Raw genomic sequence first — 144179 nt, forward strand, 5'->3', positions numbered from 1 at the left:
AAACCGCCACATATCTGATATCATTAAACAGCAGGGCCAAGTTATGGGTAATGTGATGTGCCAAATCTAACGCAGCGCAATTTTGGACAAGAAATGAAAGAAACATTATAGATCATTTTACTCTGCAACAAGTTTATCACTAAAATCAATAAAACGGAAATACAGCCAGAATGTCTTTGAAACAGTGACACATCTCTATGAAATACAGATGTTTGACTGTTTAACTCTATCCTTGTAGCAAGGGGGTTTCTATGTGAACTTTTTCTTTAAGCCAGGACCCTGCAAACAAATATACAAGCATATAAATGGTAGTAAATAATAAACTATCTATAGGACAAGGAAAACGGAACATTAGCTAAGGCATAAACAAAGTAAAATGGTACTTATTTAGAAACTTAAAGTAATAAGAAACAGGTTAACAGACAATGATCAACAATAACTTACCCATAGTGTACTGACACTTTTATAAACAGGACTATATAATGATATAAGTACAGACTCACTCTTGAAAAATGGTATTTCCAACAACAATGAAAAAATCCTTTGACTAGTAACAATCACAAAGTATCTCTGAAAAAAAAGGCATTTCAGTGGTTTTGGATTGTTCTCTCTTTGTACAAAGACATATGTAAAATCACTTAATATGACAATTAGAAAAAAATAACCAGTAAAAATTCAGACAAAGGAATAACAATTCAAATTGTTGTGCTCCAGTTTATTTTTATTTTTTGTCTTTGCAATGTTTTCAGTTAGGCAAAGGCTTTAAATGATTTACAAATCATAATATTGTATTATCAAATCGAGTTTTCATACTGTGCACCAACTTGTTGATAACTAGGGTTGTATTTTTTATGTATCTCTATTTATTTAACCACATAACTCACATCTGGTCCTTTACTCTACTTTGATATTATCTCATATACATTTATACTTTATTTATACATGAGTGTGTTGCTGTTGATTTATCACCCTCCCTCTCTCTCTCTATATAAAAATATATATATGTATGTATATATATATATATATATATATATATATATATATATATATATATATATATATATATATATATATATATATATATCACTAATGCTAACATGCACATAAATTATCTGTCATACAATGACAATAAAGACTTTTCATTTTAATAATGCACCTCCTTCATATCCTTTTTGATATGCTTTTGTTTCTAATGTCAGTAAATACTTTCTTATTGATAAAAATATTTCCTCTCACAGATGGAGAAGCAAAGGTGCTCATCACTACATTACAATGTCACCTTTTTAACACAGCCATCATTTGGTATTAGAAGCTGCTTTACTATAAGTACAGTTAAACAGTATGTATAGCTTCTACCACCACTTTAAGTGAATAAAAAAGCCTATGGGGTTAAAAACAATCACTTGATCCAAAGCAGAGGCTGTCTTATCGTATGTCACATCATTTTTGGCCTGTTTCGTTGGATATAATGATCATGGTATGAAAAAGGGGAAGTAAACAGAGCAGATAATGTGGCTTTAACTCTCAGCCCTCCTCCTTGAGAGAAATATGACATCACTCACCATCGTAGCCAATCAGGGCGCTGCTACGCTGAAGCTGGAGGAGCACTCCGTGAGTCCGTGCAGTCAGTCAGTGTGGATTTGGATGTGTGTATGTGTGTGAGTGTGCGTGTGTGCGTGTCTGAATGCGAACAAGTTGATATATCATTTTTAATTCCGCTTAAATCTTTGAACCAAACTCTGGAAGTACCGGTGAGTGAGCAATCCGCCAGAGAAAACAAGACTTACAACAACTACGGAGGCTCACATGAACTCGAAAATCACAAGTTTGCTACGTAGAGCTTTTGAATACAAGCCACATCTACGCAGTTTAACGATTTTTGGTTTGTCTTCTCTGACTCTTCGCTGACTCGGAGCTGGTGTGTGCATCTGCTCCTCCTCTTCTCTTATTTTTGTGTATATCTTTTTGTGGTCGGCGGTTTTCAGTCAGTCCCGGGTGCCTTCCTTTTAAACATGTACAGTCGCTCCTGAAGTAACAGTGAACGTCATATTGGACGCAGTTATCAAAAATTGCAGGGGATAAGCCATAAAAACCACGCAGAAAATGCTAAAGACGCTAACGAAGAAGCTCAGAAGACATTCACTCAATGAGATACATCCTTTCCAACTGAAGGTAAGTGTAAGTCAATCATTAAAGCACCCAGTTACTGTAAATACTCTAGGTTATCATGTGTTAGTCTGTGAACACTGAACAAAAACACGCAGCACTCTCTGCTGTCTAAGAAACGGGCTTGTTTGTGAACAGCGTGCCTTTACTTTTGTCTTGTGACTTGCCTCTTTGAAGGCCAGTTGACTACGCAGCTTAAACACAACTCTAACCTCACTTCAACAAGGTTAGAGGGAGTTCATCTACACACTCCCTTTCTCTTTCTCTTTCCCACACACTCACACACTCTCTCACACACTTTGACACAGCCAGCACGCCACTGTAAAGGCTCCTAAGGGCACGTTTCTGTGAGTAATTTAAAGATCTGTCCAGTCTGGATGGATGGGATATCCCCAAAACCAGAACCACAGGCTCTTCCTTTGTTGTCTTTTTTGATACAGCTGTATTGAATAGCCAACACTGGCTCAACAGGTAGAAATATGAACCCTGTTTTGATAATATGATACCTTAGGCATGCAATAGCATTGGTATCAACAAGTTATAAAGTCTGTCAAAACTCAAAGAGGACAGTGATGTATCTCTTTGTCCTGTGTCTACCAAAGCACATCAGAGATACAGCAGTTTTTAACATGAAATGCATTGTCACTAGCTTTAATGACTGTAGGCTGCATCGACTCCAGCTTCACAGAAACCCTGAAATGTTTTAAAAAACAGCTCTGCTTGTTTACCACAGCAGAAGACCTTTGTGGGTAATTTGTCGCTTATAAAAAAACCTCTTTAAAGTCCACCGCAGAAGAAGAAATCCAAACCCTAAACAAGTGTGCTGTGTTTGCAGAGATGTCAAAGACTGTTTTTCAAACTGGGCCAGCTCATTTCTCTGACTAATGTATTAATTATATCACCAAGAAATTCTTGGTGTAACGTTGCATTATCCACAAGCACAACAACAACAACACCAGTTGTTTACTATCAGTTACTGGTAGCTTTTAGACACTTTGGAGCATTTCACCCTATTAATAAACTATGTCAGAGGGCTCACACTCCTCCTGCTTACAGGACCAAACCAGATGTTTACAGTGAAGAATGTGGAAATCTGCGCTGGTGCACAAACGCATCACTAAATGTGGCCTCTCAGTACTTCCCCTCTGACAGACACAGGCTCATCAGCTCTTACACTGTGGATCAACTTTGTGTTGTTACAGTAAAATATGAGCTGTGTCAAAAATAATCAGCAAAACCAATCAGGGATGTCCCAATATTACATTTTTACTTCCAATACGATACCGATACTGCAGCATTGAGTATTGGCCGATACAGATATTAATCCAATACGATATCAGCATTAAACATACATACTTTTATTACTTATTTTGTAGTATGTCTGTCATGTTAGAAAAGGCTTGATTAAGTGATATTATTCAAACAAAGAACAGTAGTCAGCAACAGTAGGTATGAGGAAAAACGGACCCATTTATTATTAACCAATGGGTAACAGAAACTGCTTATATCGGAGATTTTAGATGCATTCCAATACGATACCGATACTTGTTTTTTTGCTGATATCGGACCGATATCGGATATCAATATCAGACTGGGACACCTCTAAAACCAATTATAAAACCATTCAAAACTCCACTCAAGGCTGGCTGCACACCACAAACACCACAAAACATGTGTTTACAACCTGGTTCAGACTACAGCTTGGGTTGAGATCATTCATTTTTCTATCGATGAAGGGTCAGTTTCTCTTTTTTGTTATATGTAACTTAAAGATAAGGTCTGCAGGAGTTTACATTACTTGTTAGTAAACACAACATCCAAACTGGGGTCCTCCTTAGATCAGTGCCAGCTGTAGCACACACCCATAGCCTCCAACCATGTACATGAACACACTCCCTAGCCCAGCAGCCACCTGTAGCATCACGTTCTATGTGGGAGAGACTTGAAAGCCGTGCACCTGACTTAGCCCAGGACACTTTATTGGTTGTTTAAGTCAAAACATAAAGATTTTATTGTTTCAAAGGTTTTGTTCAATGATTTTCAATAAAATAAGATGGGAACATTGAAGGTAGATGCTGTCAGTTATAAAAAATAAAAAGAAAAAATTAGTATCAGCAGGTCAGGCTTTTTAAAGATCGGGGATCAGTGATTGGCCAGAAAATTGTGATCAGTGCACCCCTAGATATTAGTGCCACTGCAGTGAACAACCTTGTTATTGGTACCTTGGGTGCAATACTGAGCTTTTATAACCATAAGCAGAGTCATGTTGTTTTAAACATACACTGCTTAACAAATGTATAAGGCTAACCCCTGGTGTAAGATGTTTGCCACCACTACAACCAAAACTCTTTTGATGTTTCTGTAATCTTTGATTTACCAGGTTTTACCTGTGGAGTTTTTTTGTTGGAGTTACACAGCAATCCCTTTTTTGCGTATAACAATGTTATGTAATCACAATAATATACCCGCATCAGTTGTTCACTTTTTTTTTTTCCTTTTTTTCAAAGTTATCTTCTTTTTAAATAACATTGCAATTTGTGGCCCTACATAATGATAACATGTGTTCAAAGGCATTCACATGAGTATAGTTAGACTTGTTTGGGAACAGAATCTGAAACTATAAAATCAACCAGTTATGTTATGGACTTCCTGCACTACTTACACAGACCCCTTGGGAGCCATGGACCCCCTGTTTAAGACCTCTGGTCTGTGGTCAAACTCATTGTCTTGAGTTTTCTAATGTTAGAGAGAGGGCTACAGCCAGGTCCTTGATATGAAGGGTGAAAAGCAACACATCCAGAAGAGGCAGTCCAACTATATTAAATTACAATTTGTTTCCTGTATTATTGAATATTTTAGATCAGCATTTCAATAGAAAATGGACTTGTACATAAACAGACCTTTTCTAATCTTTCTGTACAATCAAAGGACTTTTACACTGCAGGCCACATTTATCCATCCACACCACGTTCACACACTGATGGCAGATGAACAAGAGTGCTGAGAAATATCCTGGTAATGGTAGAAATATGATGACACAAGATTGCTCAGATCAAAATTTAGCAACATGCACTTCCACTTTTTTGTAATAACAAAACTAATTCAATTTTTTTTAGACTAAATACACACACACACACACACACACACACACACACACACACACACACACACACACACACACACACACACACACACACACACACACACACACACACACACACACACATGAAGCTTCCCTAAATATTCCAGTCCATAAGGAGGGGCTGCATGCTGAGCTGCTCCTCCATCATCAAGTCCCCACATAGAGGGGCCTGATGATGTTGCCTTGTAAAGCTGAGTTTTGTGACCAATTGACAGCGGTTGCCTTTTTGAAAATCATGACTCAACCTAACTTTCAGTCGACCTTGCAAATGGGGTGGGTCTTTTCCAGCTAGTAGCTACAGTGTGCCCATCCATTAGTCAAGTCAGCCATCCCTTTAATCATGCCAAACTCATAACCTTAATATCTTCAGCAGTGTTTGCTACTTCTTAAGCTGCTGCATGCCTCAGGTGGACATTAAAGGAACTGCATTTTCTAGAACTAACATGTTTTTTTTTCATCTCTAATGGGCTGAAGGTCAGTGTGTGTACATAAACTCGACTCTTTTGGCTTGAGTATAACATTAGGGTACATTTAATATTTGGGTTCTCAAGGTTTTTCATTGGTTTCCCCACTTTCCAAAACCAATAGTAATCCAAATCTGACTTGTTAAGTAATCATCAGTAAGGTTCCAGTAATTCCTATGCAAGGCAAGTCATTGTATACATATGTCTGTAGGGATTGCTAGCTAAGCTAATCATTCTTTCCTTGGAAAAAAAACTCATGAAGCATTTTCTTGCAGAGGGAAGTGGGCATATTGTTCAGTATACTTCAAGTCAAAGTAAACAGTAAAATGTGACCAGCTTCTGCTTCTTTTTTGCTGCTGTGTGCTCTTTAGGTTTTCCACATTAAGTGAAATTGTCCATAGTTCATTATCTTCCTCAAAGTTAATTTCATTTCTGCTCTTGTGAGATCATTTCACTACCCAGCCCCAGTTTCTGGTTAGCTTGTGGTGGACGTGTTATTTTGCAATGGAAAATTATTCAAACACGCAAATAAGAAACAGTCAAACATAACATTTCAGTGAGAAACTTTTCACAACAACCTATTATTGTCCCACCGTTTGCATTTTTCTCTCCAGTTTTCCAGTAAAGTCTCTGCAAAGTGCTCCTCCATTGTTCCTGCCTGCTCACTTTGCCTCTATTCAGTGAGTAGAGGGGTGAATTGTATCCTGTATGGGTCACTAACCCACTCCGTCCACAACAATATTGAGTGTCAACCATCTGTATAGTCGCATGGCAGCCATTTTGTGCCAAAAGTGTCCCTGTTCAAAGGCCTGGCTGAGGAAGTGGGGCAAAGTGTGCCGTCCCTGTTGTCTACTTTTGTTGTGTTGTTTGTTGCTCTGCTCACTGGTTTGGTTACTTCTGCTCCAAGCGGTTTATGTCATGGCAAAAATGAACCGTGACTAGTTACTGTGCGGTCGCTAAAGCTGCTGTTTACAAAATATTAAATCAACATAAGCTATAACCAGAACTGATTTTTAAACTTAGTTCTGCTTAAAACTGCCATGAGTGTCAAATCAGTTGGGTAAGCGTGGATACATAACTCAAAAAAGAGACACCTATCACCGGTTGACCTCCGTCCAGAGTTATTTTTTTAAAACCATTAAAAATGTCGATGCATTTCAACCCCAACCAGCAAAACTCTTTTTAAGTAAAAGCTTAAAGCTTATTCTGATGTAAGACAGCCTGGTGATTGAATTTGTGCCTTTGTTGAATCATTTCTTCTTCTTCACAATAGTTGCAGTATGATCAAGTACTGCTAATGTGCATACCATAGGGTTGGTGCTATGGCTAGCATGAAAATCCCACTGATAACTAGAGTAACTTTGAGACCCTGATTTTAATGTATGTTGGGCTCACAGTATTGTCAGTCCCCACTAGGAATGAGTTTTCATAAGATTTTATTGATACTAATGGCATTACTGGTTCCTCTCATTGATCCAATTTTTAACAGTTCTCTTATCAATTCTTTCTGTGAGTTTTCCGTGTACAAAACATCTACTTTTTTTCTATGTCAACATTTAAAGAGTTTATCAGTAAATAACTATGACACTGTTGGTATTTAAAGGGGACATGTTGTGCTTGTTTCTCCTTTTCACTATACCAGACTAGGATGCCTGTAAAGCATTTCTGCCCTCAGTACAAGTCATTTAGTTCCTTCATTGCCCCACAATAGCGTTCTCAATATCCTCATTTTAGGCCATTCTGAAGATCTCGTTGAAACGCTCTGTTTCCAGAATGACCTCCAGTAACCTCGCAACGTCACAGCAGCTTTGTGCTCTGATTGGTCAGTTCTATCAGAGGGGCGGAGGGGGTAGAGCCAGGGGGCGGTTTTTGCAGCATGGCAGTATTTACAAAATCGCCATTCTGAATGGGGCAGACTGAGCGAGTTTGCTGTTTGCCAACACTTCACTGTAAGGCATTGATAGCACTAATAAAATGGCAGAGTGTAGGATACGTCCTTTTGTATTGGACCCCGAGTCAGACCCAGACGGTTCTGCAGCTCAGGAGGAAGAAAATCCACCTGGACACAGATCATCTCAGGACTCTTCAGTGTGGTGAGTCAAACCGGTACTGTAACATGTAGAGTTTATACGTTTATACTGGGCTCTTGGTGGGTGTATCCCTCGGTGGCGGTTGTGTGACCACCTGACATCACAGAGGAGGAGCTGCTTTATCAGATTACTGCAATAAAAAGAAAGGATCCTCGTGTCGTCACGAAGGTCGAAATCTTGCGGCCAAATGGCAATGACCTATTTTCAGAAGCATCAAATCTCGTTCTAGGATATCAGAAAAAATACAATATCTCATTTTTTGAAAATTCAGGGGGTGTAAGGTCTTGTTTTCAAATTTATTATATTATATGTAAGTATTAAATCAGGGTTCAGCATGATATGTCCCCTTTAACGCCATGGGTTGACAAATATTTTAACATGTTGGTGTTGCCACACTTGCGTAATATTACAACATTACACAAATTGCACTTTGTGCTGTTAACTGGTGAAGTGAATCAAGGCTTTTGATTGCTTTGATCTCTTTTCCAATGTCCTGGAAATTCTGCTGCTGACTAACAAGTGTGATTGACATGTGTCACGTCACATGACGTCAATGTAAGGTACAACCACGCGGGGGTAATGTAGAGAATTGAACAGGGAAGGATTAAGCATAAAGGCTAATGGGGTGCAACGGTACACAAAAATCACTGTTTGGTACGTACCTTGGTTTTAGGGTCACGGTTCGGTACATTTTCGGTGCAGTATGGAACAATGCAAAACCATTTGCTTGTTTAGCATGTTTATTAAACCAAAAACTTGCCATTATACAGCGAGGGGGGAGGCTCTTCAAGCTCCGGTTGGTCCTGTGGCTACGGTAGCTCTTTGATATTCATCTTCTGATTGACTCACCGTGAGACGTCACATCCACATGATTTGCACATGATTGCAAAGCACGAATCATAGATCACTTTATCTATGATCAAGTGATCCTCATGAATATTAAAACGCATTCCCTGCTCAGCCAATCATGGATGAGTACTCGCGTGAATATTAAGGAGCCATGTGCAGCAGCTAACGTAAACTTACTGTACTCGTTCGAATACAGCACTGTACCGAACCGAATGGCCTTATGGAGTGGTTCGGCACAGATACATGTACCGTTACACCCTTAAAGGCTAATGATGTTGATGGATCAAACCATTTCTAAATGGTTCCTAACCGCACTTGCATGTTGCACCGGTTATCTAGAATAAATCCAGCTTAACCGATGACCAGAGGAAAAACAGACTTGGTTGGTAGAAAGTTTGCAATACTTCCCATTAATAAAGTTCAAAATAAGTGAAGTAACAGGTCTATCCTTATGTTCTACACTGTCACCTAAATTTCCCCTTTTACTGATCAATAAGGCTTACCTAACCTCCTTTTCCACAAGTCACTCAGATAATATTTGAGTTTGAAGTCTGTTCTGTGCTCACTGGATCGAGGACTGACTGAGTGGCTGTTTCAGGATAGTTTAAAAGAGGCTTTCAGGTCCTGCCCTGGAGCTCACACTGATCATGACAGGTTACTCCTGCCACACTCAGGGGAAGATCCTGCTGTGTGAGGAGAAAACCAACCATCTCTGACCCTGTGATGAGTGTTTTCAATGAGAGGGGAAATGGAGTGTGGCAGTGTCCATGTCAGTGAGTGAGGACAGAGAAAAGCTGATATGTGTGTGAACTGGGCGGTGTGTGTGTGTTTGTGTATGTGTGTGTATGCTGTGACATTGCCATTGATCCAGCTTAGCAAGCTGCTCAGCGATGCAGGGGACTGACAAGGATTTCATTCAACTGTTCTTGACACACAAACACACACGTCTTTGTCTGTCTTTGTGTGTGTCTACAAAAGCAGTATTTTATGCTTTATTTATGCAGTCTCACTTTCACTTTGTGTCTTTGGTTCTCTAAATGATCTGAGGCAGTCTGAAATTACTGGTGTGAGACAATAGCAGACATAGTTTTACTGTCTGTACATTACGAAGCTGCATATCTCTCTAGAGGAGTTTTCTTCATTGCAGGCTTCACGTCACATTTACTGTTACTTTTTACACATATTTCAGAGAATAATTGCAAAAAAGCTTTGCATCACAAGTTGCGACAGATAATGTCCCTCATATTCTCTGTGTTAGATGCTCTGTGTCATCAGTTGGTTAGTTGACCACAGTTTCAAAGGCCTGAATATGATTTTTGTGGGTGTCATCTTTGTCTACTTTGTACCAGAAGTGACAATTTTTGGAAGATTTGCAGAGAAGGGAGGGGTTTTGCTAACACCTAGCTGAGATTTAATGAAAGTGCTAGCCTGAATACAAGTATGCTACAGTTAACCTGCTCAAAGAGACTTAAAGGTAGGGTCTGCAGGAATTCTTGTTTCTTGCTAGTAAACACAACATTCAAACTGGGCCCCTCCTCTTTGGCTCAGTGCCAGCGGCAGCACACACCCACAGCCTCCGACTGTGACGACGTGAACACACTCACTGCAACCACCTGTAGCATCGCGTTTCTACGTGGGAGAGACTCGTTAGCACGCACCTAGCTTGGCATGTTAGCACAAGCTAATCACAGGTATTGATTACCAGGTATGGTAAACAATATCAATCAATTTGGCAGAAAGCTAACTCGCGTTGCTCTCCGTCCCGTACTGCTCTCTAAGTTCCCCAAAGCAAGTTAAAGTGGAACCAAGCTTCACCCTGGTTTGGGGAAAAAGCTTTGTCGGTTTGGTTTTGTGTTTCACTTTGATTGTGTTTTTCTTCCTCCTTGCTACATCCACTATGGTAGCTGCTCTGATTAGCTTCTTTCACTCGCTTGTTAACATGCAAAGTCACTAGCGCACTGGATGCTCTGTGATTGCCTGAGGTAGCCACGTCTACTCTCCCAACTCAACCAAAACATCTTCATACAGGAAGAGGAGGGGGTTGAGGCAGACACAGATACTGACACACATGCATAGAGGCCTAGAGGAGACGATTGAGCAGGATTATGCTTTTTTCTATTTTCTGTTGTTGGGGTGTGTTAGTCACATGCTGTGCTAAACATACATGTTTTCTTAAACCATTTAATGTAAACAGGTTAATAATCAGTTGTAGTTAGACCTCAAATAAGCAACTGAGATCACAAACTTTTAAGGAAAATGTTCAGTAAACTTATGTAGAGGCTTATTCCTTTTCTCGTCTAAGCCAGTGAAGTCATCCCCTTTCTGTATGATCAAAATAAAGGGCCTTCAGCTGCAACAGGCTTCACTTTTAAAGACCCGGATGCTCCATTTGTTTCATGCACCTACACACTAATTTAATGAATTGGATGCTGTACAGTTCTTCTGTTGAGTTTTAGTCCAGCCAGACGTTTGAAACGTTTGACAAAACTTTGGAAGCTCTTCATATTCGAACCAGGGCCCATGATGCTCTGCAAACTCTAACCTCATGCTTTATGTAGCATTGGAACTATAGCAGTTAATAAAAAACTTTGCCACTCCATGATTTTAATGCTAACACTTTTATAATACACTCCAGTACAAAGCCTTGAAGTGATGAAACAAGTTGGGTCCTATCACAAGGTTTAGGGCAGAAATTACCCCTACAGCAGTGTTTTTGTGCAGCAGAAGCCCAGAGCGCTCACACCAAACACCCCCTCCCTGCTCCTCTGCCGGTTTCCTCTGCACTACACTTATCGTGTTGCAAAACGGCGCTACCTCCGCTGCAGAGCCACAGCTAGCTACAAGGCGCTCGGCGCTTAGTGTATCAGTCCGCGCGCGCGGCGTGCCAGATATAAACAAACGCAGGTAGTCTGCCAGGACGAAGAGACTCGATGAGAACTAGTGCCTTATTTAGCGGTGTTTTTGTGTGAAAATAACGCACTGAAAATTCTCTAAATAAAGTGTGAATGCAGACCGATATCAGAGTTTTTGGGTGGGAGTCTGTTTATTTGTGTTTTTGGTCAAGTAAAATATGGCCCCGTCTGAGTGCAGAGGAAACTGGTAGAGGAGCAGGGAGGGGGTGTTTGGTGTGAGCGCTCTGGACTTCTGCTGCACTAAAACACTGCTGTAGGGCTAATTTCTGCCCTAAACCTTGTGATAGGACCCAACTTGTTCCATCCTGGAATATCACTTTAAGTATTGCACCTCTATGGCAGCAGCAGCAGCAATAGAGGACATTTATCTCTTTAAATATCATTTAAACACTTGTTTCCAGCTTAACACATCTCCTTCACCACGTTTGTTTTCACTGAATATGATGCTAATGACTAATAAGTGTGTGGGGAGGGTGTGACTGTGGGCGGCCATGACTGAACATCTGATCATGATGTGTTTGCCCACTCCATGTATACATTGTGCTTTCTGCTTTGAGTGCTTCCTCTGAGCATGAATATACTGCCTGTCTGTGTAGCATTGTCCCGTTTGTTAAGCCTTCTTGCAAAATGACTGTTTATGGTTAGAAGACAGTTTAAATCAGTAAACACGCTGTAAAACTGTGTTGGATAAGCTTAAGAAAAGAAGAATAGAAAGTCACACAAAACAAGAAGGAGTGTTTTTCTAGTCGAGTTTTTTCACCACATGTTCACCACATACTTCCAACTTTGTTGCGTAAAGCTTATAAACTGCTGTCTGTGTAACTGCTGAGTAAATGTTCTGACTGTTCAATAATAGATAGTGTTTTGCACTTTTTTTTAAGTGAAACTGTTTAAAAGCAATAATGCAGCTGCATGTTTTGGTGCAGGGACAGTAGCAGGGTTGAACCCTGTTTTTACTTTACTGACAGGAAAGCTGTGCCATCCTGTCAGACCAGAAACTGAACATCAGTTAGGCAGTTATTTGTTGTTGCTGACTTTGCCAAAGCAATAACCATATCAGATGCTGCTCCCTGAAAAAGACATGCACTGTTTTCTTTCTCTCTCACACACTCTCGAAACTGCACGAACCACAGATAGCACGCACAGCAACAACAAATTCCTTAAATTCTGATATCAGATGACTCTGAGAAACTAAATGTTACAGGTGCAAAGTCACGCTTGACTGAAAGTCTAAAATAGTTTGATGAGTGAAACTTGTTCAGATGCTCACAGGATGAGCGTGCGTGGTTGAATGTGACATGTTTTGTGGGAAATGACCTGCTGTGCTTAAATTCTCTGTTATTGTGCAGAAGCCACTAAGGTGGTTCATCATGTTACCAGAGTGATGAAAAGCTTTGAAAGACACAAAAAGCAGAGTGTGTGAGTGTATCTGAGATAGGAGTTTTGGCAGCAGGTAACATTGTGTGCTGAACGCTGCAGTTCCACAAACGGCCACTTGAGGCTGGCTCAAAAACCAAGCTGGTTCCATTGACTGTACATGCAATAAGGGGAAGTAGGTACTGAACGCTAGGTCAAGTTAACTATGGAAGTCCACAAGAAGTCCCGTTATCACCGATTACTCTCTGTCTGTGATGGGATTTTTTTGAGCAATGACAGAAAATCTGAAGGTTACCCGTCATTTTGACGGATTAGAAAACCCAGAGCAATCCGATCGATCACTTTCATTGTTCCAATCATTCATCAATATCATACAGCAACTGCAGATGACCCCCAATCCAGTCTACTCTAAGGCTGTCTCTCTCATACATCGGGACTGCATGCTCCAGGATTTCCTCTCGGTGAAGTGGGTTCGAACAAGATCAGGAAATCCGCCTTTTCAAGAGTCATGCTGACTGTTCATGACTCCACTGGGTGAATGTTTCCAGACTTTAAAACACTTACTGTAGCAGTGGTGATTCCAGTCTGTAGTTTAGCAGCAGAATGGGGCTTCAGCCTCCATAAAATCAAAACAGACGCCAGAAGTTGGCTGTTTGTTTTGATTTTATGGAAAAGACACATAACCCGGTGCTGATCTCCTCTGAGAAAAGTTTAAGCTTAGGCAAATCGAAATACTAAAAGATAAAGAAAAAAAACTGTTCAGGTTTTCAATTCAACTCAAAAAACACATTCCCCCTGCTGTGAGAGAAATTACTTTTCATTAAAAAGCTCTGGACAGCAGGGTTGGTATTGTCATCATTATTTCCTTGTTTTTGTCTATCATTTTCTCTTTCATTATTAATTAATTGTATTTTTCTCTTTATGCCTAATAAACATTAAAATTGCCCTGCATGAATGTTGTTACAAGCTGTATTCGAGCCGCTTTTGTGACGATATGCTAAATTAAACAATTCATAACTAATAGGTTTTATAATTGATTTTTAACTAAGGGATCATAATTCTAAGGTTGCAACTAATGATTATTTTAATAATCGATTACTCAAATACTTTTATTTACAATTTATCGATGAATCGGGGGAAAAAAAGGATGAGAATACATTTTAGTAAAATTCACAAAACCAAACATGCGTTGTTAATTTTAGTTGATGACTATTGTTTGCTTAACGATATAAAGAAATAAAACATTTGAACATAGTTTAAACTGACCAGACGCTACATTTATAAAGTTTGACAAATGACATGAATGTATTGTCACTTAAAGAATCCACAGTTTGGGCAAAATAACATAAAATATATTGTTATGTCATCAGATTAAGAACTTAGTGGGCCAAAAAGGCAAATAAATAAAAATGTGTCCTCAATCCTTCACCTGCAGGTCAAACAGTTCATCCCCTCTGCCCTACCACTGTCTGTAGCAGCTAACGCTAATGCTAACATGGGTTTAATGAACTCCTGATGGTTTTCAAACGGGGTGATGATTTAATAAAAAGACTAAACAAGTCCTAAAAGACATACTATGCATTTCACAACATATAAAGAAGAAGACTTTGTAGCTCTTTGCCTCACTGTTGAGCGTTTTACATGTTTTTACATGTTTGCGTTTTAAGTTGCAGCTGTACTGCTGTGCCATGAAAGGTCATTTTTGCAAATGTTGCAGTTAAAACACTGCATGCTTTGAGTCAGCATGACATACTCCCAAACTTGGGAATTTTTTTGGACGAACCGCTTCTCCAGCTCTGCCATTATTCACGTGTTTACTTGTTTCCCTCACCTGTTGGCTCGGCTTCTCCTCCGCCAAGCTGATCTGTTTACATGTGACCCATACAGCCCCACAGCCCAGGTAATCTACACTCCAGTCAAGTAGGTGGTGGTAATGCACCTTCAGCTAGTTGCTAACCGCTAAATAATCTGACAAAAAAGAAGACAAACAAACTGAAAACAATGGCGCAGCACAGTGCATCAATTATGGAAAAACATCAACGCTTTACTAATCGATTTTTATCAATTTTATCGATTTGTCGTTGCAGCCCCACATCCCTTATCAGGGAATTTTTATGACCCTATCCATAAAAATGACAAATTCTGTTGCTATGTCACCTTGTTGTTTTGTAGCAGCCACTTAAAGAGTAAGGGTTGATATTATCGAGGCAGCTGTCTTTGTTTTAGGGTAATAGAGTTACTTTTTTTGGGAGAAAGGGACTGGGAATGGTCCAAGTCCTCAAAGCTACACACAGAGCATATGATCTTTTTTTTTGCTGTTTTTCTCATTAACATCAACCTCTGAACAGTCTTCTGCTGCTTGAGTTCCTAAAGGGAAATGAAAACCTTAGTATTGAGTCTGCCTATGATTTTATCCTTAATGGTTCTTGAACATTTTTTATCAGACTTTGAAATCTAAAGAGACAAAAATGATGTGTTAATTCTGAAGCTGAACGTGTAAAAGATGTCGGGAAAAGATATTAATCACCCTCATGATCTCATCACAAAGTGTGAGCACAAATTCAGACATCTCTGACTAAACTCCTGTCTCATCTGAGAACAGGCAGACGTGGTTTTTATGAGCTGCCAGCATCACTACATTCTCAGTGTCCCGCAGTCGTAACTTTAAATGAGATTTCAGATGTTTCATGGATGCTGCCCAACAATAACTCGCTGGAGCGCTCAGTGTAGCTGAAGCCCTGAGCCAGCTTCTTGCCAAAATATATTTTCTTCCCACAGTTATTCCTTAGTGTAACTTTCCTGTGGAGTTCACGGAGTGAAGCTGTTTAACTTGAGAGCCAACATTTCTTCTGTCTTGTCCGCTGGCTCTGAGCCTGTTCATTGAGAATCTGTCCCACAGCTCGTGTAAGTCTGAAGAGCGAAGGCTGCTCTCAGGCCTTTTCCAAACGTCTTTGGATTTGTCAGAACTTAAAGCTGAAAAAGCAGGCTGTTGTGTATCCGTAGTGGTGGTACTAATATATTACACAGTATTCAGTGCCCAGCTAACTTGATATGCTGATCAACAATTCAGAAAGCATACACAGTTTGCTGAATAAAGGTTGAACTACATTACAAGGAAGACTGTAAGGGCTGAATGAAACAACTACATTTCTTTTCGCATCAACAGAACTAGATGGTGTTGTCAAACTATGATCTAGCCACATGAGATCTTTTAGCCAGTACACAAGCTAAATTTGGAGTTAGTTTAGTTCCAGCTACATGAGCCCTTGAAGAAAATCAGGGAAATGTTGATGTTTTCCTTGAAGCAGTTTTTTGTTGTTTCAGTCACTGTTTCTGTTGGCTTTAGAGAGATGGAGACATCTGTTGGTGATTTGACCTGTGGTAAAAACCATGTGGATCATCCTGAAAAATAAATCTGCTAAACTAATAACAAGCCAAGCTAATGTTTATGTCAGCACAGCTCACAGCCCCCTGGGCTGTCATCAGGAATACTCTGGATAGGGATGTTTCAGAGCAACTGATTTCCTGTTTTTTTAAAGGGGCTGTGAGGAGTTTCTTGGTGATCTTGAAAAAGTCTCTCTGTTCTAGATATATGCCTGATTATAATCCACACTTTAAAATGAGATTATCAGCAGCAGTATAGGTTATTCTGAAATGTTCGTAGCATCCCAATCGAGTTGAGCAGGACCAAATTACGGCAGGTCTAGGTCTCTATGACAACAAACCCCCGGCTGACAAAGTTCAGCGGAGAAAAGAGAGATCTGTGTTTTTCTCTTCTGAAAATGATTTCTGTGATTAATTTTGTAGTGATGGTGGACACTGGAGCCTAACTGTCAGACAGAAAAAGGACAGAAGAGCAAAAGAAAGATAAACAGAGATATAGAGCACAAGCTAAAGGCTAAAACACAAGCTAAAGACTAAAACATGGGCTAAAGGCTAAAACACGAGCTAAAGACTAAAACATGGGCTAAAGGCTAAAAGACAAACTAAGGGCTTATTCAGATGCTAAAGGCTAAAACACAAGCTAAAGACTAAAACACAAGCTAAAGACTAAAACATGGGGTAAAGACTAAAACTTGAGCTAAAGGCTAAAACAGGGGCTAAAGGCTAAAACATAAGCTAAAGACTAAAACACAAGCTAAGACTAAAACATGGGATAAATACTTAAACATGAGCTAAAGGGTAAAACATGGGCTAAAGGCTAAAACATGGGCTAAAGGCTAAAACACAGACCTATCTGTTTGTGCTAATGTTGATTCCAACCCACAGTCAGCAGTTATTCTGCAGTGGTCTGTTCAAACTTGAGAGTCTATCAATAAAATGAAGAGTGGGGTTACGTTAGCTCTGCTTGGTAGTTGATTGGCAGGACATGACCAGGATTCATTGAGATAACATCATTGAGTACAGGGCTGTGAGTAGAGCTAAGTATAGCGGTGCCACTAAACTACAGCACAAACTCACAAAGTTTGCTTGTTGTCATGTTTCAAACTGTTGCTCTACATACCCTTACAACAAGTAGACCTCACCTTGTCACATTTTATCAGGGAAAAAAGTTGATTTTATCAAAGAAAATGTGTTTCAGTCTCATCTCTGTTCATCTTGAACGAACACACGCCTGGTTAAAAGTAATTTCTTCATAACAGTCTGCATGAGACTCGGGGACGAAAGTTGTCGCTGCAGTCCAACTAAAACAGATCCTCCTCACAGCATGTTAAAGACAACTAACTAATATAAATACAAGAACAGTCAGAGTTTTGGACAGTTTATTCAGTACAGCTTAAAACGTGATCATATACTCTGCTAGTAAAGAGGTTAATGTTCACTTGGTGATATTTTATTATTTCATCTTATTTCTAGTTCAAACAGACGCTGCCCACATAATACAAATTATCTCTATTTTCTAGAAAATACTGATAAACTGTACAACTATCAAGCTCTCATCACATCCAGGAAGTACCGCAGCCTTTAACTAGAAATACAGCCCTGGCACGCTAGGCTACTGCTTAGACACAACATGTGACAAACAATTCAGACCAACAATAAAAATATGAATAACTTTTTCAACTGATGAGTTGCTAATGCTGACTGGAGAAAATGACATTGTTTAACATTTTTCCCCCAACCAAGCATGGACATCCCTAGATTTAACCAAGGGGCTCAGAAGGTTTAGAAAAATGAAGTGCAAAATGTTGCTGTTCATGGAGAATTTGCATTAGGCTAGCTTCAGAAAGACCATAAGCCATGTACACACCCTGCCATAAAAACAAACTTTTATGGCATTAAAAACAAAAACGGCTTGGGTCTGAAATGCTGATTTTGCTGTCAACACACACTGTACAGGGGGTGAATTTTTTACTAACTTGGGGGTTTAGAGGATATTAGGATTGTCTGATTGTCCAATCAGAGACACAGCTCAGCTCACATGACTCACCGGCGCCCTATCACTATTTAAAAGGAAGCTCAAAGCTCATGTCATAACCAACATGGCTGCGTCCACAAATTGGCTTCATTTCACTGTTTCAGGAACATTCATGGATTTTATTTAATTCAGTCTGTTAGTTTTTGGACAGTTATAGACCTCTGCAGATGATTTGTCTCTTTGTGTAGCCTTTATGAATCATAAACTCTACAGTTGTCAACCCAAACAAGCAGCTAACCCTGTTAGGGAGCCAAAGCTAACTTAAAAAATTTGCATCTCTGGGTCGTTACAGGAAATTTCTTATCAGAGCTACAGTGGAATTTGTGCTGAGAGGAAATGTATTTCAGATGTTTTTTAACACAGATTTCAGAGTACAGCTGTGTGTATTTTTTCATATGACGGAAGAACGCAGTGACCAGTCTGTGAAATTAAACAGTGGAATTACACTTCACGTTAATTGAACACTATCTTCCCCTTTTGGACTGAGAGGCCCTGGCTCCTTTCTCCCCTTTCCCTCTTTTTGAAAAGCTTCAGAGAGAGGAGGAGATGTGTGTGCGTGTGTGTGTGTGTGTGTGTGTGTGTATGTGTGCAGTGTATGTGTGCGTGTGTACTAGAGAGTAGAAGGGAGGACACTGTGAATGTTTGTGTGGATGTGTGTAAGCATACATACACAGACGCACAAGCACAGATGGCAGCTGCTCAGCGAGGCCTCGGAGTGGTAATTACTGAGTGTGAGGCGCATTACTTAACTCTTAGCGTTGCAGTCTGCAGGGTTTCTGTATTGTTGCTACTGGAGCAGACGAGGAAAGATTTTAAAGAGACAGACTGGTTCAAGTTAGGTTGTGGGGAGAAGACAGATATCTTTTCCATAAACAAATCTTTGACAAAGCTACATCTCAACTTGTCCTACATCAGTGACGGGTATTAAATCATGTGGAAAGTTGGTCTTTTAAAACTGTCAAAGTTTCCATCATGCACATCTGAACAGAGCTGAAATGCTGCTGTTAAAAAGCACAGGATAACAGTTGTTCTGCCAAAGGAAATTCTCCTTCTAACCTGATTACAGTGCTAATGAAAAAGAATATCCACAAGCTCTCAAATTTACATACAGCTGTACATACTGTGGTTAACCCCAGCCCAGCCAACTGTTGGCCAGTTGGTTCTTCTGTAACACACACAGCAGACTGTTAGCAGACATGATTTAGTGGTGTTACAACCACATGAGAACAAAAGTAAACAACTGAGTCATTTTCCCAGTTCATGTCTGCTCTCCTGAGAGATTTCAGGACGGTAAGTATATGAAATTTTACAGATTGGTTTATTCACACAAGCATCACAGCATGAAGTTCTCTCTGCTGGGGGCGTCTCAGGAGGCAGGACATGACATAAAACAGACTGTAAAAATCCCTGCAAGTGTCCAAAGAAAATCCTACAGTTTAAAGCTAAGTCTGATGTCATGTTACTTCTGACATGTTTTGGTACAGTTAGCATCACATGAAATGTCACATTTAGTTTGGGTTGTGGGGGAAACATCCACTAGCTACAGTGCAGAAGAGCTACCATGTGTCATTCAGCGCCATAAATAAACTAAGTTACCTGATTGTAACTCTTCAAACCCTAAAGGTCTTTGCACACTAAGTCTGTTTTCTTACGAAATTTGATCCCATGTTTTGACAGTCACTAGGCCTGTCACGATAACAAATTTTGCTAGACGATAATTTTCCAAAATATTATTGCCGATAAACGATATTATTGTCAATATTATTTTGATTATTTTTCCACTTTTTCATTGATGTAATTATGATAAATGGGATAATAAAGTGAGTACACCATATCAAAAGCAAGAAACTTTAATTTCTTAAGAGTATTTAACTGTAATTAAAAGGTCAGGATCTTTTAAATAAAATAAATTAAACAAAAAATATAATAAATTTAACAAACAAGAAAGAGAAAAAAATACAATGAAAATGAAATGGACTCTCTTTTAGAAAAAAATACATGTCAATGAAAATAATTAATACTAATCAAAAACAATAAAACATAGACCCTGTCTCTAAAGAAAAAACGAACCCAACACCCCCCCCCCCCCCCCCCCCCCCCCCCCCCCGAAAAAAAAAACCAACACAAAAAAAAAACAAAAACTATAGCCTAAATAAAAGGGAGTTTACACAGTTCCTGAACATGTAACATGTACTTTTTCTCAGTCAATCCGTACTGTCTGTCAAACATTTTGAACATTTCTGGCTTTCAACCGTATTGAAGGGCTGCATTTCTTTGGCGATGTATCTGTCTTTGAGCACCACCATTTTGCGCTTTTATTTCTATTTACTTTGCAGACCAAAAGCCTCAGTAAGAGCGGATTGTCAAAGAACAAGGCTCCACTGCACCTCCCCTTCTTCTTCTTCTTCTTCGTCGCCACTATTTTCAAACAAATGGGACATATCAGCTCGTTGGTGTTCATGAGCTCACACTTTGTTCATTCTGATAAAAAACCAAAATATTCCCACACTGAGCAGCCCCATCTTCACCCCAAAGATGGCTTTTTTGACAGATGCTCACTCCGCCATAAATCTGCTAAATCTGCTATAGAACCTATGCACCCCGATGTTAGGAAAGATAGATGTAGTGAGCCATCTTCTCATTCAGCCTCTTTGGTCGAAAGAGAGGAGGAAAACAAACATGCATGCACGTGTCAGTTTATGGAGGATGGCAAACTCACCAAGGACCTTTTTATTTATCGTTCGGTTAATTGATTTATTGATTATCGTGACAGGCCTAACAGTCCTGTTTGCACACTCATGCCAAGTTCATCATCATTTTTTTCAGAACAGGTTCCATTTTTGCGTTTTTCTGCTGCTGCCCAGCTTGTTTCCAGGGTAGTTTGACTATTCAAAGACAACGCATGTAATTGGGACTGTAATTTCAGGTAGGGCTGCACGATATGGCCTAAAACCAATATCCATATTTTTAAGCTCTATTACGATACACGATCTGGATATTCAGATTTCTCCTCTAAATCACTCCATACATTTTTAAATTTAACCCTTTAATGCATGAAATAACACTGGCATAATGACTGAAGCAGACTCTTCAGTTGGATTTTAAAATTTGCATTTGCAAATCGCAACCAACAGGATATATAAAAGCAGCTTTTTTTCCCCCTCCACTCCTGATACAAAAACACGCATGGGCAGGAGAGTTTTCAGGGTGTGGGGGAGTGAGCAGCAGAAAGTGAAGGAAGTGAAACTGGAAAGAGGATTACACACCAACATCCTATAACATTTACGTGACAATTTGAACTCAGTGGTCATGATATAGTCATTTCATTCTCATCAACAACTCGAGATATATCGAGTATATTTGATATATATCCCACCTCTACTGTCAGGCAATGTTTAGATGATGAATGTGTGTCTGTGTCTGTGCGTGCTCGTGTGTGCTGCTCAAAATCAATTGCTTGATCACTACTTGAGTCTATTTTTCTCAAACTGCAAATTTTCACAATTAACAGTAAAATAAACACTTTGGATTCTGTGTACAAGGTGTCTTAACTCGACTTTTTCTGTCAGATTACGAATCCAAAAAAAAACATTCAAAAATAATAAGCGTAAAATGAAGTACTTATCAGGCAGAAATGGTCATTTGGAGATTAAACAAGAGAAACTCAGCTACAAACACCATCAAGTTATACTTCAACCAAACTCCCTGTTCGTTTCAGAAACAGAATCAGAAATACGTTATTAAACCCCAGGGCAGACATTTGATTATTACCTAAGTTTTAACTCAGATCCAGTGACATAAATACCAATACCTACACCTCTGAGCAAATTTCACAAGTATTCCCTTTATTGTGGCACCGGAAAGATTCAAAGAAGATAAGATAAGATAAGATGAGATGAGATAAGTTTTTATTGACCCTGAGGGGAAATTGTTTTGTTGCAGCACAGAGCAAGTGAGAAGTGAAAGAGCAGTGCAGTGAAATACACTAAGCTAACTTTAACAACAAGAGAAGTAAAAACAAAGTTAAGAGGAATAAGCTGGAGAAACAGACCTTGGAGATGCAGAGATATTCTCTTTTCAATTCTTCTAGCAGAGACCCAAAAAAGAGGCATTGGCTTCAAGGGTAAAAGTCTTATGGTATAAAGAAGCACAGTTTGTGACATGACAGCTCATTGGAGCTCTGCTGGCTCTATCAATCTGACAAACGTCAGAGTAGGAGGTGTAGTTTCTCAATATTCCTTTCTATTGTTTTATGGCCTTTAAAAGAATGAAACCCTGAACCTTTGTCCTTGATGATACACGTCACAAAACAATGATGATTTTATCAGGATATTCTGTAGTAATTGATTAACTGATGATATCTGACGAACTGAAGAGCATTGAACATCAGAGGAGGCTCAGGATTAATAATGCAGACACATGCTGACCAGGAAGTCGTGAAGCAGTGATGCAAAGGGTTAAAAAAAGAGTGGAAATCAGTGTATTTTTGATTATAGTCAGTATTTGGCAACAGTCATGTGATAAATCTGTTTCAGGAGTTGATAATGATCATGTTTTGAAGGTAACCAAGAAAATTCAACCAAATGTGGAATCCGTTTACTCAGTTATGGATTGAATCATCTCAGGTTTCACTTTCTCATTACTCAAAATTTGACTTCCAAGAAATAAAAAGCTGTTCTCACAACTGATCCAAGGACCAATGGTTTTTTTTCCTCATAAAGAACATAAACGTTTTCCTGAATAGTCTTTAACATTATGTTGGTTACTGACATGTAGAACCTTTGAACTACAGCTGAGCTTGGTTTTTCTTTCAGATTTCGTACCATGGCAGTGGAGAGGGCGGGGAGAGTGATGACTCAGAGGGAGAGAACCAGGAACTTGCACAGATTGACAGAGGTACGTGCTTCATGACAGATGATGGTCTACTTTGTTACTTTTTGATCGCACACTTTTTAATTAGATGTTTCAAGATGAACTGTTTGAAGATAAGAGCATTTGCCCTTTATTTGAAGAGTCAGTTAAAGGATAGGACAGTGGATCTTAGCTGACATGTGCTAAAGGGTGATGGGTTTGGTTTAGAGCGCTGGAAGCCCCTACTAGTTCCACCTTGAGCACAAAGCCAACCCTGCACCAATGCTGGAGCACTTTCTGCGGTACCTCCATCCCCACCTTCCTCTTTGACCTGTTCTCTGTTTATTGACTCCCGTAGAGAGACGGAGAAACTGCGCCCTCACCCCCTTGGCCACCAGCCAGCAGCACAACCAGGGTCCCCTCTCTCCAGCCCGGCTACGCCGCCTCCGCCTCCTTTTAGATGCCAATCTGGATCGTCACTCATCAGAGGAGGAGCTGGAGCGAATCAGCTGTGGTGACAACAGGAAGTGGGTGTCAGCTCTCCCCCAGCGACACGGCGATCACCACAGCAGCGCCTCCAGTGACGAAGAGGTACGGGACCTCTGTGGCTGCGGGTCACCGGCTGCGTCTGTCAGGCCGCTGGTTGAGCCTGGTGCTTGCCTGGCTGCCTCCCCAAGCCCGGTCCTCTTCAGCTCCAGTCCACCTCGCAGCCTCAAGCCTCCTCCCATGAGGTTTCAGCTTCAGGTGGTGCAGCCAGTTGCACGACCAATCATTTTAACCCACTTTGACCAGTCAGCACCTTACAGGAAGTATCGACACAGTTACAGCGGAGAGCCAGGGAGGCCCAGTCTGGACCTGGAGAAAATGCAACAGGTCAGTCGAATCTTTGGTAAAATATCTAAAAACTGCCCTACTTCAACAAACCTGTGCCACAAATTTCAGCTGATCCCTGTTCAGATAAACTCAGAATTATTCGTCCCGAACGTGGTCATGTGTTGTATCATAGTTGTATCCAGACCAGGGATCCATTTTATCACATGTGGGATCACTTTTCACACTGGAGGTATAATAAGTGTGTACACTGCAAAAACCTGAAATCTTATCAAGTGTTTTTGTCTTATTTTAAATAAAAATGGTCTTTTATACTCAATTTAAATCACATTCAACTTGTTAGTCCAGAAAAATGTATTTTTTCAAGTTATTTTAAGACAAAAATTAGGTCTGAATTGCTTGGAACAAGTAAAAAGTAAAACCGCCAATGGATCAAGAAAAAAAATTGCTCAAAAATTAGCTTGAAACTAAAATAATGTTTTAACACAAGGAACTTTTCTCTTGCTCCATTGGCAGATTTTTTTAACTTATTAAAAGCAATTTGAAACAAGACGTTTTTCTGGACTGGTCCAGTGAATGTAGCTCATATTAAGTCTAAAAAGACATTTTTACTGAAAATAAGACAAAAACATCTGATAAGATTTCAGGTTTCAGCAGCATATCTTCCTCGGTAGATTACATTAGTTGACAGTTGTCAATGTGACCAATCCACATCTGCTTACAGGGCTTTTTACCACCTGTAATTTTTTATTGTTTATGTCACTACATTATTGAAAAGATGCAGAGATGGAAGTTTGTGTCAAATCAGAAGATGCATTTTCAAAATTCAAATGTCTCTAACAACAAGTCCTAATGCCGCGGCCACACCAAACGCGAACACGCGAATTTACTCGCGCGAATGGCCTGTCACGCGCCGCGTGAACGCCCGAGTCTCGCCGCTGGACTTTTTTGACAAGCTGAGGCGCGAACACGCGAATGCGCGGTACTGCGCATGCGGAGTAGAGAGCTCGTTCATTTAAAGACCGAAAGTCCAAAAGAGCATCTGAAAAACAATGAGCTGTGGTTTCCAAAGCATGACAGGAGAGTGTGTGAAAGCTTTGGAGATCACAATCAATGCCTGCTGCCTCTCCCTGGTAATCCACCAGCCCTGCTTGGCTGTTCCCTGCGATCCCCCGAACCTCCGACCCCCCATACCCCCGACTACCCGAACCCCCGGACCCATGTTCCCGGAGGTCTCCCTGGGGATAATGAAGGGGTGGAGGAAAGAGAGGAGCACAGAGAACTTCCATCTTTTCCCTGGCTCTGCCCCTGCTCCACTCTTTCCTCCTCTTTATCAGGCTCAAAACTCCGCTGAGGAAAACACAGTCGGACTCAGTGATAGCCCGTGCAGGCAGATCCAGCTGGGAACGAATGTTTTCAGAACTTACATTCAAAACCTGTCTCCTCAGAGACTTTCAACCAAGCCTGCTCCTGTTTTTCCGGTCTCTGTAGAGCACACACGTCGTATCGTATAACTCTGGATGATGACACACCGCACAGATTGTTTTCTCCTCCATCCTCCGGCGGAGTTGGAGCCGGAGCAGGCGGCAGTTGCCCCCCAACGTTGTCATAACAATGACTTCGTGGGGGAATATTTTGAACTCGAGCGAATTCGCGTCTACCGCCTAAACGCGTGAACGCTCCAAACGCGCCGCGCCAAACGCGCGAATCGCGCCGCCCGAGGCGAATCGGCGGCTAAACGCGTCTTTGCATTGACTTTGTATGTAATCGCGCCGCAAATTCGCGTTTGGTGTGGCCACACCATTAGACCTGAACCTGACATTTAAATCATAAAAGTCACAGGGTTACTAAAACATCCTAAGGTGTAGACGGGGGCTGGGCGACTATGGCAAAAAACAAAATCAAAACTAATTGAACCTCCAACCTCTGTTTCTGTAAATATCCAAATAATTTTTAAACAAGTAAGGGAAATGAATATCTACACTTAAGGTTTATTTACTGAAACAATGAAATTGAAAACACACATCAGCTAGAATGGAAATGTTTTGTGGAAAAAAAAAGTCATAGAAAAGGAGAAAATAAAAGTCTTATATTTCTTGCAGCAAAATTAATAGATGTAACTCAGTGGTGTTAATGCAGAAAATAACTTTCACCTTAGGAAAAAAGGTACTCCCCTACTTTTTGGTTGACATCATCCTTACTGTAGCCAAAGTGTGTCCCAACAACTCACACTGCAGTCCGTTTGGGTCCAAGTTGCTTGTGTTGTGCTGTTGGCTCTGCGTTTCAATTGTCCTCCATGACTCTTCCTTTCAGAGACCTTTGAGTCTGACCTTAGTCCAATAGCAACGGAATTATCTGTGTGTCGATCAGGCTGGGCTTAGTCTGTTCTTGGTCTGACTAAGCTGTTTCCATGCATCTTAAAAGTCTGATCTCTTATTAACTAAGTTTATAGTCGGATTTCATAATCTGGATGCCAGGTTTGATTATTTTCAATTTATCGCCCAGCCTTAGGGTAGACCAGTAAAGTTAGTAAACCAGGTGACTGAACGACTCTAAGGAGCCTGGAGGCCTCAAAGTTATTGTTGTAAAGACGATTATGGTTGAGTCTATTAGATAATCTGAGCAAACCCTGGAAACCTGCTGCAAATATCAAATGTTTCGACAAGTATGAGTCATTTAAACCCCAAGTGTGTAAAGGGGAGGAAGTAACACGTCTGTGTTCTACCAAAGTAGAAGTTGCAGCACCACTGTGGTGAAGTACTTCCTCACAAACAAGCAGACTTTCCAAGTTGTTACTGCATAAACTGTTGTTGATGTAAAAATAGTGGAAGTGCATCATCATGATAAGAGCACACGTGAGTGCAGCTGTTAGGTAAATATTGTGAAGTCAGGAGAATGAAGCACCATTGATTAGAAAGTATTTCAGGAAACTTTCTTATCTCTTCTGCAGAAAACCCCCAAAACAACCTCATTTGATCTTACTGTGAAATCCAACACCACAAAATGCAGCATTGTATATTACTGCTAGACAAATTTCACCTACTATCATTTTGAAACTGCTGCAGCTTTGTCTTTATTTAACTAGAAGATCATCTAAGTACCAAATAGCAGATGAGCATTACACTCCCCCCATCTGAAAAATAAAAACTCACACAGGCGGAGCATTTGATCCAAAAATATGATCATGTCCCTACAGTCTAAATGACTTTCATACACACACACACACAAACGTGCACGCTCGCACAAGCAAACAAAGTCTTCCCTTTCCACTGCCGGACGCTCGCCACCTCGGTGGTCTGGCTGGAGAGGGATGAAGGAGAGGGAGGCACGGACGGCAGATGTCCGCCCTCGTTTCTCACAAAGGCTGGCAAGTGAGGGGAAACGATGGAGGGGTGGAGGCAGAAGGAGAGGATTAAATAAACAACAGAAAAACGACAGCCACTAATGAGTCATGGAGAAGCTGGTCCACTAATCATTAAAATCCAATAGACTTGTTGGCCCACACTATGGATGGGAAAGGGTGTGTGTGTGTGTGTGTGTTTGTTCCTGTGTGTGTGTGTGTGTGTGATTGCATAGAGGGGAACTGCAGGTTTCAGGGGTCCATATGTCCATGGGGTTTTTAGAGGGAAAGAACAGATGATGGGAGACAGCGGGTAGCACTGAGAGGGGTGAGGAGAAAGAGTGGAAGAGAGTGTGTGTGTGAGTGTGTGTGTGTGTGTGTGCAGGGCTGGGGTACGCGTCTGTCATCCTGCCTGTCTTTTTGTGTCTGCATGTGTGCATCCTCATGTCTGTGAGTTTGTTGCTGTATCAGTGTGTGTGTGTGTGTGTGTGTGTCCGTCCGTGTGTGAGAGTGTGTGTGCACACTCAGTCAAGTGGAATGGGAGGTGCTGTAGGGAATACAATAGGGGGCCTACAGAGGTAGTCTGCAGACACAGCTCCAGTCTCCTGTTAACCCTTTAGCTGGACAGCTTCCATTCATAAAGTCTCAGCCCTCAGCGTGTGATGTCTTCTGCATATGTTCCTCTGGAGTCCCAGTCTCATGAAGAAATATGTCTGTGCTGGTTCCTTTCAAAAAGCAGAGGATTGAAACCCTGTGAAAGCTCAAGATGAATTTCCCCGTTAGACCTGAATGCTGGATACAAGACAAACAGACCCAACATGGTTTCAATTAAGGATGTTTCCTCCTAGATTTCACTTTTTGCACTGTTGTTGTTCGTGTTAGGGTTAGGGACTTTGTTCCAAATGAAGTGTTCAAACTCTTATTGAACACTGACTCACGACCATCCTAGGCTAATGACTTTAAAACAAAACCTCCATGTCCCTGTTTGACCTGCTTTAGCTCGAGTTTTAAGTTTATTAGTCTCATAATTCTCTCAGAAGACAGGTTAAAAGGTCAGAGGTTTGTTATCTTTATGTGTGCTAATCCACATGGAGCTGCCACACCTCTGTGCGCCTTTACATCAATCAAAATGTTGCATTAAAGTTAAAATCTGTCCAAATTGCACAAAAAAGAGGAAATGTTAGACTTTCTTTTACACATGCACCGATCGATCAATTGGTACCGATTTCCTTAATTTTGGGGGATCTGTGATCAGAAACCAGTGGTCAGCCCATCCTTAGATATGAAACCGATCTTATAAACCTCTGGGATTGTCTGACAGCCAGCCATTGTTGCTTTTTGCTCTGAGACTTAAAACTCAGGACACTTTAGTGGTTGTTTAACCTCTTAAGACCCAGCATCCACATATGTGGACATTACATTTCTGCATCTCTGACTCATGATACTTCATTTTTTTATACTTTGACTTATCAGCCACATTAAGTGACACTGCCCACATCATCTTCTGAGGAAATCACAACATTACAACCATTTTGGTGAAGAGAACAACACATTTAAGTACAATAACACCACAAACAAACACATTATAGAGAACTTATAACACAAATAATCAAACCTGTTGTACAAAGACAAAGTTTAATAAGTGTACTTATAAGGTCTTACTTATCCAAAATAGCAAGGTAACTAAAAAAAATGCAGACCAGACAGAAGCTCGGGTCGTAAGAGGTTAAGTTAAACCTTAAAATGTTATTGTTTCACAGGCATTGTTCAATGATTTTTAATAATCTAAGATTGGAACATTGAAGATACTTGCTGTCAGTTATAAAAAATAAAAAATAAAGATCAGAATCAGCCCAAATCTGTATCAGCAGGTCAGGCTTTTTAAAGATCGGTGATTGGCCAGAAAACTGTAACCGGTGCACCCCTACTTTCTTTAACAGATGAAAGAAAGGAAGAATAAAATAATTGTTTCTGTTCAAGACTTTGTCAAAAAGTGGAGAAAACGATTCTAAATCCACCTTGATCTAATTATTTGGTATATTAAGCTTAAATACTAAAACTTTAGCCCTCAATTTATAAGAATTTGATGTTATATGCTTTTGTTCATGGATGAAAAGTTTTACTTCATTTTGAAATTCTGACTTTATTTTATATTGTTACAAAAAACAAGCAAAAAAGAAATCTTCATTTTTTTATTATTCGTTTTGTTTCCTGTTTGATTGACCCTTGTGCCTAGTTTTCCGTTAAGAGTAACGACACATCTAGAAGTTCAGCTTCAGAGAAAAACACATTCACAAGTCTTTAAGACTACTCCAAAGAAAATACAAGACAGCACCGTGTAATCCACAAAAACAGCACGTCCCAGAACATTATGGAGAAATCCTTTTTTCACTAAATCACTTTGTTAGATGGCAAGTCAGGACCTGTTGGGCAAGTGAGTGTTGTTTAAGAGACTGGGTGGTGTGAGGTCTGAGCTTTGGGGTGAAATGAGGATGAAATCGTTATCACACTTTGTTGTATAGAGCACTCACTGGACCAGTGATATGTTGGTTAACACACATCAATCAGTGTTTGAAGATGAGTCATCTGATCATAGGAATCAGTGTAAAAAAAATCATACACACAGTTTGTTTCATGCGAGGACAGATTAAAAAAACAACATATGTATAATTAGACTGCATAGACTGCTGTATCATAGATTCTGAAGGATAGATAAGGACCAGCAGGAGGTGAGCATGAGGGCAAGTGTGCGCCCCAGCTCTCCCACATCACAGCAGCAGGAGTCTTGTGTTTCCATTCTTTCCTGTGCTCCCTTCCCCCTTAGAAGCTACCTCCCCAACTCCAGACAATTCCATGATTGTGTGGTCCCTCCACCCCCACTCCTTTTTTTTTTTTTTTTTAAATAGTGGAGCTGCGTGGAGGGGAGTGGGAGACAGGATATTGCATAAGCTTCATTGACCGACTGTTTAGTTTAGTGAGACAGCTGGATTTGCCTCACTTCCTCGTGGTCCTTGTCACGTCAGACTCTGCTGCTGTAAGGCTAGAAATACTCCTCTGATATGGAAATATACAGAGAGGGTTGCACTTGGAAAAGAAATGTAGAATGACTGCATCCAGAGAAAACTCCCCAAAGAAATGATTTCCTTTGATAACCCTCAAATTGACTTGATTGTGTAAGACAGATTGCAAACATTTTCCAGGAATCATCACCAGGATTGATTTAAATCTAAGTGTACGAGGGGGAAACCAGAGTAAAGGACGACAGACCCAATCAAAAAACTGTGAAGTAGCTAAAAAAGGATGAATAATGTGAAATTCAGAATATGTAAAGGTTAAATTTCAGGATTTTACAGATAAATTAACAGACAAAACAATCAGAACAAACTGATTCTTTTAACCCAACTTCATTTTTCAGAAGCAGCCTCCGAGCATGTTGGGAATTCAGCTCATACCCAGTTTTCTGCTTGTCATTGTCATACATTTTCCACAGCTGTCAGTGTGTATTTCATTGTGCAACATCACACTTGTTCTCCACAGAAAATGCTGCTGAAAAAGAACTGTGGAGGGAAAACACGGACTATAAAGATTCGGGTGAGTTCATTTTCATTCCACTTCCCACAGTAAACAGTCAGTTCCTCGTGGAATATTGTGTTTGGATGAATGCAAACATTTCATTGTATGTTGCTCATTGCTGTCTAAAAGATAAGTTGCTGTTATAATGTGACTTGCACTCACAGCCGTTCCCTGCAGACCCGTGATAGGTGGTTTAGATCGGGGTGTGCATTACAGCAGCGATAAGGTTGCAAGGTTGCTCGGCTTCCCACGAACAGTCCAGCCTGTCCTGTCGCCAGCACCTTGATGTGGCTCCAAGTGCACACTGGGACAGCATCTGGCTGCAGCATTTGTTCCCATGCTCTGTTAGCAACAGTTTCTGAGACGCCTGAGAATCTGACGATGAGGCTGAGAGAGCTGGGTGATATGGAAAAGAAGGTTAGATAATTGACTTTATTTGTATGGTGGCAGAGGCTCTTTGAAAAGTATGAACTAATCCTGGGATCAAACAGTAAACCAATCCACAGCCACCTTGCCATTTTGATAACCACTCTTTATTAATATCTGTATCTGAGCATGTTCCAGATAATACTGCCGGTCTGAGGAGCTCTGTATGTACATGAAGCTGGAATATACCAGACTGTTCATCACTAAATCAAAACCTCTAAAACTGCTTAAATAAGTGTATTGATGAAGCTGATTCGATGAGAAAAATCAACTCTGAATAATGTGAACTTACTTTTAAAATCTATATTTGTAACTCACTCCAAAACAGGCAAGAGGAGGAGCTGCTAAGGATAGCATTTTGCTGTATCTGTGGTTTAAAGGATATTTTCTGGTATCTTTGAACACTCAACAGAGGCCACCTCTTGGTGGCCCCAAGTAAAACCAGTTTTAAGCCAGATTTAAGACCTTCCTGGATTATCTGTGGTTCAGAGGGGGTCAGAAACAGATCCACACTGAGATGCTGCTAACAACATTCCCTCAGGTTTTTGGTTTGGATTCCTTCATAGTTTCTTCCTTGGAACATGGTCCTAGTAATTACAACTTGGAAAAAGAAAAACATTTGACGGAGCAGTCTGGTATAAAATATTAATGTGGCCCAACCAGGTGCAATTCAGAGTCAGACTTTTAGGGGTGCATAGCCTTGAGAGAAACTGTGATACGGAGAGCTTAAAAGACTCTAAACCTATCGACAAACCCCTCACTGACTGAACATTAACAGTTTTTACCACAAACTTTTATGAAAAATGAAAGATTGTTGGTTATCTGTTTTATAGAGTTCTATTTTCATTTTTTAAACCTCTGAGTTTTACAAAGGGGAGGATTTTTCTCTCTGTCATGACAAGTTAATCAGGATTCAATGTTTAGCTTCATATCTTTGATCATTGAATTATCATATTGGCCCTCTCCTTCACTCTGAGCAGATACACACAAGTCTGAGCTCCAGGTGAAGATATTAGAAAGAGAAACACACACAGAGGAGAGGAGAAAAGGTTTTGCCAAGTGGTGAAGCACCGAAGAGCAGATGTTTCAAAGACAATTTTAGGCTGCAGAGCCCTGAAATTGTAATAAACACCCCAGTCCCTGAGCCTAAGAGCTGTTCAATAAACATATGCTTTAAGGCAAAGTTTCTCAAATTGTGGTCCGTGGACTGCTAGTGGTCTGCCAGCGCACCCTAGTGGTCCACAACAACTGTGAGGAAATTGTGTTTTCTTTATAATGGAACATTCGAGAAAAAATAAGGGTCGGGGGGTGTGGGTTGTTTCGGCTGCTACACAAACTGATAAAATCTACAAAAAATTGGTTTGGCCGTAGCAAGTTGTAATATGTATGATTCAAGTTTATTATATATCAGTTTGTTCTCTGGGGTGTTGTTCTGGGGCTGTTTAGCTCGTGGTGGTCTGCAAGAGTTTTCTGGGGGAAAAGTGGTCCTTAGTCTGAAAATATTTGAGAAACACTGCTTTCAGGCATTTAAATGAAGTCAAGTGTTGAAGCTTGTATTATTCAAAATTTTGATGTATTGTATGTATGATGTATTTTCACTTTTACCACAAAAGGATATCAGCTTTAAATACCAGTTATTGGCCTCCTTGACTACTGAAATTGGTGTAAGTATCAGCCCTGAAAAAAACACATTGATCTGTCTCCTGAAAGGATGCTACATTGACAACAAGCTTACACCAGATAGCGAGATAGAGGGCTAAACCACTTGAAGAAGGGGAGTTAATCTCTTAAGATGCTGTAGGAGTAGGTACAACTCTTGATCATTCATATTTTCACTTTTAATTTGGTTACCTGCTCTTAAAACCTGCTGCTGCCTACTGCTCTCAGGTGTGTGTCAGTGGACTAAGTAAAGTACTATATTTAACTGAAATTAATATTGATCTACTACAGTTTAGTTTAATCAAATCAGGAGTCTAAGGGGTGCTGGGGGACCCCTGAAAAAGGTCTGTAAACACCCATGTGGCACCCCCCACACTCTGCTGTTGGACTTAATAGGCTGCCAGCTGAGCTGTAACTGTCTTTAACTCTGCTTTAATGCTAACATTACCTTGTTAAGTCTGGTGATGGAGATCTCTTATCTTGGGGAAAAAATGTAAGACTCACATCTGATGTTTTTTTAAAGAGGTGACTTGGTACAGTTTGAAAGAGCTCAGCTGGATACCACAAGCTAAAAGATGCAGAATCAACTGCTTTTTTGTGAATTTGGTCAAAGAATAAACATGTCTGACATTACTCTTCATTATAGTTGTGGTCCTTTCACAGAGATTGTCTCATCACCCAGCAGCCGTACTGTCAGATTGCTCCTGTTAGCAGCACTGTGCTGATCATTGTTTACTGCTTCTGGAAACTTCTACTTCAACATACTGAAGGAATGTGCCCCCCACCTTTTTTTGTTTGCTTGATCTTTTGATCTCACCCAACAACTTCAAATAGTTGTGCTTTCCACTCGTCCCATTAGTGCACATTTACTCCCCTAAATAGCTCACACAAGGTATTTTCCCAAGACCAAGTCCTGTCTGATCTCCCTGTAAGGTGGTTTTAAAAACGTTGTCTCCAGTAATCATCCACCGACTCACCCGTGCTCTGAAACTGCGTATGAGATGATTCTGTTTGTAGTGGTTAAAGGAAGCATGTTGGAGAGGCGGCTGGAACAAGCCTGGGCATCTTGGCACGGAGTGTTATTCTCCAGAAGGATGCACAGTGTGGTGAGAAAAGTGACGTTATTATCACGTTGTGTGGGCTAAGTGTCAATGGAATCTTATCACACACTTGTTTACTTGCACACACACACACATACACACACACACACACACACTGTAACAGCCTCTAGGTCTGATCCATCCTCCATATAGGTATGTATCATCAGCATAGACAAAAAAAACCTGTGAACAATCTTGGAGAGTAGTTTAGGACGAACAAGCGAGCTGTGATGAGCGATGGAGCTGAGGAGGAGGAGGAGGAAGAGGAGGTGGAGTGCTGTGAGCGGTTCCCTTGTGGTGTATTTCCAGGGATGAAGTCATTTTCCGTTTATAGCCCCGGCCGGCTGCTATCTGTTTAACTCTGCTGATACATTGAGATATTGCTCATTATCCTCTGTTCTCTCTGGCGTTGTTGTTGGTGTTGTTGTCCTCGTCTGTGACGTCTGTGGGTTTTGAGCGTTTTCCAGTTCAGAGATTTTCCCTGAAGTGAGTACACAGTGAGTTTTAGGATTGATGAGCCATTTGGAGGCTTGTGTGGACTCTTTGAGCCACTCACACTGTGCCACCATCTCTCCAAATCTTTCTCTGTCTCATCTTTTCTCTCCTGCTACCTCTCCCTCTTTATTCTGTCAGCCCCTCGGTTTCCTGGCCGGGATCCAGAAGAGACACTGGATCTGGATGAGGCCCTAGCTTTGAGACTTGATTCAAGCATGAGAGCTGTAACAGGAGTTTAGGAGGTTGATGATTGTGTGCGTGCATATGTGTGTGTGAGTGTGTGTGTTAGAAGCAGTAGAAAAACAGAGCTTTGGCCTCTGCTGCTGCCTCTGCTGAGGCCTCCCCGCTTCATGGTCGTGGAGGTGAAAGGAGAGTGGGGGTGGTGGAGTGATGAGAGCTTCCCAGGCTGCAGCAGGCTCAGAGTGATGGCATCTGGTTTCAGCCACTGTAAAAGAATAGGTGGAGAAGGATGAAGATTGATTGAGCTGAGGGAAACACTGCAGTTATGGAGGACTGGGGGGAAATTAAAAGAAACATACAAGTTTTTCTTTGAGTTTTAGATAAGGTAAACCACATGGTTTGAACTCAACACAGCAGCATTTTTGGTTTGAAAGTTAATTTTTGTTTAAAGAGGGGGTATTATGCTTTCCTATAGTTTAACTATGGATATAAAGTAACAGCTCTGGATATTTATGCTGAGTTTGTGCAGATCTTTAAACCTCTACCTCATTACTTCATCTGTTGTAGAAGTCCCTGAATCTGACTGTAAACTTCTTGACATGGTCCGTTCTAAAAAAAAAACACAAGATCGTCACGAGAATTTGATGAGACTTGCTATAATAATGACATCATCACACATTGGTTTGACTGTTTCATGTTACATTTTAGGCATGGGCCTTGTAACACCATATTATATAATAGGGATGTCCAGATCAGCATTGTTTGCCCGATTCTTTAATATTGAGTATCGGCCGATACCGAGTCCTGATCTGAATTTTGGGTTTGCAGATAAACTTTGCTAAAGAAGTGAAAAAGTGAAGTGTTGTTTTGTTTTAACAATACTGAATGATAAAAAAATAGTTAAAGCTTATTAAGTCCATTTAACCCTCTAGATCCCAAACCCATCGGCAGGATCAAAATACCACTTATTTTCAAGTAACTGGCATATACAAGCTACTTGTCCAATCGTGGACAGTCCTCTTTAATGTACTGGACAGCCTTAGCCTTTGCGGCTATTTTCCAGCTGCAGTCTCTGGCCAGTTGTCAGTAGGCAACCTAAAAAAAAAAATTAAATTCAATAAAATGCATTATATTTTTAATAACATCAAGTCCAAACAAAAAAAGAGAAGACACAACATGTTACACAGAGATCGAGCAGACAAACACAACACATATCAAATCAGTTCATCCAACAAATAAGAAGTGCCAGTTGCATTGCACATTGCCCAGCAAAAAGTCAGAGATGGAGCCCCTGACACAATAAATATACAGTACAAGTACCTAAGTTCAGGCCTGGTAATGACAACAATGCTTGTATTCCAGCAGCCAAGCTTTAAGCTGTTTAGTAAAAGAGGTCAGGGTAGGGAGCAGAGTCCTGCCCTGGGTTGGGTACCCGCGGGTACCTGAGGGTACCCGCACAAACAGCTGATTTGCGGGTGGTTTTTAAAAACTTTTTATTTCCCGGGTTCTGATCTGGGTGGAAAAAATAACATGCGGGTCGGGTTGCGGGTTTTAGTTTGACACATCAAAATTAATGTAAAATAATAATAAATACAATAAAATAAAATAAATACAATAAAATAAAAATGAAAGTTGTAAGCTGGTTGTAAGGCTGTGACCATATAGCCACGCTATCCAGTTCTTATAATACATCCATGGTTGTGACATGATCACGGCTCGTACCTGCTGAGCGTCGCTTAAGTCTGGACAGAAAGTACGTCTACTATTACACGTGTAAAGGTCCTTTTAAGAGATTAAAAGTTTAAAAGCATTAAACGTAAAAAACCGAGTGATTTTACAGTTGTATGTGAGAAGATCACAGAGGGTTGATGATGGAGCTGAAGTCAGGCTTTTATTGGAAGAGTTGCTTCATTCAGGTGCGTTATTTACTCACTGGCATCTGAACTTTGGCGATATACCGTTCAATTTTCAGACAATATCACCCAAAATGATTACTCTAAATAAGGTTAAGGGTCGAGCTGCGGGTCGTGTTTCAACGGGTCGGATCCGGTTGCGGTACTAATCGGGCTGATGGGTGGGTTTTGCGGTTCGGGTGTGGGTTTGTACGTCCCCGGGTCGGGGTGGGGCGGATCTTGAAAATTGGACCCGTGCAGGAATCTGGTTGGGAGTTCACGTATTGTGTTTGGAACTAAATTTCAGGCTTTAAACTGTTGTAATGGTAATTTTTTTTTTTTTGTCCTAACTGAAACATTCAGTTTGGAGGTTTATTACATTATGCACCGAATTCTTACATTTTCTTGATAAAAAAGTGCAAAATCCCCATTTTGTTATGAGTTATGCAATATGTAAGAACTTTTTATAAAATTCGGCAAAGCTTATTACATATTGCGTTCAAGAATTTTTTTTACAAAATGCGGCATTATTGCATAATGAAGCAAAAGTTTATTATATTATGTATTGGGGCATTGTTGTTACATAATGTGGCCTTACAGGCCTCAAATAACAAGGTCTGCCCTTATATGTGCCCACATCAGCCCCCTGGCCAATTAGAGGAAAGGGGGTTTGTGATGCGGGGAGTCTTAAAGAGACCGCAGCTAGAAATAAGTGATTCAGACAGAGGCTCAAATAAAAGTTGTCTGAAACACCAGTGTGAGGAAAAATATGGGGTTCTTGTGCTGTAAATTCTGTTCAGCTTTTTCTGGAGACCAGAAGAACAGGATAAAGCCTAAAAAAGGCCGATACCGCCTCTTTAAAGAGATTTAAAATTTTGAAGAATCAACTTATTTACTTTTCAGAGTAAGTTAAGAAAACTGTTCAAGCCCTTGTGTCTGTCAGTTACACCAAAGAGTTTTGATTCCTACATGAATAAATGTTTTTTCAGTCTTGCTGTATACAGCTAGACAAAATGTAACCTTTGGCTTCCCAACAAGTGCTGACTTCCTGTCACCTCTGTCAGAGCAGAAATTCATTGGAAGAGTTCCCAGCACTAGTACCAGTTTCTGTACTGGAACAACTCAAATACAGAAGTTCAAGTTCACAGCCACCTTGACTTCCTGGGCTTTTTGTCATTCACCCTGCAGAGCCAGGAACAGTAATCCATCCGTGCACCAAGAGTTCATTTAACAGAGCTTGAGCAACAACTTTTCAAAACTGCTGATCTGAGTTAAAACGAACGACCAACAGGACAAATTTCTAACACTGCTTCAGCTGTACAGAGACCTCTTCTGTAACTCTGGCTTCAGGATAGTGAGGAATTACTGTTGCTTTTATGTCTGCACAAACAGAGCCCTGCACACCAGGGACCTGCACTTTGTTTGACCCTTCCTGGCTCTAAAGGTCCACATTACTGCAGACGTGACCACAGGAAAACTCTGTGGGGATTACGAGGATGGATAGGAAGCCATCCTGATGTACGACTCCCCCTCAGTTGGACGAGCTGCAGCTACCAGATGGAGAACATCTCAGCGTTGTTGTCATCCATCAAGTTTTTACTGTCCCTTGTTCCTGAGCTTCTTTTCGTTTTTCCACCTCTGACTTTGTACACGTTCAAACAGATATTGATGGATTACAGCAGGAATGTTTCCACATTTGCAGATAAAACAGCTGAGAGCAGTGTTGGGAGTTGTTGCCGTGTTACTGCGGCTCAGTCGTCAGCATGAATCCCTTAAGATGTTGGCTGAAGTCATGGGAACACCTGTAGCCTTGCATGCTCCGCTAATGGAGCTTCATAGGTGATGATGTCAGCGGGTGCTTTCCAGTGGCAGTCACAGGGATGCATCTTAATAGCTGTCAGAAAGGAGAGGTGTTTGGATATGGTTGACAATGAGAACATGCAGCTATTCATGTAAACACGCTCAGCTTTTTCCATGGGGTCAGCAGCTAATTAAAGTGAATCCGTCTCAGGGTTCTAATCTTTCTCAGTCCACCTTCCCTCAAACTTTGCTCCCCCTCAGCAGGGCTCCGGAGAAAGTGCTGCCTCACTGCCAAGTCCAACAAAGTCATTTCCTGTCGTTTCCTGTTGGGAGAAAAATGACCAGGGCTAATTTTAGACGGAGGGTTTGTAAAGCCTTGAAAAGCAAGGTTCTGCTCAGACAAGAGGGGGTGGGGGGGCTCTGCTTTTTGACTGGAAAAGCGTTTATTTCACTGAAACCTGCAGTGTGAAGAGAATAACCTGAGTGAACATGTTGCAATGAGGAGCAGCCATTTCCCCCACAGCTGTTGGTTTGGTGTCCTCTCAGTTCACGTCGCTGCTGACGTGAACTGAGGAACTGTAAATGACCAATAATACCATAACTCCAGGACAGCAGGTAATCCTTGCCATTTCCATCTGACAAAGCTGGATTAACTCTCCTTCTGACAGGTCTGCTGCTCAGCAGGGCTGCTCACAGCGTTTGGCAGGCGACTTGTAAAGTGAGATAAACTACCAAGGAAAACGGCTCAGTGTATACACACACTCACACACACACACACACACACACACACACACACACACACACACACACACACACACACAATTGTGGACATGCCAAAAGTTCCTCTGCTGCTACAACACTGCTTGGTGTCTGCTTTGTTCTTCCTGTCATTTCCGTTTGAACGTGTTTATGCAGCTGAGAAAAAATCCCTTCACTGAAGTTTCTCCTCCTGGAAACTGTGACAGATACAATCCACTGACCCTGTTTGGATCTGATATATGGTGTGTGCAGTCATTGGTAAATGGTCTGGATTACTCAAAGAATCCTAAAAACACTGTATGTACCAGCATATAAGACTAGGGATGGGTACCGAAGTAGATACTTTTGTAGATACCGACCGAAATCTGTCAAAGTACCAGGTACCGATTCACAAAGAATCAAAAGGTACCATGTTTAGGTACCTAAACGCACCCTTGTAACTATGAGGGAGTGGAAGAGTAGGTGATTTTCCATGCTGGACATGAACACAGCATTACAAGGTCATGTATTAAAGAATAAATATTTCAAATGGAAAAACAAAAAAATATATATTTAAACAAATTGATTTTTTTTTTTTACCATATAAGCACAAAAAAGTACCAAAAACTGGTATTGTTGAGTACCGGTACCCATTGCCAGGTACCAAGCATCTGTACCGTATCGTTTTCATATGTGAAAGGTACCCATCCCTACATAAGACAAGGTTTTTCTTGTGGAACATTGTGTGAAAAAATGGACTCGTCTTGAAATCAAGGTCTAACCATTGACACATGCTGATAGTCGCTACACGACCGCAACAGTAGAGAGCGCCTTTGTAAAGGTAGTGACTTCACTGTGACTGCAGTCATCTGTCAGTCACAGCAGAGACGCAGAGACAGGAGCTATGGAGGGGCAGTGATCATCCAGAGCAAAGTGGACCAAAAGTTGAGCGAGTAAACAGAAAACAGAAAACCAAGGCGGAGATAGTGATGCTTATTTTAGGATAATGATGGTCGATGCAGCAGGGACGCTAAACAACTGTCAGACAGGTAAAATATAGAGTTACAGTGTGTAGTGTCTGAAGATAGTGCGTCCAAAAAGAGTGTCTATTTCAATGACTTTTCAGAATTACAATTAAAAAAATAGATCCTTGTGAGGAGTTTCTAAGTGATCTTGCAAAAGTCTCCCTTCTAGATTTATGCCTGATTCTAATCCACACTTTAAAATAAGATTATCAGCGCCAATATTACAGATTACAGGCCATTTCAGAATACTACTTCTTAGCTTCCTGATTGGGTCTACCAGGACCAGATTGATGGACAGAGCGTCTAAGTCTTTATGGCAACACCACGCTGGCTGATGAAGTTTAGTAGAGAGAAGAGAGATCTGTGTTTTTCTCTGCTGAAAACGATTTCTGTGATTAATTTTGTAGTGATGGTGGACACTGGAGCCTAACTGTCGGACAGAAAAAGGACAGAAGAGCAGAAGAAAGATAAACAGTAGAGTGATAGAGCACGAGCTAAAGGCTAACACAGGAGCTAATCTGTTTGTGCTATTGTTGATTCCAACCCACAGTCAGCAGTTATTCTGCAGTGGTCTGTTCAAACCTGAGAGTCTATCAATAAAATGAAGAGTGAGGTTACTTTAAGCTCTGATTGGTAAATGACTGGCAGGACAAAACCAGGATTCACTAACGTTACACATTACTGACATGTCATTCTTGTTGTCACGTTAGCCTACAGATACATTGGAGAACCGGGCTGCCGATAGCTTTACATATGGCCGGAACTCGGGCCCGAAGGTGGCGAAACAGTCCAGTTAAAAAAGATTCCCTTCATAGCATCTTTAAACAAAGTACATTCTAGTTATCAGAGCCTTTTTTGAAAGATTGGTCTTGGAAGGAGAGGGGTCGTCTCATAACCAGGGTCGTCCTATATTTGAGTCAGTATGGTAAACTGAGCACTATCACGACAAGCTAAGCTTACTTCAGCAGAAGTTAACAAGTGGCTGTTCTGATTCTGGAGAAATCCTCACAGAATATAAAAGTTTTCTGTTCTTGTTGTTTAGACTGCAAGATCTGTAACTTTTCTGCTAATGCAGCTTCAAATTTTGAAGAAGAGCACTGTACCGGCACTGCACCGCCAAGTTACCTCACACCATCTCTTGGTTTCATGAAACATTCTGTTCATACAGAGGTCACAAGTCTTCTTCCTTTCAGGTGTAAGCAGGGGCTTAAGAATTTCATTTTTAATAACACTAACCCCTCGTCTTCTGTTCTTCTGTGTCTCCAGAATCTGACTGGCAGTCGTCCTCCAACCAGGTACACCTACGACCCATCCATCTTCGCCTTCCGCTCTCTGAGCACAGTCCCCCCCTGCAGCCCTCTGACCCCATCTGAGGATCCTTCCTGTCCATAAGAGCAATCCATCCACTGCCAGATAATCTCCCCCTCCCTTTTTCCCAGGTGGATGCTTTTTTGGCTTCTGCAGCAAGACCAAGAGGTGACAGTTAGACTTGTAGAAAAAAGACGTTCTTGTTTGAAGTTGGGACTTTGCACACTCAGGTAATCCTGCTCAGTCACTCTGATCATAACTGTCCACAAAAACAAGAACACTGGGGTATAAAACGGCCTAAACACAACATTTCTAAGGATTCTTCAGGTTTTGCTCATGTGGGGATCTGAAAGGGATCCTGTTACTGGAGGGAGAGTAGATGAGGAACACACCTGGACTGGATGAAGGTGAAACAAAAGGGACAAGCCGTTTTTAAAACCTGGATTTATTCTGGGTTGGATCAATATTCAAGGGAAATAATGCATGTAAGACAATCAACTGGCTCTGAGGTTTCTTCCTTTGATGTGATTACTGGACATCCCTTAAGGTTCCTGGTAACTTTATATGCTAAACATTGCGAGGTGAGTCATCAGATAACCTGTCATTGTTGAGATGAACGTAGACTGTGCGGTCAAACTACTTCAGATGTGTCGGTGAATATGCAGGTCATGACGAGCTCTAACAAACACGTATGACATGTATGTAGTTGAATAGTTGACCTTTGATGATGTGCGCTTCTTAATGAACTTGTCACTTTTAGTCCGGGTCAAAGTTAAGTACTTGTATCCTCTTTCCTTGCATGAACCCGCTGTTTTGCAGAAAGAGAGGTATGTGGAAATAAGGAAGTATGAGAATAGTTTGCTGCACATTTTGCAAGAGTAACTGGTGCTATGTCATTCATAGCCTACTTGTTTGTAGTGTGCCATTATTTTTCCAATATTGTACCTCATTACTTTCTAGGTAGAAGAGGACCACTGGTGTATAAAGAAGTCCCAGTGTTTTCTAAAGATCTCTTAATGCCTTGAAATCACATTCCTGTCGTATTGAATGAAACTTGGGGGAGCTCTCGGCTGCTGCTATGAGCCGATTGGTCGATTAAACATGATGTCACCACTGTAACCAAGATTTTGCTGAAGTGAATGTAACATTGTGACATGTTTTTGGTCCATTGTTGCACAAAATGAATCAATAAATGCCCCGTGGCCTCTTGTTGAGGAGGTGGTTTTCATTTAAATCAGTGAATCATACATGTTTGTTTTTTTTGTTTTGATTTTTTACTTTTGTGATTGAGTCTCACTGTTCTTATCATTCAATGCTTCAAAATCTCAGGGCACAGTGGGTAAATCTGGTTAAATCAGCAAGAGAAACAAGTAGGGTTGCCTTGTTGCACAGTCTAAATCTTTATAAACTCCCTAATTTTCCAAGGATAGAGGTTTTTGTTTAACTTGCTTACACCAGAAGACAACAACAACTGGCAGATAAAGCCTTTACCCATTCCCAAACAAGCGTTTAAAGGTAGGATCTGCAGGATTTTCCTAAAAAATAAAATGTCAACTTTCACAGGAATAACCCTGCTCAACCATCATTTCTGGGCCTCTATACATGTGTGTCAGTGTCAGTGTCTGCCTCAACCCCCTCCTCTGCCTGAAGAAGCTATCCTGAGTGGCTACAATAGTGGACGTAGCAAGGAGGAAGAAAAACACAACCAAAGTGAAACGAAACACCAATTGGATTAAGTTTTTTCCTCACTGAGGGTGAAGCTTGGCTCCACTTTTACTTGCTGTCATGAAGTTGTAGAGCAGAACGGGATGAAGAGTGATAGGAGTTAGCTTTCTGCTAACCAGGTATGTGTCAAATACCTGTGTTTAGCTTGTGCTAATATGTTAAGTCAGGCGCACTGCTCTTGAGTCTCTCCCACATAGAAACACGATTCTACAGGTGGTTGCTGGGCTGCTGAGTGTGTTCACATAGCCACGGCCAGAGGCAGTGGGTGTGTGCTGCTGCTGGCACTGAGCCAAGGAGGAGGAGTCCAGTTTGAATGTTGTGTTTACTAACAAGTAAACAAAATTCCTGCAGACCCTACCTTTAACCTTACGTTGCAAAAAACTGAAATCTCATCAAGTGTTTTTGTCTTATTTTAAGGGAAATTTGTCTTGTTATACTTGGTATGAGTCACATTCAACTTATCGGCTCAGAAAAATGTCTTGTTTCAAGTTGTTCAGACAAGCACAAGGTCTTAGTTGCTTATAACAAGTAAAAAAATGGGCCGATGGAACAAGAAAGTCTTGCTCAAATTTGCTTAAACTAGAAAAATGACTTAATACAAGTAACTTTTCACTTTTTCCATTGGAAGATTGTTTTTTGTACTTGTTAGAAGCAATTCATATCCCATTTTTGTCTTAAAATAACTTGAAACAAGACATTTTTCTGGATTGATCAGGTGAAAGTGGCTCATATTAGGTCTAAAAAGACATTTTTTACTGAAAATAAGAAAAACACTTGATAGGTTTTCTTTAGGAACACTTCAACTGCTAGCTCAGTAGCTAGCTTTTTGTTGCATATTACACACCACAGCTTTCACAGTTCCACTTCAACTCACTTGTGATCTGGATTAAAATCAAACTCACCTAGCCTAGATTGGAGTCAAACAGTTGAAGAATTTAATCATGTTAAAAACGAAATGGTATTCATATCCCTTGCATTTAAAAAGTAAAAGTTAAAGCGTTAAAGTAATAGTTAACTTTGGTGTAGGGTTGTACGAGGAACTTGTCCACTGGCTCTTACACAGCTGCAGTCTGTATCACTCATCACTCCCCTGCGGGACTAGACACCACTGTTAAACCTGCTTTCTTTAATTCTCTGAAACTGAAGCAGAATATTAGAAAGGCAGAGTGCCAAATTGTTTTCAAAGTAAGTTTCTGTTTTTATTGCATAATAACTCAACCCACAGCTCACACTATATTTAACTTATCAAGATCCACTGTGTCAGCTGTTGGAAAGAAAAGACTGACCTGAAATAAACTCTGATAAGCTCAGATTGAGTCAGCCTGATTATGTTCAGCATTTGTTGCTTAAAATCATGTCAAACTGATGCAAGAATGTAGAGAATCAAAACATACCTGAACTGGGCAAAAGTAAAGTGAAAAGAAGCCTCTGGTTCTTCATATACAGTGGCTTGAAAAAGTATTCATACCCCTTGAACTTTTCCACATTTTTTCCCGTTCTGACCACAAACATAAATATATTTTATTGGCATTTTATGTGAAAGATCAACACAAAATGGCACACAATTGTGAAGTAAAAGGAAAATTATACATGACTTTCACATTTTTTTACAAATAAAAAACTGAAAAATGTGGTGTGCAAAAGTATTCAGCCCCCCTGTGTCAATATTTGGTGGAACCACCTCTCGCTGCAATTACAGCTGCAAGTCTTTTGGGGTATGTCTCTTCCAGCTTTGCACATCTAGAGACTTGAATTTTTGCCCATTCTTCTTTGCAGAACAGCTCAAGCTCAGTGAGATTAGATGGAGAGCGTTTGTGAACAGCGGTTTTCAGATCTTGCCACAGATTCTCGATTGGATTGAGGTCTGGACTTTGACTGGACCATTCTAACACATGAATATGTTTTACTTTAAACCATTCCATTGTAGCTCTTGCTTTATGCCTGGGGTCGTTGTCCTGCTGGAAGGTGAACCTCCGCCCCATTTTCAAGTCTTTTGCTGATTCCAACAGGTTTTCTTCCAAGATTGCCCTGTATTTGGCTCCATCCATCTTCCCATCAACTCTGACCATCTTCCCTGTCCCTGCTGAAGAAAAGCAGCCCCACAACATGATGCTGCCACCACCATGTTTGACAGTGGGGATGGTGTGTTCAGAGTGATGTGCAGTGTTAGTTTTCCACCACACATAATGGTTTGCATTTAGGCCAAAAAGCTCCACTTTCGTCTCATCTGACCAGAGCACCTTTTACCACATGTTTGCTGTGTCCCCCACATGGCCTCTGGCAAACTGCAAACGAGACTTCTTGTGGCTTTTTTTCAACAATGGCTTTCTTCTTGCCACTCTTCCATAAAAGCCAGATTTGTGAAGCGCACGACTAATTGTTGTCCTATGGACAGATTCCCCCACCTGAGCTGTGGATCTCTGCAGCTCCTCCAGAGTTACCATGGGCGTCCTGGCTGCATCTCTGATCAGGGCTCTCCTTGTTCGGCATGTAAGTTTAGGTGGACGGCCATGCCTTGGTAGATTTGCAGTTGTACCATACTCTTTCCATTTCTTGATGATGGATTGAACAGTGCTCCGTGAGATGTTCAAAGCTTGGGAAATCTTTTTATAACCTAACCCTGCTTTAAACTTCTCCACAACTTTATCCCTGACCTGTTTGGTGTGTTCCTTAGACTTCATGATGCTGTTTGCTGACAAGTGTCTTCTGAATAAACCTCTGAGGGTGTCATACAACAGCTGTATTTATACTAAGGTTCGATTACACACAGGTGGACTCGATTTAATCATTAGGTCAACAGCTGATCGATCAGCAATCATCAGGCAACTTCTGAAGGCAACTGGTTGCACTGAGATAAAAGGGGCCTGAATACTTTTGCACGCCACATTTTTCAGTTTTTTATTTGTTAAAAAATTTAAAAGTCATGTATAATTTTCATTTTACTTCACATTTGTGAGCCACTTTGTGTTGATCTTTCACATAAAATGCCAATAAAATATATTTATGTTTGTGGTCAGAACGGGACAAAATGTGGAAAAGTTCTAGGGGTATGAATACTTTTTCAAGCCACTGTAATCCCAGCTGAGAACAACCCAACACTCATATGACTTTTTCAAAGAATATAATTTCTTTGAGTGAAAAAGTCAGTGGTTCCCAAAGTGGGTTTAAACGACCTTCAAAAATCAAAAACCAATTACAGTTGCAAATTTCATCCATTGTTTTAAAAATGTTAATAGAAATATAGGTTCAGTCTTGTATAAAACTATGTAAACAGAACATGTTTGATCTGTTTTCTACATTTCTTTGTTGCTTCATGACCCCAGAAGTTACTAAGGATAACAACACTGTACAAAAAACTGAAATCTTATCAAGTATTTTTGTCTTACTTTTACAAAAAAAAAAAAGTCATTAAGACTTAGGGCGTATTCAGACCTGGACTGTTTGGTCCACTTTAAACGGACCAGGGTTCATTTCCCACGCTGGTGCGGACTTTTCATGCAGGTGTGAATAGGCACAAACAAACCCTGGTGCGGACCAAACAACCGGACCGAGACCCACTTTTTGAGGTGGTCTTGGTCTGCTTCCAAATGAACTCTGGTGCAGTTCATGGTTCTCTGGTGCAGGTCTGAATACAAACCAAGGTCCATTTGAACCAACTACAGGATATATGTGCCTTTTGGGCCTATAAAGCCACTGTAACCTAACCGTCTTTGGTTCATACCTGATCCTTTGTTTTCTGTTTAGCCACGCTGTTGCTAGCATGTTGTTGGTCACGACACGCAGAGCATGGCACAAACACACGTTTACCTCCATTTCCTGGTCTGTATTCTGTGTGCCACCTTTGTCAGTGCTGTCCAATGAGAGCACTGATCGTCACACACGTGGATGTGTTTACAGAATATAGTCCACTTGCAAAAAGTACAATCTGAATACGAACCGCAACAAACGAAAAAAATAAAGTCTGCTTTTGGTCTGGACCAAACAAGTGGACCAAAGGACTTTTCTGGTCTGAATACAGCCTTATATTCAAGTAATTTATAGACAAAAATGAGTTCTGAATTGCTTGAAGTGCCAAAAAAAATAATCTGCAGGTGGTGTTAGAGAAAAGTTTCTTGTTTTAAGACATCAATGTAATGACACGCACAAGTAGCAACAGAGTAACTTAGGAAACAAAACAAGATGTGCACACAGTCTAATTTTTCTACCGATCAGCTTAATCAAGCATCCAAGGTCATTTCTTTTGGTAGTTTTGAATTTGCCTTTTTTTCCAGAGAGGGGGTAGCTGCACTCCAGCACTTTTTATGGATCAAGGCCCTAAAAAGTTTCAGAACTCATGTTTTGGGTTTCTGAGCAAGCTGATGCTGGGTCACTGATTCAAGATGCCCCATGACTGATGTGATCTTTGCATATTCCCAGAATCGATAAGACGGTTTGGTCCAGATCTTCTTTGGTAACTAGTCTTTTGCTGGAATAACTGGATATGTTGACACAAACAACCCAGTGAACAATCACAGCCATACAGAAGCTCAGCACCGACTCTAAATGAAAAAGTGCATGGTCCAGAGTCTTATCTTTGGACCATCGTCTTCTGAGAGCATGAGAAGGACTTACTTGGTGAAGGGGACAGAGGACTCCTCTCATGTATTTGGGGCAGAGAGGAATGCTTTCCATCAGTGATTAGTAGGTCACAGCACAGAACATCACAGCAAAGATCTGCAGCCAAGACCACAAGCCTCTTTGTGCCAGATCATGCCCTGAGAAACGCTCTTTGTGTGAGAGGGAGAGCTTGAAAAAGACGGAGAGAAGCTCTGACGTCAAGACCGGGTTTGGGTTTGAGGAAGCCCCTGGAGCTGATGCCAGAGAGGACAGACAGCTGGGAAACGAAGAGTAAGAGCGTGGAGCAGCTTGCAGGTTATTTACAGACACTTTTATTACACATCCATATCACAAAATACATTTCTTTACTTTGTGTTCTGGGTTAAGTCGACAGGAAGGAGGGTGGAAAGTATGGCAGTAAACCAGCAGAACAGCACTGAGTGGGATTTCACAGTGAGGAATCCTGCTCCAGGCAAACACACACGCTCACACACACACACACACACGCACATGCACACACAGCTGACTCGCTCATAAAGACAATCTTGTTAAAAAGAGAACTTTGAGAAGGTTGGGCTGTGTGTGTGTGTGTCAGTGCAGACACACGCACACTCCACTTAGCTTGAGTCATTATCAGCTTGCGTTTCATCCAGTAAGCCATCCAAGTGTCCAGATGGTCAGAAAAGCTGCTTCAATGCTCCCCCTCTCCCTCCCTCCTCACCATACACTCTCCTTTGGAGGAAAAAAATAAGGTTATGCCAGTGATCGACTGAAGCCAAACAGGGGAGGGATGCAGATTGGATGTCAGGTGGACTTCACTGCAAGTGGAGCAGCCAAAGAGTAAAAGCTGAATTCAGATCAGTCACCGCTCCCGCTCTGTCCTTTTCTGTTTCTGGATGATATAGAATTCAGACAAAACCATCAGAAGTGAAGTGCCTCTCATCTCTATTATTATCAGGGGTGAAAAGTGCCAGAAGGCTGACAGCCCAGTGTCTGCTCCAAGGGGGGTAATTCCCAAAGCCGGACAGTTTAATGTGAAGTGGAATGGTTGGCTTTCTCAGAACGCAAATATCCCCAAAAGATTTAGAAAGCATGAAGATAACTGTTCTCACAGGTCCCCCGGTGTGTTACAGGCTCCTCTCATCTGGCTGGAGGAGGTTAACGGTCAGAGAGAAGCAGGCTTTGAGTAGCAGGTATCATCTCCAGAGGAAAAGCTGACAGAGTGACACAGCAGCTCAGTAGCCGTACTTGTCGTTGAGGTGCGTACGTCCATCTCCGCTCTGGTCTGCATGGAAAGAGAACCAAGATTTAGTGAGAGAGATTCATGTATCTACCTACAACCTGAGGCTAAGTCACACATCCCTGGAAAGTAGAAATAACTAGAAAAGCACTCACTCTACCAAGCATATTGTGATTGTCACCAACACTTTAGTCCTACTTTAATGTTATACTCCCTTTCAGCAGACTGTCTGCTACAATTTGGTGTTAGTTGCAGGTTTGTATAATAATTTGTTACCTGACAGTGTTAAAAATGATGATGACCAAGAACACATTTCATATAACAGATCTTGGTATTTGGTATATTGCCTGGATCTGGATCGTACTTTTACATTTGTCAGAAATTATGGTGACCTTGTCTTGTATTGTTTTGCAAAGCAATCCAACCATTTATGGTGGAGTTATATTCACATATGGTGAAAACAGCCCTATCTCACAATGATAAAGAATCCTTTAAAAAAGTCCTGGATCCAGACGGTAATCCAGATCACCTCAAAAATTCAATCACTTCTTCCTTATCTCATTTTGAACATTTCCTGAAAATTTTATCAAGATCCGTTCGATAGTTTTTGAGTTATGTGTTCAAAGACAAACTCTCCCCAAAACATATCCTCCTTGGCGGAGGTAATAAAACCCTATGCATACATTCAAACTGACCACAGCCTCAAAACAACAGCACAACTACTTTTCAATCTTCGTAGGGCTTCATATCTAAAGGCGTACAACCACCTGTAGCCCTCTGCACCAGCTCCATACTAGCTGTGTCTTTATTTAAGGTGCAAAGGCCAGACACAATCAGTCCTGTGTTTATTTGGTTGCACCACAGAGACTTATCTTAACAAGTCAAGCACAACATCTAAACTAAACAAGCTAATGTTGCACAAATTTGGTTCTTGGTTCCCATGTCCAATCACTGAAAGCTCTGCACACAATACAGCCTTGATGTTGTATTGTACTTTCCACACAAAGGTAACGCACAGAAATGAGACACAGGGAATGAGCAAAAGAGAACGCATGTGGCTCCTATATTTTCTAACTCTGCTCAGTGTCTGTTCCCAAACTGTAGAGGGTGGTGTATCACGAATGCACGTCTACCATGGTACTGAACTAGAGGAGAAGAAGTTGTTTACAGTAGCCACGTATACATGGACCCAAATATTCTGCTTGCATTCGATTTATTTGCTCAAACGGAAAGAATTTAACCTTTGTATAAACCTCATTCCGAAAGAAAAGTGCCAATCCGAATGGACACTTAATCGGTTTCACAGGGGTGGAATATTCCTTTCCCCAAACCGATTGAGGTTTCATGTATCCACTCAAACAGAAAGTTGTCAGGGTGCGTTCTTTCAGCGCATGCTCAGATATGACGTAAGATGCAACTAGAGACGTTCCTCAACTTTAAAAATGACGGTGAGCCGTCAGCACTGGACTGCTGCAGAAAGTTTATTTTTGATCCAAACTTTGAAAGAAATGAACATAATTTCAAGATTGGACAGACGACACACTCGCAATACGGAGTATTGCAACACCGTGAAAAATAAACAGTTGTCCTCCAGCTTTGATAAATCTTGTGATGTTTACGTTTTTCTGCGCATGCCCCATTAACTATTCTGTTTGATTTTAGCGGCGCATGTAGACCAGAGATTGGAATATTCCTTTCCATGTATACTATTGTTTTCGGAAAAGTCAATCGGAAAGATTCCATTCAGAAAGATGAAAAACTCCTCATGTAACTGTGGCTACTGTTTAGGACATTTTCAACAATTCCCCTTCTGTGTTGAGTTTGGCCACAATTTCACACCAGGAATTGTTTACCACACAATTACCATGGTGATCTCTGTGTGATGAGTCATCTAAATGACAGGATTTTTTGTACTTCAGACACCAGGAGCTCTGGTTTGTCCACTTGTTCCCACACAGAAGAATTCCCAGAGGTGATGACTATGCTGAGGCTGCTAGAATCACATCATTCGTCTGCACGAAGCCACGCGGACCTCATGGATGTGTCTAGCATAAACCAAGCTTCACTTGCAACACTGCTGCCCCATGTGCCCACTTGTCTCCTACCATAGACAGTATAATACATGGATGTAGTCTCTATGACATCACCCATCTGTTTCTGATACAGAGTTTTGAGGCCCATCTCCAACAGATACATCTTGGAAATGCTTCGATGCAACCTTAAATGTGGAGATAGTCTCAACTACATCATGCATCCATTCCTTATGCAGAGTAATAAAGCCAATAGTTGATGGAGGCCATATTGGATATAACACTGGCTTAGAGCTTACTGTCTCATAGTTATAGGGCACCTATAACTAATGGTGTTATGGAGTTAAGCGTGACCATGCTAACTGCTGTCTATCAGCCAAACGTGTCAGTGATTGCCAGCTGGGGGTGTCCGATTAACAGGGTCACACTTTACACTGAAACACCAGTGACATCTAAGGCTATTAAATGTTCTCATCCAACCACAGTTACCATCTTTGACTGCACATAAGCAAAATTAACAGCAGATTTTCTAAATCCAGTACTTACTTTGTGTATTTAATGCAAAAGGTGGTGTCAGGCAGAGGTTATGGGAGTCGTTTACTATCCATTAAATTAGTGTTATAAGGTAAAAAGTGCATTTTTGATAGTTAACACCCTCACATCACTGGACCAATCTTTAAAGCTTTTCAGAAGTTTCTTTTCAAATTCCTGTTCTTATGATAGTATCTTGTAAAAAACATGAGGATTTTCTTTATTTTCAACGAGTGCAATACACCACCGTAGGTTTCTGCAGCCAGCCTCAAGCAGATTCACAATGAACAGAGTTTTCTAGCACTTCCACATAGGCTTCGTTTTTCGAAGCTGGATGTTGTCCTTTGCTTTGTAGATGATAAAATGTTGGGTCAGCCATGCCCTTAAATGGGCAAATTCAAAAGTAAAATTTAATCCGAGTCAGAAAAATGAGCTATTCAGACCCAAGCCTCTTTCTGAACCAGGGTGTATACATGTTTATTTCTGCTTTAAGAATCAGCTCCTCTGTTGGCTTGGTCTGTCTGTGGTTTCTGATGTTTCTGCAGCCCAGCCTCAAGCCCATGATCGAAACACTTCAGCATTGACTTCGTATTTTTAGACCAGAGGTTGCTGCTTGAGCCTGACAGGTTACCAGCTGAAAGTAACTGCTGTGAACACCCACACCCACTCAGCTGGTGAGTTTCCTGAGTTAGAAATTAACGGTACGTATAAAATCATCTCTGTTTGGTTTAATGCATAACTGGTGAAAGACTCATCAGTCTAATTTTTTTACCTGCAGGAGGAACCCAGACACAATAATCTGGGTCGTCTTCTGGATACTGTCCTGACAGCATCACTGGTGGCTGTGGAGAGAGATCAGAACATCATCACATGGAGTGGTTTAAAACTGTGTTTTCCTGTGGTTGAAAGGTGTGAGGGCTCACCCTGCTGGGGCCCATCACTTTCTTCTTTGAGTTCTTTTTGGGGCTCGGCTCTGAAACCGGCTCAGTGTGGGCTCCTGACTTGGATTCTGTGGACACAGAGAAGAGTGCGTCACTGGTCAGGCGTTGAAACAGCTGACAGAGACGAGAGCACAGACTGGTTTGAAAACACAGATCCTACCTGAGCTGGACGGGGTTACGGGCTTGTTTCTGTAGCTACTGCTCTGAGAAAGCTGCTCCTCTGTTCCTGCAGATTCTTCACCTCTCCTCTGTCTGTGGCTTTGCTCTAACAGGATGAACAACATCATGAGAAAGAGAAAAAGAATTGATAAAACTGTTTTAGAGATAGATTAGGGTATATGCTGAAATCCTGAGGTTAATTTCAATACCTTTTAAGACTTTTTTAAAAGCCTTTCAAAATGTAGGACCTCATCACGACTTTAAGCTTTTGTCAGAAACCCATCTTTAACAGTTGACCTTTGCATTTTAACAGACATGAAGTAAGCTGAGAAGGAATGAATTTTGAAATAACAATTGAAACTAAAGGCAGGTTTATTGACATCCCCATTCCCACAACAAGTAACAGCAGTTATTCAAGGCCAACCAGGAAAGGAACAGAACTTATTTCATCATTATCAAAATTAAGGACATGTGCCTCAGGTTGTGTGATTTGCTTTTCATCAGCACTGCAAAATCCAAAGTGTTAATTCAACTCCTAGAGTGTTAAACTTAACACTCTCCCTGAGCTTATGTCATTCTCAGGGACTCAGAGTTAAATTTACACTTTGGAAAGTGTTAATATCTTAACTCTGTAATTAAGTTAAAATTCTAACACCCACAGTGTTATTTTATCACAAAAAGGTATATTTTTCACATCAAGTTAAGTTGTTCTGTTACACTAGGGGGTGTTAATTTCCAGCATTTACAGTGTTAATACATCACCCATTCAGTGTTCTTATGACACTTAGTTGTGTTATTCCCTTACACTTGACGAGTCATTTTGTGGTATTCATAATGTCCACGCCATGCGGCACACAGACAAACAGTCTGTGCCATGCAGTACACAGATAGCCAACCCGTGTCATGAAGCACAGACAAGCAGTCTGATGCACTGGGTACAAATAGTCTGTGCCCTCATGTTCAGCAGAGTCTCATATCCACTGTGTTCCCTCCTCACTCACAGTTACAAAATGCTACCACAGCAAAATTGACTTAGCTAAAAGCATCGTCTTAGATGTAAAGGAGTAGTTTTTTGACCTTTGTTATTCAATTGAAAAGTATGGAAATTTAGGCTAGCTTGTTTTGAGTTCGATTAATACAAGATGATTTGAAATAAAACAGGTTACCCAAGAGCCCATGAAACTTAAACCAATGATGTTAGTCAAGTATAAAACAGTTTTTTGATAAAACTGTGTGTTACCATTTAAAACAGTTTTATTAAGTTGGACTAACAGTTTGTGTTTTTACAGTGCAGTGTAGTTTGAGTCCAATGCTTTTAGCCATAAAATTGAACCTACTTAAGCCTTTTATTTAGATCATCATGACTCAGATCATTTGCGTGAAATCACTTTCCTAAATTTTAAAACAAAGCAGTTCTTGGTAAAAACTTCAGTTTCCACTTGATTGGATTAAAAGTAATGAACGGCCCGCATATAATCTTTAATGTAACTTGACTAAGAAAGTTTGCTAACAAACAACTTCTGGGTTAACAGTGCAGATCAAAGGATGGTTTATTGTAAAACACATATTTACTGTTACCATGAGTGAGGAGTGTTTAAAGTAACATTGTGTGGTGTTGTAAAGTAACTCCCACAGTAGTTTGGTTTAACACCAGCATAGAGTTAAATGCCTTCAAACAGCACCAAGAATTTAACACTTCACTCTGACCTGGGGGTTTGCTTTGTGGCGTGACAAGTTAGTTTATAATAGTTGCGAGGAGGAAAATAAATATTCATGGATACTTTTAGAGTCAAAGCTTGAGTACCAATAAAAATTTAAAACCTCATAAAATCACGATTAAGACTTTTTAAATGAATTGATAAGGGGCTTAATTTTTCCACGATTTATTTATTGACTTTAAATACTTTTAAGACCCTGCAGACATCCTGTAGATATAAAAGTGAGACATAAAAAAGATGTTTTTATTAAAGCTGTTTCATTTCTTAGAAGCACTTTTATGACGAGGTACCGCACTGTTAACTTAAAATCTCTTCATTTTTTTGGTGACTGTAATTTTGTTACGTGACTTAACTCCATGACACAGTCAGCAATGTGTGTCCTGTGTGAAACATATACTGCCCCCCAGTGGTAAAAAGCATCCACATTAACACTTAAAAAGCAGTGAAGAACTACACACTGAGGATAAATCTCTGCATTTTTTCCACTTGTTTGTTTTAAAAACTTCCTCTAGCCCTCGTGGCTTTTACCTCTCGGCTCCTGGGACGTCGCTGCCTGCCGTCCTGTGGGAGAGCCATCTTGGGACATGGATGCGCCGGACTCCTCACAGTCAACATTCATGTCAGTTATATTTTCACCATCTTCCTCATCATTCCCCTCATCTTTCCTCTCTGCCTCCACCTCCTCCTCCTCCTCTTCTTCTACCTCCTCTCCACCGGGTGTGAGCTCTTTCATGTTGAACAGCTCTGCGGGCAAGTTAGGCCGCTTAGGAGGCAACTTCTATAAGACAGAAGAAAAACACATCAATAGAGAGAAAGAGGTGAAGGGAAAGACAGAAAAAGAAATGTTCCCACAGAAATAAAGTCAGACTGAGAAACAACACCTACCCCGATGGTGCCGGTCTTTAGTTTGAATTTACTTCCTCCCTTCATGGCTCCAAACAGCGGTAAGGTCTTTTTAGGCTTCTCTGGCACTGAGCTCCCACTATCCCAATGAAAATGTTAAAACTCTGTTTAAACTTGTCATTTATGAAGCAGAAATTTTCATGGTAGATGCGGTTATACTTCAGTAGTCAGGGAGCACAGCACTGTGTCTAACCTCGGCAGCAGTGAGGGCATCTGTGCAGGCCGCGTGAGCTCCACCAGTTTCTTCAGCCTCTGAGCCTCTTTCCGTAAATCTGCTACGTGCACGTGCTGTTTCCTTCGCTCCACGGCGTCCACCGCCGCTTCTCTTCTCACTGCGGTCATGAAGGCGTCCAGCGAGTCCTCGGTGGAGGAGCTGGAGGAGTCTGAAACACAGCAACACGAGTTCATCATGCATCTGTAGGTAGTATGGCATCTGCCCACAGAACAGAGAGCACCCAGGCCATCATGACTCACCCCCTCGATCAGCGCTGAGCTTTTTCTGTGTCTCTGCCAGCTCCTTCTCCACCTCTGACAGTTTGGCCACCTACATGAAAATCAAACACACGGACGTTAGCACAGAAACATACAGGATGTTTAACAAAACGATATAAGAGCACCTCATGTTAAAGAGCAGTCCCCAGAGACAAGTGAAATTCAATTTTCTGTTATTTTCAGGAGAAAGCTGAAACTCAAATGACTGCTAAAGACAGACTGTCAGAGACAAAGCTCATAAGGTTCAGGAGACTGTGTTTAAAGAAGAGAAAAACTGGAATAATGAAAACAATCAGAGAAGGGGATCTTCTTTTTAAGTGATTTGGTAGTATGCTAAAAAGATTAACATGTATTAAAAAGATTAAAGAATATTATTTATCAGTGTTAAAGCTGTGGTTCTTGGGCTGGAACTGATTCAGATCTTTAACTGTTTGATCAGTTTTCTCTGTTTAGCAATGACCACACTCCTGAATCAACCTTTTTTACCTTGATTCACTTTGTATATGCAGTTTGATCAGAATTTTCTGAAAATACCAGCAGACTATAAGACACCAAATCATGTCAGGTGAACTACTTTTTTATTATTTCTGTGACCTTTAATTCTTGCAGGTATGATTGTTGGTTCCCTCATTTTGTTAATTTTTTCCTGTTATGAGACCATAGATTGTAGGGGTGGGAGAAAGAATAGAAAATCGATACAACATGATTTTTGTGTTTGAAAATTCAAATCGTGATTCTTTGTCAAAAAGCCATTTCTTTTTTTCCCAAATTCAATTTCTTAATTTCAGTCATTGTGTATAAACTGGATTGGAAAAAAGTTACCACTTTTCTCCAGCAGAGGGCGAAATGTTTCTCTCTGACTCAGGTCATGTGCATTTTATTCGAAAATATGGCTCCTGGTATAGTCTGTAGACATTTCATAATTTTCACATGGTCTGGTGTTAAAAAAAAACAAACCAAAAAACGCAAAAATTGTAAATACTGAAGATTTTCCATTTAAATTGAATCTGCACCCAAAAAAACGTGGTAGAATCCAATCGTAAGAATAGCATTGAGTCGCAGCCCTAGTTGTATCTGTTGTATCTTTTTCTTTCTGTGGTCACAAACTTTTACCTTTATTAGGACCTTATGTTCTCAGTCATGACAGTTTTGAAAAAATGTTTTGTACTTTATCTCAAAGTTTTGTATTTAATCAGTGTATTGTCTTAATTGTATTTTAAGTTTTAGAATGTATGCCTGCAGAGAAGTGATTAGTTGGAGCCACTTCTCTTTAAGATGGCTTAATTTGTTGACACAAATGTCGCAAACGTCACAGCATTCATTTTGATGTAAAATATAAGACATGAAAAACATCTCAATCATAGGGCAGAGTCTTTTGCTGTGTCCCAAGTTGCTCACTTCAGTGAGTACACTTTCACCAAGTGCACTGTGTACACTCTGCTCTAACTGGAACAGAGCATGAAATCTAACAGAATAGAATAGAAAATACTTTATTTATTACGTTATCATTTTTATTATTATTATTAATATTATTATTATTATTTATTCATTTATTACAGGGTGGTGTTGTCTCAAACCAAACACTGCAGCTTCACACTGACTGGAAACTATGATGACATTTCACAACCATTTACAGGTGTTCATCTGCTTTTCACTGACCACATCCATCAACCATCATTTGATCCGTTCCCGTCCTATCCTCTATGCCAGTGTTTTTTATGTACCCGACTCCAACACACCTGATTCGAATGATCAGCTCATCATCAAGCTCTGCTCGAGCCTGATAACGAGCCATTCATTTGAATCAGGTGTGCTGTAGTGGGGTAACATCTAAAACATGCAGTGCAGACCCCAGGACCAGGGTTGGGCAACACTGCCTTAAGTAATGAGCACTGATGGGTCATTTTGCTGTCTTCATGCAATCATCCTGCCGTCCTGTTGCTCTGTGTATGACAACGTGTGTAAAAATGAAAAAGACTTCAGACTACAACATCAACATTCACTGGATACCCTGAAATCAAATTTGGTGGAGCTGTTCATCATCCCTGACTTCAGTGAGTGATCCAGATCATTTCCTGGCACATCCACGTGCTTCACATTTGTGGATTTGGGTGAAACGTCTCAAAACTACTGACTGGATTATCAAGCAATTTGATACAGACTTTTATTTCCCCTTCAGGAATGACAGCAATAACTTAGGTGATCCTTTAAGTTTTGATTTCCTGTCACTATTGACTCAAAGCTGGATTTATCCATTTGGTTTTGGTAACAGTTTATAACCAAATACATGCACATATATCAACAATACAAAACAATATCTTTTGCTGAAAAAGTGAGTTATTTGCCCCTAAAGTTAGTAACTTGATTTAAAAAGAAGATAACTTGCACCCACAACACTTGCTTCAACCTACCTTATGCTCAGAAAAGGGTTCAGACTGGCCAATGAAAACAAGCTGTGTCGTGCACCTGTTTGTTGTTGACTGTATAAAATGAGGTCATTTGGATCATTTACTTCCAGAGCAATGTGTAAAGAAGACACGACTAAAGGTTAGAGATGCACTGAACCATAGGCGTGAATTTCTGTTAGTGCTGGGAGGTGCTCAAAACTTAAATAACTGCCACTTTAATAAAGCTGCTAAAATGGGTGTTTATCACGTTGTGTTACTCAACAGCATCGTAAATGTACAGACAATACAGCGCACTGGTATGAATGCTTACATTCATGTAATCTTGCCAATTTTACACACAACACCAACATGTTTTTTTCTTCTTGTGCTATTTAATTGATGCATGTGTAATGTTAATATTTGTTAATAATATTGGAGAAAATAAATGTTTGTTGCTAGGTGCCGCCCTGTTGTGGCAGCTCTCTCTTCTTTGTCTGTTTCTTGTTATTATTTCTTCTCTTTTTCGCCATCCTTGTATTCAGAGTGGATCATTACTTTGTATGGCTCATTTGTTGGTCATGGACACCAAACTGGTGTCAACTCCTGTGTCTCGAGATCCTACATGTAACCATGACTGCATTGTTTACACCTGAAATCAGCCGTCAGCAGCCTGTAGCATGTCAATGCTAACTGGTGCAAGGCCTGATGTTTCCTCACAAGGTGGGGAGAAGGAGGTGAGGACGATGTGCTGGTTCTCAGGTGTGAGCTAAGAAGTGACGACATGGACCTGTCCTTCCATCCATCGTTATTGGGAACGTAAGATCTATCTCCAATAAGATGGACGAGCTAGCCGTGCTAACCCAGCAACAGAGGGGATACCAGAAGGCTGAGTAGCATCATGCTATTCACAGACATAGCTAATGAAGGTAACACCAGACACCAACACCACACTGGAAGAGCTTCAGCAGACAGGATCCAGGAGACAGAGACTGAACAGACTGCTGAAGAAGCTCAGTCCTGGACCCTGTGGAGGTGGAGGTGGAGGCTGGCTGACTGGACAATGATGGACAAGCTGTCATCATCTATTTTCTTATGGAACTTTTTGCACTTTCTATACACTTTCTTACTTTTGTTTTCTTGATTGCTGCTGTGACTCCTCCTGAATTTTCCCTCTGGGATAAATTAAGTATTTTCTATTCTATTCTATTCTATTCTAAAAACTGACTCCCCAGAGACTAGATAGCTGAACAAAGCGCTGTCCTCAAAGCCATCAAGAACAGAGCTGTCTGTGGTTCGGAAAGTTGATGCTGTAAATCCGGACATGCCAATCTGCCACATTTCAGCTTCTGCAACAGCTTACATGATCAATCAGTTCTGCTCTAACTGCTCACCGAGGAGTGTTGAGGAGGCGGATTACCCTTTTTGATTGATATTATATGATATTAATACTGTGTATGGAAACATAGGATCTTTTTTTTTTACCAGTGTTTCAAAGGTCTCAGGCCGCTCCTCAACCTTCCCGGCCTTCTTCATCCTCTCCTGCCTCTTCTTCTCAATGGTGCCAGTTCGATCCAGGAAGGTGTCGTCATCACTGTCATAGTAATCTTCATCCTCCCAGTTCTTCTTCTTACGCTTACGAGACACTGGAAACACAACAAGCACAAGAACATTTACAGCTGCAATCCTCATAAACCAGAAGCTGTAACCCCTCTCATAGACAAGCGCACACACACACACCTGCTTCCTGTCTCAGCAGTCCTCTGGCTTCCAGCATACGACAAGCCTCCAGACAGCACTGCACAGCTGCTTCTTTCTTCTTCCCTGTGTGGGTTACCTCGGCAACCAGCTGTCGGCCCATGGCATCGTCTACTGGGAGTCTGTTAAGAGACAGAGACGTCAGCTCAAACTTTGTAGCTCCACACACAAACCTTAAAAAGCTAGGGGAACAGATTGTTACTGTTCCAGGTGACGTACTTTATTCTGCAGAGCCAGCTGCCATGACTTTTGTCTTCATACTCGAACTCCAGCTCCTCTCCTGAGACCAAAAAAATGTCATATTTGAAGTGGGGGAGTTTAAATGGACACACAAAAACAGAAGCATCAGGTGACTGTGGTCACTCACCTTCCCGGTCGTAGAAGCCCTGCAGAGCCTTTTTGGGATCTTTCAGGTAAGCAGCTTCCTGGTCCTCACGAAACTCGGTTGAAAAAGGGTTTTCTTCGTTCTCGTCTTCCTCTGGCGCAGCCTCCTCAGCTGCAGGGTGGATACACAGAGCCACAGAGACAAGAACAGGGCACCACACAAAGGTTTACATGTGACAGCTGATCAGTTAACGCCTTCAAAGAATCTGTCAACACAAAAAGCTCACCCATTCCCCATGAACAGCCCGAGTCTTCATTCTTGCTTCGGCCTTGGTCGCTTTTCCCTTGCTCATCTTCCTCCTTGTCCCCGTCATCACCGTCATCATCAGAACCATCACCCATCATCCTCTTCTCCAGCTCTGCTCTCTGTTTTCTGGCTTTCTCTCTCAGCTCCGTGACCGTCAGCTCAGACTCCTCTTCCTCGTCAAACTCTGGACCCTGTGAGAAAGCAGACAGAGGTGAAGAAAACTATCATTTGTGACATCATATGGCTACATGCCATATCTATATATTAAAATAGCATTCCATTGGATGTATTTGGACTAACCTGCAGGATAAAAAGCCTCGTGCTTCCTCCAAACTTCAGCACATGTCCCACGCGCAGTCTGATGTAGGTCTTTGGTGGGATCTTGTTCTTGTTCACCACAGTCCCATGCGTGCTGCCTAGGTCGTGGATGTAAAATCCCTTCTCCTCTCCCGCAGACTCTCCCTCCCCAGCCTGTCCGCGGTACTGAATCACCGCATGGTACCTGGAGATGGAGGGATGCTCCAGAGAGACGTCACACACAGGTAAACGCCCGACCACGAAGTAACCTCTGTGTGTGAGGGGGATAGTGTCCACTATGGTGCCGTTTTTGAGGATTTCCAAAGCGTATTGGATATCAGGAGCCGAGCCACCCCAGGGCGGCTCTGCGTATGGTAGAGGAGGGAATTTACCAGGAGGGGGACCTTTGGTGGGGACGCGGGGTTTAGCTGCAGGCTTGGCTTTGACAGGTCCCTCGGTGTCTTTTCGATCTTTATTGTCTTCTTCTTGAACTTTACTTGAAGTCCTGTTTTCATTTGCAGGAGCTGGAGAGTCTGCACTTGCAATATCCACACTTGTAGCTTTTTTATTGTCTGTGAAACTCTTAGTTTCGGGTTCCGCTGTCTGTTTGGATGGAGCCACGGCGCTGCTACGTTTGCTGGTGAGGGACGGTGCGGCGAAAAGAGCCGGTTTCTTGAAAGTGTCCTCAGGTTCATGTTTGTTTGAGTCTGTATTTCTTCCATTTTCGTTGGCAGAAGACTCCTTTGTTTCCGTTTCACAGTTCATTTCTTCGTCTTCATCTTTCATTTTCTCACACACGTCTGACGGAGCGGAGGCGGCCATGTTTATTTGGTGTTACAGCGAAATGTGTCCGGGTCTTCTACGTTGTTAAAAATACCAAAAATACAAGCACATGAATATGGTCTGCCAGAAGCCTTTACCAAAATCCGTTTAAAGCCATATGAAAGCCCGTTTCCGCTTGGTAATGGTATATTTGCCCGAATAAAACTAGTAATCATGAAATAATAAAAAATAGTAGGGTAAAATGATATTTTTATTAGGAACTTTGGTCTCTAAAATTAGGGGGTTGAATACTTTTCAATGAAAATAATAAACTTTGGAAGCTACATATACTTTGTACAGATGGTAGCTAAGAGACACCCCCCCCCCCCCCCCCACACACACACACACACACACACACAAAACAAGTGTCTGCGTGGCAGAATTAATCAAAGAAAAAGAAGCAAAGCATATATATGAAAATTAATTAGATTTGGTACTGGTTTGGAAAACAGTGTCTAGGTGCAATGAGAGACTGCTGCTGAGAGACAAGAGCAATTAATAAAAGTTATAGACTGACAGTTTCACACCCTGAATAATATTTCAAATATATATATAAGTAAATATGTATTTACAATTACATTCGGAGTGTGAAACTTAGCCCATTTATTGTTATTATTATGATTATGATTATTATTATTATTATTATTATTATTATTATTATTATTATTATTATTATTATTATTATTATTATTTATTTATTTATTTATTTATTTTTTATTGCAGAACCAAACATCTCCATTTATTTGTGTCGACTCGAACGTTTTACCTAACGGACGAATAAACGGAGTTCCTGTGGAACTTCCTGTCAGTGCGTTTGTTCAAACTGTAAACAGACTTCATCCCTTCCTGCCTGACGTGAGTTTTAGTAATATTTTCGAGTTATATATTTCTGAGCTAACTTCAACGTAACGCATGTGTGCGGGGATAGGTCGCTGATTGAGAATAGTCCATTTTAGGTCTTGTGTGTTCATAAAATAACTAAAAGCGTTAGTGTAACACCTGAGAACTCTCACTTTCTTGCATTTAAGGAAAGTACAACCCAATTGAAGTTTCATTTTAGACTTAACCGTGGAACGCTTGCTACGTTAACTATATGGGGGCTTTTCTCGCCGTTCGTTTTCAGTAGGAGCACCGTGCAGTCTGGTTATAGTTCAGTTTTTTTCGGGTATGTTCTTGATGGGTGGAATGTATGCCTACATACTCATCAGACCGCTTGAACGTTGCATTAGTCCCGAAAACTCTGTACATAATTGTGAAAGGTCTGCATTCAGAAATCGGTGCTACGCTTTGGAACTGATCGCTGATATAGTACTTTATTTCCCTTGATATTCAAGGCCTGCATCAGTAAAACATCCGGTGAGGAGTTCTTATCTGGTTATAAAGCGAAATGAAATTGATTTCTCTTTATGACCTTTAACTGCAAAGGAGACCACTAAGAAAAGACTAACAGTTAATTGTTTGCCTTTAGGTTATAACGCTTTCAATAAATTCAGCCTCAGTTTGCATTTTCTATCATGTGAAACAGTTGGTCTAAAAGAAACAAGGATGAGAAAAGTTAAATAAATAAAGGATGACTTATTTATCTCTGGGATCAAATCAGCAAATATCAACGAATGAAGAAAGAGGCACTGCTTTATCCACAGGAGGCCAATTTCTCCTTTACAGCAGCAACCGGTCCAAAATCAGAGTCAATGCAATTCTGAAACATTTCAGTGGATATTTTTATACTAGAAACAAAGTTTGATTGAATTTGTTACTTTAACTTTTCTACATCTCTCAAATTTGCAGACTCCCTATCTTGTGATCTGGGTCCTGTCTGTAATCCATCACCATGATGCGTTACTGGGGTGAGATCCCCGGGCCTGCAGGTGCTCCTCCAAGTCGCAGCTCCTTTGACTTGCTCCAGCGTGAGTTTCGCTCCGTAGAGATGCAGGACCCTCCTCTGCATCAACCCTCAGCCCAGCGGCCTCGACCAACAACAATGCTGGACATCCCCTCAGAGCCCTGCAGCCTCACCATCCACACAGTGCAGCTGTGTCAGCACGCCCGCCGTCTTCGTGGCCTCCTGGCAGCAGCTCAGGCCCAGGCTCAAGGTCAGAGCTCGGGGTTGTCTGAGGGAGGCAGTAAATTAGAGGATGCTGATGCCAACCTGCCCCTGCGTCCTCCCACGCCCCCTGGAATGCCTGATGATCTGCTCCCTGTGGACAGCAAAGCTCCCCGGCAGCCCTTCCAGCTGCTCCATAGTGACCCAGAAAGTGACTTCTATAAGTAAGTGGAGCTGTGCTGCTAACCATAAATGATGAAGCTCGTTGTATTTGCCAGCATTACATCCCAACTCTCTACCATTCATCTCCTCTTTTTCTCTCCTCAGGGGTAAAGGGGAGCCTGTTACAGAGCTGAGCTGGCCGTCCTGCAGGCAGCTTCTCTATCAGTCAGTGGCGACTGTCCTGGCCCATGCTGGCTTTGAGTCGGCCCAGGAGAGTGTCCTCGAGACCTTGACTGACCTGGTCCATGAGCATTACCTGCGCCTCACACGCCTGCTGCGGGTGGCTGTGGATCGGGAGGCTCGGCTGGGAGCTAGTGCCTTCCCGGACGTGGTGGAGCAAGTGTTCCACGAGGTGGGGATAGGCAGCGTGCTGGCCCTGCAGCGCTTCTGGCAAGTGCGGATCAAAGACTATCACAGCTACATGCTGCAGGTGAGCACAGGATGAGAGACCACATTGATCTATCTTACAAATTGTTTTTGGACTAATCCATAATCTCTGTGTTTTCTTATGGTGTCCAGCATTAATTCTCACACTGACATTGATGTTTTGGAAACATGTTTTCGGTGATAAAGCCAATCATGTCCAGACATTTAGCCCATCTGTTGGAAAAAGTCTTTACATCGCATAATTTTAGAATAAGCTCAACATTAGACTGCATTTCCAAAACTCTTTATTAGAGAGAGGTTTCCTCTGCGCTGAAATAAAAAAGTTCTGCTCCCAGATCACAAGAATTAAGAAATTTTTAAAGCTCCCAAGTTTCATGGAAATCATAATAACAGTCAGCAAATAAATTAATAAGACTATTTTTTTAAAACATGTTTTGTCAGAGGGAGCCGTCACCTTGTGCTGCTGAATAATTTCAGTCAACATGAAGAACATTATATGATTAAGAACAACAGCGTTTATGGGAACTGCTTTACAGTTTGAGAGCAATGTCTTCTGTCCTCAACATGACTTCTAAAGGTAACACAAAAGTACCACTGGAGACCTCTGGTAATTTTAGAATGACCCTCTGACGTCAGTTTTTGGTGTGGCGTATTCACACGGGATAGGTGGAGCTAGTAAATAACTCGGCATTTCTAACGTCTCTGATTGAAAAACTGCACAGGCATCTCACTCTGCAGTGCACTGCCAGCCGCACGTTCTGTTAGAGAAAAAGACGTCCACATCCAGCTTCAGTCAAAAATTATGCATTCAAAACATCTGGATAGGCTGAAACAGAGTGTCTGTGGGGTCTTAAAAAGTATTAAAAGTTTATAAATCAGTTGTGGGAAAATTAAGGCCCTTTAAAAGTATTAAAAAGTCTAAATCGTAATATTATGAGGTATTAAATTTTATTGGTATTCAAGCTTTGACTCCAAAAGTATCCATAAATATTTATTTTTCCTCCTTGCGACTGTTACAAACTAACCTGACACCCCAGACAGACAGTTCCATATATCCACTTCAGAAATAGTCCATCTGGTTGGAAAATGTTTTCAGGGTCTGAACCTTCAAAGATAACCACACCTGGTGATTGGACGATCATTTTGCTCATCACACTCATCACAGACCAGCATGAGGATCTAGAAAAAGCTTCAGCATCTCAAAATATTTCACTCTAGATCATAAGAGTTTCTCAAGCCTCCTGAGAAAATGTCTCAGACTTTTCATGACCTGGGATCTTGGATTCTTACGATTTAGAGAAAGCTTCCCCTGATCTCAGTTGTTTTGGAACACATTTTCTTTGTTCAAATCACCTTTTTACTGGATACAGCGCGACAAGATAAGGTATTTATCAGTACAGTTACATAGCGCTGTTGTTTGAGATGTGACAACAAGCAAAGTTGTAATTTTGTGAGGTGCGGGCTATATGTAGTGCTAGCAGCCCAACATATCCGTAGGCTAATGTGACAACAAACTCAGTTTGTCCAGTAGTTTAGTAGCTGTCCGTATGTAGCGCTGATGGAAAGCAAATAACACAATCTCAAGCACATGTCCTAAATTTTGACAATGATGAAACAAATTCTTGTTTTTTTCCTGCAAGTTGGCCTTAATTAACTGTTACTTGTTGTGGGAATGGGAATGTCAATTAACCTGCATTTAGTTTCATTTATTCTTTCAAGCTTTATTCCTCCTCAGCTTACCTAATTTATGTTAAAATTCAAACTACAACTGTCAAAGATTGGTTGCTGACAACAGCTTAAAGTCACGATAAGGTCTTAAAACTTTTTGAAAGGTTTTTTAAAAAAGGCTTAAATAGGGTGTTGAATTTAACCTAAGGGTTTTAGCATATACCCTGTGAAAAAATAATTGTTTATCTTCCCCAAAAGATATGTTCTTATTAAGTCCTACCACGATGAATTTTTATCAACAGTACCATCATGCACTCTGAGACAGTGCATCAGTGCCAACCTGTCATGCACAGAGAATTAGAGGCTCTGATTTTTAGACCTCTTGGGTTATGGAGCTGTCTAAATATTTGACTATTGTATATTTAATTTGTTATTTCATGACTGTGTCAGCCTGATATCCTGTAAGTGACATTAAACCAGTGAGGTGTTTTTTTTTCTTAATTGTTATATTCAGTTCATAAATTAGAGTATCTATAGCTTGTTTGTTAATGACATGGAGGTACATAGTAAGATCTTCCATCTTATTTCTAAAGTGCTGTTAAACAGAAGAAACTTAAGTTTAGTTAAATAAGTAAGGGAGATGGCAGTAGGAATAATAATCACAATCTCATTACCTATAATAGTAAAGAGTTCAAGATTATCTAGGTTTAGTGATAATACAGCAGCTGTTGAATCCTTCGTGTAGAATGACTAACGCTGCCTTTTGAGCAGAAAATGGTCAAAGCTGCAGAGACCATCTAAAAAGAATATTACCACCTGAGATTACAGAGAAGGTTCAGACTGGATTCCTGTTATTAGAGGACCTATGTGTCTCCAAATACAGTCTGTGATTTGTAATGAAATTTTTACTTGACAAATTACAGACATGGCTGAATCACAGGGGATAAAAAAACACAGACATCCTCCACAATTATTACAGGTTACCAGAGGTCCCCAGGTTAAACTAATCCTGTGCAAACAGAGCTTTAGAATGATGAGCCCTGTAGAAATCTAGAAGTAGAGCTGATCCTTTGTGTCTTTGATTAACTTCACTGAATGATATTTTACATTAATGATCTGACGGTTCCTCTTATCAAAGGTCTCCCCACAGGTCTACTCTATTAAAGTGTGACATCAGTGTTGTTGGAAAATTAGATCTTTTAATCTCTACATCAAACAGAAAGTGTAATATGTGTCCCCTCCAGGTGAGTAAGGACCTGTCTGAGGAGTACGAGCGCCTGGTGAACCCAGAGAAAGCCCTGGAGGACTCCAAGCCCCCCAGGATTAAAGAGGAGCCCATGAGTGACATCTCCTTCCCTGTCAGTGAGGAGCCAGAGGCTGACCTGGCCTCCGGGGACCAGGCTCTGCCCATGGGGGTCCTCGGGGGCCATGGTGAGAGGCTGGCTTCAGGGCTGGATGGTGATCATTCCCCGCACACCTCAGGTGAGAGCTTGCTGCTGTTAAACCAACGATCTGTTTACAGGAAGAGCTCTCCTTCCTTGTGTTTGCCTTTTTCTCTCTCATAAAACAAAAACTTAAAAACATTTCATAAACAAATATCAGTACTAAATTCTGGTTAGTTATTCAAACCATATTCCACCTCCACCGTCCTGTTCCTGTCGTCACAGATCAAGCCAGCCAGGTTGCCTTGAGCCCTTCCTCTCTGATTCAGAAACTTTACTGACCCTCGTGCAGCTTTATTCCTTGAGGTCCCAACAGGACACTTATGCTCTTTCACCCTCTAAGAAAACCCAAAACAATCCAAAATTTTCTGAAATCGATCAGACTTGGTCTGCTCCTGCCTAAAGTTCCTGTTGCTTGATTCTCCCTCAAGAGGAGTCGGCTCTGTTAGAGTTTATCCACTCTCCAGGTTGAACCCTCTAGGTGTGCTGCACTGTGAACATGAAGAAATCAAACGGAGCTGCTCGTTGTGTTTTAGCCCCAGTAAAAAGTGAGTCGTACAAAAGAAGGTCAAGCTTGACTTTTAATACTTGTCCACACCTGAAGAGCTCCTGTTTCCCTGGAGATAAAAACATTTATCTTATCCTATAAGACTTTTTTTAAGGGCGTTCATGGTGAGCGAAAGTTGTGAGGATGCAGTGAGCAGAGGTTTGGGGACTTTGCTGAATGAGTTTTGGTGGTCAGAAAGTTTTACAGAGTCAGACCAGTTAAATATTTTTGAGATGATGGTTAAACCTGATGAGTTTGGCTTTGCAAAGATTCCCAGGATGAAGCTTTACTGAAGAAATATAAACCCAGCCTTGATGCTCTCCTGTTTGGACTTCAGAGTGTAAATAGTAAAAGCCCCATTTCCTCCAAGTGGTTCAGTTCAGTTTGTCTCAGTAGAGCACGCATTTAATGGCATTTCCACTGACTAATCCCGGGACAGGTCCCCAAATAACTGAGATGAGCCGTCCCATTTGTTGGGAGACTTCTGTTGGGGAGTCAGACCAGAGATGGGGACTCGAGTTCAGGACTCTAACTTGAGTCGGACTTAAGTCGAACACACAGAAACTTCAGACTCAACTCTGAGTCCTTTTGTGGGACTTGTGAACAATCATTATGTTTTCTTTTTTTGGTGCATTAAGATTGAGGAAACTCTGATGAGCTTAATGTAATTCCCTCCTTTTTTTAATGGTTACCATGGTAACCACTTTATACATCAGGTATGTGCCTCCCAGTGCCACATCGGATTACATCTATGGCAAGCGGCGGCAGACCTGCAGCTGCTGCTGTACCATTTGTCATTACATTTGGTTATTAAAAACTTACAGTGATACTCCGGGATGGAACAAGTTGGGTCCCATCACAAGGTTTAGGGCAGAAATTACCCCTACAGCAGTGTTTTTGTGCAGCAGAAGCCCAGAGTGCTAGCACCAAACACAACTCAAATAAACGGACTCCCACCGAAAAAATCTGATATTGGTCTGCATCCACGCTTTATTTAGAGAATTTTCAGCGCGTTACTTTCACACAAAAACACCGCTAAATAAGGCTGTTGTTCTCATCGTGTTGTAAAATGGCGCTACCTCCACTGCAGAGCCACAGCTGGCTACAAGGTGCTTGCCGCTAAGTGTATCAGTCTGTGCGTGGCGTGGCAGATATAAACAAACGCAGGTAGTCTGCCAGGATGAATTATGCAATAATAACGTAAAGATGAGTGATTATGAGAGTGAGGAAAACCTGCCGTTCACTTTGAATAAAGCGTGAATGCAGACCGGTATCAGATTTTTTCGGTGGGAGTCTGTTTATTTGTGTTTTTGGTCAAGTAAAATTTGGCCCCGTCTGAGTGCAGAGGAAACCAGCAGAGGAGCAGGGAGGGGGTGTTTGGTGTGTGCGCCCTGGGCTTCTGCTGCACAAAAACACTGCTGTAGGGGTAATTTCTGCCCTAAACCTTGTGATAGGACCCAACTTGTTCCATCCCGGAGTATCACTTTAAACAGGGTGGCACCAACAAAAGGAGTGCTGACTGAAAAGTCTGCAGGATCCAGATCCAAGATGATGGATCCACCACATCAGATTTTATTAGCCACTTGAAAACTCACCTGGATAGCTCAGTCACATCAGCGCATATGGATGGTTAGCTCAGCATTAGCTACATAGCATTCATTTAGCTTTCTGCTAGCTTTGTTACAAAATATTCGAATAGATGAGTGAAAGTTTGCTTTTCGCACTTGTTAACATTCAGGTACAATTATGACGGATGGGTAATGTTAATCATCCATCTTCAAGGAAAACAATCATGGTGTTTTCTTCATGTTGCATTGCAATGGCCTGTGTAAAGTGATCATATAACAGCCAATCAGTACTGATGCTGTATGCTAACAGATAGGAGTGATAATAACACAGTAAATGCTTTAAATGCTTTTGGTAGATATATCTGTGCAGTATTCTTAGTGGACCAGAAAGCAGCAGATGACAAAAGCTCATAAGACTAGACTCGTTACCTAAGACTTGGGACTTGACTTGGACTTGCAAAAAAAGAACTTGTGAACATCTCTGAGCCAAACATACTGGTCTGACCCCAAAAGATAGAGCTTACATCACTGTATTTCGTTGATTGGTTAAAAGAATGGTCACTACCTGTGTGACAGCAGCTGCTGCATTTCTCCTGGCGGCACACCGACTTCTCTGATTGTTCTTTGTAACAAAGAGCTACATGCCAATCACAAAAAAGACGAATTGCTGGATGTCTTCATCGTTGCTCTTTGTTTACAATGTCAAGTTTTTCTTCTTCATTGGATTTATTAGCAGGGTACACTGTGTCGCGCTTCTATGGCGTCATGCTATTACATGGCTAGCCCAGCTATTGGTCTTCAGCCTACAGGCCGCCCACCAAGAAGGTCACAGTTGGCTGTAGACACACAAATAGGATCAGGCTTTTCTGGCTTTACTGATCCAACCACTTGGCAGAAACAGGGCTTATGTCTACTTTCTGTAGACAAGCAGCGTAATGATGCCAATACTAAAACATCCAAAGCATTGTTGCATTGCACTGTAAATTAACACATTAGAAGTAAACTGTGACACCTACAGTATGTATCTGTTAAAGGCCGGTGTTAAATGAATTACATTTGCTAGTTGAAACATTTTCTGGGCTCCAATCCAACCTTTAAAAAAAGAAGAGAAACAGGGTGCAGACTCATTACAGCTCTGGCAGTCAGACTTTCCATAAGCAAACTTTGACTAAATCTATTTTTCTTTATCCTAAGGTGGGGGCGGAGCCAACAACTCCCCCCTGTGGCCACAGGTAAAAATGGAGCCACAGGATGCAGAGGAAGGCCAGAGCTCCAGCCATCATCATCATCACCACCATCATCACCATGGGGTTCTGGGTGGAGATGTGTTTGAGGAGGGGGGGCCTATGTCCACCATGAGTGAGTCAGGAGGGGCTATGGCGCCCTCTCCTGGAGGTGCAGCTTCAGACGGCAGCTACGCGTCACATTCCCCTGACTCTTTAATGGGAACCTCGCCTGTCTTCAACCAGAGACCCAAAAAACGACAGAAGAAGATGTGAGGCAGCACGAGTGGGGACAGGAAAACGTGTGGCGACACGGAGCAGCAGTGCAGGGAAGAACAGCACGGACTGAAACTCGGCTGTCATGAAAGAAGTGAACTCCAGAAAGTGAAGAGAATTTTGTAGTTCTTGTTTGTTTGTATAGTTTCTACTGAAAATAGAGGAAGTCTTTGTTGTTACTGTAACAGGTTTGTTGTCATACGAATAAACTGATTTTCAAAAAGTGTGTATTTGAGTTAACATGTGTGTAAACATTCAGAACACACAGAATGAGGTTTACACTCTCCCTAATTAACTGACCTGAAGGAAAAACTAAGATGTCCCAAAGCAAATAATTGAGTTAGACAGCTTAATAACTCAGCAGAGGTTTGTTTTCCCAAACTGATGCGTCTGTTTCTTCTCACACACTAATTATTGCCTGATCCTTTCATTACCATTAACAGACGCTCCACAGAAAAAGGAAAACGTTTTATTTTCCTTGTGCACACGATGCTGCATATTATGATGTATTTTTATCTCTTCACATCCTGTCTGCTGTGAACAGTACACACAGCTCGTCATACTGGAACGACTCTCACAGAGAAGAACACACACACCTGTCAACCCGAAGCCACTCGGCTAAATTAGCATCTGTTTTAGTAATGAGGCAAAGCTGTGAAGGCAACACCAGAGGCAATTATGGTGTGGTTGTCTGCATCATGACGGCGACATCAATCCGGTCCTAATGGCAAATTAATTATGGCGTGCATAATTTTGCATGCTGAATGAGCAGGTATGTTTCAGTACATGTGATTTTCTTTCATATGAGCTTCACAATTAGGCTGGTAATTGTCTGTGCCTTTGAGAAGTGCTGATGAGGTCAGATGTATCGATACTGAATTAGCTGCATTCATAGCTGATTAATGTTTAACGCCCTGCGCCATAAATAATTTCTCTGATCTGCTGGGCTGTGTGATTTGTTGCAGCAGCAGGAAAACAAAATCAGTATTCCAGACTATTGATTGAAAAGACCTCCCTCGCTGATACTAATATCTGAGAGCAATATCACCTGGATCCTACAGGAGTCTGAGAGCAGTCACTGCTCAAAATAAAACCTGCTCAGAGTTTGTACTTTGAAGACAAACTTCAGCTCAATTATTCAAAAAAATAAAAACAAATTCAAAGAAATGAAGAAGCTTTTAATGATCTAGCCTCATACTAAAGACTGTGTTCACTGAGTAATGCTGTTCTGTTAGAAATAGTACAGTTTAGTGACAATGGGCCCCAAATACAGCCATTTTAAACATGCTACGAGGAGTTTCTAAGTGATCTTGAAAAAAAAAATCTTTTAGAGCTATGCCTGATCATAATCCCCACTTAAAAATGAGATCAGCGCCAATATTACAGGTTACAGGTTATTTCAATATATTTTAAAATGCTATTTCTTAGCTTCCCAGTCGGGCAGGACCAGATTGATTTACGGCAGGTCTAAAGCTGCATTTCCACCAAGCATTCCGGGTCGGTTCAGTACGGTTTGGGACAGTTAAGTCTCATCCCATTTGCGTTTCCACAGCAAACTATGCCCTCTCGTGGTGGGCGGGGTGTAAGCCGGATGCTGGAAGCCGCAGCTAGTAAACAATAGCGCGACGCCGTAGCAGCTTACCCCGCTATTAAATCCAACAAAGAAGAAAACGCGACACAGTAAACAAAGAGCACGGATGGAAGACATGCAGCATTTCGTCCTCTCTGTGATTTTCATGAAACTCTCTGTTACAAAGTGCAATCAAGCTTCATTTTAGAGAAGTCTGTGAGCCGCCAGGAGAAATGCAGCCGCTGTCGGGGTAAGTGATGCTTCTTTTGACCAATCAACCGTCTGCAGTGTGTTGCTCCACCTCCCGAGAGCGGATCGGTTCAGTCTGGCACCCATACGAAAGGGTCCCAAAAAAGTGGGACGGCTCGTCTCGGTTTTTAGGGATCCGTCCCGGGATGAGTCAGTGGAAACGCCACTAAAAGCGCACCGTACCGAGACGAACTGACCCGGACTGCTTGGTGGAAACACGGCTTAAGTCTCTCTGACAACTCCACACCCGCTAATGAAGTTTAGTAGATAGAAGAGAGATCTGAGTTTTTCTCTGCTGAAAACGATTTCTGTGATCAATTTTGTAGTGATAGTGGACACTGGAGCCTAACTGTCAGACAGGAAAAGAACAGAAGAGCAGAAGAAAGATAAACAGGAGAAAGATAGAGCACAAGCTACAGGCTAACACAGGGGCTAATATTCTGCAGTGGTCTGTTCAAACTTGAGAGTCTATCAATGAAATGAAGAGTGAGGTTACGTTAGCTCTGATTGGTAGATGACTGGCAGGACATAACCAGGATTTACTAACGTTACATATTACAGACACATCTTAGAGCACCGGGCTGTCAGTAGAGCTAAATGTAAACAGCTACTAAACTATGGTACAAACTGACAAAGTTTGCTTGTCGTCATGTTTCAGACAACAGTGCAGCCTAACTGTTAAGAAATACCTTACCTCGTGGCCTGTGCTTTGTGCTGAGGTGTATTTTTTTTCTTGATCTCAAACATAAACTGTATAACATGGATGTAGTCTCGCCGACGTCACCCGTCTGTTTCTGAAACGGAAAATGAAGCACATTGGCTATAGCGGCCATGCTGGTAGTGGCAAGGGCTTCGCCTGCAGCCATAGGGCGCTGGCCGTCATGTGACCCTTAGCTGTGCCTCTTCTTGGGGGAGCTCGCGATCTTAATATCCTCTGAACATTAGAAAAAAAAATTCACCCCCTGTAAAGTGGGTGCCGGTAGTAAAATTAGCGACCCAGACAGGAGACGTTTTTTGAACCAGGCTGTAAATAGGTTAATTTCTGCTTTGAAAATGGCTTTTTTGGCTTGGTAACTTCCACTACTTCCAGAGCCAGCCTCAAGCTAACACTTGAGACACAGCAGATTTTAGCATTTCCACATTGTCTCATATTCTTAGACCGGAGGTTGCCGCTTGATCTCAAACTACGCCCCCTCTGGGACGTAGTCTAGAATGGACCTTTTTTTTCCCCTCTCTTCTCCCAATGTTGTCATTTCTTCTCTATTGCAAAGGGGTGCTGGGTACCTGGCACCTCCTAGGATCATCCCATTTCTGTATTTTCCCCATGTTTGTTTTCTCATATGTCTTGGAAGGTATTTTGATTCTGATTCTGGTTGTATCTGGTGAAGTTGTCTTGAACAAAGAAAATTTGTTCCAATCCACTCATTTCCAAAACAAACACACGCCCTGTTGAAAGACACATCTTTAAGACAGCGTGCGTGATACTCTGGGGCCATAAGGTGGCGCCACAGTCCAATTAAAATAAATTCTCCTCACAGCCCCTCTGAGCAAGGTAGGAAAAATATTTTGTACAGCACATTTCCCAGAACAAAGCCACAAAGTGCTTCTTTTAAAATAAATAGACAAAACACATTGAAATAAGGATGCATCTATTTGCAAATAACACAAAACCTTAGAGAGGTGCAGGTTTGAGATGAACACAATGACTTGATCATGGATGGATCTATAGGTTAAAACCAGAATTTCAAAATGAATTCAGGGTTCAATTGGCAGCCAGTGTAGATGGACTAAACCTGGAGTGATGTGAGCTCTCTTTCTGGACTTGCAGCAGCATTTTGGATCAATTGTAGACCGTTTGGGGAGGAAAGGGGAAATAAACACATTAACCACTGTTTAAATCTGCATATAAGACCAAAACCGAAAGTTTTCAGTGTTTTCTAAGTGAAGGAAACATAAACAGTTTTATGTTTGTCAGACATGAGGTTAGTTTTTACTGAGAGGGAACAGATACAAGGAGCAACCTTTTGCTGATGCTATCAGCAGCAATAATACAGACCCTGTTATCAGAGATTATCTGGAAGAAGTCATCATTAATCTAGTTTTGTTTTGCTGGCTGACTGTTAAGAAGGTTAGATGGTTTTTCACTGTTATCACACAGCTTTAAAAGGGAAAATGAGCTGAAACATGCCTTAGGGCTAGTTTTGACTTGTGATGTGTTCTTATTTAAGCTTGTCATAAAGTTTGGAAAATCTGAGAAACTTTTCTGTTGTGAGATTGTTGTTGTAATGAATTTCTCCAACTGTCTTCAGACATTTTTCCAATTAAAAAGTAAGTTTTCTTTCTTCCAACCAAATATCCAAATAAAAAAAAGGAAACTTGATTTTCAAACAACAGAACACTTCTGTTTCAATTTGGGAAGAAATAAGAAATCAATATTTGGTGGAGTGATGCTGATTTGTAATGACAGTTTGTGCCTTATTTTGCTCTCCAGCAGTCTCTCATGCAGCTTAACAAAACCATAACATGAGACCCTGTAAAGCCTGATCTTTTTAAAAGTGGTCAGAAAAATATTTTTTAGGAACTGAAATACTTTTTTAATACTTTTTTTTTTTTAGTTAAGTCTTTAGTAAATATGCACTCTTTCAATGCAGAAAATACTTATTTTATAAAACTAGTAAAAACTAGTTATTCTGACCTCAACTTCTTGAAAATAAGCAATGATTTTCCTGAATAAAAATGTGTGTGGATGATTTCACAAGAGCAGCCATTTTGAAAAAGGGCAGCAATACAACTTCAGCTGCCTGCAGTGGTATCACAGTCCTCAAGGGGGTAGAATACATTTTTTTAGTATCCATTTATTTATTTTTAACATGTTTGTAAGGAAACTATCATGTTAATGAGATAGAGGTCTTTGAAACTCATGTATCAAATATAATATGTTTGAAGTTATGGCATTAATGGTATGAAATCAGAATCAGAACCAGATTACCTATTTATCCTGGAGGGGGAATTTCATTTCAGTTACATCCCTTTCAAGACCTATAAGAAAACAAACATGGGGAAACAAAGAAGTGGGATTGACCTAGGAGCTGCCAGCTGCCCTGCGCCCCTTTGCAATAGATATGAAAAAACAACATTGGGAGAAGAGAGGGAAAAAAATGTAAATTACAAATTATTCCCAACGGGGGGTGTAGTTTGAGATAAAAAAAAAAAAAAAACACCTCAGCTTATAAGCACATGATAACAACAGACAAAAAGACTTGCACAAATGTCACTGCTCAGCCACAGAGGGTCGCACACGCAGCCTTACTCAGGCACATGCTCATCAACCCTCTGCAGCAGAACTGTAACAGAGCCAAAGGAGGGGGTTGAGTCCAAGGTTGTGTGTGCCATGGGACTTCATGTGTGTGCATGTGTAAGCCCATGGACTACATCCCTGCCCAGACTCAAAAGTGTTTGTGTCGTCTGATGGTGACAAGGCCACCGCTATTGCCGTGGAGAAGACCTTGAAGAGCTCTGATTCAGAGACGAGTTCACAGGAGGAAGGTGGGGGATGGGAGGGGTAGAGCATCTGTCTGCATACCATCCAGGAGAGTAGAGCGTTATCAGCCTACCAAGACTGATGCAAAGGAGCTGAAAAAGATAAAGTTTGTTTGGGTCAGGCAGACGCACCAAGATTTTTCCTGTCAGCCTTAAAGTCCCAACTGGTCAACTCTGTGATGTGCCAAATGACCTAATTCTGTGAGCTGACAACTTCTCCAAGTTTAGTTGATTTATGGTTAAAGGTCAAGGTGGCCTGAACAGTCAGGGACCTGGGAGGTCAAGACCCACGATTTAGGGGCATGTCTTAGCACACTTCTGGTTCAGCATCCCCTGTTTGGGTCTGCATTTAGAGGAAATGGGTGAAATGGGGTAGAGAGTAGGGACTGGAAGCTCAGGCAATGGCACATCTGACAGAGAGGTTGAGATTCATGCAAGTGATAAATGATTTTATAGGCTACAGCTCTACAGTTTCATTTAGCAGACACTTTTGTCCAAAGCGACGTACAGCACAAGCAAGAATTTAAAAACCTCAGTGGGACAAAATGTTATTTGGCTGTAGATGCTGCCATTAAGTGCAAGAATTTTATTTTACCATGTAAAATAATGTAGCCAAAACTAATAACAGTTGATCACTGAAACAAAGTCTTTCAACCTTCAACAACGTTCAACGATCAGTGCTGAATATTGACTAGGAGCTGGGTGTGAGACCTTCTGACTCATTCTACTCCTGAGGACAAAGAGGAGAAGACTCAGCTTGAGAGCCTAAGTGTTCCCTGAACAGATGAGTCTTCAGACATCTCTTAGGACGCGGTCACACTGGCCAACCGTACCGTGCCTAGGCACGCTTCAGCCGTAAAGCACGTTTGGAATGGCCAGTGTGACCTCAACTGTGCCGTGCTCAAGCACGATTTCCTTCCGTGCTTCGGCATGCTTCAAAGAGGTGGGCTTCTGCACGGTTTACTTCATGCACGAGCACAAGCACGTGGACAGCGCGTGCGATCCTTTACGTATAATCACCGCGAGCGCATCTCTAGACAATCATTTCAAACAAAGCGGGGGTGTTAGAGGGCTGTGTCGGGCGAGAACGACTTAATATAAATCCAAAAGTCTCTAAAGTTGTAGCAGTGCTCTCTGTGTCTCATTGTGCTGACCCTGATGAGATCGCGCTTCATGTAAACAAATGCTTCACGATAATGTCGGCGGGCCGTGCGCGTGTCTGATACCCGCTAAAGTCTGGTTTACGTAGGGATAGTGTGACCGCTGGCCGTACTCTCCAGCTGGGGAACAGCGCTGCAGGGGGGCAATCGTGCTTAGGCACGGTACGTTTTGGATGGCCAGTGTGACCGCGCTCTAGAAAGGCACTCTGTGGATTGTATAGAGTTAGGTAATTCATTCACCATTGGGGAACAACAGAGGAGAAGAGTCTGGCTAGAGATTTGGGCTGGGAGCACCAGGCGTCTTTCACAAGCAGAGCGTAGTGGGCCAGAAAAAGTGTAGACCTGGATGAGGGGCCCCAGGAAGGCAGGAGCTTTTCTTGTGTTTTTTGTAAGCCAGAAGAAGAGCTTTGAATTTGATTGGTGCTGCCACTGGAAGCCATTAACAGTGGGGTATTGTGTGCTGTTTTGGGCTGTTCAAAGACCAGACGTGCTGCTGCATCATCCTGTTCTCAGAATTACATTTTGTTAACCTACAGGTTTTAATTTGGGTGTCATTGAGCCCTTCCTGAAGCTGAAATACAAGAAACCTGGCCGTGACTTGTTGGGTTATCACAAAATCAGTATGATGGACACCAGAATGAAACTGCTGCCATAAAGTGATTCTTATTGCTGTAATCTGGCTGTCTGTACAATCAAGTTGAAACTGTAGTTTGAGTTCCACACCAGGGTCCTTTTATTTTATTTTCCTGTCAAGTATTCACAGTTTGGTCGCAAGAAGTTACCTGTGAGCACACTCATTGAAAAATGCAAAAATCAGTTTGGATCCAGCAGTTGAGATTAGGATCAGGTCATGCCTTAGACTCCTCTCATCCCAGCTTGGGTTTTGTTACTATCATCACCATCAGAGCAACACAGCTTGAAGTAATTCAACACGGTTTGTGACACAAATAAAATCTGTGAAACTCCATGAATGCCTGTTAAAAAAAGGAGCGCGGTGTTTGGATTGTGTTGACAGCGAGTGTTGGAATATTTAATCACATTTTCAGCCACAGACTTCCTGAAAATGTGCGATGTTGTTGCCATATTTAAAAGGCCTATTATATCCACGCTGAGCCAATGTGACCTCGCAGTTTGTCAACAGCTGCTGAGCTGCCTTGTGCTGGGGGAGAGAAAGGTGTAATTACAAAAATGTCAAGATGTTTTTTTGTGCAGGGGTCTCAGAGAGGGGCCAGGGAGCTCGGAGCCAGAGAAAAGACCCAACAAATGATTAATTACCTTCCTACGTGAAAAGTCATTAATTTAGCATGAAATTTAATCTCTGCAGCCCAGTTTTGAGTTTGTGAGCAGAATGAGGAGTGTGTTTCATTTTTACACAATGAGTCTGGATAGTCCTTGAGGAAACTGGTTTGTCTTTTTTTTTATAAAGTCCTGTGTTGAGTGGAAATGAGACACTCAGCCTGAAGTCATCATAAGAGTGCTCAGACTTCTGTTTATTATTATCACATAAGAGACACTGTTGGTCTGAAGTGAAGACAAATAATGAATTATGAGCCGATGATCGTATCAATGGAGAGATGAATTGCCCGACATATGGGAAGTGACAGGTACAAGAGGCCCTGTGCTTTACATGCCACTGTTACAGTGGTTTCACAGCGCTCCAGAGATGAGAGGGATTGATTGCATGGCGTCAGTCTGAATCCGTCGATGGAGGATTCCTCCTGGGCGATCTGACTAGAAATGCTCAATGCAGCAAGAAGTGATGTAGGCTAACTTTCTGGGAAGTCATCTATCCTCTGATTCATTCTCTTTTAGGAAATTCTCCAAAATCTGGATGAGGAGTCACAAATTAATCCTCTGAGTTCACAAAAATACACCCTGCTGAAAAATGCTACTGAGGGTCTGGGTTTTCTTATTACGAACAAATGATTTCTGTAAAACGAGGTAGAGAGTGGTCACAGCTGGAGACTTTACTTTCTGATCTATATTACTCTTAAAGTCACAGTAATGCTCCAGTTGGGGTGGAAACCTGGGTTACAACCATTGGTTCATAACATCACCTCAAACAAATCAACCCAAAGCTCTCTACATTTAAAAGTCTTTGAATGGTTGATGGCACTTTTCTAAGTTTGAGGTAGTTGCAACTGAATGATTTTTTTTTTGTTTGTTTTTTTTTGTTTGCCTAATTGTTTGTTTTTTTTTGTTTGCCTAATTGGGGTTAGACCAAGGGTCTGCAACCTGTGGCTCTAAAACTCCTTTGCAGTCACTCCTTGTAGCTTTAAAAAAATATTGTAAAATTAGGAATTTTTGTTTTTCCTACAGAGGGTATTGATGATCAACCACATCAATGGAGTCATTTAGCTGCCAATAGTCCTGCTGAAATACATGCTTGACATTTGGCTAAAAATACGCAAAAAAAATAAAATAAATAAAAATAAAAATCTAAAAATAAAAAGGCTAAAAACAACAAACAAATTTTGTTGAGCAACATTTTCAATATACTATGTTATCAAATTCAAGTTTTTTTTTTTAGACTTTTATACACAGTACTGTCATTATTGTGAAAACAAAGTAGATTTTGTGGCTTCAGAATGACTTTAATCCATCTGGGATGGGACTAAGCGGCTCCATTGATAGCTAAGGTTGCAGCCCCCGGGGTTAGACAGTTAAATCAATTACCAAGCTACCAAGTGTTAAACCAGGGGTGGGTAATTTATTTTTATGAGAGGCCACGTGAGAACCTAAACTGTGTCAAAGAACCATACCAACAATTACATAAACTTAATTCTGCTCAGCATTAACGTCTTCTTTTTAAAATGCATTCATTTATACATTTTGATCAGCTGCTATTGGTTACTACAAGAATCAATATATTATCTATACATTTATGTTAACATGTAAAATTGAGGTGTGGGTTCAAGAAAATAAATACTTGAATATAAGTTATAAACAGAAAAAAACCCCATTACATTCATGTTTCTTTTATTTCGTTCTTTTTTCTTTTTTTTAACATCTTTTTTTGGTTTGTAAGCCTTCACAAATACTGAAAAACTTAATGACAACTTCATACCAAAACAAAACAAAACCTAAACTATACAGACAAATGATAACTTCAATGTTTTTCACAGAAGTGTTGTACATGTGGCTTTTTTTTTTCTTATATGCTCTAATTTACATTTTTGACTTTTGGTTGACAGGGATGCTCAAAGGGCCTGATGTGGCCCTGTTTGCCCAGGTCTGTGTTAAACCCCACCCTGATGTTGAAGCACCCATTGCAAGGAGCTGGAGCCTGCCTATCTGCCATTTGAGACTTGACAGATCACCAGCCCCTCCCTGGGCTAACACGTAAAGACAGACAGCCTTTCACACACTCACGGTTCAGACTCAACAATCAACCTGATGTTCTTAGACTGTGGGAAGATTCCAGAAAGATCCCTTTCAGGCACACAGTTAGAACATGAAAACTGCACACAAAGAGGTACCTGCCCAGCTGAGGATTAGAGCCGAGCACCCTCTTGCTGTGAGACATTAGTGGTAACCATGGCACCACCATGCAGCCAAGTGGGAATAGCAAAACCACAAACTGACCCAACAATAAAACCTTACAGTTAACTGAACCACATGACCATGATCAAACATTAGAAAAAACACAACTTCAGGACTACTTTAAAATGAGCCCAGAGCACATAATCCCTGTTTACCTGCTGCAACTAATCCCAGCAGTGCCCACTCCAAAACCATCAACTGATGTCATGAATGAGTCAGTGAAGGTGTTCTTCATCTGCAGGAACTTTCCCCTGGATCTAAGTGATTTACCTGCAGGAACTAGAGTCTAAATTTAGTTCTGGGATGATACATTTACCACAATAACACCTCTTAAACCAGGAGGCCCAATACCCAACTCTACATCACATCATCACGTGTGTGAGCAATCTGATCCCAGTTTTAAACTGCATATAACACACTTTCCTCAAATGGAGTTCGCCAGAGTTCATTGGGGAGGTGTAGTATGTGATCATCCTACTGTGTATAATAAAGCTTATGATATTAGTATACTCTATGGGAGCTCACACTTGCACACTACAGTCCTGATGTCATCAGTGATGGTTTAGTGCTCAGGTTGTAGGCTGGGATTTTAGATCTGGACCAAGCTGAAGTGACGACAGAAAGAAGCAGAAATAGAACAGGACATGAACAGCTGCAACACTGAGATTAGAAAATGTCCAAAAGCTTAAAAAATAAAGATAAAATGTCAGAATAAACCACAGGACTGACGAACAATGTCTGTATTTGTGTGAAAAATGGGAGCAGGACCATCACCAAGCAGCAACCTACGACTGTGAAAGTTAAAACTGAATGCTGACTGCATTGGAGACATCACTGTCCAGTATCAGCCCCCATGTTCCTGCAGTTCACAGATCTCCCATTGGAGGGCAGTCTTGCGCCACAGACATTTCAGGCCTGGGCTCTGGCCTCTTCCTTAAATGCAGGATTTAGCATTCTCCCTGTCACCACAGAGACCTGGGAACTCCTGAGAATATGGAGCGGGCAGTAATTTCATGGCATCAGAATGCAGCAGAGGAGAGGAGTCCAAATGTGACCAAATGAATACATTTCCCCAACACATGGCAGTAATTAGCTCACTGTTGCTTGTGCATTTGTATTTTCCTGAATGTCAGGACTGAGTGCTGACAAAGAAACTGAAGCGGTCTGCATCATTTGGATTTTCTTGCATCGAAATAAAACATAATCTGCAGGCGCATCACTTGCTTGAATCCTCCCTCATATGATGTCATTTTTCATCTTACATGTTTCTATTCGACTGACGCGTGCTCTGAAAGTCAGCTTTCCATCTTTGATTGCCTGTCAGTCCCCGCAGCACGTTATTGAGTTCTGTGTTGTCTCACATCTGCGGGTGTAGCCCATCAGGGACTGGGACTGCATTTAGCTGCCAGCAAATGCATGAAAATAGCAGCACCATTTTCTCATTCCATTCCACTACAATTGATATGGCTGCTGCCGCTAATGTATTTACATCAGAGGCTGAAAGCACTTTAGATGATGGTATTGATATCACATAGAAGCCCTTAAAGCCTCCCGGCAAAATCTACCACATATTACGAGCTCTGAGTGTTTGTGTCCTTTAATTGAGCTTCTTCTTCTTCTTCCTCTGTGCTAAACTTGTCACAGATTGTCTTTGCATGTGCATGTGAGGTTACAGTTGCTCTGGTCTCCATAAGTCATCAAGGGGAGAGTTTGAGTCTTTGAACTAATGACTTTCGACTGCTTTTTTTCACATTTAAATCTTCTTTTTGGGATTTCATATTGGTTTTTTTTTGTTGTTGTTTTTTTTTAATTTAAACTGTTGGTCCTTTTATGGCGTGGCGGTGTGTGGTCTCAACTAAGAAGGGTGTGGAATTGTGAGTGACAGCATGGCACAGAAGGTTCAGAGCCTTCCCCGGTGATGTTGCCTTCAGGAAACGTAGGTTCTTTGAGAGATATGACTCTACCCTTCCTGTACACTGTATTAACCTGATTAGCTGAGAATAAAGTGATGCTGGGCTCAAAGTAAGCTTTTAAGGGCTGTTCAAGACCCCCCTCAGCAACTATCCATCTTTATATTCCATTAAGAAAGTTGGAATCTGAAAAACTCACAAAAAAAAGATCTGAAATTGAAAAGAAAAGGTCTGAAAATGAAAAGAAAAAAAAATATCTGCAAGTGAAAAAAAGGAGATTTGAATCTGAAAAAAAAGAACTTGAAACTGAAAAATCAACACCTCAAATGTTTTTAAAATATATGTAAGAGTAAAAACTGAAACAAAAAAATGTGTTCAAAAAATTCCGAGCTGAATCAAAACTATTTTTCAATTAAAAAACAAGTGCTTGTGCTTATTTTTTGTTTCTGGTTGAGTGCTTTTTTTTCTTTTTCTTTTTTAGATTCAGGTTTAAAACCCTAAGGATACCAAACCCGTGGGGGGTTTCAAAAACACACTTATTTTCAAATGCCTGGCATTCATTAACCATTTGTCCTGTTCAAAAGCTGTAAAAAGTACCGTCAGATTCCAAAATTACCTACCAACCCTGGATGTGTCACACTTGACGTCAGCAACATGCAGAAAACCTGCAGGAAAAACAATGATTTTTTTTTTTTTTTGTGAGACTGCCATCAACATCACATCTATTCACATGTCCCCTTTGGAAATCTGCATAAAATAAACCGTTTGCTCTAGCTCAATTCTGTAAAAAAAAATAATTCTACACTCTTTACTGCTTTTAGCAAGACCTTAATGATTGATATATATCCTGTATTTAAATCTAAAGAATTCTTTGAAAATTTCCTTCCATCTTTCTGGTGTCATGTTTCAGCTTGGGGCTGCTCTGCACCAATGAGCAACAGTTTTGTGTTCAGAGCTTGAAAAACTGAAAGTACTTTACTCATCTTTGATCAAAGACTTGAATTAAGTGTTTCATACATAGTTATTCACAGTTTTCATTGTTTTAGAGCAGTGTTACCCAACCCTGGTCCTGGGGTACCCCTGCCCTGCCTGTTTGAGATGTTACCCCATTCCAGCACACCTGATTCAAATGATCAGCTCGTCATCAAGCTCTGCTCGAGCCTGATAACGAGCCATTCATTTGAATCAGGTGTGCTGGAATGGGGTAACATCTAAAACATGCAGGGCAGGGGTACCCCAGGACCAGGGTTGGGTAACAGTAGCCAAGTTTACATGAGGAGTTTTTCGTCTTTCCGAATGGAATCTTTCCGAATGACTTTTCCAAAAACAATAGTATACATGGAAAGGAATTTTCCAATCTCTGGTCTACATGCGCCGCTATAATCAAACAGAATAGTCAATGGGGCATGTGCAGAAAAATGTGGACGACAGTTTGTTTATCACGGTGTTGTAATACTCTGTATTGCGAGTTTGTCGTCCGTCCAGTCTTGTAATTATGTTCATTTCTTTCAAAGTTTGGATCAAAAACAAACTTTCCACAGCAGTCCAGTGCTGATGGCTCACTGTCATTTTTAAAGTTGAGGAACGTCTCTAGTTGCATCTTATGTCATATCTGAGCATGCGCTGAAAGAACGCACCCTGACAACTTTCTATTTGAGTGGATTCATGATACTTGAATCGGTTTGGGGAAAGGAATATTCCACCCCTGTGAAACTGATTAAATGTCCATTCAGTTTGGCACTTTTCTTTCAGAATGAGGTGTAAACAAAGGTTAAATTCTTTCTGTTTGAGCAAATAAACCGAACGCAAGTGGAATATTTGGGTCCATGTATACGTGGCTAATGTTCTATAGTAAATAATTTGAAAATGTCAATGTCTGCCTGTCTTTATTGAATAGTGTCTTGCATCCTGCTTCTGTTACATTGCTGAGACATTGTTGAGTTACATCTGTCTTTAGCCCTGGTTCTTCTGACCTCATAGAAGTGTAGAACTTAATACTGCAGTGAAAAATGGGTCCACAGTGAGTAACAATGTGACAGAAGGAAAAACTGTCCAAAAATTCAAACTTGCCAATCTGAAAGGATCTGAATCAACTTATCTTTGGTGCAGGAATGTGTAGATTTTGTAAATATAGAACCAAAACATTTTTTTCCTGTGTTCCTTATGCCTCAGGGGACCTAAAAAATGTGTTGTATATACTCACAGTTTATTTTTAGAGTTCTTTAAAATCAGAAAATCAGAAAAAATCAATTTCTGTTTCTCTTTTTTTTCTAATGAATTACAGCTTTTACATCTTGTCAAGTACATAAAGACATAATTGAGTTACATCAGCCTATAGCCACGGTTGTCCTGAATCCATAGAGATGCTGCTCTTCACTTTACAGAGGAAAATGAGACCACAGTGAGTAAAAATATGACAGAAGCAAAAAAACGCGGCGGCTGCTGGTCAGTCAAAGAGGGACTGACTCGTTTTTTCTGGCCTACATCGTAAATTTGTTTATTTATTTAAACTTGAATTCTACCCACTGTTCCTTTTCATGTAAATGATCTGTGACCCTGTCATACCAGCCAGGTGTTTTTTCCAGGGATTTTACCAGTGTTCTCTCAATGGCCAGCAGAGTTACACTGCTTTAACGGTCTTGGCCCATTGTGTTGCAGGCGTAAGACTTGAGCAGCAACAGGAGAAGCTCCTCTCTACAGAAGATACTCCAGTGGAGAGTTATACTTCAAGATCGCTGACTGGCTCATTTCACTGTCAATCAAAAAGAGATTCGGCCTCAGACAGATCATCCAATCATCATGCAGAAGCCAAGCTGGTCCTCATGTACAGGGAGTGTGTACACACATGAACATGGCGTACGCTTTTTTTCACGACAAAGTTCAGATGTTTCAAAAGTGAAATGACGGTGGAAATGTGCGGTGCCTCACGCCAACTTCATGGCTGGCATATGCAAGTTTCTACAGCTGTTGATCCTTTGACGACACTCAGAGGTGATGAAACAGTTAACACAGCTAACACTAACAGCAGTTACATTAGTGGATATAAAAACATGTGCACAGTGGTGTAAAAACAACATTAAAACAACAACAACAACAGCTTTATCAGATTGAGAGGACTCTGTAAATGGAGGAATAAGAAGAGAGTGTGCGTTCAGAGACAGAGAGGATTTACTGGACCATGATGACAACTGGCTCATCACACACTTCAGACGCAATGGGTGGCCTCTTGGTGAGTCAATTTATTTACACAATTGTCTTAATATTAATCCTTGTGATACGCATTTAGCATCTTCTTCACAGCATCCATCTTCACAGCATCATTATTAGTTAGTGGTTTTAGTGACTAGCTTGTTTTTTGCTGGTTAAGGAGTGGTTAGAATTTTAACTGAAGTGTATTCACAGGGATTTCATGTGACATCAACACCCTCTACTGTCCCCCATGCAGACTTGAGCAGTGCAGCCTGTATATCCCTGTCAGCCACTACTTTGCTGTTCCTGTGATAAGTCACTTAGTAAATAAGCTCTGTAATAACTTCTTTTTTCCAGCTACGTTGGAGCTTATGACCAAACAAGATGCAGTGAGACACCTTTTCTTCCTCTGTGTTTGTCAGGTACACATTTCACTTTGTTCAGATGTATTTGTGGCCATTCTGTACTTTGCTGTCCCTGTGATTAAAAGGCATCCTGGTACCAAATAGTGAAAGTGTAGCGACAGCAGCAGGATTCTCTGCTGCACTCAGTAGACACAATTAAACCTTTAAATGTCATGTGATGATTGTCTCTGGGTTACATGCCTCTCTTGAGCTTCACTGTTTGTTTTGTTTCTATGTAAAAAATTAAAACATGAATAATATTAGTAATAATAATAATGAAACAGCAGTGATAGATCAAAACCTACTTGGGCTATACCAACAGGACACCAAACATCCCTCATCTAGTGCTGTCAGGGGATTAAAAAAAATCTAATTAATCAAAAGATTTATAATTAATTAAAAGATTTATAATTAATTAATCCAATTAATCCCATTTTAATCTCATATCTGCTTAAGGTCCCCAAATAAAGAATCTAAATTCTAGGACATTACAAAATTGTAGTGCATGACTAAACAGATGTCAACACAAAGAAGAGAAGATTTGTAAATCTTTTTTATTTTAAACTGGCCAATATTAGAATGTCTGTGTTTGCTGCCATTGATGTCTATGGATGTCAATTTGATTGCAACCGTTAACTGTGTGTGGCGCCATCGTGAGAAAAGACAAAATAGATCATAAAAAGGATCAGAAAAAGAGAAAAAGGATGGAGCGCCCAAGATGAACACGGTCGAAATAAGTACATTTTGTCTGTTTTTTTTTTTTTTTGATCAAAAGCAGGAAGAGTGACATTGAAGAAAAGAGTCCACTCTTCTTAGGTAGTTTTGGTGTTTACATAGTCAGAGAAAACAATGTTATTCATAGAAAATATTATTTTTTTGGTCTTGAAAGATCGTTCTCTCTGAAAAGCTCTGAAAAAGGCTGGCAGCCAATAAGTTAATTGCATTAGTTTTTACAACGTGTTAATTTGCGGTGTGATTAATTAATCTAATTGAATAGAATAGAAAAGAATAGAAAATACTTTATTTATCCCTGTGGGGAAATTCAGGAGTCACAGCAGCATTTAAGAAAACAAAAGTAAGAAAGTGTTTAGAAAGTGCGAAAAGGTCCACAAGAACATAGATGACGACATCCCATCCACCACTCGTCCACCACTCTCCAGTCAGCCAGTCTCCACCTCCACAGGGTCCAGGACTGAGCCTCGCCAGCAGTCTGTTCAGTCTCTGTCTCCTGGATCCTGTCTGCTCACAGCAGGTGAAGCTCTTCCAATGTGGCGCCGGCATCCAATGTCAGCTCCGTCAGCCACGTCCGTGAACAGCACGATGCCACTCTGCCCTCCAGCAGCCCCTCTGCCGCTGGGCTAACACGGCTAGCTCATCCATCCCACTGGAGATAGAGCCCATGTTCCCAACAGCGTGGATGGAAGGACAGGTCCACATCGTCACCTCCCAGCACGTCGTCCTCACCTTCTCCTCCTCACCTTGAGGGAAATCATCTGGCCTAGCACCAGTTAGCACTGATATGCTACAGGCTGCTGACAGCTGAGTTCACATGTAAACAATGCAGCCATGGTTACATGTAGGCTCTCCAGACAAACACAGGAGAAAAAATAGTAAAAATATCACTGAAGCCACAAAAAGTTTGGTGTCCATGACCAACAATGAACCACACAAAGTAATGATCCACTTCAAATACAAAGATGACGGAAAAGAGACTAAAAAAATTACAAAAAATGGACAAAGAAGAGAGAGCTGCTGCAACAGGCAGCTACTTGGGCAGCACCTAGCTGTAAGGTGTTAAAGTGACAGCCCTACCCTCATCTGGAAAAAGTATATCTGCAGTTTTTGAGCAGAGAGGTTTTCTATGCCCTAGAAGATGTGACACTTTTCGAACATGTTCTGGGTTTATAGGCTCTATCTTTTTCTCTCTGTTAGTGAAACTGTCTTTTTACACGGGGTTTCTTATAACTGTTATCAGTCAAGTATAACTCTTGTTGATTAAAAAAATACTGTATCATAATCTTCCGTCTATTTTTGACTGTGTTATGACTCTAAGAAGGAGTACAATCTGACACAAATTGCAGCAATTTGACGCTAATGGTTTTAGAGTTAATTGCCTCCATGAGCTGCTGCTGCTGCTGGCTGTGTTGCTGTGTGGGCTGTATCTGACGCTCCACGTGCACCTGTCTCCTCCACCTCACCCAGGCTCTACCCTCAGACTGTCCTGTGTTTCTCTGGAGAAGGAGCTGCCTGGTTTTAAAGAAACTTTAAAAAAGCCCAGTTATGACATTAGCCTTTGGCGCTGCAGCAAAGAGTGCAGTTAAATGACATTTATTACAGATAATAAAAACTTACAGAGTACTTGTGTCAATTTGACACACTGGACTGCTGCTGAGGGCTATTCCTTAAGGGCCAAGTCCTTCATCCTCAATCCACAACTGTCCAGGACTAAAAAAAGGGTCTGGGTTGCTTTAGCATCAGCCCCGTGGTCAGTTCCTGGACATCATCCGTGTAAAGTCAGCCTCTCTTGTCACACTGCTGTTATGAAGCGGTGACACGTTGATGAGTTCTCAGTGTCAGCTTGTTGATACAGAGTTGATGTCACCGTCCCATCCCCCGTCTGCTGTTTGTTGGCACTTTCTCTGAATCTGTCAAAACGCTTTGGAGATGGTGCAAAACTGTGAGAGTGTGCAGCAACGGCTGACAGGAAGATACTCCAGCTAAAAAAAGGAGAATCTCACTTATGTGATACACTTGACACCATTCAATCACAGTGGGGATTTTCATCTTTCAGTTGAGTTTCTATGTAGAGAGGTGTGCTCTACAGAGAGGGATTTGTTTAACCACTTGAGATTAATACTCATGTAATAATCACCTGACCTCTCTGTCAAACCTGCAGCACCAAACAAGGTTAACATTCAGCTTTATTTCACATCAAGTGGACTGAAAGCTGCGTTTCACTCCAGCACAGAAACTTTCCTTCAGTTTGGTTCCAAAAAGCAACATATTTACTGCTGTCTCAACTCTTCCTCCTCACACTCAGTCCACTTACTATTCGGATTTCTCTCCAACTCATCAAATTACTTTTCCTTTTCAAAGCCTGAGATTCTGGTCCAACTTCACAGACTCTTTGGAACATGTGTTATTTTCCTCTCCACTACTTCCTGAGACGTTTTCTTTCATAGCTAATTATTGTCACACTCAAAATGAGGGAATCAAGCGAGCTCACGCTGAGAGCTCAGTGCTGTTTCACTTCACTTTGTCAGGTGTAATGAAGGGTGTACTCCACAGGCCTTTGTTGTAGTTTTTGTTGTTTAGTTGGAGCGGAGTTCTTTTTTCACATCATTATTTCATGCAGGGCCGTCTTTGTTCTCCTATTCTGAACCTGAGCTTTCCCTCTGATCTCGCTGAGTTTGGTAGACTCTTTTCTGACAGTAATAAACTTCAACAAACGGTCCTCAGCGTGTCTAGTTAACTGTTCTGTCCTTTTTCTCCTCACACTGACTGAGTCATCTGTTTCATTGTTGAGCGTGTCAGTTTAACACAAACTTTGTTTGTCCAAACATCATTTCTTCATTTCTCGATGGTTCATATTTTGGGGATTTCTAGGTTTCTGTACTCGCCTGTAAAAAGTAAAAGATTGAAATCACTCTGAAGGGAATATTCATCTAAGAAAGCAAGAGCTAAGCTGTCATTGGCTGAGAAGCAGGATACACCCTGGACAGGTAGTCACCCTAACATGGAGTTAACATGTAGAGACAGACAACTATTCTCAACAGACAAACTTTCTCTTAAAGGTGCAGAAGTTGTCAGCATTTGGCCAAACAAACCATTGACTGTATATAGAGTGGATAGTGTGGCTCTGCCATTTACTATTGTACGGTCTTGAAGCCTAAATACCCCCGTAGGCTGTGAGAGAATCTGAGTGAAGCCGGGTGACAAATATTATTACTATTTTTTTTATTTTGAGAGTCTATTCTCTTTTTGACTCTACCTCCTGACATATTTCACAATCCCTGGAAAAAATACACCAGAACATCAGCTGTTAAGTATCGTTAAACGTCACGTAAAGCCTCATTTTTAACTTCTTATAAAAAATGAAAACAAATTTTTTAGATATAAGATAACTTGAATACAAGGCAGCCAAATGATATCTTCAAATAACCACACCAATCAGACGTGAGAAACATTTCTACGAGTTGTATTAATTTTCAAAGTTTGACCACAGTCCATCTGGAATGACTGGGCAGAAAGATTTTTTTTTTTTTTAACTCTTTACTACAGCCAGCCACCAGGGGGAGCAGTTTTTTTTTGGCGACCCCACTTCCAGCTGAGCAAGATGACATCATTTTTTTTTTTTTTTACAGTCTATGGAACAAACGGTGGAAGTTAGCCACAAAAGAAGGTACAGTTGTTGTTGTTTTTTTGTTTTTTTTTCACAGCAGAAGAAGAACAGAGTACATTTTTTTTTGTTGTTGTGCAGGAAAGAATTGGTATTGAGAGTTTTTTCATGATGGAGAATCACAAACCTGCATCACATGAGTGTAAATCATCAGATTTTGGTCCAAAAAGATCAGGAAGAAATGGAGAGAAACCAGGACAGACAGAGACTAAAAGTAGAGTTAACATGGGTGTAGAGTTTCAAAGCGTCATCAATTAAAAAGTTGGGTCTGAAGGACGACGCTGAAGTTGGCTGTTTTCTGCTCCACAGGTAAAGGTGCAACGTACCACTGGAGGACATTTATTGGTTGTAAAGGTCATTGTTTATTGTTAATGGTACAGTCTAACAAACGTCAGTGTTTCTCTGAGAGTTTTCTTTCCTCTCTGACAGTCAGAGGAGGATTGATGCTTCATTGTTGAAGGCTAGCTTTGTCAAACAGAACAGGAGCTATCAGAGGGTGATGTGGCTATCATGGAGCTTTCTGCCTGTTGTTCCTCCAGCTACGAGACATGTCCTTCAGCCTCCACCTCCACAGGGTCCAGGGCTGAGCTTCTTCAGCAGTCTGTTCAGTCTCTGTCTCCTGGATCCTGTCTGCTCACAGCAGGTGAAGTTCTTCCAATGTGGCGTTGGTGTCTGGTGTTAGCTCTGTTAGCCATGTCTGTGAATAGCATGATGCTACTCTGCCCTCTGGTATTCCCTCTGTTGCTGGGTTAGCACAGCTAGCTCGTCCATCTTATTGGAGATAGATCTTACGTTCCCAATAACGATGGATGGAAGGACAGGTCCATGTCGTCACTTCTTAGCTCACACCTGAGAACCGTTTCCATCTTGTGGGGAAACATCTGGCCTTACACCAGTTAGCATTGATATGCTACAGGCTGCTAACAGCTGATTTCACATGTAATCAATGAAACCATGGTTACATGTAGGATATCCAGACAAACACAGGAGAAAAAATAGTAAAAAATATCACTGAAGCCACAAAAACAGTTTGGTGTCCATGACCAACAATGAACCATACAAAGTAATGATCCACTCCAAATACAAAGATGACGAAAAAGAGATGAAAAAAATATGAGAAACAGTCAAGGAAGAGAGAGCTGATGTAACAGGCAGCCACAACAGGGCACAAGTCTCATTTCTACACACTGCACCTTTAAGGGTAATTCAGAGGGACAAGTTAATCTGATGAACATGTTATTGGAGTCTGGGAATGCGCCAACTCCACACAGCTAAGCTCCTGCCCAGCTGGGGATTCAAACCTGGGACCATTTTGCTATGATGCAGTAGCTGTAAATACTGCACCACCCTTCAACATATGATTTTATTATGTAGGTATAGTTTGCTCAAGGGGAACACTATTTATGCACTGACAAAGTATTAAAAGCCATCCAACGCAAGTGTCATGGTGTTTATAGCAGATACTAATTTTCCAACATGTGTCCCTGGAGGGGCCTTTGTGAGAATAAAGGATTAAGTGGGTACAGCCTAAAACAAAGAAAAATACAGTGACAAAGTCACAGAAAATCAGGCATGAGTGCAGGTTTGTTGCTGAATTAAACAGGATTTGGCAGCTCTCTTAAAAGTCTCTGAAATGCTGCATGTGCTCCATTTTTTTAAAATTTGTTCTTTTAAGGTCAAAAAGTTTGTATCAGCACAACCAATAGGGATTATGCTCAGCTCAGTCCATTTGTTTAGAAACTATCTGGAGAACTCACACAGAGGCACTGCTGCAGACCAGTTTAACAACACATAAACCAAAAGTTTAACTGGAACACAAATGTTGGTGTAACTGTGCGTCATACCAAGGAAAACTTCAAGATTTAATGATTGTTTGTTGTAACACCGCCTGCAGATCTAATGTCCTCAGAGCTGCAACAGGACAAAAAGTACAATCAAAGAAAGAAATAACTTCCCCCATCAAAATAAAGAGGGTACATGTCAGTGTAAAGTGTTCCTGTTTGGATCAGTACAGTTTGGTACCGGTGGGATCATTAAAGCCTGAAAATCGGGGACCTGTTCTGGGATTAGTCAATGGAAACAACACAGAATGTGTGCCATACCAAGACGAACTGATCTTCACCGCTTGGTGGAAACAGGGCTAATGAGGCCAAATTCCATGTAAACTTGCATGTAATACAGCAGCCGATGAGTGGACTACAGTTTCTAAAAATCTACGGTTTCATTTAGCAGACACTTTTGTCCAAAGCGACGTACAATACAAGCAAGACTAACGACAGAAGGAAAAACCTAGTTAGTGCGACAAAGTGCCACAAGTTATTTGGCTGAAGGTGCTGCCATCAAGTGCAAGAAGATTTTTTTGTTTTTTGTCTCTTTTTTTCCGGATGTAGAATAATGTGTTTATAACTAACCACAATTAATTACTGTAACAATATACTTCAACCTTCAACTTCCATTCAATGATCAGTGCTTTATGTTGACTAAGAGCTGGGTCTGGGACCTTCTGACTCAGTCTACCCCTGAGGACAAAGAGGAGAAGGCTCAGATTAAGAGGCTGTTTACACGACAACAGTTTTAGAGTGAAATGCAAAAGTTTTGTTGCATTTCAGCCTCGCGTTTACACGCAAACACCGTTTAAGCCGACCTAAAATGGAAACCTTTAAAAATGTTCTCAAGAGTGGGATTTTTCTGAAACGCTGCCGACACCATTGTCGTGTTAACAGTAAGCCGGCGTTTTCAGTGGAAACACTGACACCACACTCCACTTCGCGTGAGCGCATACAACAGGACAACAGTACCATTGTTACAACCGTCGTGGTCTACTGTGTTGTGCTTGTGCTGCTCAATCTGCTGAATCTGCTGACTGTCTTTATACAAAATGTGCATCTGTTGCTCCACTTCTGTTCTTAGTATTCCCCAACACACCAGATGATCGGCTCAACTCTACTTCAGTGGAGATCTCCCAAAAGCTTCTTCTGGACCAGACAGTTATAGCGTCAACTGCAGGCCTGGCATGCTTACTACAGTGTTTTCAGTTCTTCAGTGTTTCAGATTTTCTTCACTGTGTTTTTACTGTGTTTTAGCGTTTTTAAAAGAAACGTTTTTGTGTAAATGGGGCCTAAGGGCCTAAATGTTCCCTGAACAGATGAGTCTTCAGACATCTCTTAAAGTAGAAAGGGACTCTGTGGATCATATAGAGTTAGATAATTTATTCCACCATTTGGGAACAACAGAGGAGAAGAGTCTGGCTAGAGATTTAGAGCCACGCTGGGCTGGGAGCACCAGGTGTCTTTAACAAGCAGAGCGTAGTGGGCGAGAAGGAGTGTATGTCTGGATGAGGGACCCTAGGTCGGCAGGAGCTGTTCTTGTCAATGTTTTGTAAGCCAGAAGAAGAGCTTTGAATTTGATTGGAACGACCACTGGAAGCCATTGAAGAGAGATTTACAGTGGGGTGGCAGGTGCTGTTTTGGGCTTTTTAAAGCCCAAACCAGACTGCAGACAAAATACTGATGCAAATAATGCTGAGGCAAAGGGGCTCTGGCAGTTATCTTTCCAGCAATTGATTATCCCAGAATTAAAGTTTGACTCCTAATTTCAGCAGGTGAACAACACAAAGTTCTTCCAAAACTCTCTTTTTCCTAAGGAAAGTTCCCATGGTCAAAAAGCACTTTAATTGTTTGTGCTTTAACTCACTTAAAATCACTTTTTGAACATTTAGTGAGACCATGTCATTGAATTTCAGCTCCTTGGTAACTTTCAGCAGTGAACTTCAGTACCTTATCCATGTTTTGGAGCAGACAGTAAAGAAAAGTTCTTGGGATCAAAGAGTCAAGTCAGTACTTTTCTAAAACAGACATCTCAGTAAAAAAGTGTTGGTAGTTTTGTCAGCATTTTCACAAGGAAGAACGACCAACATGTTCATGAAGCAGCGGTGAAGAGTGCAGGCTTTAGTATTTGTGATGAACGACACAGGGTCCTGAGGACATAAGCTCTGCACCGAGTCAGCGACAAACATCTCAGAAAAAGACGCTTTGAGCTGCTTCTGACATCACCTGTCTGTTTCCTGACAGGTAGCTGCCATGTAGGAGAAAAGTTTGTTCTCAAAGAGTAACAGAGTCTTCTTTTTCAAACCTGGAGACAAAATGCCTCATTTACAGCTCCTCTGGGTGTTGATGTGTTAATCTCTGTTGCTGTAATTTCTATCTAGTCTGTAGAAAATGCCTTTGGTGAGGAAAGCTGAGTTATTTTTCTGTGTGGACGAGCAGTGAGCTGTCACGGTCAAATCTTTTAAAACGGACGTCTTAAAGCAGTTTGTGGATTTATAAAGGACTTTATCGGTAAGTGTTTCTGCAGCCAGTTTTTGTGACCTGCTCTAGATAAGGTTCAGCCGCTAATAATAAGTGGTATTTACTTCTAACTGCTCTCAAGAAGGCTCATAGTGGGCATATTTTCAAAAATGTCAAAGTATTCATTGAATTCTGCAGAAAAACATGTAATTTTTGAAAAGATAACGAGAGAAGCTTTTATTTTTCTGTTCAACCTCACGTCTCGGGCAGGAACATGAAGCTGGAAGTGATGAGTTTAAAATAAGTAAGGAAGAGAAAGTTGCACTTCTGTATCACTTTAGTCATCAGGGGCTCTGTGAAAAAGATGACCAGCAGCAGGAGAGAAACGACCTGCTTTGAATTTTACTGCAGTGCCGCTGGGTTTACATTACCTGACTGCTGTAACACCCAGAGACTGCTTTATGATAAGCTCTTTCTCTGCCTGTTTAACCCCAGAATATTTTTACACCCGGTGAGTCAGCCGGCTCCACAGACGATGATAAATCTTACCCGCTTCTGTCTGATTAAGGTAAATAATGACTCGTAAAGCTGCTTGTATGTTCAACACAAACCTGTATTTCCTTCACAAACGTGCTATTTGTAGCTTCATGTGCTCAATTAGCTCCCGTCTTCTCTTTTTAATTGCAGCTTAGTGAATCCCCGTGTTGCTGAGAAGTTCCTACTCTAAGCTCATTGGTTTTAAAATTTGTGGCCTTCAAATGCCTTTGCTTCACAAATGATTCAATTACTCCTCCTTTTAAATGTGCGAGCAGAGATAGCGCTTTGCAGCCGGAGCGGGAGGAGAGAATGAAATTAACCTCGGCTAACTCCCTGTGCCCTCGACACTTGTATTATGATTTTCTATTAAAACCCTATCTTTGCTGTAATGAATTCAGTTCCTCTACGAGGGAAGAGTCCCAGCTTTGGCACAAACTCATTTTTGTTTGTGCTCAGGTGAACTCTCAAAGGAGCAACCTGCTGACAGCGCCTCAGAGACCTATTACAATATTCAGGAAGTAAAACTGAGGTGTTTACAACAATCATGTGAGCAAACGATATGAGAGTTGGTCTTAAATTAAAAACCTGTTTCACTTTAAAAAGGGAATTAAAGGAAACAAACATGTAAATCGACTCTCTAATGAGTTTTTAGGACATGCATGTGGGAGATGCAGAGCACTCTGTGTGTTTTCTCATTTCTGATGAAAGAAATCTAAAGCTGGTTTTAGAAACAGAGACTGAATTTGTGTTCTCTGAGACATTTATGTAAATGTTTCACCCCCAGCTGGTAAATAATTGATCCCTGTAGAGTTTTCTATCAACTTCTTCTGTTGTCAACTGTTGGTAACTTGCTCCCAGTCATTTTTCTTTATGCTAAGTTGATTGTTGATTTAAATGAACATCAAAGTGAAGAACTATCATTAACTTTTCCTCCGCACCGGGCTGCAGACGGATCATTTTTTGACAAATTATGCACCACCATCACACACACTGTCAAGAGGGTGTGATGATTTCATGGTATTTAGTGAGTCCCCATTGGTATTGTGATAATATTCTGTTATTTTATCGAGTGCTTTCAGTTTCTGTAGCTCTTTGAGCTGGTCAGCATGGACGGTGCGGTATAAAGAAAGCTGAATATCTGGAATAGAAATTAAGTCACTGACAGGAAAAGACATTTCTGTAAGTTTAATGTCAGACACCACATGCGAGTAAATGTGATGACTGTTGCGATTAAGTTCAAAGACAAACATTTTTAAGCTAATGCCAAGAACTGTGTTGTACAGCTTCACTGCACAACAAGGTAAAATATGGTTTGTTTTCCCCCCAGTCACTCAGTAAAAAAAATAAGCTTCAGGCCCCCCCTTTGTCAATGAGGAACAACCCCTGACAGACAGTTAAGTATAAAGGTCGAGTTTTAAATGAAGAGTCAGTTCCAAATTAAAGCCAAAAAAGGAAGTTCCAAAAAAGGAATCTAATCATTTTTTCTTGTTCGCCTGTAATAATAGTTTCCTGTTAAAGTATTTGTTTCAAGTTCTGAGGCCCCAGTCCTCATCTTGGAGGTTCCTGGTTCTTCTCTCATCAGCTATCCCACTGATAAAGCAAACAAGAAAAGCAATAATAAAAGTATATAAAAAATAATTTTGACAAAAGCCAAATAAAAAGGAGAGCAAAATAATTTGACATAAATGGCCCTTTGAGCGGGGGTGTGCAACCTAGCTTCTGTGCTGGTTTTCTGGTATCCCAAAAACAGGCCAAGCTGACTGGAATACCCTGTGAGTAATTCTTTATATGATAATCAAGGTTTTACTCAGCTATCCCACCAATTACAGTCCATACAGATTGATTCCCAGGATGTCTATAAAGCAGTGGTGTGCGGTCAGGGGAGGCAGGGGAGGCAGTGCCCCCTAGGCTAACAAGAAAAAAAAAAAAAATTATAAAAATATTTTTTATATATATATATATTTTTTTTTTTTTTCAGTTGTTCTTATACAATTTGTCATAATCAAAAAAATAAAAAAAGGAAATTGCTGATTTGTCAATAAGAGGGAGGCTAACAGAGGGGACGGACAGCGTTTCGCGCTGGCTTCATGCTTGTAATGTGCGTCAGAGGCAGAGACTCCGAGAGAGAGAGAGACCGTTTACTTGAAATCACAACGTTTTGCAGGTTCGCGCATGCGTACTAAGGTCTCACGCTGATTAACGTGGGCATCGATGAGGCACAGCGCTTCTCTGCCTCCGCAGGTTGTAATACCGCACCCTCTTTGAGGTCTCGCGATAGTTTGTTAGTGCTGACGTTTGATAGAGTATACCGGAGGTGCCTGGCCTGTGTTCTTGTGTTGTTGAGATACGAGTTATTTTTGTTCGTATTTTGCTCTTGCTCCTGTGATGTAAACCCTCTAGAAATGCAGGTGAACGTATGTTTCGGGTTTTAATTGGCATTTCATCTTGTTAACTCTGGGACTTCAGTCCGTCTCTGAACCGTAGATGGGAAAGCTGATTAACATTTATTTACCTGGCTCGTTGCTGGTAACCGGTGTCTAGGAGTCCGGGCCAAAGTGAGGGAAAAGACTAAAGAGGAGGAAAAAAAGGTGCACCTTGTGCACAACTGCACATTTATGGAGGAAACAAAGACCAAAATAATGCACTCCTGCCCCACACACACCATGCATGCACTCAGACCGTCTCTCCTTATGCTATGTCACACACGCGCACATACACACACACAGCACAGACTGTCACCGCGTTAAAGGGGCAGGGCTGGCCAGCAACAGTTTGTATCAGCAAATGTGAGCAATGCACCGTATATTTAACACACACATATAGAAATTTCAACTTAAGCTGGCTGCCTGTCTCCCTCATCATGGACCTCACCGCACGTTACTGCTATAAAGTCTCTATACCAGTGTTACCCAATCCTGGTCCTGGGGGACCCCTGCCCTGCATGTTTTTTATGTTCCCAACGAGCCATTCATTTGAATCAGGTGTGCTGGAGTGGGGTAACATCTAAAACATGCAGGGCAGGGGTCCCCCAGGACCAGGGTTGGGAAACACTGATCTATACCATGTAAAATAAATGTTACAACAGCAAATGATCAAGCAAATTTGTGGAAGCTGTTAGAAAATGAGAAAAGATGTTGATTTTTTTTTTAAACTTATTTGCTACACCTCTAAATGGGCACCATTATTTGCATGAAGCACATCAAAACAGTATAGCCGCGTTTCCACCAAGCAGACCGGTTTGGTTTCCTCTGACTTATCCCGGGGCAGGTCCCCAAATAACAGAGTCAAGCCGTCCCACTTTTTGGGACCCTTTCGTATGGGTGCCAGACTGAACCGATCCGCTCTCGGAAGGTGGAGCTACAACACTAGAGACGGTTGATTGTTCAAAATAATCATCACTTACCAAGCGACAGTGGCTGTATTTCTCCTGGTGGCACACAGTCTTCTCTGAAACAAAGCTTGATTGCACTTTGTATCAAAGAGCTACATGACAATCACAGACAGGATGAAATGCTGCATGTCTTCCATCTGTGCTCTTTGGTTGCTGTGTCGTGTTTTTCTTCTTCGTTGGATTTATTAGCGGGGTACACTTTGTCACTCTATTATTCAACAGCTGCAGCTTTCGGCATCCGGCTTACATGCTGCCTACCACGAGAGGGCACAGTTTGCTATGGACACAAAATACATGTTATTTGTGTCAGGCTTAACTGTACCAAACCGTGCCAAACCGTACTGAACCAAACTGGACTGCTTGGTGGAAACACGGCCTATGTCTGAAGCCCCATCAGTGGTGGTGATGGCATCAGTCATCTTTGCTTGAGGTCAGTGGTGTCCCATATCTTTGTTGGATGCACAATGTCTTTCCCTCAAACCTGTAGTTCCATCTGTGTTAGAGTTAGAGTCTGCATATCTAATTTGGTTTCATTTAACCATGACACTCTGCCTTTTCATGAGGAGTAGACATTTTTAGTGGTTCATTTAACAGAACATCTTTCACAAACAGGGTATCTGAATTATACAAATATAAAGTGGTTAAAAACTTTGATATCTACTGCGTACATAGAACATATCCTATTGAGATATATTTTCACTGGCCCTTGGCACCCTGTACCATGACCATGTATATCCCAACTTTAAAGAAGAAGCTGTCTCTTTAATAGAGGAGTGATGCCTGACAGATTAACTAACATACTGTTCATGGACATGTTCCCCCTTCTTAAGTAGTTCATGTATTAAGTTCCTGAACTTAAAAATAATTCAACTTTGGACAAAAGTTTCAAAGTGTGTTGTTCGTTTCACAAGCAAGTTAAAACTTTGACTCTTGATTTGAAGGCTCAGTGTTTCTGTGACTCACCCATCACCTGGACCCCCACACCCAGCTGGATGCCCTATTCTTCATACAATGACACCCGACCCCAGTGACTCATCATAACAAAAAGCTTGAGAGCAGTCATCTTAGACTGGTACCCACACTGTCATATGACTAAATGTTTTCCCACAGCACCATGCTGTAGTATTTGGAGAACAGGAAGTGAAAAAAAAAAAAAAAAAAAAAAAACTGCTGAACCTCAGTTAAGGAGTTGAAAGGAATGGTGGTGTACCTAGAGCAGAACTTTAGGACTAAATTTTGAGTGGTTCTGATTAGTTAGGGTTTGATTTTAGCTAAAGCAAAGTGATTACAGAGGAAACTAGAACATGGCCCTTATCTTATCACATTGGGCTCTAATTTCGTGGCGCAGCGCAGCGCAGGGGGCGCAAGCCTGGCGCAGCCTGCGCAGTGCTAATTTCGTGCGGCGCACCGCCGTGCGCTGCCAATTTGACAATTTGGTAGACCGTCTGCGCAGAGGTGGGTGTGACGGCGCGCCAGGGGGAGTTGACGGCGCACCAGGGGGAGGTGTTGGCAGATTCATGTTGGCGCAGTGACAATTTCGTGCCAAAAAAGTGTGCTGAAAGCTCGCCAGCTCCAACCTGGTCTATCCTCGGCGCAAAGCGGAGCGCACCCCACTCAGCTGTAATTTGGTGACAGGCGCACATGTGCGCACATGTCATCAAAGCCTCAGAGGCAGGTTTCCAGAGTGTCAGGCACATTTTAATGCAATAAACAATCACAGCAATCACTTTTTAATGTAACTGTCTGAACCAGCATATACATTTATATCTATATTAACTGTCCCGTCACATCTGATGTCAGATTAAAGCCATTTGTCATAATGGAAAGTTAACCTGACGGCAGCTGGAAGTTTGATGCACATCTTACAGTTAAACAATAAACAGCCTTAACATCTGATACTGAGTATATATCTGGTTCTCTCATTTCATTTCATTCAAAGAAAAGAGGGAGAGAAAAGACAAAGAAAAAAGAGACAAAATAAATGTATTTCACTCAGGATTTACCCCAAATTTCCCATATTTCTCTGTTTTAGTCTTTATTTTTAACGTGATCTAAAAAGATGGAGTACATTATTGTAAGGAGGATGAGGTGGAGACACCGGGAGAGTACACAGTATATCATCAAAGGTTCTGCTATTTGGTGATGACAAACCAGGAGTGCAGGTGGATCAAAAGTATTCTGAATGGATTAGCCAGCTGTGTAACTGCCTCTTCATTTTTTACTCCTATTAATGACAAAGGAACAGATTAAATCTGTCCCGGGAGCTGGCCCACACGGTGACGCGCGTCGTTTCCTCTGATGCGCCCCGCTGTCCATTCTCCTGCTGCAGGGACAGCGGCTCTGACCAGGGTGACATGCTACAGGCTGCTAACAGCTAATTTCACATGTAAACAATGTAGCCATGGTTACATGTAGGATCTCCAGACAAACACAGGAGAAAAGTAGTAAAAATATCGCTAAAGACACAAAAAGTTTGGTGTCTATGACCAACAATGAACCATACAAAGTAATAATCCACTCCAAACACAAAGATAAGGAAAAAGAGACGATAAAAATTACAAAAAACAGACAAAGAAGAGAGAGCTGCTGCTACAGGCAGCTACTTGAGCAGTGCTTAGCCTGTCAGTGATACGTACAACAAAACAAAAGGATGAAGTTGGTCAGAATCCCTGTGTAGCTCAAGCCTGCCCCTAAACCCCACTTTTCATGTCTCTTAAATTGAAGAAGATTCAATTTAACATTGAAATGTCCCAAAAGTGTCAATGCTTTTATAGTTGCTGTCACTTTGCACACAGATTATATATGCTACTGCTTATTTTTTTCTTCGTGATTTTCTTTCAGTGAACTAACTGCAGCTCCTACAGAATCACTCACTGACTGTCGTTCACTTACTGAACGTACTGAACGGCAGCTTCACCTCTGATTTCTTAACTCAGGTCAGTCAGTGAATGATTTTCGTACTGAACGTAATAAACAGAACGGTCAGGGAAATGGCTGTTTAACAGCTTTCAGTTTGCAAACTGTAGCTTTAACCTACTAAATTTTGAGCTCATTGGCTTATTATTCACCACCAGTCGCCCTCAGTAAAATTGTTCGCTGATTCACAGGCAGAGTTGCAGAGAGTACTGAATGATTTGGTGAACAAATCTTTTGAATAAATCACTTTACTGAACTGATTGGAATGATTAAGTACACTGTAAAGAGCCGCTTTAATTATCAGGGGCTCTGCAATATTATACATTTAGTTTTTCAAACTCTGACAAGTCATTAGTCATTCACATAAAGACAGTGTGGATGTTTTGCGCTAAGAAAAGCTGGCAAACAAACAGCTTGGTACTGTGAACCAGTTCGTTTACCTTAAAGAACCGTTCAAGTGGCTCAAGCACAAACGTCGCATCTTTTGGCCATTACCTTTCTCCAGACTCCTTAGCCCTTGTTGTAGGCCTCTGGTGCTGCTCCTCAAACACCAATGCACTGCATGTAATAGTGCTGTATTTGATGAAGTGGAGATCCTACAAACAGAGCCTTGATATGATAGCAGGAAGCTAGTTTTAGGATTTTCTTCCAGAATTATCAGTGAGAATAAAAAAAGTCCAACATTAGAATTCGGTGGAAATAAAACCTCATCCTGTTAAGAGAAAGCCTACACTGGTTTACCTTTAAAGTCATGCAGCCTCCAATTAATTTTTATTTATTAGTCTACAGTTGACTGAGTTCAGAAAACATGTCTCAGCTTCTTAATTAAAGCTTTCAAAATGTGCTACAATCATGTAGAATTCAGTCAAAAGTTGTGGGTAAATTAAACAATCCACTCCAGCTCCCCTGTTGAGGAACTTCCCTGTAAACCTTAAAGTGTAGCACATTTTTTCAGAGTGCTGCCAACTTTGAGCCGTTCTTATCTGAGCGTTGCAGTCCTCTTTTAGTTTTGCCCGGTCTGCTGTGAAACAATTTTACTCTCCTGCACAGAGCCCTGACCTCGACCCCATCAAACACCTTTGAGATGAACTGGAACACAGACTGCGAGCCCGGCCCTTATCACCCACATCAGTACTTGACCTCACTTGTGTCTGAATGGGAGCAGATCTCTGCAGTCAGGTTTCTGAATCCTGCAGAAAGACTTTAGAGAAAGTCTTATTGTTAAAGTATCAACACACAGGGCTGATGCACATGAGACATTTTGGAGCTTTGCTCAAACAAGTTATTGTTTAATATCTCATCATACATAATGTAAAGACATAACCTGGATATTTTTAATGCTTAAAAATGTATTATTGCTACCACTACAACAGGTAATTATACCTTTATTTTGTACAGAGCCATTCAAAGTGCTCAAAGACACTTTACAGAATGGAGTACATAACAAAAAAGACACAAAACACAAAAAAATGATTTGAGCATCAAAAGTCAAAAGCAATTCTAAAAAGATGAGTTTTGAATGTGGTAGGTCGCTGCAGGCCCAGATGTGTTTAGGTAAGGAATCCCAGAGGAAGGGCAGCACTGGTGAACACTCTGTCCGGTGCGGTGCTTGGTCCTATGTGATGGGGAAAGGAGGTTACCATCAAAGGATCCAAGACTGTGGAGTGGAGTAGGTCAGTAAAGCCATGCTTCCACCAAGTGGTTCGTCTTGGTTCGTCTTGGTATGGCATGCATTTCCACTAACTAATCTCAGGACGGATCCTCAAATAATCAAGATGAGCTGTCCAACTATTTGGGACCCTTCTGTAGGTTTGCCAGACTAAACTGATCCGATCCCAGAGGTAGTGCTACAACACTGTAGACCACTGATTGGTTGAAAGAATCATCACTTCCTGGCACACAGCCTTCTGTGAAACAAAGTTTGATTGTTTTTTTGTAACAGAGAGCCACTCACCTGGCCCTCCCAAAACTGTCCTTATAGTCCTTATAGAAATGATTTGTTGTGTCATATAGAATCAGTCTTCACCTGCAAGATTTACTTTTCCTTGACCAAAACTTAGGGTTTCCACTTCCTGCTGATGACTTCTGGCCATGTGCCAATGAAGTAAGTTTGATAAACAAGGATGAGATTTACGATCAGGAGCCAGAACATTGAGTTTTATTTTCAAATGACCGGATGCTCTGATCGTTTTTGTGTCTGATTTCCTGTTTGGTGACGCGTTTCTGCATTGCACTCGGGCAAAAATAGACTTGCAGTGAAACAGCTGCGCTCAGGCGTTGGTGGTCGTGGCCCAGACAGACTGCAGTGTGTGCTGTGTGAATGCAACGGTTGGCTAGAGTGGTTTCTAAGTATGTGTGAACTGGGGGCAGATGACTTGTTACCAGGGCCGGACTGGAAAAGAAATTCAGGCCGGGAGATTTCCAATCAGTCAGCCCACTTCTGCCACCTAAGAGTTGTGCCACGTGGGATAATGCACCTTTTTTTTTTTTTTTTTTTCAAAAATATGCCTTTTACAGTTACGTTGTAGCAAGTAGAACACTACTAAACTGACAGTAAGTCTATTAAACACAACCATGATGACAGTTCCATACAGGCCAGTACTTTTCTCTTTTGTAATCTCTTCACTGCCCTCACAAATTTTTCCAATGTTTTCCTTTTCCTATTTTTTATATAACATGCAGAATTAAAAAATATGTATTATTTTGTCAGCAAATCATTTAGATGTCAGCTGGTCATAGCTAACAGTATATGCAAACACCAACGTTCGTTTTATAACTGAAAATTGTAGCTCAACTGCCTATCCTACCTGAAGAGAGGGTCTCAAGCGTTTTCAAGCTTCCAGCAACCCACCTGACACCTGTGAATGGCCACCATAGAAATGAGCAAACACACGACAATGAAAGACAAATGAATATTAATTTCAATTTAAACAGAATATATCTACTTACCCTACTATACAAGAACCCTGTTGTTCTTAGTTTAATTGTTTTGATTTCACTTTGACTCTGCCAACATTTGATTTGATGATGTATCCCTCTAAAACATACTGAAGACCTTTTCTGACCACTTCTTTCTAAAGAAAATGAAGAATCTGTTCAGATATTTAAATAACACTCATTTATTTCACTAAAAACTCTATATTTCTCATTAAAAAGGGGAAGCCTGATAGGCATAGCAACAGTATCTAACGGGGCGCGGTTTAGCAAAGTGTCACTTGCAACTGATAAAATGAAAAAAAAGTTTTCTATGATAGCCAAGCAAATCAATAATATGATAATATGCGCTCTCTGCAGTGATTATTTCCCTGTTGAAGGGGTGGGCCATAATGCAACTAACCAAACACAGCACATTTCTTCTAAAAAAATGTCCCTTTGACCAATCCATATCCTTCTGATTCAGAGCTCAGAGCACTTGCTTCGTGTGAGTGGCAGGTGGGTGGGCGTGCAATCTGTAAACCATCTAGCGCTGCTGTCTCTGGCCTGTCGGCCAAAAAGCCGACCAACTTTTTTTCATTGGCCTGCCAGTCCGTGGCTGGCCTGGCAGGCCAATAAGGAGGCAGGCTACTGGAAAAAGTCCTGTCTCTCCTGATTGCCAGTCCGGGCCTGCTTGTTACTGTAAAAAGTTGTCATATCAGTGTAACACATTACTAAGGTAGTTGTTACTCTCATCACTGGTTATAAATTTGGAAATCACTGGCACAGCAGTGGAAACCATGGGTATAATGTTATAGTATATGAATATGTATAATAATATGTTACAGAGAGAGAGCATAGAGACTCAAAAGAAGAGGACCAAGCAGTGAACCCTGGGGGGCGCCCTGTGACAGATTACTATTGTTGACAGAGCTCTGGAAACAGCCCGGACATCAGAGTGGTAAAGAAAGAGGAGGTGACTGCAGCCTGGTGGGTTAATGGTGCTTGGAAAAGTAATCACCCTGCAGTGAAGAAAAAAAAAAGCCATTATCTACTTAACCATAAAGAATTGTGTGGGAAAGTGTTTGTTTTCCTACAAATAAATGTCAGATAAACACTCTGCCAGGTTGCTTTTTGGACTTTCTCATTTTTATTCCCTTTCTGATCAATTTACATCCAGATCTATGGCTGCTCCTTTGGCCATGAGGCACCAGGGGTTGCTTCCATGCAGCTGCTCCGATGAGGAGAAGAACTCGATAAACAAGATCAGATTGCACAGACAAGGGGGATGGTGGTGGTGGTGGTGGGGTGAGCTGTTGCTATGGTTACTACCCTGCTGCCGTCGATGCAGGAGAGTCTGATCTGGCAGGACTTTGGGAAGTGACAGACAGACAAGACAGCAGTCACTGTGAGTAATCCAGAGTGGGTGTCATGACCTGATGGCGTCTCCACTGTATGAGCTTCCTGTAGGAACTGGAGACACTGTCTGAAAGAAAAAAAGGCGACTAATAGGGGAGGAAGTGGGGGAACGTTGGAGGAGGAAGATGTAAAAGTTCTTTTCATGTGTGACATTTGCAAAGCCACGCGTGTGTTAACACACACACACACATGGAGAGACATCACATGGACACAGAACGTAACGCTCTCTTCCCTGTCTGTCACACGCTCAGACATCACATTTCCTCAGTTCCCCGTTGGTGTGCTCTAAGCTCCTGTAATTGAGACGCTCACATGCTTCCCTCGGATGTGAGCTGTCATATGCATCCTTTTCTTTTTTTAAAGCGCCGAGACAGGCTCTGTTGTTATAATGAGCCCTGTGCACCCTCTACTTCATTATGCGGCTGTTTTTTTATTCCTCCCTCTCATTTGGTTTGACTCTAAAGGCGTCTCTCTGTCCTGTCACCAAACTGTCTTTCAAACGTGCTTATCTGTGGACAGGCATTGAGCGTATCAGGGAGGATTCAGCGGCAGTAAAAGAGGCGGTGACATTCCCACCGCTGGCTGCCAGTAAACCTAAACGCCATTAATGCGGCTGCTCCTGAAGACGTGCCCTTAGATGCTTTGGTCTCATCTGATGTTGTTGTTGTTGTTTGTGTTTATTACCTGCAGAAAACAGGCAGAACTTGAGCTGCTCAAGTCTTGCTTTATTGACAGTTAAGGAGTGATGGTGCACGTTGCTTGAATTAATAATGTGCTGAGCAGAAGGGATTTTCCCCCTCTGGTCTGCGTATCCCTCACTCTGCTCCATCAGTTTTGATCTCAGTTTGGAACAGAACTCATTGGTGGTAATGAATGCTTCTGGAGAAATAAACCATAGAAAATACCTTACATATGGATATAACTGTAAAGGGATCATATTCAGCGCTGCAGTGTGAGAAAAGTCTGCGGCTAAAATCAAGTTTAAAGCTGAGAGAAGTTTGTCATCAAAGCTGAAGTTTTCACAGCAGAAACTGCCGATTATTTTTACCTGGTCAGTTTGTGTGCTGTTGAATTTCAAGTTTATTTTGTGGACAATCTTAAAGTGATACTCCAGGATGGAACAAGTTGGGTCCTATCACAAGGTTTAGGGCAGAAATTACCCCTACAGCAGTGTTTTTGTGCAGCAGAAGCCCAGAGCTCACGCACCAAACACCCCCTCCCTGCTCCTCTGCTGGTTTCCTCTGCACTCAGACGGGGCCATATTTTACTTGACCAAAAACACAAATAAACGGATTCTCACCGAAAAATCTGATATCGGTCTGCATTCATTTGGTCTTTATTTAGAGAATGCGTATCAATGCGTCGATTATATAAATGAGTATATAAATGCATTGAATTTGCACAAGATAGTTATGTGGGTTTAACATATAGTTAATATATATGTATAATCAAACATGAAAGAAACATTTTGAAAAAAAAAGAAATGTCATGTTTTTCAAACAAAAAAAAAATGTTTATCACAATATTCAAATCATTTGCAGTAATCACAATTTTAATATGTACAACCAATGTAAATATTTTTTCTATGACAAAAAAAAAAAAAAAAATTTTTCCAGTGTGACCCCATTAATTGTAGTTATCGTCTTCCCTTGCCGGCTGAATACCAAGGCGAACCAAGACCTGCAGAGTCCTGATGAATCCAGCAACAGTCCAATAGCAAACACATTGTCTATGCATGTCAGTCAAGCTACACTTAGTCCATTCTTGGTCTGGCTAAGCTGTTTACATGTAATTAAATAGCCTAATATCAATGCGTTACTTTCACACAAAAACACGCTAAATAAGGCTCTAGTTCTCATCGTGTCTCTTCGTTCTGGCAGACTACCTGCATTTGTTTATATCTGGCACGCCGTGTGCTCGGACTGATACACTAAGCGGCGAGCGCCTCGTAGCCAGCTGTGGCTCTGCAGCGCAGGTAGCACCGTTTTACGACATGATGAGAACTAGAGCCTTATTTAGCGGTGTTTTTGTGTGAAAGTAATGCGCTGAAAATTCTCTAAATAAAGCGTGAATGCAGACCGATATCAGATTTTTTTGGTGGGAGTCCGTTTATTTGTGTTTTTGGTCAAGTAAAATATGGCCCCGTCTGAGTGCAGAGGAAACCGGCAGAGGAGCAGGGAGGGGGTGTTTGGTGCGAGCGCTCTGGGCTTCTGCTGCACAAAATCACTGCTGTAGGGGTCATTTCTGCCCTAAACCTTGTGATAGGACCCAACTTGTTCCATCCCAGAATATCACTTTAAGGCTTATAACTGAAAGCAGAAGGGGATTCAAACACTTTGGCAGATGGGTCTGTAGCACCACATTATGTTTTAACACCCCAATACATGATAATGTAATACATTTTGGCTTCTTTATGTAATGGTGCTGCATTTTTTGATTAATTAATTAGCCCTTAATGTTACATTACGGACATGTCTTAGAGCAGTCATTCCCAAAGTCTGGGTCCTGACCCAAAGGTGGGTCGCATAGATTTTTTATGGGTCACCAAATTAGTTTTCAAAATGTTTTCATGAAATTCATGCTTCCCTCACAGATTTGTTTACTGATGACTGGCTCCTCAGACTGTCAAAGCTGATTATGTTTTCATTGTGAATTGTGTATTGCCACAATGTTTACTGTAACTGGAAACATGTAACTGTTTTTCAGAAGTCTGAAGCTATGAGCTGGTGCTACTCAAACAACCAAAGCCAAACCACTGTATGTTTCCTACTGTTTTAAAACACTCAGAGGAAAACGCTGTCACTGTGTCACCATCACACATGTGAAAGAGCTGACCCAGTGATTACTTTGATCGTTAGTTTACAAAAGAAAGATTTGAAATCAGATTCAAAACCTATTTGAGTTTGAAAGTCCAAAGTCTCTGCTGGATCTTGGACGGGCACCAGCTGCAGAAACGGGCTGTTACAGCTTGTTACAGCTGCGCAGTGACACCACGCTGACAAAGGGCATGGATGGATGCTGTTAACTTTATTCTGGATGAACATTGTATCTTGATATCTTGTCCTGAATACCACATAACTGGGATGCAATTCTGAAAAGCAAGCAGGCTAACCCGTCACAGTAAAAATGCAAGTTTTTTCAGAGCGTTAGCCTAACAAAGCTGTGATGCATTTGTCAAATATGTTAGCCCTGTTAGCTGGTACAAAAGATGTAAGATGATGCAGAAACATGATTAAAGAATCCTTTTCTATCTTTGCACAGTTATCTTGTCAATTGATTTACAGATGACCTATTTTGGATTGGATCACTGTGGCTTGTTCCCCCCCAAAAAGTGGGTCACCTGAAAAAAAGTTTGGGAAACACTGTGTTAGAGCACCAGGCTGTCAGCTATGCTAAATAAAGACAGCTAATATACTACTTACAAACTGACAGTGTTTACTTGTTGTCATGTTAGCCTACAATGGGCTGCCGATAGCACTACATATAGCCGGACCACAGCATTTTTTTCTTGATGTCACATTTCAAACTGTAGCACTATGCAACTGTTCTCGTGAATACCATACCTTGGCCTGTTGTATCCAGTAAAAAAAAGTCCTGAACAAAGGCAATTTGTTTCCATAGGAACTCCAATTCATTTACGACAGTGTGCCTGAGACTCTGAGTCAGAAGGTTGTGAAACAGTCCAGTTAAAAAAGATCCCCCTCATAGCATCTTTAAACCAGTTAAAAATGATTCTGTATGACCTGTGAAGTTAAAGAATGAAATCATTTCTCTTTTTTTTGTTATCTTCTTGATTCTGCTCTAACACTTCCAAGAAGTGGTTTCCCAAGCTTAGTACTCAAGAGCCACTCTGGTTTATAAATAAAAGGTTTCATAAACACACCCACTTTTGTTTCAGTATTGCACCCTTGGTAATATTGTTTAATCAAAATGACACAAAGACAGAGAGTGGGGGTGTGATAAAGGCCCCCTCACTGTATCTGATGGAGATCATACATCATGCTCACGCTCCACATCTGTAACTTGGATTCCATGAAACCAGACTTGTGAAACCACAGCTCGCAGAGTATCAGCGAGCTCCCGCCTGCTCACTATAGTTTAGATTGAATGGCTGTGAGGCTGAGGCCATTTATACACTGACAACCAACTGTGTAGCTGGAATGGATCATCAGTCAACCCTCCTCCCTCCTACAGGGCGCCATCGCTCTCCTTCACTTCCTCCTCTGCTGGCTCTCTCTCTGAGAGGGATGGATGTGATCTGGATTCACAAGAGGAGGGGAAAGAAAACCGGACACAGAATAAATGCCAATCCTTTGGCCAAATCATCTCCTGGATGGTGTGGAAGGCGTTGGAGAAACAAACAAATTAATGAAAAAGACTCACATTAGATAAGAGGGAGTGACTTCAGCAAACAGCTGCTTATGTTATCATCAAACAGAGCTAAAGCCAGAGCTTGTAAAGAGAAGTGACGTTAACTCAGATGTCTGAAAGAAAACTGTAGCTGTAGGTTTTAGCATTTTCTCTGGAATACTCTGTGGATCTGTTGGGGGGTCACGAAGAGACTGTGGAGCCGAACAGAAGCACAGGTGACACAAAAGACGTTTTCAACTGTTTTTTATGAACGTTTATGAAGGGACTAAGAGGTGTTTAAAAGTGTTTACATAGGTTTCTATGCACTCCCTGGGTAACTGACTCAGATGACTCACTTTGGAGAGTGACTCATTAAAACTCGATTCAGTAAAAAGAATCATGTTTACCATTACTTCAAGTGACAGTGCTCCATATTGGTAATTTTTTCCCCCAGGGGCAAGCGCTTCAACAGGCCAAAGTACTCAAATCCATTTTGCACCCAAAATCTCAGACAAAGAGGAGCAAAAGGGGCACCTCTGAGAGGTGTGCTTCAGTACAGAGGTATGATCCATGTCATATGATCCATGACATATGATCACTGCAATTGTCCCTTTGACAATCATTTTAAACAGCAGCAGGGTGTGAGAGAACTGTGGTCTAACCAAAATGATATTACATGATTTAAAAAGTCTCAAAAGTTGTAGCAGTGCTCTCTGTGTCTCATTGTGCTGACTCTAGTGAGATCACGCTTCATGTAAACAGATGCTTCATGATGACTAGGGATGGGCGAGTGACGATACCAGCCTTTTTTCAAGGTATCGTGCTTGTGAAGGCTGCAGATACCAGCAGCAGATACTCAGGGCAAAAAAACTCTTACGTCCAGTAAGTCCTCCTTGCCACTATTTGCTGCTAATTGCTGGAGTTTAACACCACGGCAAATGTGTGTCAGACAACATGAATGAACCAGGGAGAGATAACCATAAGGCTGTATTCAGACCAGAAAAGTCCTTTGGTCCACTTGTTAAGTCTGGACCAAAAGCGGACTTTATTTTTTTTCATTTGGTGTGGTTCGTATTCAGATTGTACTTTTTGCGAGTGGACTTACAGGCTGCGAGTGAAATATGTGGGGATTAATGCACAATGCTTGGCTACAGTGGCTTTATAGGCCCAAAAGGCGCAAGTATCCTGTAGTTAGTTAGTGTTGAGGATTCATTTAGAGTGGATTTATTTTGTGAACTGCAGAACAGCCTGCAGGAGCTAACCTTTGACCCTTGGACAAGTTTAGCCTAACCATGAACTTGAGATGATACTTTATTTCGCCAGGATTGAAAGATTTAGTGCCCTCAGCTGTCCTGACCAAGGTCAGGCTACAGCAAAACAACCAAGAGATAGAAAGTCTGTTGGCCATACAAGTACAGCATGCATGCATTTAGGGATTTAGGGTTTTTGACCGTGTGCCATCATTGTGTCAACTTCAAATAAAGATGTTGGACTGAAGCTGCCATTGGATCTCCTCTTCTTCATTGAACTCCTTCTCTTCTTCATGCCAGTATTAGGAAAGTGGCCCACAAAGTTAATACACAGTCAGATCAGGAGGACCAGGAGTGAATCTCACTCTAGGAAAGACACGTCATTCGAATGGACCTTGGTTTGTATTCAGACCTGCACCAGAGAACCACGAACTGCACCAGAGTTAGTTTGGAAGTGGACCGAGACCACCTCAAAAAGTGGGTCTCGGTCCGGTTGTTTGGTCCGCACCAGGGCTCGTTTGTGTCTATTCACACCTGCATGAAAAGTCCGGACCAGCGTGGGAAATGAACCCTGGTCCATTTAAAGTGGACCAAACAGTCCAGGTCTGAATACCACCTAAAACTGTTTTATTTTGCACTTTAGTTTACTTTAAAAAAAATACCTAAACTCTGTTAATTTTATTGTGCACTTTAGATATATTTCTTAATATTTATCAAAAAAATTCTAAACTCAGAGAGTTGTTTTTGTGTTTTATTTGCACCTAATGTCAGAGTGACTGAGCTGTCTTTAATCAAAATGATCCGTCACAGTTTATTGAAATTTTATGGATCAAAAGTACTAGTAGTATCAGTACTTGATAATGGTGAGTACTCATGAGGGAGTACTTGTACTGGTATCGGTCTGCATAAAAAGTGGTATTGAACATCCCTAATGATGACATAGGTGGGCCATGTTCGTGTGTGATACCTGCTAAAGTCTGGTTCATAGTATCTGGTTCATCATAGTGTGATCACTGGCCGTACCCTCCATCGGGGGGACAACGCTGCTTGAGTACGGCACGGTTTGAATGGCCAGTGTGACCATACCCTTAATGCTAAAATAAAACCAAATTTAATCTAAAGCTGTTTACCAGCCCCTGAATGTGGAGTAAAAGTCAAGAACTCATCAGTCAAATACCAAGGTAACTGGAAACAAACTCAGTCTGACGACCCTGAGAAGCAAAGGTTGAAGGCAGGTTGAAGGGCTTAGGTTGAGTGTTTGAGAACAGTGTGACCTTAGTCTTGTTGGCGTTCAACACAAGTTTTAAATCTTAAAAAATAACTCTTCTTTGGCATGTGTTTTCTCTGTTTGTAGCTTTTACGATTGCCATTGATTTGTTTTTCTGACATACTTTATCTCGGTGCAGCCTTGTCAGCATTTGTCTTGTGCTCTTACAGGAGTTTATGAGTTTGCATATTGTCTGACTGCTGCATGAATCTTCTAAAGAAAAGAAGTGGTTGTCACTCCACTAAAGCACTCATCTCCCTCAGGAGCCCTGTAAGGATTAAACTTCAAAAACTGGATCCTATGATACCCACTGATACACCTCTGTCATGTCATCCATTACATCCTCTTTTTCTGGTTAACAAATATGAAAAGATTTCTACTATAAAACTTGAGCTAATCTCAGGCTGGTGCTGGTGATGCCATGATGAGATGAGGGGAATGATGAAAACCAGATCCAAGATTTTTGAAAAAGTCTTTTCTTTTTTAATCATAATTCTCATGAAAAACTTTAAGTTATTGAAAATGTTGCCCAATTTCTTGACGAAACACTTTTCATATATGGCCAAGTTGTCTGTGCACGTCTCACATACTGTATCTTACTTCACTGTTTCTGCTTTAAATGTTTCACAGCTCTGTGAAAAAGAAAAATGTGGTTCCCATTTTAGTCTAAAAGGAGGTGAGATAATGCTGTGGGAAAACACACTGCTCAACATGTACATTCATTTTCATTCTGACATAAATACAAACCAAATCTAGGTGAGAAAACTATTTTAAACCCTCATGCATCCCACTGTACAAAATGGTGCAGTTCTTTTCCTGCTGTCATATGCAATAAAAATAATCTCCTCCTGGCATTTGGAGATGAGGATCTTAACTCCCCTCTTGGATCTGCTGTGGGAGAATCGCTCGCTGAATGCTTTTCTATCCTCTCTTGGCTCAGGCAGCCCGATACTGAACGTCTGAGGGAACAAGCTGAAGCAGCCAACGCAGCGTCTTCCTTCCAGTTCAAAAGAGAAGCTCCTGGAAACAACATTCACTTCCACTGCTTGAAGAAACCCAGGCATGATTACTAGGTTGTAAACCTCTTTCATATCTAATAACTGGTTGACTGTGAGTGAACAATGCCTGAGCAGACTGTATTTCCCACATGAAGTGAAAATGAAGGAGGCCCTCACAGACACTTGAAGTAAGAATATCAAAGCCATCAAATTAACAAATTTAGAAAAAAAGGAAAGGAGCTTTCTTTGTGGGATGCTCTTTGATTTCTGGATGGATTTCCATGCCTTGGCTTCAGTCCATGTAAACATGTTAGGAAGATATCACTGGTGAAATCATTACTGGCAAATTGGGAGCAACAAAATCATGGCTGTTTGTTAATGGTTGACTCAAACACTGTGATTTAGGCAAAGATAGGCGTAATTGTTGGTATAGTTTGGAAGAAAAGTGGGGCTAGAGAGGTGCAAAGAAATTTGCAAAAATCATATTCAACACAAATTTGAAAGAGATTTTATTTCAGTCAGCGAAATACGCTGATTTGTACAAGGGTGCTAACAGCATCAGCTTGTTTTTTTTAAAGTAACCGAAACTACACATAAAAATATAAACCCAACACTTTTTGTTTTGGCTATTAAACAGATGATGTCCGTGACAGTTTTTTGGTTCCCTTCTTACTCGGTCACCACTGTCCCATTGAAAATACACACAAACATAGTCTGTACAGTTTCACTGATTGAAGAAACCCTAAAACAGCAATTTTCCTTTCCCTGACCCACCCTGGTGGATCTAAAATCCATCTATTTGGGTATGGGTCATATTTGACCTGAAACAGTCTTGGCGTATAGGTATAATATTAAAATGTTTTAATTGTGGTGTGTTTTGTATCACTTTAGGAAAAAGTCACTGAATTTCAGGCTAAATGAACTATATAGGATATTTTTACTGCTGTCAGACACAGAGATGATCACAAGTCTTTTTTGAGAGACCAAGTCAAGTCCCAGGTCTCTAAAAAATATACCTCACAAGCTTTTGTCCTCTGCTGCTATCTGGTCTACTATACTATTCGGTTTTACTATACAAAAAGCATTCAGAGCATTTACTGTGTTATTATCACTCCTATCTGTTCGCATATCCCTCATGTCATTTCAACACACCTCAATGTAAACAAATGCAACAAGCAAAGTTTCACTTATCTATTCAAATATTCATTTAGAAAGCTAGCAGAAAGCTAAGTGAACACTACGTAGCTAATGCTGAGCTAACCATCCATATATGCTAATGTGACTGACCTATTCAGATGTGTGAGGCACACACCTGATGTGGTTACCATAATTACCATGAAAAAAGGAAGGCATCACAATTACCTCATCAGAGTTTCCTTTAGGGATGGGCAAGTAACGGTATCAGGTATCAGTATTGGGCCGATACCAGCCTTTTTTAAGGTATCAGTACTCATGAAGGCTGCAGATTCCAGCAGCAGATACTTTAGGCAAGAAAATCTTTCGTCTAGCAAGTCCTCTTCGCCACTGTTGCTGCTAATTGCTGCGGTTTAACACCATGGCAAATGTGAGCCAGGTCCTGTTCAGACAACATGAACGAACCAGGAAGAGTTAACTATCAAACTGTTTTATTTTGCACTTATTTACTTTAAAAAGTACTTAAACTCTGAAAGCTGTTAGTTTTATTGTGCACTTTTAACATATATTTTTAATATTTATCAAAAAAATTCTAAACTCAGAGAGTTGTTTGTGTTTTCTTTGGACTTAATTCCGGAGTGACTGTGCTGTCTTTGTTCAAAATGATCCGTCACTGTTTATTGAAATTTTATGGATCAAAAGTACTAGTAGTATCAGTACTCGATAATGGTGAGTATTCAAGAAGGAGTACTTGTACTGGTATTGGTCTGCATAAAAAGTGGTATCCAACACCACTAGTTTCCTTAATCAAAATATGCAAGAAAAGAAAACATAATGATTGTGCACGAGTCCCAAAACAGGAGTCAGAGTCGAGTCCGAAGTCTTTTTAACTCGAGTCCAAGTCAAGTGTAAGTCTCTGTGTGTGTGAATTAAGTGCGACTCGAGTTAGAGTCGCAAACTTGAGTCTCCATTTCTGGTCAAACATCAAGTTGGGTCACATAAGAACCTAACAGTGAGGCAGGGCTATTCAATTAGGCTGGATTTTCAGAATACGGACATGAGCTGGGCCGCACACTTTTAGCAGCAAAGTGAAGCTGCTGTGGTCCTCTCCTGAGCTGGGCTAGTCTGCTTTATTGTAGTACAGCTCCAGTTGTACGACGCAGTCAAACTCTAAATTTTGGTCACCCCCTCATGGGATCCCTCAGGACAGTTTGTCTGAAACATGACATATTTTTCAGTGCGGTGTCTTTGAAAATTATAATCTTTCAGCACATGCAGAGCACACATGTTGGTTTGGGTTTTGGACTCAGTGGTAAAATAAATGAATACTTTTCAGTCCATGCAGGATCAAACTGACAATTCTCCTTGCTGATTTTTGGTTTTAGGGTAGAGACACATGCTATTTTCACCTGTGTAGGACTGCTACTGTGAACTTTTCAAACGCACCTGCTCACTGACACAGTGCATTGGGTTGTTGCTAAGCTACGATAGGTGTTGCAATCATTATTTGTTGTAATCGTGTTGTAATTTTTGTAAGAACTTGTCAGTTTTAGTATGATTTTCTCATCAAACCCTAATCCCGAATACTTGGCAGCTGCTTTCAGGCCAGGGTTAGCTAATTGAATCACACTGATGTTAGGTTTAACAGGATGACGTGTAGTGACTGTGTGGTTATGCAAAGAGTGAAGTCATCTCTTACCTCATCAGGATTCTCACCTCCATAATTTACTGTTCACGTGTCAGAGCTAGGAAGCCGAGGCTCGGTGGATTATCTGAGCTTCTTCTCTAAAAGAAAAAAAAACTCCCAAAGGACCTGAACTGAAATGGATGACAGTGGAGTTTTCCGGCTTGCAAAATAAATTGACAAACTAAAGGGTGAAGTCTTTGTGAAAGTGAGAGGAGCTGAGGAGTGTCTCATAACTCTCTGGGGAAATGTGAATGAAAAAGACCCATTTCACACAACACAAATGGTACAAATCATCTACTTGTACAAAAACACGGATCACACCAGCTTTAACCTCAAATAAATCAAGCTGGCAGAAGCGATGTTCCCACAACTTGGAAATAAAAACAAGTCGTGGAGCCAATAAACTCTCCAGTGTGTTTGAACTAAATCTTGCAAAAATGCCTGCATATGGATCCAGTCTCTAGTGGCTCAAATCTCCATATTTATACCTCCCACTAAACACATTGAGGAGATGTTTTCTCTTTCCACAGTTGATCTCGGTTCAATTTTTGTCGCTCAGCTTTAAAAGCAGGAACCTTGAAGAATGTATCACGCGGCGTCTTTCGCTGTTGTTGATGTAGAATTAGCTCCTGAAATGGCACCAAGCCTGGCACACCAACGGCTCTGGAGGAGGGGAGAGGGCCATCCTCCAGCTATCATTAGACTGAGTATTTTGTTATACAAATGTAAAAATCAAGCAGAAGGAGGGCTGGTAGTTTAAAATGTATTCAGCAGATTTGTTTCTCCTCCCTAAAGCTGTGTCCCTGCATCATTTAGCAACTAGCAAGCTGCAGTGAGATCTGCTTTTTCGAACTGCAAAGAGAAGTGCGTGCTCTGCAGCTAAAGGCACTCTCCTGGCCTGAACCCCTTCATGTCATTTTTTCAGGAGTGTGACATGCATTTAAAGCATCAGTCCAAGCGCTACAGCCTTTTCACTTAAGTCCACACTGTTCTCAGGAGGCTGTCCCAGGAGTTTCTGTTTCGATCCTTTCCCCTTTTTGCTGTGACTTCAGTCAGCGAGCTGTGATACACGGCGGTGCAGGAGCAGCCAAACTTGGCATGAAAGTCAGTCTGAGACGTGTTTTACAGGAGCAGGAGCTGGAGGTTCAGCTTTCTTTACCAGCCTCTACCAATAACAAAGGCGCAACACACACAGGCGCTGAATCTGTCTTTGGTATTTCAAGCAATTTATTTGAAGAAAACACAACAACCCACAGCATCTATCTGCTCGGTTTCATTCCCAGAATTTCACAGTAAAATTCTGGTCTGGGGTAAAGTTTTTCTCCCGTTTTTTTCTGTCTTGGAGGCAGAGTTAACTTTTTATGACTTTTCTTTTAGCCCGTTGAATACTTGTTAGGAGCAGCAGAAATTGTGATTCCCCCCCAGAGAAACTTTTTGGGCAGCTGAATTTTATGTAGACAACAGTTAATTTTCCTTGGGAAGAAAGAGAAACAGTTATTATCAAGAGGACAAAATAATGAGAAAGACTTCAATATCCCAGACAAAAAAAAGACACAGAGAGAAGGATGGTTCAATAAGGCTGAGAAGATTTGGCCAAGAATGTGATTTAATGTTTAATTTAATCTTTTATTGACACATTTTTGTCACATGTGTCGGTCACTACAGTGGAAAGCTGAAGCATAAGTGTGTTATATTTTTGTTTTGGTGGATAATTAATATAAAAAGTAACAGATGTCAGTGAATCTGTCAGATAAAATAAATCAGGGATATAAAGCAGATCCTGCAAAGACCAGCATTATCATTCTACTCACAGAGCTTTATATCTGCTGCTTCCTAAACTAAATGGTTTTCATAATCCAGCAGTCTGTGTGTTTATTTAATCAATCGATCAATCAAACTTTATTTGTATAGAACTTTTCATACAGGACTTTGTAATACAAAGTGCTTTACAAAAAATGAAAAATAAAATGAAATAACAAGAAGTGGAGTAAAAAGCAGAAAATTGCATAATTGAATAAAATGAAAGCATAAGGCCCCCCTGCAATCCCCTGTCCCCCAAACCACATTCAATACACACACACACACACACACACACAAAGACATGAAAAGGAAATTCTGACAGAAAACAGAATTAGAATTAGAGGACTGAGGAAACACCATCTTGAATTAAAATGAGGAAACAGAGGAAACACAGGAGCTAAAACTAAAATAGTAATTAGTTGATTAAAAAATAACAACAATTAATTAAATAAACAAAAATAAGTAAATAAATAAGAATACAAAATACTTGAACATACTAGAGGGTAAGATAAGTTAATGTGTAAATACATAAATAGATAAAATAATATAACAATATAAAATATAAGTTGGATAAATAATATGGTAAAATAAGAAAATATAACATCAGGTGCATGGACAAATCAGCTTAAATAGGATAATAAAAGGAAAAGCATTGAACAAGGAATAAAATTCAAATTCAAAAAACCTGAACTGAAATGTAGAAATAAAACAAATAAAAGTTTAAAATAAGTTAAAATATAACATCAAATAATAATACATAAAATCAGCTAAAGCCAGATTTAAAAGGTAGGTCTTGAGTTTAATTTCAATATCAAAGTTGTTTTCTGATTCAGTCACAAAAGCTGGAGTTTAATTCAGCTCCTTATCTTTGCAAATACTTTATCCTCACACCTTTCCTTTTTTAGAATGAGACTGTGGTGCAGTGTTCACTGCTGCTGTGGTGTGATGTTAACATAGACTATATCATTTATGGATGTAGTCTCCGTGAGGGTCGGGTATAATAAGTGCAGCAGCCATCACTCCTCTGCTTGAGCCTGTTTGAGGTTTGGGGAACAGGAGTAACTATTCAGCACCAGTATCAGGTCCCTTTTGCCATCAGAGCCTTGTACTGTGAAGCTGAATTTTTCTCAAAGAAGTTAAGTGTCACAGCCTCAGTGCATTTTTATCACTGGTTGAGCCAACAGTAATGCTCTATAGCGCCATCTAGGGTCGCAAAACTGCAGCCCCTCCAGCTACTTTAAGCTACAGGCCTGAAATGTTTTGGGCACAACTATCATGCCTACACCTATAGCTTTTGGCTGAGCCACATTTTGGTGCATATGTGGGGACAAGGACATGCCTGGGCTGGGACACTTTAGCCAACAGGCTCGGGCCCCAATATTGCTGCTTGCAGCTATATGTATACTTTGTTTCTCCCATGACAAACCCAAATTTGGTGCCTTTCGCTTGGAAAAACTGCGAACGCATCTAGCGCCAAAATTCACTTCCCCGAAAATATTTATGAATCTGCTACATGTTCAAAAATGTATTGTTTATACCAGTGTTTCTCAACCCTGGTCCTGGGGACTCCATGCCCTGCATGTTTAAGATGTTACCCCACTCCAGCACACCTGATTCAAATGATCAGCTCGTCATCAAGCCCTGCTTGAGCCTGATAACGAGCCATTCATTGGAATCAGGTGTACTGGAGTGGGGTCACATCTAAAACATGCAGGGCAGGGGGTCCCCAGGACCAGGGTTGAAAAACACTTGTCTATAGCACCCCCTAGGGGCTTAAAACCGCAGCCTCTCCAGCTACTTTGAGCTACAACCCTGAAACTTGGTGGGTATAGCAAGCGTGCCAAGCCCTGCTAAAAGGTCTCTTGCATCTATCATGATTTCCAAACACGAACTTTGCTATTTGTGTGTAGCTGCTGCTGGATAAAGGATCAACAAGGAGAAAAGTACCACCTCCTGAACAGCTCTCTTAAAAAATAGTCTGCCCATTCCAAGAGGATCCTGTCGAAGTTGGTGTGTGGATCGTGAGAGGGGCGCTGAGGAAAGATTTTTTACAGATATATCCTTTTGATGTCTCAGATGACATCCTGTACCAAAGATACAGATTTTCATCAGATGGATTATAGTAGATTTATCAGCTGACAGAGCCGTATATTACAAATGTAACCCCTTATTCACACATACAGCATGAGCACTGGCGCCGCACATGGCAGGGCAGCACCCATAGCAGCTGGGTACCCGAGATCACAAGATCACAGGAGAACCACATGTTCCTGCAGGAACATGTCCCGTTATGTCAACCCAAATAACAGAGAGAGATCCTGGGTGTGTTAATCCAGGTTTTTAGTGCAGGCCCCAGATCAGATATTTTGACTTCAGAGGCAAAGGTCTACTCATCATCATGTCCTGACATATTCCAACCAGGAGAGACTGTAACAAACGCCTTTTTACCAGAATTTAGTGACAAATTCTATAAGAAGTGAGAAAAGAAGTATTTTAAGTGTGCCTAAATGTCACATTATCAATGCCTGCAGGTTGTGATGCTAACGGTTGAATAAGCAGTGAGACTGTGCATTAGCTTACAAGCAAATTATCTTCCAGCTCTCTCTGCTACTTCAGTTAACCTTTGCTTTACAGCTGAGAGTCTTATATGCAGGTTTCATGTTTTCATCAATTCAGCCTGTTAACTCTGTGAACACCAGAACCAATCACAGACAGATAGACAATAGGGAAGTGTATGCTATGAGGCGTTTTATTGATGTATCGCTGCCACATCGACCTCCCAACCAGACACAGACATCTGGTGGACAGGCTGTGATATTTCTAAGGACCCATTATTTTCCATATTCCACATTCCCATCCAATCCCAATCTATCCCTTTTTCTCTGCCTTTGCTTGTTTTGGGTGAAAAGTGCAACCTTCAGGCAGCCTCTGTATCGTCTATCTCCAGCCAGGACCAGCCTGGACCAGCCAGTTTGATCCAGAACCCAGCCAAGTGCCTCTTGCTGGCAGTGTGTGAGGGGTTCCAGCGCAGGCTGCAGCATCTTTTCTTATCTTGCAAAAGGAAAGCCAGAGTTTCAGAAAGAAAGGAAACAAAACAAAACAAAAGTGGACAAAGAAAGGTCAGCAGAAGGTCATTTTTTCATAAAATGGTAGGTCTATCAGGTCTGATGCTGATAGTTTGTCCACTGGAAAGTCACATCTCTTTTTCCTCTATCACAAGTGTATGCCAAACATCATGCAGAGTTTTGCAGAACATTTTTATCAGTTTTTACTCCATCACTTTATTTTTCCTCTGTCAGATGCCAACAGTAACAGATTTAGCAGCACACTCAGCAGCTTGTCTCTCCAAACCCAAACTTGTTTGGAAGAACCAGCCTCACTGAAAAAGGCAGTGTCTGATCACAGGTGCTCTGTTTATGTTCAAGGTAGGGTATGCAAAAAATTTCCTTAACTTGTCAGTAAACACAAAATTCAAACTGGGCTCCTCCTCCTTGGCTCAGTGCCAGCTGCAGCACACACCCACAGCCTCTGATCATGATTATGTGAACACACTCACTAGCCCAGCAACCAGCTGTAGAATCACGTTTCTACCACATGAGAGAGACTCGAGAGTTGTGTACCTGACTTAGCATGTTAGCACAAGCTGATCAGGGGTATTTGACACATACCTGGTTAGCAGAAAGCTAGCTCACGTTGCTCTTCATCCCCTGCTGCTCTACAAGTTCCTGAAAGTGAGTGAAAGTCCAGCCAAGCTTCACCCTTGTTTAGGAAAAGGCTTTTTTTTATTTCTCTGTTCTTTATCTGCTATCATGGCTGACCTAAACAGCTTCCTTCACTCGCTATCATCAAGTCAGTTATGCACTGGGCGTGCTGTAATTGGCTGATGTAACCACAGTTGCTAAAACATCAACATCCAGGCAGAGGAGGGGGTTGAGGCAGACACAGACACTGACACATGTATAGAAGCTCAGAGGAAATGATTAAGCAGGATTATTCCTGTAAAAGTTGACAAATATTTTTAGGAAAATCCTGCAGACTCTACCTTTAAGTATGTAAAATGGGAACACTTATAAGATAATTTTACAATGTTATGATTTTTCCAACCTATGATCTTTAGACAAAACAGCAAGCTCTAGATCGTACTGGAGGCTTAGCAGCTTTGGTTTTGAAGTTATTATAAGTTGTAATATTCATTGTATTGTCATATTTAATTATAAAAAGGTCATTTTAACAAAAAAAAAAAAAAGCATGGCCTTCCCCATTTTTTGAAAAATCGTTCTTGCATCAATGACTGAATTGTTGTCTTCACAGTGTTACATTTTAAGGGTTGGGCTTGTTTGTGATAGTAAAGTGAAGTGGTGCTCCTGGATTCACATGCAGCTGTAGATTTCCCCCCTCCCATCCAGTTACAGTCACTTCCTGCTTTAAATGAACAAGCTGATGATGGAAAGAAGCCCACCTTAAAGCTTAAACATTAGTCCACAAACCATCTCAGAGCAGAGCTAGAGAGCAGAGCTAGAGAGCAGAGCTAGAGAGCAGAGCTACAGAGCAGAGCTACAGAGCAGAGCTACAGAGCAGAGCTACAGAGCAGAGCTACAGAGCACTGTCCACGATTGCTTTTCATTCATTATCTACTAGACATCTATACATATAATCCTAGACATCTAATCACCGCCTGCCAGCTTGTTTTTCAGCAAGCTAAGGCTAGTTGTGTCCACGATTGCTTTCATTCATTCATCGAGCCGGGCTCAAATCTAGACACCTACTCGCCGGCTAACCACACGCTGGCTCCTAGCTGTTAAGGCTAGTCGTTACACAGCCCTGGAAGATCGACTGGAGTACCTTGATACCCCCAGGCCCCAAACATCCAGGACATCAACTATCAGCAGCGGGCCCTGTTACTGGGGCCCCCGCCGGTAAGTCTCGCAAAGCCGCTCTGTTTTCGCCTGCTGGTGTTTCTCACTGCTAACGCTGAGCCACCTCACCGCTGCGGGCTCCGTGTTGGAGCCCCTGCGCGTAAGTGCCTTCGCCAGCCCACCCTCTGCCTGCTACCGCTATCCTCATCGCCGTTACTATACCTTGCACTGTGCACTATCTGCTCCGTACTGGCCCTCTTTTTACTCTGCTCCCAGGTGCTACATTTGGCCGAAAGCCCAACAAAGACATCAGACGGAGCTCCGAAGACTCCAAACCCATGGCTCCACTTACCTCCCCATCCTGTGACTCCTGCTCCCGCCTGGCCGGCAAAATCCTGGAATTTGAAGGACGGATCTCCACACTCTACAAAATCCAGGAAGCCGAACGTCTCATGGACACAATCACCTTTAATCCACCTCACATCGAGACCCCCGCTTCCCCACCGGACCGTCCAGCTGCTACTGCCTCTTCTTCGCCCTCCTTTCAGCCCGAATCCTGGACACGGCTCGGGGCTAAGCCTAAGTACCTCGTCAGCTCCACTCCATCCCAGCACGGACTCCATTCTTCGCCCGCTGCTGACAGCGGGAACGGGGCGCGGTGCTCCCGCAACTCCTCTCACTTTGGCATCACATTGGAAAATAAATACGACATCCTCGCCCTTAACGACTTCCCTCCTCTCCCCACTGTCTCCCGAATGACCCCACCATCATCTGGGATCCTTTCGACGGCCGTCCCTGTTCACTCCACCCGTCCCAGAAGACGCCGCTCCACACTGCAGTTCACACCCGCGCCGCCTCGGACAGCCTCTCCCCCGTCCATTCCGCTGCCTGTTGCAACCTCCTCCTCACCGTCCTCCGCCCCTCCGTCCAGGCCTGAAAGCCGTCGGTCATCTCCCCAACCGCTTTTTCCTCCTACCACTCTCATAGTGGGCGACTCCATTATCAGACGCGTACGCTTTTTCAACGCCGTCACACACTGTGTCCCCGGAGCCACGGTCCCTGACATCCTCTCCCGGCTCCCAGCTCTGTTGAAGTCTGTCCCATCTTCTGTCCTCACAATTATAGTTCACATTGGAACAAACGACACGGCGCTAAGCCACTCAGAGTTGATAAAGATGGACTTTGAAAGACTTTTTAGCGCTTTAAAAAGCTGCGGCTTGCGCGTCTTCATTAGCGGTCCCACCCCCACACTCGGTCGCGGATCACAGCGCTTCAGCAGACTCCTCAGTCTTCACACCTGGCTCCAATCTACCTGCATTTCCCACCAAATAGCCTTTATTGATAACTTTAATCTTTTCTGGAACCGGCACACACTCTTCAGTTCAGATGGCATCCACCATTCCATACTGGGCACCCGCATTTTCACTGCTAATATGCAACATGCTGTTCACTCGATTGCACCTGCGTGACTGTTTATGTTCCCCCCACACGCCCCTCCCCCGCCCCCTTCTTCTACTCCGCTATCACCACCACCAAGCACTGCTCTTCGCGAGAGCTCCCCCCTCCGGCCTCCTATGTCATTACAACTAATGTCATTATTTTCTCATCCCATTCCCGTCATCTCAGAGGAAAACATTATAAGACCTTTCCAGCAAGGAAAACGAGCTAAACGTGGAGTCGACTTTAGTGTACTCCGGCCTCTGCAGTCCACACACCCACCAAACCTCAAAATAGAACTGTTTAACACCCAATCTCTCACAAATAAATCCTGTCTTATACATGACCACATCTTAGAAAAAAACATTGATGTAATGTGTCTGACTGAAACCTGGCATCAGCCAGAAACCTACTCTGTTTTAAATGAAGCCTGTCCTCCCGGTTACAGCTACCTAGAAAGAGCCCGCAGCACTGGTCGTGGCGGCGGCCTAGCTGTAATACACTGCAGTAACCTGAAATTGACCCCCCTGTCTCTGCCTGAATTATCTACCTTCGAATGCCTTGCCTTCAAATGCAACCCCCCTTTTCCTGTGACTGCTCTTCTAATTTACCGGCCACCCAAACCCAACCCAGCATTTTTCTCTGAAATAAATGAGCTTCTCACCTCTCTCTGTGCCACATTTGCAAATATCATTATACTTGGAGATCTGAATATTCATGTGGACACCCCCTCCTGTCACCTTGCAGCTGAATTCCTTCAATTACTGGACTGTCTTCATCTCAAACAACATGTTGATGTTCCCACACACAACAGAGGTCACACGCTTGACCTTATAATCACCAACTTTGCCCCCATCATAAATCTGTTGGCATATGATATAGGAGTGTCAAATCACAGAATAATCTCACTGGAGTTGAAATTGTCCCAACACACCAAGCCAAAACGCCAAATTCACTTCAGAAACATAAAAAACATCAACCCAGACACCATGACTTCTGACCTCCTGCAAATCCCCCCTGTAAATTTCACATCCACTACTGACGCAGTTGACTTCTACAATAACACCCTGAGCAGAATCCTGGACCTCCATGCCCCCATCAAATCACGAACAGTCACCTTCTCACGCTCTGCCCCCTGGTTCACTTCAGAGCTTCGGACCATGAAAGCAGCCGGGCGTGTACTGGAGCGGCGAGCTGCACATTCTGGACTCACTGTTCATAGACAAGCCTATCGACAACACCAAAAAGCCTATTCAAAGTCACTGAAACTAGCACGGTCACAATTCTACTCCAATATCATCAGTAAAAATCCTGGTAACTCAAAGCAGCTTTTCTCCACCATAAACCATCTCCTCAAGCCACAGACTCTCCCAAACATCAACACCACAAAAGAGCAGTGCAACAGTTTCATTTCTTTCTTCAGAACGAAAACTGATACCATCCGCTCCCTTCTCTCCAGCTCCCCTCCTATAATTTCTCCTACTGCTGACCCACAGATTAGAACTCTCCAGCCACTTTCCTCCTTTACAGATACCTCTGAACAAGAGGTTGAGGACATCATCCGCAGGATGAGACCTTCCACTTGTGCCTTGGACCCTCTTCCGACAGTACTGGTCAAATCAAATATCCATGCTCTCAGCCCCTTGATCACCCAAGTCATCAACCACTCACTCCAGGCTGGTCATGTTCCATCTGCTCTTAAAACTGCTGTGATCAGACCCCTTTTAAAAAAACCCACATTAGACCCAGAAATCCTCTCAAACTACAGGCCCATCTCCAACCTCCCGTTCCTGTCCAAAGTACTGGAAAAAGTAGTTGCTGCCCATCTCCAGGACCATCTAAACTCGAACTCCATCTTTGAAAAATTCCAGTCCGGTTTCCGTTCTTCCCACAGCACTGAAACAGCTCTGGTCAGAGTCACAAATGACCTACTGATGGCAGCAGATGCCGGCACACCATCACTCCTCATCCTCCTGGATCTCTCCGCCGCTTTTGACACGGTCGACCACAACATCCTCCTTCAGCGCCTCCACCACACCGTAGGACTCTCTGACTCTGCCCTGAGCTGGTTCAAATCTTACCTGTCTGGAAGAAAAGAGTATGTTTCTCTGGGGGATGCAAAATCTGAGACACACACCGTCACCTGTGGTGTCCCTCAAGGGTCAATTCTTGGCCCCACCCTTTTCATCCTATACACCCTTCCACTTGGAAGTATCATCAGCCGCCATGGAGTATCATTCCACTGCTATGCTGATGATACACAGCTCTACATTAAGACAGACCCTTTTTCATCTGCAGCCCCACTATCATCATCATCATCTTCATCATCATCATTGGCTCTGAGCACCTGCCTTGAGGAGATAAAGGCGTGGATGTCAAACAACTTCCTGCAGTTAAACAGCTCCAAAACTGAAGCCATTTTAGTTGGCACACCGCACCAGGTCCAGTCATCCAGCATTACCCACATTAACTTCTCTGGTCAGCACATTCCTCTTTCATCAACAGTCACCAACCTGGGTGTAAGGTTCGACAGCCACCTTACCTTCCACACTCATATAAAACACATCCATAAGACCTCCTTTCACTTCCTCAGAAACATTGCAAAACTCCGTCCTCTACTCAGTCTTTCAGATGCGGAAAAACTGGTCCACGCCTTTGTCTCCTCAAGGCTTGACTACTGCAACGCACTCCTCATCGGGACTCCTAGCAAGGGCCTACAAAAACTCCAGTACATCCAAAACAGCGCCGCTAGGATCCTGATGAGGGTGCGGAAGTACGACCATATAACACCCATCCTTCACTCTCTCCACTGGCTTCCGGTCTCATTTAGGATTCAATACAAACTCTCCCTCCTAACCCACCACTGCATCCATGGAAACGCCCCCCCCATACCTAAAAGAACTTCTCAAACCACAAACTTCATCACGCCTCCGCTCTGGTAACAACTACCTCCTTCTGCCCCCCAGGACTAAACTGTGTACAATGGGTGATCGGGCATTTAGCTCAGCCGCTCCTCGCTTGTGGAATGCCCTCCCTGAACACCTGAGGGCTCCACAAACAACAGACTCTTTTAAGAAGGGCCTAAAAACCTTTCTTTTTAAAAAAGCTTTCACTGAAGGCATTTAACCTCTTTGTAATCTTGTTGTTTTTAACCTTGTTTTATTGTCGCACTTTGAGATCGCTTTGATGAAAAGTGCTCTACAAATAAAATTTATTATTATTATTATTATCTGATGACGTCCCACTGGCGTTGTCCACTTCAGATGTTGTATGTATGGCACTGTTAGAGGACAAGCCAACATTTTAATGAGACACATATGGAGATATCATGATAAATTGGCTCCCACAAAGATGCCTTTTACTAGCACTAGATTTAGGACTTATCTGCAGATTTACTACAACAAATAAACGTTTGGCGAGTGGACTATCATCATTACCATCTCTGGCTCTCTGCTCTAATGTCTCTGTCCGTCTGTGTGCGAGTGTTTGAGCAGAAAGTAAGTGTCTGCAGGGGAGTAGCCCTTTGGCATGTAAACAAAGCTCTCACAGATGCAGAGTTGAGGTGGTTTTGCTGAGCATACCCTGCAGTCGTGAATCACCAGATTTGCTGCTGCAGGCCAAAATCAAAACCTAATAAAAGTTTATTGCAAAAAGCAGAAAACATGGGTGACAGCTTTAGAGGCGAGTGCACTTTAAGAGAGTGTACAGGAGGGAAATGATAACATGTCCACCCAGTGCCAGATAGTAGTATGACAGCAAAAACATGGACAAGGAAGTCCTTCAGAATATAAAATTATCATCTCTGATACTTTTTACAAAATAAAATTCCCCGTTAGGTGTTTTGATGAAGGTTGAAGAGTGTTACCCTTTGAATCTGATTTATTTTGAGTCAGGGCATAATACATGTGGTTATCAGTATCTTGTTTATTCAATGAGCCCTCATCCCCAGACTGTAAAACTCAGTAGGTTGACCTTACTTAAGAAAGATATGGAAACTCGTTGCCTCAAAAATATGTTAATGTCATGCTTTGTGATAACTTGATTTTCTTGCTTTGCCTCCTCTGATTGATTTAACTTTCAGTTGCGACAGACTTTTGTGACTGTGAGTGAGGAGGGAACACAGTGAACATGAGACCCCACTATACATTGGGATGTTGCTTTCAGGGTCGAGGCTTTCTGTGCTCCACAAGGCACAGACCGGCAGTCTGCTATCATCTGAATGATCCCCGACACCGCGGAAAGTGTGCTGGAAAGACCCGGTAGCGGAGACGGTCAAAGTCGCTGTCCCTGCAGCAGGAGAATGGACAGCGGGGCGCATTGGAGGACACGAAGCGCGTCAGCGTGTGGGCCAGCTCCCGGGACAGATGTAATCTGTTCCTTTGTCATTAATAGGAGTACAAAATGAAGAGACAGTTACACAGCTGGCTTATCCATTCAGAATACTTTTGATCCACCTGCACTCCTGGTTTGTCTTCACCAAATAGCAGAACCTTTGGTGATATACTGTATACTCTCTTAGTGTCTCCGCCTCATCCTCCTTACAATAATGTTCTCCATCTTTTTAGATCACCTTAAAAATAAAGACTAAAACAGAGAAATATGGGAAATCACAAGTAAATCCTGGGTGACATACATTTATTTTGTCTCTTTTTTCTTCGTCTTTTCTCTCCCTCTTTTCTTTGAATGAAATGAAATGAGAGAACCAGATATATACTCAGTATCAGATGTTAAGTCTGTTTATTGTTTAATTTTAAGATGTGCATCAAACTTCCAGCTGCCGTCAGGTTAACTTTTTTGTTGACATGTGTGCACATGTGCGCCTGCAAATTACAGCTGCAGAGGGTGCGCTCCGCTTTGCGCCGAGAATAGACCAGGTTGGAGCTGGCGAGCTTCCAGCGCACTTTCTGCACTGTATTTAGCATGAAATTGTCACTGTGTCAACATGAATCTGCAGACACCTCCCCCTGGTGTGCCGTCAACTCCCCCTGGTGCGCAGTCACACCCATCTCTGTGCTGACAGTCTACCAAATTGTCAAATGAGCAGCGCATGGCGGTACGCCGCACAAAATTAACACTGTGCGGGGTGCGCCAGGCTTGCACCCCCTGCGCTGCACCATGAAATTAGAGCCCACTCTGTGGAGCACAGACAGCCCTGCACTATAGCTCAGAGTACAGCAGAGTCTCAGATCCATTGTGTTCCCTCCTCAGTCATGGTTACAAAATGCTGCCAGAACAAAAACTACAAAAAAATCAATGAGCTTTGAAGTTTAGCTGCAGAGAATATTCAGTCTAAACTGGAAAACAGCTAGTCTATAGTTTCAGTTGGATTTTTACAAGGTGATGATTTGAAATTAATCAATTACAAAGTACATGTGACTTAAACCAATCCTGTTAGTCCAGCATAAAAAGTTAATTGAAAAACTCGAACTATTTGTGCGCTGCCAGCTGAGACAATTTGATGAAGTTGGACCAACAGTTGTCAACCTGCAAATGTTCCAGAAGTAAATGAAGCGTCAAGTCAGTCAGGGCTTATTTGCACATGTATGAACTGATCAAATAAAAACATTTTGCTGGTAAATTTATTTTTCTTTGTTGATACAACTCAGAGGTTAATAACTTTTTCAACTTCTAACCAAACGTTACTTGTTTCAAATGAGTGTTAAAGGGCATAGAGGGCATTGCAGATTAAAGGCAACATTTTGGTAATGGATAGGAAAATAATACAAAAGTAATGTTCTGAAAAAAAATCTGAAATTCATAAACCTCAGGGTCTCCTGTAGATATTTTAGTTTACTACTGCGTTAAAAACTGTCACAGAGGGGGTCCTTCTGCCTCTGTTTAACATTAACAAACATGGATCAGACTGTCACTCTTGTCAATGAAGAGGAAGAAAATCTGTATTCCTATCCATATGATGGTCCTCAGGGTTTTAATTATGAACCTGCTTGGAAAGATGGAGACCAGGAACAGGGCAGGATTAAGAGGAATAACAGCTGTAGGACAGCAGTGGAGTTGTGCTTTCAGCTGTTATAATAGAGCCCATAAAGAGAAAGACAGAGAAGTCTATTCACTAGTGTCAGAAAACAAAAACCAAGACCTAGCTACGGTGCTCAGCTCGTGTTTGCGTTGGGTTGATTCTGTGGCTGAATCTCTGACAAATCCTTGTTTATGTCTGTCACTGGGAGCTGGGCTAGAAGCTGCTGCTGCAGGTGAAGCTGCAGTTGTCTGCATTGACAGTCTCACCCAGACCTGGCTCTGGTATCCCATTCTGAACTCCATCCATAGACTGTCCATAGGCTAATGCAGAAATAAAGTCCTGTCTCTTCACCTGCACAAAACAAATCGGAGCATGAAAGCTAACTTTGTTGGGTCTGAAAAAGTGCACCCGTCCATCTAAATGCATCTGAGGGCACGGTCACCACCCAAACCACGCAGTGCTGAATCCTGCTGGAGAGTACGACCAGCGGTCACATTACTCCAAAATGAACCAGACTTTAGCGGGTATCATATTCACACACGGCCCGCCTACATCATCATGAAGCATCTGTTTACATGAAGAAGGATCTCATCAGAGTCAGCACAATGAGACACAGAGAGCACTGCTACAACTTTAGAGACTTTTGGACCTATGGTGAGTCGTTATGGTCCAGCACAGACCTCTAGCACTCTGCTTTGTTTCAAATGATTGTAGAAAGATGCGCTGATCATACGTCATGGATCACACTGTCCGTGTGCTTGTGCTTGAGCATGAAGTAAACTGTGTCATGTCTACAGGGTTGGTGAAGTCTTTGGTTTTGTTTTTAATCATCCTTGTGTCTCTTGTCTTGTGCTTCCTGTTTTATTTTGTAACTTACCTTGTGTGTCGTTTCTGGCCACCTCCTCCTGTCTGTCTCCCGTGTCTGTGATTACCTCATGTGTTTCACCTGTGTCTATTTCCTCCCTTTCCCTGGTGTATTTAGTCCTCCCCTGTTCCTTCCCTTCCATGTCAGTTTGTCTTTCCACCTATGTGTTTGCTACGTCCGTAAACCTTAACAGTTTTTGACCCAGTTTTTTCACTTAGACCTTGTTTTGCCTGCCGTTTGTTTTTGGATACTTCTGCCTGTTTTTTTGACCTTTGTGTTTTGACCTGTGAACTGATTAAAGACAGACTTAAATCCACCTAAATTCGCCTGGTTCAGTGTCACAAACCGTGCGGAAGCCCACCTATCTGGAGCATTCCAAAGCAGAGAAGTGAATTGTGTTCAAGCATGGCATGGTTGCGGTCACACTGGCTATTCCAATCTTGCTTTCGGGCTGAATTGTGCTTAAGCACGGCACATTTTGCCAGTGTGACCACGTCCTGAATCATCTTAATAAATGGTCAAATTGAAAATTACTTTGGAAGAAACACAATAAACATGATCTGAAACACCCAATCTCACTCCCTATCACTTGTTATTCACACTGCCTTAAAGCAGAGTAAGAGGAACAAGTCTCCTTTGCAGCGTCATGTGATGCCAAATTAAAAAAAGAGTGTTTTAACAGCCTCACTGGAAACAGACACTTCTTCCTCTAAATGCGTCATTTTTGGTCGTATAACATATTTAATCAATTATTGACTTATTCTAGAGCCATTGTCAGATGTTATCCTATTATCTTTAGGGTCAATTTGACCCCATTCAATGTTTATCCGTCAAAAAAAATAATAGTTGACTTGTTTTTTGGCTTCATATTTCATGACTTTTCCTAATTTGATGGGAACTATTTATTTAGAATAAAATTATTATGATGATATTTTTTCATTTTGCTGTACACATACTGTACGCATCGGTGTTCCTCTGGGGTCAATTAGACCCTAAGCTGTTTTACTATGTAAAACTTGTTTGTCTGTGTGTGACCCATGTGTGACCTTATATTCCCACACCTGCAGGTGCAGAGTTGATTCTTTTGAGTTGATACATGTCATGGGGGAGGGGGGGCATGAGGGGAATGAATGTGTGTGTGTGTGACCTACTACTCACACCTGACAAATAGAACTGATATGTCCCGTGCTGTGGAGGGTGGGGTATTCCTGCAAGGACATTGGTAGTTCATGTAAAATAAGGGAGGAGCAAAAATAAAAGCTTGCATTGCAGCTCTCTGTCCAAATAATTCCTCATTACGCTCTGTGTGCACTGCAATCTGCATGCTCTCAAAAAATAAACAAAAAAAAAATCATAAAAAGCAAACAAAAAACAAAACAAAACAAAAAAAATCATAAAAAAGCATAAAAAATAACAAAAAACTCTTTAACTCTGCCACTGCTGGTCCCAAGCCCAGATAACAAAAGAGGAGGGGCTAGTGAGACTTTATAGTGACCATAAATTGGTTACAAAAAAGTAGATAAAACAAGTAAATACAAATGTTTATGAGAGTAAAGGAGGGTTACCAACATCAATCAATATGGTTCATTCTGTGAGAGTCATGAATGTGCGCCCCAATCAGAAAAGATTTGGATGAAAGATTTGAAAGATACACAAACTCTAAAACTGAAAGTTTGACCTGTAGGAAAGGTCATATCATCACCAAAACCAATAGGGTTCATACTCTTGTGGTCATTAATGTTTTCAGTAAATTTGAGAAGATTTGGATAAAAACTTTTCAAGATAAATTATTTCTGATTGAAAAGTTTGGCCCGATGGTGGCGCTAGAGGACAAGTCAAGGTTTCATTATCAAGGGGTTATTTATGTATTCAACAAATAAACAAAGTTCCTGACACAAAAACTTGGACAACTATTTTCTCTAAATCATTTTCTGGGGGCAAATATCCCTGGGGTCAGATTTCCCTGAGGGAAAAATGTGTGAGTAATATGTTAATTTACAAAAACAAAACAGAAAAAAACTGCCATATACTCTTTGACAACATTTTGATGAAAAATGAGTTGGGTTGACCAAATATTTTTATTAAAATCAAAGTTGTGTTTTACAGTGCAGAGGACTTGGGGCGTTTTTATATCATGGTAACAAGTCAGACACTCAATCAACACAGAAGTGTTTTACCGCCTGGGACCAGGATGATCATTGAGAATCACTTTGTTTTGACTTGCAGTGACCTTTCCCTCTTAAGAAAACCAAACCGTGCTATTAAAATGCCCCCACAGCAGAGCAGAGCCATCAAACACCCTCACCATCAGGGTCAAGTCCAGGCCTGTGGCGCTCTCTGGGGTCACGCCGCACAAACACTCACCCACTTGTTGGACATGTGATGAGTTATGACTCACCTCTTTAAATGTAGCTACGTTCATCTTTGTGGGGTGTGATGGGCATCATGGGGAATAATCATGTGTTTCAACACTTTCATTGTAGAATTTTTCATAATATGTTTTTAAAGCTCGGTCTTTATTTTCATCTCTGTTTTTTGATATATTTTGAAGTCTAAATGGCAGAATAAGCACTGCTGCACCTCTCATCTTTAATGACAGGCTGTCATCATAATGACTTGTTAACCACAGGTAGCCGCTCTGAAGTTTTCCTGGCCCAAACATGTAGTTTACTCTAAATTAGACATGCTGTGGAAACTTTAAAGTCATTAAGAGGAAAAAATGCTGTGATAACACAACAAATGAGAGGCAGACTCATTTTCTAATCATCTTTTGATCAAATAATAAGTGGAGCACGCAGTCATCACCTGCACATGATTGAGAGGATGCAAGCTTAAAGGGACAGCGTCATTATTTACACACTGACCCATTCTGTGGGAAGAAGGAAGCCATGTTTTGTAAGACACTTTCCCATGTCAAAATACAAACACATTGAAGAGTAATTGTTTAATTATCTCTCTTAAAGTGTAACTAAGCAGCAGCCTCTGGTCATGAAGAATGAAGTTGGTGCAGGAGACGCTACAGTTCGTCCAGTGCTTTGCTAAGGTTATGTAGTCAGAGTGTCCTACCACAGCACTTTATGTCTGTGTCTGTTAGTGTGTCTGTTTGTGTGTATTGGTATCATTTTTGTCAGCATGTGGTCCACAGAGCTTGAAAAACCCAGGCACAGGCTCTGTCCACGCTAAGGTCATCGCCCCGCGCTCTCTTCAGGGACCACGGTCACAGCTGGTGCAGCTCTATCGCCGTTCACACACCAATGATTATCCATTCGGGGTCATTGTGCTCCACATCCCTCCCCTGGCCCCAGCAGTCCGTCATGGTCGCAGCTGGTTGCACGTGGGTGATTCAGGGCTCTGCAGAGTTGATAAGCACGCTGCGCTGCACTGAGGGTGCTTAGGAGGTGAAGGTGCCTGTGAGTTTCTTTAAATAGAGAACAGGTACACAGGGTGCCACCGTGTCACGCAAGCTGCAGCTGCATATGTAGATGTTAAATGGACCACAGCGCTCCTATAGAGCCTTTCTCCCCCACTCACAGGCCTGTACGCTGACGACCTTTTCACACATATTCATAAGCAGATGGTAGAGGCTTCCTTGATGCCAACCGGCCAATCAGGATCAGGATCTTTCCCAGAGAGCTGCAAGTCTAAGTGAGAGTCTCCCTGTTATTTTGTAAGTTAGACTTTTAGAATAAAGTGACAAAGTTAGAATAAACTTCTTTTCAAGGGGAGCTGCCGTTTAGTGGTTTACTGTTTTCTGAGGGTTTGATCTTCCAGTCCTGCTGTCCAAACAACCAAGTGTCTCTGGTCATGACTCTTCATCTCTTACTGGTTCATGAGGAAAAGCTGGTGGTGTGTGAATGGATCAGCAAATACTGATTGGATTATGGAAAGCATCCTCTGCCATCAGTGTGTGTGGGTTGATGTGACACTTTGTACTAGTGCTGTCAGGTGATTAAAAAAAATAATTTAATTAATTACTAATTAATTAATCAAATTAATCCCATTTTAATCTCATACTCCTTTAAAGTCCCAAAATAAAGAACCTGAGTTCTAGGACATTACCAAATTGTAGTGCATGGCTAATCAGATGGACATTTTTTTTTCAACTGGCCAATATTAAAATGTCTGTGTTGGCGTCTAGAGTTTTCTTGGGAAACTTTATCGAACCGCAAAGCTAAGGTAGCTGCAGCAGACAAGTTCAATCTTTTTAGGAAACACATCCTGAATGATGTTTTCAGCAGGGGGAAGCAGGGTCTGGCGAAGCCTGTCAATCAAAATCCTGCTCGTAAACTACTGTGGGTGAGAGCGGTGCGCTCTTTGGATGAGAGCTCAGCATGGATATGAGGAGAAGATGAGAGATGGCCGAGACACAGGAAGACGCAAGTCAGAAAAGTTCAGGCAGCTCACGCTCCAGCTGAGGATGTGTCGCGGTAGTTCAGAGAGAAAGAGCGGCGTCATCATGAGAGAAGATGACGGAGACAAAGGAGAGGATTAAAGGATGGAGCATCCGAGACAAACGCAACAAAAAAAGTACACTTTGTCTGCTTTTTGGATGAAAAACAGGAAGACAGTTTTGGTGTTAACGCATAGAAAACAATATTATTTGGGTTTTGAAAGATCATTCAAGATGCTCTGGCGGCCAATAAGTTAATGGCGTTAATTTTTATAACACATTTATTTGCAGTGTGATTAGTTAATCTAATTAATGCATTAAAGTGACAGCCCTACTTTGTACAGTAACAGTGCTTTGGGTGGTCTGAAGTTCAGACCAATAAGATATTTGAAAGTGCAATAATAGAAAAAAAACTAAATTTGAGGTATTGTATTGTTGTAATGTACCTTTGCAACCCCAATAGTAGCTTTACATAATCTACAGTTTAAAAAGAAATCCCATTTTGCCTATGTTTGACACACTTTGTTTTTGCTGCTGTCTCTTTAAAGCTCCTTCCTCAGCAAACCCCTTTCCCTCTGATTGGCCAGTCCTTTGGACAGAATTTGGTATTCAATGCCCCTCAGACATGTCATAAACCAATTAGGAGATCCTTGTGGTATGACCTCATCATTTTTATAACGTCTCCTGTTTTTTTTGAAAGCAGCGTTTTGATCAGTTTACAGACAGACTCAGGGATTTCTTCAACAAATTAATTTATGCAGAGGTGTGAATGATTAGTCACGATCACTCTGAACATCTAGCATGGTTGTTTTATATTTGACATATGGGAAAGCACAATACCCCTCTTTAAACATACTGTCAGTTTTACCTCCTAAAATAGTTCATTTTGCATATTGATGGGCACAAAAGGCAGCACAGGGTCATGCATCATGCCGCTGCAATGACAGGTGATGGTTGTGGATGAAAGGGCACAATACTGGACCTCAGGATCTTGTAATAATATCTCTTTGGATTCAAAATCAATAAAATCTGTCTGTGTTTTTTGTCCATACCATAACCCACCGCTGCCATGAGTCACTCCATTCACAAGGCTGACATCAGCAACCTGCTCACCCACAGCACACTATACACACTGTCTGCCATCTGCTCTGTACAGTGAAAAGCAGGATTCATCCATGAGAACACCTTACCAAAGTGCCAGACGCCGCCAAATGTGAGCGTTTGCCCACTCAAATAAGTTAATATGAGCTTTCCTGAGATGATTTCTGACAATTTGTGCAGAAACTCTTTGGTCATGTAAACTGATTGTTGCTGGAACTGGCCTCAGATCACTTTGGAGGTGAAGCTGCTGGATGTGGACGTCCTGGGTTGGTGTGGTTACACGTTTGTCTGCTGTTGTGAAGCTGGTTGGACGTACTGCCAAGTTCTCTGAAAAGCCTTTGGAGCCAGATTATGGTAGAGAAATAAACATCCAATTTATGATGAATTTGTGTACAGTATTTAAGAGGAATGATTCTTTTGTGTACAAAGACAATGTCTTAGATCTTTAAGTTCAGATGGTGAAAAATGGGGGCCAAAACCAAAGTGTTGCATTTATATTTCTGCTCAGAGATGAAAGGGATGTTCACAGAACACTTAGAATTTGGAAACTTTTCTTTTTTATTTAACTCCAACCTTTAATTAATCAATCAGTCAATTATCCAACTTGTGCGTATGAAGTTTAGAACAAAGATGAAAGAAGTTTGATCTGAGTCTTTGTTGATATGAGCTGAGATTTCTGCTCTTTGATGGCATAAATGATGCTTTCAGCCAAACTGTGATTGTTGTTTCTTTTAGAAGCTAATAACCAATCATTCATCTCTAAGGTGTTTAGCTGTAGTTCATAGTGCTTCAGATGTAACTTCAAAACTGACAGGAAGATAAGCCGCTGTAGACCAGGCTATGTGGCAGGCAGCACTGGGAGCTGGTGAATGTCGCCCCCTCTCTGACCTGTTCTGAATCTCATCATGTGAGGCAGACGGAGCCTCTGGTAGGCCTCTTGCTGCTGCCTGGCTGTTACCTGTGAAGCTCTGCCCTGTTGGGTGGTGAGCAGGGTGGCTGCTAGATTTTAGGGAAACACCACTTGATTTTCAGTGGATTTTATTGGCAGTAAATCTGTTTTGCAGATATAGAACTTAGTTTCCTAGTTTAATCGTTTTTTTTTTTTTTTTTTTTTTTTTTTAAATGCATGTATTTATTTATTTTTTATCAGTTGTTGTATTTTATACTGTTAAACCAGCATACTTCTTTTTTTCCAATCATCATTTTTGGGTTATTTACCGACTGGGTTTGCTTGTTGATGTTTTCTGTTATTGACCTTTTTTGTTTTCTTACAGCAGTTGTGCCCAAAAGTGTGGGAGGCTGGGCGCCCAGGGGTGAGGGCCCTCTCTTGCATGTGAAGTTGACTCTGGGTAACAGCAGTCTGTCTATCTGTCTGTGCCTCTGTCTGCCCTTCACTAAGGTGAGTTTGTGTTAGCACCCCCGGCATTTTCCTCTGTGTGGTCTGCCTCCTTTATAGTTGCCTTGTTCATTTTGTGTAATTCAGTTTGGTTTGTTAGCTTCTGTTGGGGGTTCAATAATTTTATCACTTTGTATAAAACCTATTTTAAGTAAAAAAATAAAAATAAAAACACTTTCACCCTCAGTATTTCTTTATTGAATTCATTAATTCAGTCATTTTCCAAACCACTTCCCCTCTGCAGGGTTGTGGGTGGCTGTGGGCGAGAGGCGGGGTACACCCTGGACTGGTCTCCAGCCAATCACAGGGCTGACACAGAGACAGACAACCATTCACTCACACACTCACACCCGTGGGCAATTTAGAATGACCAATTAACCTGGTGAGCATGTTTTTAGACTGTGGGAGGAAGCTGGAGTACCAGGAGAGAACCCACGCATACACAGGGAGAACATGCAAACTCCACACAGAAAGGCCCACAGGCCAAGCTGGGAATTGAACCGGTGACCTTCTTGCTGTGAGGCACTGTGCTGCCTGTACTGTGTTATATCCTTTGTAAATTAATGCACCAAGCCTTATTTGTACTGTACAGTGAGTGTAACCAGCTGAATCTCGTCACACAGACTTCCACTTTCAGTTTGACCCTCAGGTGGTGTGTATGTGAGGAGACAGAGAGCTGAGTGGTGCTGGAGATTCTGGTTATGCTTTTAGTGACCTTTTTATATCTACAAAATAAGAGACAATGCGCAGAAATGTTAATGTACACATTTAATAATGTTTCAACTCTAAGATCCTATTCTGTCTTTGTGTTTTTCTTCACTTTGAACCGTCTTACTCTCTTATACGTGCAGTAAAGTGGAAAAAAAAAACTCCAGATATTGAAAGTTCTAAAAGAGAGAAATAGGCAGAAGCATTTACTCGCCTGACATTTTTATAGTCAACATTGAGCCCTGTTAAACTTAGCATCTGATTCGGCCAAACTTTTAGCCTATATGTTATTCAGCTTCGGCCGCAAATTTTCATTTCAGTGCATCCCTATTTTAGAGTGACCAGTTAACCTGATGAGCATGTTTTTGGACTGTGGGACGAAGCCGGAGGACCTGGAGAAAACTCACACACGGGGAGAACATGTAAACTCCTCACAGGAAGGCCCACTGGCTAAGCTGGGAATCAAACCTATGACCTTTTTGCTGTGAGGCTGCAGCGCTAACTGTTGCACAACTATGCAGCCCTCTTCATTTAATTGTACAACTTCATTCTCCCTTTTCATCTCCCAGGTAGATTATTGCGTTTGACTTTCTTTCCTTTGATTTAATACACTTTTGAACTATTTTTGAAACCCTGTTTTCCTTGATCAGTCCTTACCTTTTTTTCACCTTATTCAGTCTAAGTTTATTCAAATCTTAATGTGCAGCCCCTTGGGTGAAAGTCCCCTGATGGCGTTGCTTGTTGCTAAAACTGTTCAAGGTAAAATGAAACAAGATGAAAATAAATAGATTGTGAAATGAATTCATGACCACAAAGTAAAACTTTATCACAAATACAGTCAACTAAACAATCTGACTAAAACCATTTAAAAGGTTGGATACAATGCCCCTAGGTGTTCTCAGTTCTTCAAAGTGTCACAGATGCTAAAAGCTGTCTTGTCCTGGAGAGCTGTAAAAATCATAATGTGGTCATAATTATTGAAGTTTTCAGTTTTAAATGACTGCAATACATGTTTAGGGCTCTAATTTTGTTGACCAGGCGCAAGCGCACCTGCCCTGCGCCGGCCTTCACCGCGGGCAGGGTGTGACCGGCGCACTTTGAAAGTTTCCTGCAGTGCTAAGAGAGGCGCACTCAAGGCGCAGTGGAGTGCAAATAGCAGAACCTTTGGTGATATACTGTATACTCTCCTGGTGTCTCCACCTCATCCTCCTTACAATAATGTACTCCATCTTTTTAGATCACGTTAAAAATAAAGACTAAAACAGAGAAATATGGGAAATCACGGGTAAATCCTGAGTGACACACATTTATTTTGTCTCTTTTTTCTTTGTCTTTTCTCTCCCTCTTTTCTTTGAATTAAATGAAATGAGAGAACCAGATATATACTCAGTATCAGATGTTAAGGCTGTTTATTGTTTAACTGTAAGATGTGCATCAAACTTCCAGCTGCCGTCAGGTTAACTTTCCATTATGACAAACAGCTTTAATCTGACATCAGATGTGACGGGACAGTTAATATAGATATAAATGTATATGCTGGTTCAGACAGTTACATTAAATAGTGATTACTGTGATTGTTTATTACATCAAAATGTGCCTGACACTCTGGAAACCTGCCTCTGAGGCTTTGTTGACGTGAGTGCTCATGTGCGCCTGTCACCAAATTACAGCTGCAGGGTGCGCTCCGCTTTGCGCCGAGGATAGACCAGGTTGGACATGGTGAGCATTCAGCGCACTTTTTTGGCACAAAATTGTCACTGCGCCAACATGAATCTGCTGACACTTCCCCCTTGCGCGCCGTCACACCCATCTCTGCGCAGACAGTCTACCAAATTGTCCAATTGGCAGCCCATGGTGGTGCACGGCACAAAATTAACACTGCACAGGGTGTGCCAGGCTTGCGTCCCCTGCACTGTGCCACGAAATTAGAGCCCCAAGTCCCAAACTGGACATGGGATGTGCCATCTGTAGTCCATCTGCATTAGATTGAAGTTTTTCTACACAGTGAGCCTCTGACATGTTTGACATCCTCCAGTCTAAGTGCAGCCAGGTTGTCCTTTTCCCAAAACTCTAGGATGTCCCCGTTCAGGTCCAGGGAGAGTGGACATTTGACCATCTCTAGTCTCTGATTTGGAGGTACTAATCCATCAACCTCTGAAACAAGTTAACTACTGGCAAGAAGACCTGACTGAGCATTTGTTTGGAAAAGGCGTTGAACTGGAGCTTCCTGGTTGACTGTGTGTGTCCAACACACTCACTGCTCCTGAACACCACACCAGCTCAGGTAGCTGCTCTGATGTGACCTTTACAGCACATCCAAATAAGCTGTAGGGATGCTTTCACTCATATTTATAATATCTAGACCACAGCATCTGTGTTTGTTGATTTGAGGGGGAAAATAAAAACAAGCTAGCTGCTGCATGTTTTATTTATAGAGGTCATGTGTACACATAACATTTATGATGAAATGCATCCACAAGAGCATGTGGAGGTTTTCCACATTCCTGGCATAGATCAGCACACCCCTAACCATCAATACTTCATCAAGGAATCAGATTAGAGCTGCTCTTACCTGCTTTCACTCAAACAGCAGCACGGTCTCTGTGCAGTTATCTGAAATCATTGCTTTTCATAACCTGCAGAACAACATATCGACTGTATTTTTATGCTTCTGAAAAGTCAAGCCTGTTTCTTTTCTGGGTTTTCTGAGAATCTTTTTCTGCAACAAATTGCTGAGGTGTTTTTGTAACTTGTGATGGATGCTGCCTGTAATTGTCTGTCAGATGTTTTGCTGGTTGGAAACGAATGCAAAAAGTGACAGCTGAGCCATCACACACACAAACACATTGTGACATGTTTTTACTTGTAATTGCAGTTTCATTGTTTTGGGAAAAAATAAAACATACACCAGGTTCCACCACAATGCTTGTCAGAAAACCAGAGACAAATAACTAACTAGTGGCTTTGTAATAAAGTCATCCTCTCAATCCTCTCATTCACAAGGGTTGAGTGTTAGCTATGAAGATTTATCAGGGGAAGATTTGGCCTAAAAACTTTTTTTAGTGAATGTGATAAAGCTGCATCCAGAGGGCTGTTCACAGAGCAACATTATCAGTAACACTAGCTTGTTGAAATAGGACAGTTTCATTTCCATGAAATGCTCCTGTGGCACAGTTTGGAACAAACTGTAGCTGATTACATTCTTTAATCTGTGTAACTTTTGTAAACACAGCCATTAAATGGCTTTTTATTCTAAGATATAGGAGTCGAATGTCAAAACTCTGAAACATTAATCTCTCACTGCCTTTTCTTTCCTTCTGTAAATCATTTGTGGATGATACTCTTTCCTATCAAAATAACAGAGGAGAGAATATAGCTGCTACTGAAAACCAAATTGAAATCACCTATGGGTTCAGCATAAATAATGGTGCTCAAAGGTTCAAGTGTTGAAGACTGTTCAGCGAGAAATGGTTTTTACTTTCAAATAGCAAAGGCACTCTTGTTAAAGTAAAAAATAACCCCCCAAAATGGTTTTTTTTTCTTTTTCTGCTTGTTTATTTCATAAAAAAGAAAAAAAAAGACACTGAATTAGACATAGAGCGCTGGCTTACAGAGACAGATTTTGTGTTAAATCTAACTAACTCGTCTTTGGACCATGACAGGAGGTCACAGAACATCGGTTGGACCATATTTTTCCATAAGTCCGCGCAGTCTCACTCCAAACCTGTCAACAGGGCTGAAAGAAAGGTTTGAAACATGCTAATCCTTGCAGGACGGTGTTGTTAAGCATTATAAATATGTAACATTTGTTAATTTTAGAACTCCCTTGCTGGTGGACATTTCACATTTAGGAAGGGGTATTCTGCTTTCCCAAATCTCAAACATGAAATAATGTAACAGTGCTGGATGTACATACAAAACGCGCAGATTTTCACATCTCTACATATTTTCTGGTGTTTCCTTTGACCCTAAATTACCGACCCGTACCATCCTGCTTTTGGTACCCTCCTGTTGGAATGCCAGACACACCAACCTGACCCCAGAAAGTGGATCTAAAAACACTGCAGTCCACTGATTGGTCAAAAGAATCATCACTTCCTGTGCCACAGCGGTGATAAAGAACAACGCACAATCCCGCCATGTTTAAATCTCCAGTCCACTTCCTGAAGAGAACTTTCTTTGTGTTTGGGAAATGGCGCCTCGAAACACCGTTACATTCACGTTTTTCTTCTTCGTTGGATTTATAAATGGGGTACATTGTGGTGTGCTGCCACGCCGTCATGCTAGTATGTTAAT

The 144179-nt window shown here is 41.4% G+C and overlaps 3 protein-coding genes across 4 annotated transcripts; 2 read left to right on the forward strand and 1 right to left on the reverse strand.

The window, feature by feature from the left end:
- The first annotated feature begins 1615 nt into the window (after positions 1-1615).
- LOC141807101 (uncharacterized) lies at positions 1616-42852 on the forward strand. Of its 2 annotated transcripts, XM_074692887.1 has the most exons (5): positions 1618-2172; positions 23234-23315; positions 23629-24143; positions 30979-31032; positions 41596-42851. In XM_074692887.1, exons 1-5 carry the CDS (start codon positions 2104-2106, stop codon positions 41719-41721), a joined length of 846 nt encoding a protein of 281 aa, XP_074548988.1. In that variant the 5' UTR covers positions 1618-2103; the 3' UTR covers positions 41722-42851. The 2 variants fall into 2 exon arrangements, with proteins under 2 accessions (XP_074548989.1, XP_074548988.1); XM_074692888.1 differs by lacking the exon at positions 30979-31032 and having other exon boundaries at positions 1616-2172; positions 41596-42852.
- A 5404-nt stretch (positions 42853-48256) lies between these two features.
- On the reverse strand, positions 48257-61891 carry slc4a1ap (solute carrier family 4 member 1 adaptor protein). Its single transcript, XM_074692733.1, has 14 exons — positions 61046-61891; positions 60726-60936; positions 60482-60610; positions 60334-60394; positions 60097-60236; positions 59842-60002; positions 55955-56024; positions 55674-55863; positions 55463-55559; positions 55106-55355; positions 52861-52965; positions 52683-52768; positions 52532-52601; positions 48257-49243 (listed from the first exon to the last, which is right to left on the reverse strand). Exons 1-14 carry the CDS (start codon positions 61862-61864, stop codon positions 49194-49196), a joined length of 2439 nt encoding a protein of 812 aa, XP_074548834.1. The 5' UTR covers positions 61865-61891; the 3' UTR covers positions 48257-49193.
- Positions 61892-62639: 748 nt separating this feature from the next.
- On the forward strand, positions 62640-71442 carry supt7l (SPT7 like, STAGA complex subunit gamma). The gene is made up of 5 exons (XM_074692267.1): positions 62640-62719; positions 63653-64132; positions 64236-64560; positions 67430-67667; positions 70937-71442. The coding sequence occupies exons 2-5, from the start codon at positions 63696-63698 to the stop codon at positions 71239-71241; spliced, it is 1305 nt and encodes a 434-aa protein (XP_074548368.1). The 5' UTR covers positions 62640-62719; positions 63653-63695; the 3' UTR covers positions 71242-71442.
- Positions 71443-144179: the final 72737 nt, after the last annotated feature.

This window comes from Halichoeres trimaculatus, unplaced genomic scaffold, assembly GCF_033239565.1.
Source record: "Halichoeres trimaculatus isolate MK-OKI-2021-1 unplaced genomic scaffold, fHalTri1.1 fHalTri1_scaffold_17, whole genome shotgun sequence".
Classification (NCBI taxonomy): Eukaryota; Metazoa; Chordata; class Actinopteri; order Labriformes; family Labridae; genus Halichoeres; species Halichoeres trimaculatus.

Excerpts from the sequence above, each read along its gene's own strand:
- supt7l (XM_074692267.1), top strand. The coding sequence starts at position 63,696 with ATGATGCGTTACTGGGGTGAGATCCCCGGGCCTGCAGGTGCTCCTCCA. Across the intron at positions 64,133-64,235 it reads CCAGAAAGTGACTTCTATAA|GGGTAAAGGGGAGCCTGTTA; the intron begins GTAAGTGGAGCT and ends TTCTCTCCTCAG. Across the intron at positions 67,668-70,936 it reads TCATTCCCCGCACACCTCAG|GTGGGGGCGGAGCCAACAAC; the intron begins GTGAGAGCTTGC and ends CTTTATCCTAAG.
- slc4a1ap (XM_074692733.1), bottom strand. The coding sequence starts at position 61,864 with ATGGCCGCCTCCGCTCCGTCAGACGTGTGTGAGAAAATGAAAGATGAA. Across the intron at positions 60,003-60,096 it reads ACTGCTGAGACAGGAAGCAG|TGTCTCGTAAGCGTAAGAAG; the intron begins GTGTGTGTGTGT and ends TTGTGTTTCCAG. Across the intron at positions 52,602-52,682 it reads AAGTGATGGGCCCCAGCAGG|CCACCAGTGATGCTGTCAGG; the intron begins GTGAGCCCTCAC and ends CTCTCTCCACAG.
- LOC141807101 (XM_074692887.1), top strand. The coding sequence starts at position 2,104 with ATGCTAAAGACGCTAACGAAGAAGCTCAGAAGACATTCACTCAATGAG. Across the intron at positions 2,173-23,233 it reads TACATCCTTTCCAACTGAAG|ATTTCGTACCATGGCAGTGG; the intron begins GTAAGTGTAAGT and ends TTTTTCTTTCAG. Across the intron at positions 24,144-30,978 it reads ACCTGGAGAAAATGCAACAG|AAAATGCTGCTGAAAAAGAA; the intron begins GTCAGTCGAATC and ends TGTTCTCCACAG.